The sequence below is a fragment of the Gopherus evgoodei genome, chromosome 1 (genome assembly GCF_007399415.2).
Source record: "Gopherus evgoodei ecotype Sinaloan lineage chromosome 1, rGopEvg1_v1.p, whole genome shotgun sequence".
Lineage (NCBI taxonomy): Eukaryota > Metazoa > Chordata > Testudines > Testudinidae > Gopherus > Gopherus evgoodei.
Genome location: NC_044322.1, coordinates 23,993,905 through 24,138,083, shown reverse-complemented (window position 1 = coordinate 24,138,083; position 144,179 = coordinate 23,993,905). Strand labels below are relative to the sequence as shown.

At 43.3% G+C, this 144,179-nt stretch overlaps 1 protein-coding gene across 1 annotated transcript; it reads right to left on the bottom strand.

The window, feature by feature from the left end:
* Positions 1 to 28,997: 28,997 nt before the first annotated feature.
* AMOTL1 (angiomotin like 1) lies at positions 28,998 to 137,131 on the bottom strand. The gene is given in 14 exon segments (XM_030559832.1): positions 28,998 to 30,715; positions 32,786 to 33,058; positions 34,332 to 34,558; positions 36,368 to 36,493; positions 40,180 to 40,370; positions 48,763 to 48,912; positions 57,989 to 58,134; positions 70,905 to 70,994; positions 74,944 to 75,088; positions 83,368 to 83,656; positions 101,112 to 102,018; positions 104,545 to 104,592; positions 104,595 to 104,693; positions 136,825 to 137,131. Coding segments are annotated over 14 exon segments (2,892 nt in total). The 5' UTR covers positions 136,919 to 137,131; the 3' UTR covers positions 28,998 to 30,608.
* Positions 137,132 to 144,179: the final 7,048 nt, after the last annotated feature.

Sequence of the window (144,179 nt, the reverse complement as noted above, 5' to 3'; positions counted from 1 at the left end):
TAAATTCATGAGTGATGTGGAGAAAGTGGATAAGGAAAAGTTATTTACTGATTCCCATAATACAAGAACTAGGGGTCACCAAATGAAATTAATAGACAGCAGATTTAAAACAAATAAAAGGAAGAAGTTCTTCACGCAGCGCACAGTCAACTTGTGGAACTCCTTGCCTGAGGAGGTTGTGAAGGCTAGGACTATAACAGCGTTTAAAAGAGAACTGGATACATTCATGGTGGCGAAGTCCATAAATGGCTATTAGCCAGGATGGGTAAGGAATGGTGTCCCTAGCCTCAGTTTGTCAGAGGATGGAGATGGATGGCGGGAGAGAGATCACTTATGTTCTTATGTTCTTGGATGGACCCTGCTGTGGAAGTGCTTAATATTATGACGAATTTGCAATTCCCTTCTTAATTCAGAATTGCCAGAAGGCAATCGTATTGCCATGTTGCCTATAGCAACATCTCCCTATTGAAAATAACAAGAGCTGAGAAAAGGAACAGCTTGCTTGCAGCGAGATGATAGAATGATTTTCTTTTCTTTGCTGCCATAGTTCTTGTTGGTTTTGAGCTCCCAGGACAGGTGATTCTAACACCCCATATACCTGGATGGTAGCTCAGCAAGCAGAAGGAACAGCTTCTAGGTTGCTCCTAGGTGGGCAAGAGCGGGGTTGCAATAGACTGGGGCGATGGAAGGGAGGTCATAGCAGATTTGATTTAGCTTCCATTGCTTAAGCAATTATTTTTCTTGGCAGGGCTCTTGTGGGAAGAAGCCTTCAGCACGAATGTAGAGTCTTTACTGCTGGAGGGAGTGATGAAAAGTGTCAGTATACACTGAACATAGGAACATAAGGACGGACATACTGAGTCAGACCAATGGTCCATCAAGCCCAGTATCCTGTCTTCTGACAGTGGCCAATACCAGGTATTTCAGAGGGAATGAACAGAACAGGCAATCATTGAATGATCTGTCCCTTCTTGTCCACTCCCATTCAGGACAATCATATCATGTAAAATGTGATGAGACTTCCAGTATATGTTTTTTTGCTGTTATTCTCATGGGTTCAGTGTCACAAATTGAGTTTCATGCTCACCAGCTTGCACTATTGGTGCACAATGTGCGTATCAGGGATTTTGGCACAATACACAGATTTGCTAAGCTTTTCCAAAGTGACTAGTGATTTTGGTGCCTTTTATTTCTGAGTGACCACTTGGACATACCTTTAAGGGGCCTGTTTTTCCTATAGGATGCTCCTTTCTAAAATCAGCCACCTTCAAGTATCTCAAGTTGGGCACCCCAAATTTTGCAGCACTTAAAATCACTAGTCACTTCTGAAAAATCCTGGCCATCATTTTTGCATTGTGCTATAATAATACAATTACTTTGGCCTTTTATAGCACTTTCCAACTGTACCTCACAAAGGACTTTTTTTTTAGAAAAATGTAAGTATCATAAGGCCCATTTTACAGATGGGAAAACAGAGGCACAATAAAGTGACATGACTGGTCCAAGATTATACAGCAAGTCAGTTGTTGAATCAGAAGAGAAGCTAGGTCTCCTGACTCCCAGTTCAATCCATTAGTAATTACACTACCCTAATAATTGTATTTCCCTATTTTACAGTATTAAGCAGAGCATAGGATGTATGATTAGGATGAATAGTTTTATTGTTCTTTAGGTCATGGCACAGTAGCATGTAACATAGGCATGTTACAGTGTTAATGTGACTCTTGTCAGATTTAGACGGTAAGTTCAAGACAGGGACTATCTCTCTGTATGTTTGTACAGCACCTAGTACAGTGGGAGCCCAGACTCATTGGGGTCCTCGGGTGCTGCAATAATAATTAAAAACTATTTTGTATTTATTATTTCCACGAGTCGTTACAAAATGGAAGGGACAGTGTCATATATGATTGCTCTGGAATAAGACAGTTCTACTCCCACCTGAGTCAGTTCTGGTGGGGTTTCCTATATGGAGAATAATCAGCTCTGCACGCATCTTAGCGCTTGTTTCAGAACTAGCTCTCTATCTAAAGCAGTGAGGTCTAGTAGTGTTATCTAGTAGTTAGAGCAATGGACTGAGCTAATGGACTCCTGGGCTCCAATTCTCACTCTGTTTTTGATGGCCCATGGGACTTTAAGCCAATTCCTCAATCATCTCTTTGTATCTCAGTTTACCCATCTTTAGTATGGGTATAATGATACCTAATTTGAGACACTTCATTTATTAGTGTTTGTACTGTGCATTGAGAGCTGCACATGAAAGAACTTATATAAGTAGAGATGAGCCTTCACTAAGAAGTTTAGATCCAAAACCACCTGCACATTTTGAGTGACTTCAGATCTTATTTCCTGGCTTAGATCCATCTTCCAGAGATGAGGCTGAGCTGCAAGGTTCAAATTTGGATGTGACTTTTTCCAAAGATTCTGGGGTCTAGATTCAGTCACCTGCTTTGGACCATCTCTGATTCTAAGTATGAAGTCAGATAACAAATCCACTATCACCTTGAATTTCATGTTTGTCATGATGCTGTGCACCATGTGAATCTTCCCAGGAGGAGTGGGGAAAGATCTCAGTTCTCAGAAGCACAATCACATACCTCTTTAACAAAGGAGAATCTCCATTACTAGTTAGCAGTACAGGGCCTGAGCCACGCAACTGAGCCGCTCAGATTCCAGTAACTAGAGGGCAGAATTATGCACATACACTACCAGTGCATTACAGTATTATTTTAAATGAACTGTTTGTTCTTCAAAGGGAGGGAGAAGCCAACTTTAAACTATTAAAAAAAAACTTTTTTTTTTTTTGGTAGCATTTCCTCCATAACTGCGTTTGTTGCCAATTTTCTATCCTTCCATTCAGCCCTAACATCCCCTCCCATTCCCCAGTGAATTTCCCAGCCGCTTGCTGCTGGACTGCGTACTATTTGAAATTCCACTGAGAAGCACTTTCTCAGGATAGTTCAAAAAGGAGGCTGGGTGTGTACATCTGGAAATGCTGCAGAAAAGTGCTTTCTCATGGTCTTTTCACTAAGAACAGCAAATCCCAAAGGCTCGTCCTGAACTCTGTTACTAGAGAGCAGATGAAAAGAGGCACTAAGATGAAATCCCTGTTGTAACTGGAAGGAGAGGCTCATGACAGCCTCAAGTTTTTCACATTGCGGAAAGAGGTAAAAAGGGGATCTCTTGCTACCAAGATTTCACACGACTGTCTCTTGCTTTGGGGACCATTCTGTATAGTAAGAACTTCCATTGCTTGGGGGTTCTTGTAATGGTGTGTCCCTTTAAGACCACCATACAACTGAAACGTCAGAATCCCAGCAAAGTGGCATGGTTGTTCCTATCCTTCTATAGCCTTTGGCAGGCAGGGATTAAGACACAGCACTGACTAGCAGGCAGCCTGAACTCTGCTCTAGCCTTTGCTCTGCTCCCCAGGATAAAGGCAGAGAATAGCCATAGAAATCTAAGGTGGTTTAGGCCAGGTTCCAGTTTATCTCAACCAACAGTGTTTGTGGGGATTTTATTCCGCTCTACAATTGCATCCAACTTCTTTGCCAGCTTTCTACGGCATGTGAATTCAGAAAGGCACCTGGTATTAATCTTGTCTGTCAAGACACTGGAGCAGATACCCCTGCTCCTGTAAAAGTCACTGGGATCTCTTTAATGATGCTAAGTGCTCAGGAACCCTGCTTTACACCTCAGGCAAAAGTGAGCCCCTCCAGCATCACACTGAGGCTCCGTTCTGAATCACAGCAGCACTTCCTGTAGCACCTGGGTGGGGGGATTCTTTGGAGCACTCCCATCTGTGCACTAATCAGAACTAAGCCTGTTTTGTGTGTGGGATCTAGGCCTTTTCTACCAAGGGTTCTAGCCCTGGGTCACACAGCTTCAGCTGCCACCTCTATGCTGATTATCTACCTCTCTGCACCTGACCTCTTCTGCTGCAGACAGGCTTGTGCCTCTGGCCACTCCCACTGAGAAGAGAGGACATGGACCTTGACAGCTCCTCTGGTGTCCTGCTGCCAACTAAAACTTAGCTTGGCTAAAACGGAGCACTTATCTTTCCTTCCAAACTGTCCCGCCTCCCTCCCTTCCTATCCCTGTTGGCAGCTCTTGGTCCTCTCTGCCCAGTGGGCCCACATCCTTGGGCTTTTCTTCTTCTCCCTCAGATTGATACTGTTATTAAATCTTGCCAGTCTTTCCTTCACAACCTCTCCAAAAATCTGCCCCTTCCTTTCCTGAGACCCTTGTCCAGCCACCTGGATTGCTATGACTTCATCTTTGCTGGTCCCGCAGCACCCGCCTCATCCCCAGTTAAACCATCCAGAAAGCTGCTACCAAAATCATCTTGCTTGAATGACACACTTCCAGCTCCTTTACAAATCCCTTCGCTGGTTTCCCCTCTGCCCCACCTCTGAATCCCATTCACGCGCCTCATCTTCTCCTTCAAGACCTGGTGGAACTGGATCCTGGTTAACTCTTCACTCTTGTCATCTTCTGCTCTCCTCCTTGCTCACTTCATCGCTCCTGACAGACTTAAAACTGCCCTTCATAATTCCCATGGTCTGTCAGAACAAACACACATATGCAGAGGTGACAGAAGCTTGCTTTGGGGGGTGCGGGCTAAGGTGCATACTGAGAGAGTGGGAAGGCCTGGGGCTGAAGCAGGGGGTGGCTGAGAGAAAGGTAAGGGCAGTGGGGAGCAGGCAGAGGAACAGGGAGTGACTGCCTAGAGAGTCTGTCCCATCTCTGCATCCCGCATCTGTGCTCAGCTCCTGCTCCCCTCAGCATGCTACATGGTCTGGGTGGCATCATTAGTCAGCTCCCAACATCATCCAGATCTGGCTCCAGCTGGACTCCTGGCAGCTCTGCCCCCCCTTCCCCTGCTCCCCTGGATTCCTATATGTTAACCCACCTGGGCCTGACACCGGTACTCACTGGAGGATGCTCCATAGAGTGAAAGGGACTGCCTGGCTGAGGACCAGCTCCCCACACTGTGCACTGGCACTCATTCCAACTCCTACCTCCTCCCTAACCAGCTTGATGCACAGAGGCAGAAGCATAATTCACTCCCCACAATATTTCCTTTCTGGGAGTGCTATTCTCCCCTCCCCCCACATACAAGAGGCTTTGAGGTGTTAGGGTCTGTTCAGGCCAAATGTTATGGTACCTAGATATTAATGGATATCCATCTGCTACTTCATTACTGTGTCAAATTACTCTCTGTAGGGGGCGAGGAGGAACTTTTCGTGCAGTTCATCTATCTCCAGTGGGTTTTATTTCCATGGCTGCAAGCAGTTATAATTGGATCCCAAGTAGAACTATGCTGAAACTTTCATTAGTTGTTTCATGTACAGCGGCATGTTTAATCCATTACCCTGGCAGCATCAACATGTTTTAGGGCCCAGTCCTGTGCTGTCTGTTTTGCCATTGACTTCAGGGGGACCAAGAGCAGGCCCGTACTCACTCTCCAGCCTAGGGCTTGCAAGCATAAGGCAGTTTCTTTGTTTACAGTGGGCTGAAGCAGACTCCTCTTACCTTTGTTCCAAACAGCTGGTTCTCATTACAGCTACATGACGCACAGGTCAGTTGGGGCCTAAAGAAACATTGATTTGACCCAAAAACAATTTTGCTTTTACTAAAACTCATTTTTCAGAGATTTAAATTGAGGACCAGATTGCTAAAACAAATAGTTTGTATATACAGCTGTGACTAGATAGAAATCAGCGTTATGGCAGCATACTGTGGGGCCCACAGACATTATTGACTCCTGTTGCTTTAATGCACCATGTCGTGTCTGAAATAGCCAAAGCAGGATCTGTTCCTAAGTTCTCTGTTGATTGTTCCAAGTTATCAGTTATTAAATTCAGGAGGAATTACAGCAAACTGTACAGGATGACCAGGAGTTTAAAACTAGCTGGCGAACTATTAACAAATCTGATGGGGGTAGTGAGTGTGGTGTATTGAAAACTGTGTTCAAATAGCAAGCTATCTCTTTACAGACTGATTTCCTGGTCCTCCTGACCTAAGAGTTGGCAGCATATGATCTGTTTCCTCTGCAGTCACGCTTGGCTGGCTCTTTGCAGACCGAGGTTGGCGAGTTGTGCCTTTGTGCCTTAGGGCACAGCCTGCTTTCTGTCTCTCTCACTCTGTTTTTGACTCTTGTGTATTTGGGTATGTCTCCGTTGCAAGAGTCCGAGTCAAGTGACTTGGACTCATGGTGTTGGCTGCATGATGAAAAAGAGCAGCATAGACGTTCAGGCTGGACTCCGGGCTCTGAGGGCCACCTCCTTGCAGGGTTTCAGAGCCCTGGCTCCAGCTCAAGCCTAAACTTTCTATACTACAGTTTTTAGTCCTGCAGCCCAAGCCCCATGAGCCCAAGTCATGTGATCTAGGTCAGCTGTGGCCGTACAGTGTAGATGTACTTGTAGGGTTCTGAATTCTAAGAAATAAAGCAGGGCTGCCCAGAGGGTTCAGGGGGCCTGGGGCAAAGCAATTTCAGGGGCCCCTTCAATAAAAAAAAGGCTGTAATACTATAGAATAGTATATTCTTGTGGGGGCCCCTGTGGGGCCTGGGACAAATTGCCCCACTTTCCTCCCTCCACCCCTCTGGGCAGCCCTGAAATAAAGTAGTGTTATGTTGCAACCTTCTAGGGAGAGGCTTTATGTTTTTCCCTAACTTCTCTGTGTGTATGCCAGGAAACGTAAGAGTGAGGTATTAACGGTTTATCAGCATGTGTCTGGGATGGCTGCCTTATTCACAAGTAGAAAAGCGAGTGACTTTGCAGGTCTTCCCAGAAGAATGACTTGTATTCATCTCTCTCTCTCTCTCTCTAAATTCTCTCACCTTCTGTTAATCATCTGATCAATGAAATCTTTAATGCATTAACCATTCACTGGGGCCCGTTGTCTGGTCCCTGTCCTAGGCCCTGTATACTGGTGGTTATAGGGGCTGTAAATAAATCACAAGAGGCCAGAGAAAAATTTCCTTGGCACAGGAGTAAAGTAGGGCTGTTGTAAGTGACCCTGTGCTGTCCCCTACCCCTTGTGCCAGTGTGTTACCCACACAAATTCTCTGTTACTCGCACACTCTAGGGGACCCACCCTTACCCAATTCCTAGGGCTCAGGACATACTCTTTACGGGTCTGCAGGAACTTTTACCAGTGAAAGAGTAATATCCTTATCCTCTATTTATTGACAATTACCAAGCAGAATACACATGCTAAACATACAATTCTATGCTCCCCAATCCTGATCAGGCAGGCAGACTTTCCCTGGTGGCCAGGCAAGGTCAGTCTCGTCTGGATTCTGGTTGCTGCACATCATGGTCGTGCAGAGGATTCTTAGCAGCTTTGATCTTAGGCTGGGACTTGGAGGTAAGTTTCACTATATAAACTGGGGTCCAAGAAGGAGACCAGCAGCGAAGGAACAGAAGAATAAGAAGTGGGAAAGACCTGGAAGAAGAAGAAGAACTCGAGTCCCACTTAGCTATACCTTAACCAATCATTTTGCTAACATTTTACTAATCAATCCTAACATCGTGCAACAAAATTCTCTAACCAATCATACTCCATCAGCTTAATTAATTTACACCTAGCAAAATTAATTATGTAACAGACAGAAACAATCAAAGAACCATACAGAGACCATGCAGATAAATAATAGAGAAGTGGAGACCATAATGACGAAACAATGAAGAAGTGAGAATTTCACAACCACAGTTATTGATAAGTGAGTCCTTGCCAGACAGGGCGCCATCAACCTAAATTTTCATTAACCATCTTAAGATCAGTTTCTTTATCTGGTGATAAGTATCAGAGGGGTAGCCATGTTAGTCTGGATCTGTAAAAGCAGCAAAGAATCCTGTGGCATCTTATAGACTAACAGACGTTTTGGAGCATGAGCTTTCGTGGGTGAATACCCACTTCGTCAGATGCATGTAGTGGAAATTTCCAGGGGCAGGTATATATATGCAAGCAAGCTAGAGATAACAAGGTTAGTTCAATCAGGGAGGATGAGGCCCTGTTCTAGCAGTTGAGGTGTGAAAACCCAGGGAGGAGAAACTGGTTTTGTAGTTGGCAAGCCATTCACAGTCTTTGTTTAATCCTGAGCTGATGGTGTCAAATTTACAGATGAACCGAAGCTCAGCAGTTTCTCTTTGAAGTCTGGTCCTGAAGTTTTTTTTGCTGCAGGATGGCCACCTTAAGGTCTGCTATAGTGTGGCCAGGGAAGTTGAAGTGTTCTCCTACAGGTTTTTGTATATTGCCATTCCTAATATCTGATTTGTGTCCATTTATCCTTTTCCATAGAGACTGTCCAGTTTGGCCGATGTACATAGCAGAGGGGCGTTGCTGGCATATGATGGCGTATATTACATTGGTGGACGTGCAGGTAAATGAACCGGTGATGGAGTGGCTGATGTGGTTAGGTCCTGTGATGGTGTTGCTGGTGTAGATATGTGGGCAGAGTTGGCATCGAGGTTTGTTGCATGGATTGGTTCCTGAGCTAGAGTTACTATGGTGTGGTGTGCAGTTACTGGTGAGAATATGTTTCAGGTTGGCAGGTTATCTGTGGGCGAGGACTGGCCTGCCACCCAAGGCCTGTGAAAGTGTGGGATCATTGTCCAGGATGGGTTGTAGATCCCTGATGATGCATTGGAGGGCTTTTAGCTGGGGACTCTGTGATGGCCAGTGGAGTCCTGTTGGTTTCTTTCTTGGGTTTGTCTTGCAGTAGGAGGCTTCTGGGTACACGTCTGGCTCTGTTGATCTGTTTCCTTATTTCCTCGTGTGGGTATTGTAGTTTCGAGAATGCTTGGTGGAGATTTTGTAGGTGTTGGTCTTTGTCTGAGGGGTTAGAGCAGATGCGGTTGTACCTCAGTGCTTGGCTGTAGACAATAGATCATGTGATGTGCCCGGGATGGAAGCTGGAGGCATGAAGGTAGGCATAGCGGTCGGTAGGTTTTCGGTATAGGGTGGTGTTAATGTGACCAAATGCAAACGGATGGACATCATACCAAATGGACCAAAGGTAAAAAATCCACTGCTATCTACATACTACACAGACCACAGTGAGAGATTATGCCATACTCTATCAAAGAAACTGAGGAACCACCTGATCAGCATCCTATACAGCAAACAGGAAAACATCAAAAAAGAGCTCTCCAACATGGACACTTTCATTAATAACCACACTTCCATACAAACGGACTTCAGTAAAATAAGACAGGAGATCTACATCACTCATTTCACGTCTCTACAAAGGAAAAAGGACTTTAAGCTGTCTAAACTCCTACCTGCCACATGGGGCCCCAACCATGGTACCCCTAACCCACCCAGCAATATCGTCAATCTATCCAACTACACGCTCAGCCCAGAAGAAAAGTCTGTCCTGTCTCAGGGACTCTCTTTCTGCCCTGCCACCCCCACCAACATGATACAGTCCTGCAGCAATCTGGAAGCCTACTTTCGCCGTCTCCGACTCAAAGAATACTTTCAGGACAACACTGAACAACGCACTGATACACAGATACCCTCCCACCAACAGCACAAGAAGAAGAACTCCACATGGACTCCTCCTGAGGGTCGAAACGACAGTCTGGACCTATACATTGAATGCTTCTGCCGACGTGCACAGGCAGAAATTGTGGAAAAACAACGTCGCTTGCCTCATAACCTAAATCGAGCAGAACGCAGTGGCATCCACAGCCTCAGAAACCACCCTGACATTATAATCAAAGAGGCTGATAAAGGAGGTGCTGTTGTCATCATGAACATGTCTGACTACCAAAAGGAGGCTGCCAGACACCTCTCCAATACCAAATTCTACAGGCCACTTCCCTCAGATCCCACTGAGGAATACACTAAGAAACTGCACCATCTACTTAGGACACTCCCTACACTAACACCAGAACAAATCAACATACCTTTAGAGCCCTGACCAGGGTTATTCTATCTATTGCCCAAGATCCACAAACCCGGAAATCCTGGACGCCCAATCATCTCGGGCATTGGCACTCCCACTGAAGGACTGCCTGGATATGTGGACTCTCTACTCAGACCCTATGCCACCAGCACTCCCAGCTATCTCCGTGACACCACTGATTTCCTGAGGAAACTACAATGCATTGGTGACCTTCCAGAAAACACCATCCTGGCCACCACGGATGTAGAGGCTCTCTACACAAACATCCCACACACAGATGGAATACAAGCTGTCAGGAACAGTATCCCTGATGATGCCACAGCACAACTGGCTGCCGAGCTCTGTGCCTTTATCCTCACACACAACTATTTCAAATTTGATGACAATATATATCTCCAAATCAGTGGCACCGCTATGGGCACCCGCATGGCCCCACAATATGCCAATATTTTTATGGCCGACCTGGAACAACGCTTCCTCGGCTCTTGTCCACTCACGCCCCTTCTCTACCTACGCTACATTGATGACATCTTCATCATCTGGACCCATGGGAAGGAGACTCTGGAAAAATTCCACCACGATTTCAACAGCTTCCACCCCACCATCAACCTCAGCCTGGATCAATCTACATGGGAGGTCCATTTCCTAGACACCATGGTACAAATAAGTGATGGTCACATTAACACCACCCTATACCAAAAACCTACTGACTGCTATGCCTACCTTCATGCCTCCAGCTTCCATCCCAGGCACATCACACGATCTATTGTCTACAGCCAAGCCCTGAGGTACAACCGCATCTGCTCTAACCCCTCAGACAGAGACCAACACCTACAAAATCTCCACCAAGCATTCTCAAAACTACAATACCCGCATGAGGAAATAAGGAAACAGATCAACAAAGCCAGACGTGTACCCAGAAGCCTCCTACTGCAAGACAAACCCAAGAAAGAAACCAACAGGACTCCACTGGCCATCACAGAGTCCCCAGCTAAAAGCCCTCCAATGCATCATCAGGGATCTACAACCCATCCTGGACAATGATCCCACACTTTCACAGGCCTTGGGTGGCAGGCCAGTCCTCGCCCACAGATAACCTGCCAACCTGAAACATATTCTCACCAGTAACTGCACACCACACCATAGTAACTCTAGCTCAGGAACCAATCCATGCAACAAACCTCGATGCCAACTCTGCCCACATATCTACACCAGCGACACCATCACAGGACCTAACCACATCAGCCACACCATCACCGGTTCATTCATCTGCACGTCCACAAATGTAATATACACCATCATATGCCAGCAACGCCCCTCTGCTATGTATATCGGCCAAACTGGACAGTCTCTACGGAAAAGGATAAATGGACACAAATCAGATATTAGGAATGGCAATATACAAAAACCTGTAGGAGAACACTTTAACCTCCCTGGCCACACTATAGCAGACCTTAAGGTGGCCATCCTGCAGCAAAAGAACTTCAGGACCAGACTTCAAAGAGAAACTGCTGAGCTTTGGTTCATCTGCAAATTTGACACCATTAGCTCAGGATTAAACAAAGACTGTGAATGGCTTGCCTACTACAAAACCAGTTTCTCCTCCCTGGGTTTTCACACCTCAACTACTAGAACAGGGCCTCATCCTCCCTGATTGAACTAACCTTATTATCTCTAGCTTGCTTGCATATATATACCTGCCCCTGGAAATTTCCACTACATGCATCTGACGAAGTGGGTATTCACCCACGAAAGCTCATGCTCCAACAGGTCTGTTAGTCTATAAGACGCCACAGGATTCTTTGCTGCTTTTATCTGGTGATAGTGGGTGCTATTAGGACAGGATCAACTTCTTAACAGCCCGATATTACATTGTTTTAATGTAATTTAGATGGAACATGAGGATGTGACTTCCTATTTCTTAGCTAATGGCGGCTGCTGCCTAATATGGCTGCAGATAAAGGCCTTAGACTACAGGAAACGGCCTTATCCTTAAAAGAGTAGGAAGCATCCTGAGACAAGACTGGGAATGCGGCATGTTGGGGAGTAGCTATGCAGATTCTGGGCTATAGTGCAGCCCAGGAACAATTGCCAGAAGTCAGAGAAGTCCTGGGGCTGCTGTAGCTTACACCAGAGGCTCTTTTGGCCCCTAAGGCAGGCCAGAATCCAAACTGTACTGTAAAACCGTCTTACCCTGGCCTCTTGCTTCTTCCTGATCTGTGGTTTCAGTGCTGTGTCTCCAGCCCATTGTTGTTTGCACCCTGCTGTTGAAAACACATTGTGTGTTATTTTATACACATATGGCTAATGGCTGTACATGATTTAATTCTATAGAGCATTATGGGGTACAATTTTTAGGCAGGCCATTGCACTAGAAAAGCTGCTTTGTATTACATGGAATAGAATAAATTTCCTCTTGCTTTTAGTTAACTTTATGTAACAACATTGTATTTATCTTTTGCATCCGATAAGATGAATGAAAAAAAAAAACCGGTATGAAAGCAACCTCCCGCAAGTGCAATCTGTTTATCTGCTTGTGCCTCTTTAGTTTAGCAGCTAATTTGGTTCCTATCAGAGCCAGTTATTCATCCAATAATGGATTATCTGAATGTCGTCTGCCAGCTGCAGTTGCAGATAACCAGTACACAAAGTAGTGAGCGGAAGCCCAGAATAATCTGTGCGTCACTGAAGCACAGTAAGGCCAAAAGGCTCAATTCTGCTTAGTGTCAGTCATCTTGGATGGGTCTTCCAAGCCAATGGGACTTCACAGAAGGCACTCAGCACCTTACACGATCAGAGCCAAAGGAAAGTTCCCAAGGGACAGTCTAGAAATGGCTAGATATTTTTTGCTAGGCTTGAGTGAGAGAGAGAGTCTTAAATTTGTGTGTCCAAAAATTCTCTTCTAGTTAGAACTTTTAGTAAAAGGACATTTTTCACATGGGAAAATCTTGAGATTAATAACATTTCCATGAGGGAAGCCGATGGCTTTAAAAAAAAAATAGTACCTAGTTTATATATAGTGCTTTTCACCAGTAGAGCTCAAAGTGCTTCACAAAGCAGATCAGTGTCATTCTCCCCATCCTACAGAAGGGGAAACTGAGGAATTTAGAAGTGAAGCAACTTGCCCAAGGTCAGTCACTCATCAGGTTAATTCTACAGCCAGGAATAGAACCCAGGTCTCCTGAGACCCAGTCCACTGCGTTATCCACTAGACTATGCTGCCTCCAATTTGAAGAGACCATACCTCACCTCTTAGATAGGATTTGAACGTGTAACTGCATGTGTGCAAAGCACTGCACCCTCCACTACTTCACAAAGCTACTGGGAAATGACTCTGGGAACTGGTAGAAACATTATTATATAAAAAGGTGTTTTGAAATTCTTTTTTTTTTAAAAATGAAGTAAAAGGCATATACAACAGCTGTTTGGAATCCCAGCCTCTGAGCAGCTACATGGGCTGACTTAATGGGCAAATGAAAGTCACAAAATCACATAAGCACCAATTTTCAATTTATATGTGGATTTTCCTGTTTTGCTCATGCAAATCCAGAGCTGTGTGTGCAAATGCAGATTTTGCCTAAACAAAATTAGTTCTTCAGGTTCCAGTGTTTCCCTAGTCCAGTGGCCAGCCTTGCTAACCTCTACACGGTAAATGAGAAAGGGAATGCAGCTCCCTGAAATGCTTTGGACATTTGTAATGTTCTCCACTGCAGCTGGACTTCGCTGTAGCTGTAACTGTAACTGTAGGGAAGTATTTATTTGCCTGTCAGTCACTAGCAATCCCAGTGCTGAGGAATATCAGGTACCTATTCCGGGAAAGGAGAGTGACCATGCTGCCAGAAACATTGGAGCACAGTAGTCAGCGGTCAGCAAAAAGGCTATTAAGCCTCACCCTGGAGTCTGCAGGGAAGCTGTGGTAAGTCCCTATAACAGAAGGTAAAATGGCCTGGGTACAAACAGTAATCTGGGTAATGTGATCAGGCTTTCAGCATGTCCTCAGATGAAAAGCCCGCCCAGTCTAAAATAGGACCTGCTATGGTGTAGAGGCATTTTTTTTATTGCTCATGTGAAATGTCTTTCTGCTCACTTGCCAGATTAAAATTCAAGGCATTTTTACAATGTCCTCTGCTTAAAACAGGTGAGCATTGGAGCTGTGCGGACAAGTGCTCTCAAAGGCCGTACATCTGGGTTCCCTTTCTGCTATTTCAGTCATTTATTGTATAATAGATTTAAAATTCCTTAGCACTGCCTCAGACCCACCTGTCTCTCTCTCTCTCCCACAAATACTAGTATGCTTTTCCTTTTTCAGTTCAGAATGAAAGCTTGCTTCTCAGACATCAGTGGAAAGATCCTTTTTCTAGGGACAATAGCCGTCTCATCTCAACCAACCAATCTCTCTCTCTGGAAATAGCTGACAGTTCTCACACTTCCTTGCCTTTTTACCCTGGAGTGACTCCATTGACTTCAATGCAATTGCTGTTGATTTACACAGGTGTGAAACTGGAGTAACACAGTGGTGGATCAGGAAAAGTACCTCTAAACTTCTCCCTCGATAGTGTTGGTAACCTGTATAGCCAATTGCTTGACCGCACTTTGGTTCATTATAACATCTATTCATGAGGCCAAATAATCATTGTCAGTCAAGTTTATTGCTTTAAACTAATAATAATATAGTACAGGAAAAAGGTTCAATGTGCTACCAGTTTTCAGGAAGTCAGCTCACCAAGCGTTATGTTCCCCTTTCACAAAAAGTGTGCGCCCAGAGTTACACATTTCAGCTCGGAGTATCTATAGGATGATTTTTGCAAGTTACAAAACTCTGTACAGGTCAGTTTGTCCCAGTTTCTTAACTTGTTGTTTTGGATACTAGCATTCCAGGTACTGGTCCATGAACGATACCTTCCTAGCTTGTAGTAAGACACAGAACAAATGTATCACGGGTGTGACACATTTCTTCTTTGCTTATGCCAAATGATGGCTTGTACTATTGCAGGGTCTTGTGGGCTATAACTTAACATGAGGGAACAGAACTCTGGGAGAAATGTAGGCCAGTGCACCTCTTATAACTGGCAGGCATTTGTATTATGTGGTATGTAATAACCTACCATACGTGTGTTGCGTAACAAATCCATCTGAAAGGCCATTACTTCAGTTGATATTAGTATAATTGTTAATTGAGTTTATTATGGTAGTCCCTAGTGATCAGCCAAGAACCGGTCCCCAATGTGGTAAGCACCATACAAACATAGACTAAAAGACAGTCATAAAAGTCTAGCAGAGTGAACAATATGGTGATGGCAAATGGCGTATTCGTTCCCTGAGTTTTTTTCGGGGGGGGGGAGTGGGGTTGAGTTTGGAGAAGCTAAACTAAGGGACAGAGAAAGGAGAGGGGATGGGGGCTACGTTGGGATGAAGAAAGCAGGTCGGGGGGCAGGTGTGGAGTGAGGCTGAAGTTACGAGCTAGTGAGGGCAGAGGTTGGTGCAACCAGAAAAGGGGAGAGACTGTCCAACCTCTATAATAGAGCAGGGTAAGATATAGTTGCATGATAAATACTGCCACATACCCTAAATCCACATAACGTGCAATACAGTTGCCATAAGAGACAGACATATACATAGTAAGCCCCTTCCTATTTATACCCTCTACCAATCTTTCCTTAAACTAGGCAGTTCGGGGCTGCTCATGAGACACAAGGCCAACACTTTAGGTCAAATTGTGTTCCACAAGATGAACCTAAATTCCTTCCCTGACCCTGAGTGGAGCATAAACCAACTGGCTTACTCCATAGCTGTCTTGGATGGTTAGACCCAACAAATCCTGCATCTTGACAGAGGATTAAACGAAATGACCTGTGTGGTCCCATCCAAGCCTATGACTCTGAGTCTAAATGCTAAAGTGCCCTGCGACTCAACAGGACATTCCCTTTTCTCTACTGACCCATCCAAGCTCTGCTCTTGTTACCATACAGCTTAAATGATTAGCTAAGTGCCCCATCCCATCCTGGTCTGAGGGGTGCAGGACATGCCATCCAGAGACAGCACTGTGTCCATGCTCCCGCTGGGAGCCTGGGGCAGTGAGAGCATCTCCTGAGCTCCACACCTCTGCTATGGGGAAGACTAGTCATGGCCCCACTTCCGCCTGGCTCCCTTTGCAGTGATTTGCACTCTTGAGATGCTAGAATGGCGTGAGAGGAGGAACCTGTTGGGAGAGACAGGGGATGAGAGCAGTGAGAAAGGCTCATTGTACCTGCCCAGCCATCCCCACACATCTGCATGAGGGCCAGACACACTGTGGCCATTCGCTTTCAAATCACTGGATGATACTGGGATGCGAGCGACACAAACTAGCTAATATGGTGTGTTGGTTAATGAATTATTATTATTTTTGTTGTTTTCTAAAATACATAGGTTTGTACCAGGACTCAACTTCTGGTTTGCTTTTACACTTTAGAGCAGAGATGCACCCAATTCAGAGCCCTGGCTTTGAACAACCATAAAAGAGATTCAGATTTTGCAGCCTAAGCTAATTTCAATTGTGGGTCAAGCTAGCGTGTGGCTTTCCAAGTGGAAAGCCGCTCCTCCCTACAGTTCCAATCTGCTTGGCTCATGTTACACTTTCTATCAGGATTTCACACCATATGGTTTATCCTTCTTGATGGTCGTCAGACAGGCTTCGCCGTGTACATGGCAGAACAGCTTGCTTTGACACCCAAATGCTCACCAGCCTAAATAGATATCTTAACACAAGGGACATGGGAGCCTCTTAGCATTCCCCCCCCCACATTTTCGTTGCTATAACAACATAATGTAGGTTTTATATTTTTAGCATCTAATTTTTTCAGTTTGATTCCTTTCCCTCAGCTTTTCCTCCCCCTTTGGTCAGCTTTCAGTTGGTTTATTTTTCTGCATTCAGCAGCTCTGGTTATAATGTGAATTTTCACTTGTCACCTGTGGCTGTGCAGTCACATTAGCTAATTATTTTTATTGTATTTGCATCTCAAAGCCTCAACTTATATTTGGGCCCCATTGTATATACTCATAATAAGAGAATTCCTGCCCTCGAGCAGTTACAATACAGCTCAAACAGACAAAAGCCATATTGTGTTGTGGTGTTGTAGCCCTGTTGGGCCCAGGATACTAGAGAGACAAGGTAGGTGAGGTAAAAGCTTTTATTGGACCAACTTCTGTTGGTGAGAGAGACACGCTTTTGAGCTTACACAGAGCTCTTCTCCTTTCTGTAAGCGTGAAAGCCTCTCCCTCACCTACAGAAGTTGGTCCAATAAAAGATATTGCTTCAACCACCTTGTCTCTCTAAAAAGACATTATGTGACTCACCCAAGGTCACACAGGGGGGTTGTGGTAGCGGTTGGAACTGACCCCAGCTCTCTCGAGTCCCAAGCCAGAGCATCAACTACAAGCCTATCATTAGTCAATCCAAGATGACACAAATAGCCGGACAGAAAAGTTGAGCTGGGTTTTACAGCTCTTGGCCAGATTCTGCACTCAGCCTACCGTTGGATTTGTCCATTCGTGTGCAAAGGTGTAGTACCTGCAAATAAGGATGTCTACAGGGATTTACCTAAGAGCAATGAGCTTAAATTAAAAACAGGGAAATGGGTGCTGATGACCATGCCCGTTAGAAATCTGTTAGTCTGTCGTCACGCACAGTGGTGGTAACTCTATCAACCGAACAATTTAAAAGTAGGTTAGCTAATATACTGTAGGGCGCAATCCTGGATTGGCAGGGGACTGGCCTAGGTAACCTAATAGGCTTGTCCCATCTGATTCTGTGTCTGCAGGAACTCAGGCCTGCAGGTCTGAGGACAGAGAGGGAATCTGGTTGAGACCCGTTCTGCTCACTCCCTCTTAACCTGTGGAGACTCAAGCTCATAGAGGGTCAAATGGGGGGACAAGATGAGCTGTGTGTGGGTAGAGAGTGATCCTCCCAGAGCGGGGCCCCTCTGTTCAGCACCCATCAGGGTCAGGCTCTGAACAATGCTGGTCTTTCTCAATGTTTAGATCCAGAAAGACTTTGCCTGCATTGGCTGTTAACATACAAGTTCTGTAGGAGGCGGGAGACTGATGGCGAAGCTGGCTGCTGCGTAGCCCTGATTTTCTGCTCCAGGTCCAGCTGTCACACAGGAAGTTCTGAATTCCTAGTGGTTCATCTGCTTCCCCCTCGATGCTCTGCAGAGACCTAACTGCATTTCCAGGCAATGCATGAGCCGTGTGTGTGTGTATATGTAGAATTTTTCAGCCATAAATGGAGAGTCAAACGGTGTATTGAGTAATCAGAGAAAGTTCTTTGGTGAACAGACCCTTCTGTTCTGTTTCCCTTAAAGTGTTTAATGCAAAATAACTATAAATGTATCTGGAACGTCTGACACCTAGTGCTTATAGTTAGGGATTTTTACTTAAAATGATCTATGTGATAGGGTCATCCCCCCACCAGCCATAGCTATGCTATTCCTTCCGTCAAGTGCTCATTGGCCGGTATCATTATTAGCAGCTGCAGCTTCAGGGCTGGTGCAACCATTTAGGCAAACTAGGCGGCTGCCTAGAGCGCCTAGTGGTTGGGGGCACCTAGAAGTCCCCTCAGGCGAGGAGGAGGAGTGGAGGTGAGCTGGGGGTGGCGCGTGGGGAGGGCTGCCCGCAGTAACGGGGGAGGGAGCGCACAGGGGAACAGCTCCTCCCCCCACTCTGCCTCCTCCGCTGAGCACACAGCCCCTGCTCTAAGTCTCCTCCAATCAGCGCCGCAAGCCTGGGTGGGGAGGAGAATTAGAGCAGCGCCGGCGTGCTCAGTGGAGGAGGCGGAGTAGAGATGAACTGGGGCAGGCTACCCAGGCAGGGTTAGCTTCCGTGGGGGGAGGTCTCCCCAGGCAGGGTTAGCTGCCATGGCAGGGGGGGCGGGGGCAGAGGGGGGAGTTCTCCCCAGGTAGGGTCAGCTGCCATGAGAGGACAGGGGTAGTCTCCCTGGGTGGGGTTAGTTGCCGTGGGGGGACGGGGGAAGAGGGGTTAGCTGTTGCAGTGGGGGGGTAGCTGCTGCGGGGGCACTCCCTGGGTGGGGGGGCTGAGTTAGCTGCCATGGGAGGGGGTGGGGTTAGCTTGGGGGGGAGGGGAGGCAAGGTGGAAGTTTCGCCTAGGGCATGAAACTTCCTTGCACCGGCCCTGCACAGCTTCAGTGTTGACCTATGGCAATTCTAGGAACTAGTCTGTATCCCAGCCCAGGTGGGTGGGCCTGTAACTCTTGCTGCCTGATCCCTCCACAACAGCAGTTCTCAACCAGAACTCTGGGGGGGCCGTGAGCAGATTTTTTTGGGTGAGGGGGAGCCAGTGTTAGACTCGCTGTGGCCCAGGGCCCTGAGTCCTGCCACCTGGGGATGAAGCCAAAGTCTGAGTAACTTAGCTTCGCGGAGGCCCCGTGGCATGAGGCCCCAGCCTTGCTACCCGCAAATGCTGGGCCTGGCTTTTATATGCCGAAAACCAGTTGTTGTGGCACAGCTGGGCCGTGGAGTTTTTACAGCATGTAACAGGTGCCTCAGAAAGAAAAAGGTTGGGAATCACTGGTCTAGGTCAGTGCCCAGGTCACTTCCCCTAGGATTCATTTCCTTCCTTCCTTAAACCAGGATTATATCACATCTGCCAGGGGCCTGAAAGGAAATGGAAAGTCTACCGCTCTGCAAACAGAAAGCAAAGAGCCAATTGACTGTGAATGAACGTGATTCTAATCAGAGATGGGCCAAAGCTGCAGAATGCAGATCCAGCAATTCCTCCCCAACCGGTGGGTGCTGGGATCCAGATTGCATTTTGGTTCAGGCCATGAGAGTGGTACGGGCCAGGGGAAAAGCTGAATCCATTTAAAAACTCCCCAAAGGTTTGGGACATTGATTTAGGCTCTGCTTTTGTTATAACTGTTTATTCTCCATATCACTCAGGTTGGGAGCTGCATTAAATGTCAGTGGGAGCCAAACTGCATACAGTGAAGTGATTCTGCTGCAACCCTGAGGACTGGAGCCTTGTGCTCATACACTGAACAAGCACAGCATGGGTCAGGGCAATGCAGCCTTTCCAAAAACTGTGCCTCAGTACTGGCTTAGAGAGACCTCTGAAGGAGTGAGAGTTCTGGCTCTGTGTCCAGTCAGTCTTTGGTCTCTTGTTAAGGGGAGCAGCTGTAGTTATGGGGCATTTGGGGATGCTGCACAGCCCATAGACAGCTCTGGGAAGACTGCTGAAGTTAGAGCAGCCCTGTGGCTGCTTTAACTTACACTAGGAGCTGAGTGAAGGACCTTAGTAGCCCAGAATCTAGAGGACACATAGGTGGTGAAAAGCCACCTTGCCCACCTTCATCCTGGGTTGTACCTCCTGGCAATGCAGCACAGAATCTAGATTGTGCTAGTTTGTTATTCCTCATTGTACAGCAAGTGATGTATGCAAATGTGTTTCAGCCAATTGGTTGTTCTCAAATCAATCCCTTTGCCTGTGCCTTCAGCTACTCCCAGTTAGTGTGTGATTGGTCACATACATCACATGATAGGCTTTCTGTGCCCTGACTGGGTGACTGAAACGTTATCAATAGGGGAGGCTCACCTCCCCAGTTGGGCATGAATGCTATTTTATTTTTTGCATGTGAACACAGTCAATTGCATGAAGAACAGGTTTTCCCCTATTCTTGTGTGAGCGAAAGTCTAGCTGCACAAATATTCTCAGAAAAGCTAGGAGGCACAAACACAGCCAAATGGACAGAGACTGCAAAGTAATGAAAGCTCTCAATGAATTCCCCACTGTCCGATCAGCTCTACACCCATATCTGCTGCGGGCACAAAGGGGACTGATTCTGATCTCACACCAGTTTTATAGCAAACTGTATTATTTATGGTAAATTCCATTGGACCAATTCTCCAGTACGCGCTGATTACTTTGCACTGCTCTGGTAGGCCAAGCTGTAAACACAACATAACTGGGCAGCTAGAGAGCTGCTGTGTATCACCAAAGTAGCCCCAAAATCAACCAGAAACCAGCCCATTAACGTTCAGTGGAGTTACTCCTGATCTACCTTGATGCAAATGAGACTTAGGCATTAGGAACTGGACTTAGCCGGAAAGCTTATTTCACAGTGATCAAATATATTTTTCTTGACCAGATTGTCTGGGAGCCCAGAGCATATGTGTTTTTTCATTGCAGCTGTAGTATAAAGACATGGGACCTGCCACAAAAAGTTTCCAGTGTAAGATTTGAACAGCTGACCTTTGATATGGGAGGTTCTGTGCCCCACATCCTTAAAGCTATTTAGGTGCCCAACTCCCATTGAAATCAACGGGAGTTAGGCGCTAAATGCCTTTCAGGATCTGGGCCTCTATCACCATTAACATTCCCTGATCCATTTAGCTGACAAGAAGCCAGTGCTTAAGAAAGTTGCAAGATTAAAGGCCTCTCCCTAGTCATCAGCAGTGCAGAGCTGCACAGAGATTGTGGCGAACTCAGGAAGGGACAGGCTGAGCTATATTGGAGCTGAAGATATTTTTTCTCCCTGTTCTTTCTTTAATTTGAGAGAGAGAAGTTTGAGAAACTAGCTGAGAGGCTCCTGGTGACATTACAAGTGACGCACAGGCAGCAATTTAGCATGTGGCGTGTAATGATATTTCAGTTATGCCAGACCCCTTACTGAAATAGACGGCTGTGCCATTTGCTGAGGACTCTGCTCTGTGTAAGCTGCATGGGTCACCCTGAGAAATGTAAAACAGGCTGGTAACTAAACCCTTTCCGAAATAGTTAGGGTGCTCAAGGGACTGTTTTACAGTCAGTCTGGTTAGAAAAGGACTGTGTCAATTATTAGTTGAGCTCTGACACTGCACAACCAGAGCAAAACTGACAGGAGCACACTCTGTTTGTCAGACCTGCTTCTTTTGTAATGATAAATGTCCCTGCTCAGGGCCCTTCCCTTAGAACATCAGCTGCTGCTGCTTCCTGAATGCTAATTCTGCCAGACAAGTGGTTGTACATTGACATCTTACATTTGGGAGACTTAGAAATTGCCTCACCTCGCAGGGCAAAATCATCACTACTAATTACATCCAATCTGTAACTGAAAATACAGCAGGAGAGGACTGGGCAACAAGCCGGCCATTTGCTTGTAGTTTTGAAACTGGATGCCCATAGCTAGGCACCCACACCCATACTGAAGCACCTAACGAAGTGCGCTGTTTCTCATGGGGCGCTGATCTTCCTTTAGGAACGGCTGGAAACTGTTGGGCATTGTGGACTGATGTTCAGTAATGGATAATGATCTTGCATTGATACAACCCCAGTGGCTTTCAAAGCACCTTACAGAATGGCCTCAGGAAAAGTCAAGATCCTGCAAGGTGCTGAGTGCCTCTTCTCGGCTGCTTCTCAACTCTCAGCACTTTCCAGGCTTGGGCCCGAATTCGATACTCTCTGGGCCTGATTCTGATATTGTGTACACCTCTGTAAGTCCACGGACTTCAGTGAAGTTACTCCTGGACTTAAAAGTGGTGCACTGGACTGCTGCATGGGTAGGGAAATGGGGGATTTAACCCTCTGTGCTGAAGAGCCAAGGGATCCTCTGGTGACTATGAGCTGTGATATTTATTCACCTAAAGCTGAAGTAGCTGCTATGAGACAAAATGCCCTAGGGTCTTTCAGCCTTAGTGTCATCTAATTCCTGGCCCTCTTGTATTCTGAGCGTGTGGTATAGTCTAAGCTAGTTTCACTTGCCTGCAAAGCCATGGCTTAAGGAACGGATTACCATTAATACAGAACAGAAATGATGCCAACTGCTCTTCTTGTACTGGGCTTACCCACGGATGTAATGCTGCTGCCCACTATTCCTCGTTTTCCCTAATTGCTGTCTAATGGAAGTGCTTCCCGGCATAGGAGAGCTGCAATGCAAGTCACTGTTGTAACGGCAGCACTGCATCCTAAATAGCACGTTTTTGCAACGAGAGCCGACTGTATGGTAAAGTGGGAAGGCTCATGGGTTTAAGGCAAGCTCCTAGAAGTTCTCTGGTCACCTAGTCTGTTCCCGCCAGGGCCAGCTTGCGTCTTGCACTGGCCACTGTCTCCGTCTGCATTTGTCACACTGAGTTTTAAATATCTCAAGCCCTGGTGCTTATACCATTTCCTGTGGATTCAAGGAGAGGAAATGACTCAGCACGGTACAATAGAGGCAGATTCTGAAGCTGTTTATCAATGAAGCAATTTCTGACATCTGGGTGAGAGAGGGGTGAGAACACTTTCCAGAACTAAGATCTGAATGACAGTAGATGTGATTAAATCAAAATATTTAAAGCAAATTGTTACACCCAGGGAGGACTAGCTGGACTCTGAGCTACGGCTTTGTTTTGTAAAAGACACTTTAATCGGTCATGTTGACAAGGAACAAGGCAACAAGGAAGCAGTAGAACTGCCAAGCACAGTGAATGGATTATCGCCAACACCACTTCGTCCTTCTGTGTTTCTTTTCACCTGCAGCTCTCCCAGTCAATATCATTATTCCCATTTACCATCTGGGGCACTGAGGTTCAGAGAGGTGAAGTAATTTGCCCAGTTCACACAGCAGGTCAGTGGCAAAGATGAGAACAGAGCTGGGGTCTCCTGACTCACAGTCCAATGGTGCTATTTTGGTACCTCAGTGATCCTCCTTATTTGGCTGGCAGCTCGGGAAGCTCTTGTGTTTGTATTCCAAAATAGGATCAAATCCATTTTGGTCTATAGCTGGACACATCTTTTATACAGCTTTTCCTACACATTTTGGTACCTCAGTGATCCTCCTTATTTGGCTGGCAGCTCGGGAAGCTCTTGTGTTTGTATTCCAAAATAGGATCAAATCCATTTTGGTCTATAGCTGGACACATCTTTTATACAGCTTTTCCTACACATTTCATTCCATTTTTTCCTGGACTGGTTAGTTTCCTAACATGATCTCAAGTCACTCAGCTAAGTCCTAAATCTTGCTACAAAATCCAGGCTCCAGCTTTTTTTTTCTTTTCAAACAACAAATTAGATTCTTCTGTGGGCCCAAGCCTGTTACCTAATTTCTTCTTGCTGTTATTGGCAAAGCCCACCTGCACTAAAAATAGATACAGCTGCTGCATCTTGGAGAGAGTGCTAAGATAGGTGACCCAGTGTGGCACTGAAACCTGTGTTGAGTATGCGGGACATGAGACTGCTGCGATGTGTGAAGGATGCCATCCACGCTGGTATCTATGACATCCTTGTGTATCTTCTGACATGTTAATTCCAGGGTTGTTTTTTCTTTTTAAAAACAGGTGCAGGAGAGCCAGGGTGGAATGTGGCAAGCAGATGGGAAGATACACTTCATAGTTTTCATACCTTACATACACGGCGCTCCGCTGGAGTAGTTTCAGGAACATTTTAATAGACTCATTCAAGAGCATGTGAGAGTCTGCTGAGCAGATCTCAGTTATTAAATGCAAGATACTCACGCACGTGGCACTTTTTTCCCTACTGTTTCTTTCACTTGAGTGAAAAAACTCCAACAAACTGTGCTTCCGAAGGTCTTGATCCTGGGAAGTGTTGGGCACTCTTGAAAATCCATAGAGCCACACAGAATTGCGCCTATGGTCTTTATTACTTACATAGGACATAATGCTGGAAGTGACTTCTTCGGTCATCGAGTCTCTAGTTAATGCAGGCAATCCCATTTTATAATCCATTCATAAATTTAGCATAGATATTGTTACTTTAATTCATAAGGGACCAGTCCTGAGCTGGTGAAATCAGACGGAGTTTTGTCACCAACTACAATGGGAGCAGAAATCAGGCCTTATCTGTGAAATAAAGAAGTGCCTTCCAACTAGAGAAGATAAATTAATTCTATCTGATCCCATTCTTCATGCTTGCTGGGTCATGGTTAGGTTCTTTTCCTTTATTTGTTTTTACTCTTCACTTTGCAGGCCTATCTATAAGAATTTGCCATGTACAAGGAGTCTGTATAGTCTTTGTCTTTCAGATGAGACACAATCAACCTCCTCTCCACCAGTATGCAACGATGTCAATAGTTTAGGGTTATGAAAAAGGGGAAATGATCTGAAGTTAACTGAGCCATCACTTTCCAGTTTTAGTGGCCTGCAAAAGTACAGAAAATGGTTTAAAAATTCATGGTGTTTTTTTCATAGATCTAATACATTTCACACTGGAAACTCAAGGAAGGAAACATTTTATACATTTATTATATACAATATTAAGGCACAAGTTTAAGCAGCAAAGAATAGGAAAATCTTTGGCTGACCAACAATATCAATATTTGCCGTGAGTGACACATAATGTTCTTTATTTCCCCATATATGTACAAACACCCCTCCAGCTGTACAACACTGTACACCAACCATTCTATACAACCAACAACAATAGAAAATGACAATATTTTACAATCAGTTACCAACATCACCTGGAATGGCTACAGCACAATTCCACAAAGCACAATACAAATCAAGCAGTTGGGAAGAACAGTAGAAATGCAGTTACACTGGTTTGCTGGGGCTAAGTGAACTGATTTACTAACAGTAGTACTTTACACATATTGCCACTAATGCTCTAACTTTGGGTAGAGATCCACTGCCTTCCTTTGCATGAAAAGAAAAATGTCACAAGTTCAACAAACCCAGGAAGAATTACCCTCTACGTTTATTTCAAAAGCTATCTAAATAAATAGTTTTCTGCAGATGACTACAATCCTGGGCAGCATCAATTGTAAACACACCTTTGGGTATTGAAACTGGAGGGACGGATCCTTAGAATTGCTGGAAATATATATAAAGAGAGAGGGAGAGCTGTATTCTAAGTGACCAAAAGAAGCAAGGTTATACCGCTAGCAGATATAATTGTGTGAAAACAATACCATCATGCACGTTAATAGAATACCATCTTTCCTGGATGACTAGTTGTATATATGTACAGCATTTATTCAATAGTTCTGCCTGAAAGGAAATAGTATAGCTAGCAATAAAATACTGAGCAAACAAAAGGACTACAAAGCTTTTGTGCATCCTTATTCCTTGGGAAAGGTCCAAGGTCCATTTGGTGAAATATTTATCACTAGTAGTTTTATTTTTACTCCCTTTTCTCTGCTGATCCATGCCTGATTAAGGGTGCAATCTTGCCACACCTGCTTACTTGAGCAAGGACTACTGATGTGAATCGAGGTTGTAGGATCAAGACCGTATGGAGGACAGATAGAGGTCATACATTGAATGCATATGCTCTTAAAACATTTAAATTAACAAAGTGAGGAAAAAGAATTATTGTTACAATGCATATTAAACTGTGTAACATCTTCCAAAGGGTTTATGCATTTGCTTTGCAAGGCAAAGCTGCTAATACTTAAAAACATACCCTCTTTCTTGGTTTAACAAGTGCAAAAATTAGAGAGGGGGAGATGCTGACATATGAATATTTATATGTGTAGAGAAATATAAGTGCATAGATGTAACAACATTGTTTAGTATAAAAAAAAGTATCACTTTGCTATGCACTACTCCATGTGTATCAGACACATGGTTGGCTTGTGGCACCTGCAGGCCTTCAGAGCACAAGTTTTCACTTGGTAAGGCAACTCCCATCTTTTCATATGCTGTGTATTTATATCTCCTTACTGTACGTTCCACTCTGTGCATCTGATGAAGTGGATTTTAGCCCATGAAAGCTTATGCCTAAATAAATTTGTTAGTCTCTAAAGTGCCACAAGGACTCCTCATTGTTTTTGCTGATACAGACTAACACGGCTACTCCTCTGAAACATGTTTTCAGCGGAAGCAGACTTGAAAGTGGTTGCAGTCTCCACAGTCTTGTGGCTGGTAGGAAGAGCTCAGTGTAAGTGTTTGCAAGAGGGTTCCCCACATGACCTTGGACCAGCCCTGAACACATGAATGCATCTGAACAGGTGACTTTTGTGACCAAGTCAGGTTGGACAGCTGGAAGAGAGAGGTGGAAGGCAGGTAGATGAGCCCTCGAGTGATAAAGGCCCTTTTCCCTATACGCTGAAAAGGGGTTACCTCAGGTCCACTAGGGACACCTGAAACCTTTAAAAACCCCTCCGCTGGTGAGAGAGGAGGGGGAGAGACTAGCTGCTGCAGGGCTTGTGGCAACAGGGAGAAAGGACTCCTCCATGGTGGAAGGCTGCTTGCTTCCCTACAGGGGAAGCTACCTACCTGAGTGCGTGCTTAGGGGATGAACTGGCACCCCAGGGCCAACACCAAGGTCACCCAACCCCAGAAAGAGGGTAGGAAAAGGTATTTCCCCTTTTCTGTGTTGTGAATTTGTATCCTTTGGTTTGGCGGAGAACTCCTTGGGCCTTCCCTGAAGCCTAGCTGGAAAATATTGACAAGTAAACCCCCTAGTGGGAAAATAAACACTGTCTGGAGTGTGGCTGATTTACTCCAGCCCTGCCTCCACCAGCAGAGGAGCAAGTGCTGAGCCCTGCAAGGCGGAAGAGGTGCCTGCACACACTTTGAATCTTTGACCACCAGTACTGCAAAATCACCCTCACCCCCATCTCAAGGCCATATTCATTCCTAACTTCAGTAGGAAAAGAGAATCCAAAGATTTGGAAAGATTTTTTTTTTTAAAAAAAAGGCGAGGAGCAACATCTATCCACCAGCATTTGGAATAAAAGAAGCAAAGTTGTGTGTGAGTGTTAGGTTTCATGCCGAGGTGTGTCCCCTTAATTACTGCCACACCTTACACCAATGAAAGGTACATTTTAAAATGAGGAATGTTTCATCTTGGGAGAAAACAAGTGGAGAAGAGAGATGGCAGCTCAGCAGTAAACAACCAAACCATTAACAACGATGCAGTTAAACTCTTGGAGCCAAGTTCTGCATTCCTGAAGTGCCTCAAATCCATTAACTTGAGGGAGTCTGGGGTGAACAAGGAATGTAGGATTAGGCCGGGGGGGGGAGACGAGACGGGGCACATGGTTTCTCCTAGGGAGATTTTTTGGGGTTAATAACACTAAGCACTTATTTATATAGCGCTTTGCATCATCGAAGCACCGCACAAACACCAACCTTCTCCACCGCTCTGGTAGGAAGGAAAGGATTCCTATCCCCGTTTTACAGCTGGGGTTGCTCAAACACACAAGGCCTGATGCTACACTGCGCTCCTCCCATTTTAGGTCAGCGACGCTGTTTGTAAAACTGGAGTAGCACAGTGATGAATCAGGCCCAGAGAGACTGACTGACTTGCCCAAGGACACACAGCAAGACAGTGGCTGAGCCAAGATTAGTGCACGGGGAGTTTCTAGGCTCCCAGTTATTAGACTTTGGTGGGACATTTTCAAAACTTGGGCTCTGTCCAGAAGCCATTTATTTTTTAGTTTGAACAAATCTCCAGCTGTGTTTGAGTGGAAAAAAAAAAAAAGAGAATTCTTGTGCCCTTTCTTTGAGCAGCCCCACAACCAAAGTGATGAAAAGGTGCATTCCAGCACTAATAGCCCCTGTTGAGGAACTCTGCAGACATAGTCCTGTTCCACAAAAACGTGTTTTGATTTAACCAAATTCTGGCTGAATCAAGAAGGATGAAATTCACCCCTGTGCAGAGAGCCAGGACAAGGATCTTTCTACATAGCACAGGTACCACTTTTGTCCCATTTAAGCCTTATTGGGAGGGTTTAAGTGGGGCATAGGTCTTGTGTAGGCTCCTCTGCATGGGGGGGTGAATGTAACTTCTAAGGAATGATCATTTAGACAGCAATAGTGATGCATGTGGAAATATACAAACTCACCACCAAAATATCCCTCAGGGACCCTAACCTGGTGAACTTAGAAATGTTAAATCTTCTACCTCTCAACACACATGCACGTGTGTCATAATCAAAATTCGAGCCCAGTCCTGTAACCTCGACTTGTGTGAGGAATGACTACTTATATAAGGGCTGGTCCCTTGAAGACAGTGGTTCTCAAACTTTTGTACTGGTGACCCCTTTCACATAGAAAGCCTCTGAGTGTGATCCCCTCCCCCTTATAAATTAAAAACACTTTAAATATATTTAACATCATTATAAATGCTGGAGGCAAAGCGGGGTTTGGGGTGGAGGCTGACAGCTTGCAACCCCCCATGTAGAACCTGGTGACCCCCTGAGGGGTTTCGACTCCCAGTTTGAGAACCCCTGTTTTAAGATAAGGAAAAAAGGATTAGGAGAATTTCCGTGCATGTTCAGAAACATCCTCTCTCATTTACACAACCAGGCTGTCTTTTAAAATGAATGTAAACATCCCAGACAGGCAGCTATGAAGTGCTGTAGAAATCTTACCAACAAACTGATCCATGCTATGCAATTGGGTGAATGAACTGCAGTGCCACGTGCAGTGGAAATCCATTTTTAAGCGAGGAGGTTTATTATTTCTCATACTAAGTGTATTGACTAATTTATTGTTATTATTTAACATACATCCAAGGGCCTGATTCTGATCTCAATTGCAAGTAGTAAACCTGGATGAATTCGGCTGAAATCAGTCAATGATCTCCACATTCCTCTCAAACTTCTACAGTAATTCTCCCCAAACACTGTAGTAACCCTGGCCTGAAACTCTGCCTGCCAGTACATGCTCAAATTCACCCTCAGTTACAACTGGAGGGTAGAATTTGCTCCACTGACAATGCTGAAGCAGTTTCGACAGATACTGCAAAATACTATACTAAGTATTTTGATTAATACTATTAAGTATTTTAATAAGCCAGAGAATACATCTACAGTGGCACCATGTTGTTCCCTGTGAGGTGCTGAGCATCCTGAATGCCCATTGTCTCCAAGCCCTCACGAGTAAAAACTTTTAGCACTCGAATGTACATACAATTTGCTGCTTACACAGCTTTGTGTGTGTGCTTTACGCATTAGAGCTGAGGGAATACGCTCAACATTTCCCCCTGAATAGTCACCAAAATTGTAAAAGAAATTGCTTTGACAGGGTTTATGCCCCTTTTACATGCATCTTCTATGCAAATTCTAGCAAAGAAATGCTCATGGCAACAGTGAATTTTGAGCAAATTTAGAATTTGCAAAACATGAGTATTTGCTTTGGAAACCTGATCCCAAGAGTAGCACTCATCCAATCAGGAAAGACCTATATATCCAATCAAAACAAACCAACTTGGCTTGAAACAAACACTTAAAACAAACTGCTTTGTGCACAATCTACTGACCAAGAATTTTTCGCTAAAATAATCTGGTGAACAATTATGAATAATGACTTCATTTGAGAAAAGTTTAAACGTCTCCTGGGCAATTCATAAACTCCCGCTGACTTCAACAGAGCCAGGATTTCAGTCTCTGTCTTGATTGTAGCTAGAGAGTAACACAGAACAGCATTATAGAACACTGTTGTAAATGGTAAAAAGATACCTTTTCGTTACAATAGAAAATGCAGTTCCTATTTCCTTTACTATCTCTTTGTGAATCCATGTTTATCACCTTCAGTTATCAGAACATTCCGGCCATTCACGTGCACCTTCAGCATCCTTCATTTCATGCTTACATCTCTTTCTTTTCCCTCTGTAATTCAAAGTCTTATTCATCTCAGCCTCTAGGCTCCTTCCATACTCAGTCTTGCTCAGACTTTCTTCAAACTCGTATATTTAGTTTTTAAGATTTGCACAACATTGGCCTCCCTGGACTTGACTGTATCTGCACAAAATCCTGAGGAAGGTCACTCTTTCCTCAGATGAGGACTTCCATCATATCGGCATCAGGAAATTCAGGCTTGTGGACCAAACTGCTTACTCGGCCTTTGCTATCCGACAGCTTCCCGTGGCTGGGGGAGTTCTCTGTGACAGTGAGGAGAGAAATCCAGATTCATCAAGAAGTCTAAAACACATTCAAAATATTTTTTGGGGAAAATCTCTAACTATACTTTTTTTTAACATTTAAGGCCAAATTCATCCCTGGAGTAGTGACATCAGAGATTGCTCCTCTGGCATTTGCCAGGATGCAACAATTCCTCAGTCACTTATGCCCTCTGGGACAGAATTCTTATTTTTATGTTTCAGTTTTGTGATTTGAAAATATAATTCCTTCCACTTGCAACATCTGAATTTCTCTGTGGCAAACTGGATTTGCACCAAGAAGGGCTGGGGTGTATTCCATAGTAGAACCTTATCCTGAACTCCTGGTGCACCAAAGGAATCCCACTGAGGTGAGTAGGTTAATTAGCATGCAAAGAAAGTAGGATTGGACACGGTGTGATTTAAAAGCAGCAAAGAGTCCTGTGGCACCTTATAGACTAACAGACGTATTGGAGCATGAGCTTTCGTGGGTGAATACCCACTTTGTCGGATGCACCCGATGGAGTGGGTATTCACCCATGAAAGCTCATGCTCCAGTATGTCTATTAGTCTATAAGGTGCCACAGGACTCTTTGCTGTTTTTACAGATCCAGACTAACATGGCTACCCCTCCGATAGTGTGATTTAAGGGACATGGTAAAGATAAAAATGACATTTAACAATGTTTCTTCCCCTGTGTTGCTAATAAACACAATAAATGCCTACCTAGGTACTGAAACTGCCATATCACCATAAGAATTCTCAGATTCTTAAAGCAGGAAGAACCTTTTAGATCATTAAAGCACAGAGAAGCTTAAAGGATTAATTCATTGTTAATTGAAAAGGGGCTTGAACTAAACCCTAGAGCTGAATTTTGGAAAACATACTGGCCAAGATTTTCAGGACACTTGTGACTGTGGACACCTTGTAGAGGCCTGATTTTTTGAAAGTGGGTGGCTCAGCTTTGGCCCCTTCAAGATGTCTCAATTTGGGCACCAAAATCCCAGTGTTCACTGTATCTGAAAAATGTCAATATGCCGTAGGCTTTATCATTACTTGAGGAAGTAAGTGCAGCTTACAGAGTCTCAGTGCAGCTACTCTGGATCTATAGTAATATAACTGAGTGCAGAATCCCTAAATATTTTTAAAGTTGTTTTTATTCTTTTTCTTTATCTGCGATAACAGTTCTAGTCACACAGCATTTTGAAAAATTAGTCCAAGATACTATTGTAATCCACGTATTTGATCTGTCTATTGCCCATGTCACAAGAGTATCTAAAGGCTGAAAACACAACTCTACACCCGTCTTATTTCTCTTCCTGAAGCCTAAATTTAGGGTTTAAATTATCTGACTGCACCTCTTTCAATTAACAGCAATGGGTTTGTTTTCATGGGGAATAAAGGATCGTGTAGGAAACAGTCTTTTTTTTAAATAATGTTTTTAAAACAAATGTCTCCTGTAACTAGGGCTGTATAGAAACAGTCCCCATCCGTCAAAAAATATTTCTAAATCAAATGTCCCTTGTTTTCACACAAAAGTAAACCATTCTGTAGGGTTGACTCACTCTTCCCATAAGTTTTCATAAAAATATGAAGCAAATGGCTTCTTCTGCCCAAAATAGTGTAAACTGGGAAAATTCTCCAAAAAAAAGTTTGTCTGGATGTGGGAACAAATGCGGAATGTGTCCAAGATGAGAAATATTGTGACCAGTCCCAGACTGGAATGTCACTTTTTGCACCACAAATAACTGTACATGCTGAAATTTCCCCTTTCAGCAAATTAATGGAACTTGATGAAAACTGGTAAAAACAAAACAAAACCTAAACTCTGCATAGAAAAGTCTGCAAGGCCAAAGCAGGTGGTTTTGCACACATCTCTCTCTTAAATTTGACTTAAAGAATGCTTTTGATTTTCTTGAGATAATAACCAACAACAATTTATCTATCTGTCTTAGAAGTACTTATATTTATCTAGCCATCTCTCTATACTTATATTTGTCTCATGCACCTATATAGCACAAGTCACCATAATAATAATGCCCTGATTGTACCATAAAGGTTGGAATCACTTACCCAGTTTATCTCTAGCGCCTTTGGCTCCTGTGTGTCTCAGGGAAGGGCTGTTCGAAGGAGTGGTGCTTAGCCTTCCCCTGCCTGGGAAAGAGGCAGTGTTTGGCCAGAAAAGCTCAGAGCTTTTGTCAGTCTGAGTGCTGCTGTCTTTGCTGCCTGTTTTAGCATGGAAGGCGCTGACTGGCAAGGAGGAGGCTGCACAGGACAAAGAGGGAGGTAGGGGAGGCAGTGCAGGGATTGATGAATGGTCATGATGATCCTTCCCTAATAGCAACCCTAGAAACACAATAACGATTATGTTAGTAAAATCAGAGATGAAGAAGCCCTGCTAGATCCCTCAGCCCAGCCTCCTCCCAGGGCAGGATTGTTCTCCAGAGCTTTGGTGCAGCATAATTTTAAATATATCCACTAATGAGGTGTCCACTACTCACCTGGGGAGGCTCCACCTGAGAGAGAGCCTCCTAGATCTCACTAGCAGGAAGATTTTCCTCAGTCAGCTTAAAAGGTCCCTTCTCTTGAGTCCAGGATAAAACCCCCTAGAGGGGAAAGAGGGCTCAGGAATGGTGTGAGATTCACCTCAGGGATGAGGAATTTGGAGACTCAGCACATACTCAGTAGTGTGCTGGCGCCACCCAACTTCCCCTTCCTTCCATGGTTCTCAAAGGAGCACAGCTGACTGGTTAAGAGTAAAGTGCGCCTCATACAGCAGTTGTCATGCACCCCTTTCATCGCTCCCCAGAGCCATGGAGGCCCAACCTTGCAGAGTTGGGATAGAGGAGTTTCTGCAGGCTACCCGGCAGGGGAGGAGCATACAATGAAGATTCTATTGCCAATCTTTCACTCTCCCACTCTCAAATCCATGCATATTTGCTTCCCGCAGCCTATACGAGCAGATAAAAGCACCAGACCCTTCCTCTGATCCCATCGCCACTCATTATATTCGGCATTGTTGTTCCTCTTCTTTGGTGTTCATGTTGTTCCCATGACACTCTCAGAAACTATTTCCTCAAGGTGTACAGATAGTCATTTTTACCTCTTTTGATACATCAGTCCTTTCAGAACAACTGCTCTTCTCTGAACCCCCTCTTGTTTGCCTACATTGTTCTGACATCGAACACACTGAACACAGCATTCTGAAATTGCTGTCTCTGCAGTGCCATGCAGAGAGGGGCTATCGCTGGACTGTAATGCCTTTTTGCACACAGCCCAAAATGGCATGCCTTCTTTTTTTCCTGCCATATTACATTGCAAATTCCTATCCAAAGTGCTGTCTGCTCTCTAGTTTAATGCAACTTTTCCTAGCCCAGAGTAGGATTTATTCCCATTAAATGTGAATACACAGCCTGCATTCCTCTGGGTATGATTGTCAGGCAAGTACAGCTGTGCCTGAACACACAGGGTGGTGGCTCAAACTGTTTGTGGAAGGTGGCCAATCAAACTTTCAAAGCTGCCCCTCAAAGTCTTATTCTGGCCACAGACAGATTTTGTTAAGCTGTCCTCTCTCTGAAACCATTTGCATTGCCAATGCCAAGCTCAAATTGGAGCTCACCTATGCTTCCTTTCCAGGTCTTCTCCTCCTTCTTTTCCTCAGCTATCTGATTGCCGGTGAGAGAGGTCTGGCGGGAATGCGCACCCATTGCTGCAGCGATGGATGGGACCGATCGAGCAGGCCGTAAACTTGTGTTGTCTGTTTTCCCAGCATCCTTCCGCAAACGCTGCTGAAGGACCTTGATCATGGCATCTTTCTCAATTATTTTCGCATGCAGATTCTTTATCCTGCCAAAATACGAATGTTCTGCTTACAAAGATGAAAAATAACTTCTAGATCATAGCTATTCCACTGCTGCCTTTTCAGGACTGTTTCCTGTAGTACATTCTCTGCTGCTTTATCTCTTCCAGTTTTAAGCAACTCAAACAATTAAATTTCCACTATTTCCTTTGAGGGCAATTGCATGGCTTAACTAGGCAATATTTCCTGCTATTCAGCCAATGGTGATGACTTTTTGTAAGATTAAATAAATAAATAGATTTAAGTTAAGTGGGTCCATTGGTATTACTTCAATAAACTAGCAAGGATAATCTGAAAAATAGTCCTAAAGATGCTGTGGACTGATGGGATCACTCAGATACGTAAAGGAGCAATTTTCTTTGCCCCACAATACTTCTGGGATAAACCCTGAGTTCTTTACTGTGGCAGACTGCCATTGGGAAGTTTTGCCTGAATCACAGTTGACTGAATTAAAACTGAGTAAAGACCTCAGGAGTTGGTACTATAAAAGTTTGAAATAAAGATTTTAATAATTAAATTATCTTGCCCAAATCTCTGAGGGCCCATACCAACTGCCACTGAAATAAATGAAAAAAACTTCCACTGCCTTGAGTGAACATTGCATTGGGACCTTAGTTTCTGTTGAAAGCTGTGGAAATAACTAATGGTCTGTGTTTTCCAACTTACTGGAGGACCCAACAGCTTTCTTCTATAGACCCTGAAAGTGTTTTACGATGATAAAGAACCAATTATTTGAGAACAGGCTGTGGAAACATGACAGTGGGGCATTTAAGACTGAATCAAACTGAAAAGGTTTCAACCAACTAATTAAAATGCCAGTCAAATGAAAATCATGTCTTATGAAATATAGCCAAGTACAGCAGACATTTTTTGGGAGGAATTTAAAAAAGAAATGTCACATATAGTCTAAATCAGGGTTTCTCAAACAGGGGTTGCCGCTTGTGTAGGGAAAGCCCTTGGCGGGCCGGGCCGGTGTGTTTACCTGCCCTGTCCTCAGGTCCGGCTGATCGCGGCTCCCACTGGAAACTTTAAGGCTGTCATTTTCAAAATGGAGTGCCTAATTTGACTTGCAGCATAAAATCCTGATCCATCTCTTAAAGAAGTTAATGGGAAAAAAATCCCACTTATTTCAAGTCCTCTATGTGTGTGCATGCATGCATGCATGTGTATATAAGATGAAAAACATAGAACCGGTTAAATTATATTTTTATTTTCTGGAAAAAAATTGTGAAGAACATATAATCTTTTGTCAGAATTTTGTTTGGCTTTTTTTTTTTGCTTTTCAACAAAACCTGAGAAATATCTGTGAAAACAGAAATTTTCTCAAAAAAATTTGCTGTTTAGTCATAAAGCCATTTTTAATTACAAAAAAAAGTGTTGATTACAAGTATTTTGAACAGCTCTAGCAAACAAGTAATTGGACGTGCCACATACATATTTTCATTTTCATGCTCAAAATGGGAAAACTGCACATGCAAATGGGAACTTGTGTGTCCACAGACAGGTTCTGTACCAACTACTGCTTTCATAGATTCCATGCCAGGAGGGACCACTGTGATTCTCTAGTCTGACCTTCTATATAACACAGGCATAGAACTTCCCCAAAACAATTCTAGAGCACGACTTTTAGAAAAACATCCAATGTTAAAATTGCGGTGGTGAAGAATGGGCCTAATTGGTATGCAAAGGGCTAAATGATGCGTGGGCTGGCTTATCCAAGAATCCGAGCAGCTAGGATCTCATGATAAGACCTTTAGAACAAATCCCGCAGTAAGTATTTAACAGCTGTCCTTTACGTGTATTCCATGTCCTGACACCTCCGGTTGGCTTGAACAATCTCCTCCTCTTCCTGCCATATTCGAACCTCCAGGGAGTTCTCGTTGTAGCTGCCATTCCGAGAGTGGTTAATGACTGAGGTGTCCCTAGCAACACAAGATACAGCTATACCCGTTAGTGTTACTTGTGTCGCAAACAACTTGGTTCAATAAAAGGCCTCTTTCGATATAAACAGGCATGGAACTGTTATTTTACCATTCACATTACAATGGAAATCTACAGCTATATTTGGAAGGTGTAATAGTACAGCAAAATGTTTCTGAAAATACAGCAAAAGTTGGGAGGGAATTGGAGGTAAAATCTCATATTTTAAAATGATTTAAAATTAAAGGACACTATCAAGATAAAAATAATGGGCCAGATCCTCTGCCAGTCTAAAACAGCTCAGCTCCATTGGGTTCAATGAACATATGTTGATCTACATCAGTTGAAGACCTGGTCCAGTATATTAAATAATAAATCCTTAGCTGGTGATATAAATAATAAATAAATGAATTGTGGATTGTTTTTAGCTCCCCTCAGGTTTCTGAGCCTTTGGTGTACACTTGAATCATGTTTCATGTTTTTTCTGCACAATCACAAGGGCTAGAAAAAAAATTTAAAAATTAACGAAAGCCAAGATTCTCATGTAATCACTTGACTCTATGTGCTGGGGCTTTAAGAAAAAAACCAAATCATGTGATGGTTGAAAGAAAATCACAAGAGTCAGCAACACTGAATCTAATTTGCTGTTTGCTTCTGCACTTCAACACTGGATGAGAAAATGAGACTGATCAATTTAGTTTCTTGTTTCACATTCAGTTTCACTTTCTGGTTCTCATACACTAGCATAAAGCTGGTGTGTTTGGGTTTCCAAAGCCATAGGGGAAAATTTTCAAGAAAATATTTATGCAAAGAAAAATATATAATTGATTAAAAAACATATTTTATGTGATATTTTGCAAACCTTGGTTTTGTTGTTTTTTATTTTACTTTGTTTTATAAAGTCATACTTACATTTAGGATCTAAAATATTTGATAGGGTCCTTTTAATTATGATATTTTAGATGCCGGTACACACCAGTGACGATACCTTGTAGTAACTGTGACACGGAAATATTAAAAATCCTGTCCTGAGGACACAAAGGGCCTGATTTGCAAAGGTGTTGAGCACCCACAAGTCTAGCTGAAGTCAACAGGAGTTGTAGTTGACTACCCCACAATCACCTTGCAGGGTTTAATGCAGACCAGATGGGCCAATTAACCCCTTAGGCAGCTGATTAAAGAAGTTCAGCTGGGCAGGAATAGGCAGGATCTATAAAGCCCAGGAGCCGAAGCCAGGGGTGAAAGTGGGCTGGTACAGGCCAGTATGGTGTACTGGTAAGAAGTGGCCACCGGTATTGGCCTGTATGCAACCGACGTTAAATGTCGCTGCCTCTTTTGCCGCCACCGGAGGAGCTAAAAGGGGCCGCTGCCCCGGGGCCCAGAGATTTAAAAGGGCCCAGGGCTACCACGGCAGCAGACAGAGCCCCAGGTGGTGTGGGCCAGACAGCGCGGATAGGCTGGCTTGGGGAGGCTGACCCTCAGCCCCGACCCTTCTGGTAAGTCGTACCTGGCTGAAGCAGAAAGGGGTACCGGGAAAAAGGTAGACACTCCCAGGAGAAAAGGAGGAATGAGTGGAGACTGCAGACACTACCTGGGAAGAGGGAGAAGGCTTTGGGGAACTGATAGGCCTATGAAGAAAAGGGGAACCAACAGTAGGAGGAAGCTCAGAGATAGAGCAGCGAGGCCAGAGAGAGAAGGCCCAGATTGCTATGTTGAGGGTCCCTGGGCTGGAACCTGGAGAAGAGGGTGGGTCTGGGTTCCCCTACGAGCCACTGGGTGAGTGGCACTGAGGCAGCGAAAGAACTGCCTAGGACTACTGAGGAGCTAAACCTCCCCTAGGGGGCGGGGAACCTGTGACATGACACAGCCACAGGGCCGAGCCACGAAGAGGATGCTGTAAGAGGAGCTCCAGGTGGACGAGGTGACGGTGTGCAAACCATAGGTGAGGAGTTGTCGGCCTCAAGCTAATCCCCAGAGTACCAGAAGAAGGCACCACCAGTCAGGCGGTGAGTGGTGCGCCCCATGACATACATCTCTGAAAATCAAGCCCCCAGTAAATACACTCATGTTCTGGGTATATTAAAATGCTCGGGTCTATGTGAAATACTTGATAGTATCTGGCAGTAAAAGGAGGGAAATTCCTTTGTGAGCCCTTAATACTACGGAGAGAAATCTACCCTCCTCCTCCGCACATGTCAAGTACACTCAACCAGGTCTGTTAAGAAAAACTACTGCCTTCCTTTGATGCAACAGTTATAGCTAGGACCCTATGTAAATCATGATTTCCTGGAGGGCATGGAAGTTGTGAAAATGCCCCCAAACCGTGATTTTTAAATATTTTTTAAAAGGTAAAAGTCTACAGCAAAGTCTGTTTCAAGGATGAAATTAATTTTACAAGTAACAATAGTCAATTATCAGAGGGGTAGCCGTGTTAGTCTGGATCTGTAAAAGCAGCAAAGAATCCTGTGGCACCTTATAGACTAACAGAGGTTTTGGAGCATGAGCTTTTGTAGGTGAATACCTACTTCGTCAGATGCATGTAGTGGAAATTTCCAGGGGCAGGTATATATATGAAAGCAAGCTAGAGATAATGAGGTTAGTTCCATCAGGGAAGATGAGGCCCTGTTCTAGCAGTTGAGGTGTGAAAATCAAGGGAGGAGAAACTGGTTTTGTAGTTGGCAAGCCATTCACAGTCTTTGTTTAATCCTGAGCTGATGGTGTCAAATTTGCAGATGAACTGAATCTCAGCAGTTTCTGTTTGAAGTCTGGTCCTGAAGTTTTTTTGCTGCAGGATGGCCACCTTAAGGTCTGCTATAGTGTGGCCAGGGAAGTTGAAGTGTTCTCCTACAGGTTTATGTATATTGCCATTCCTAATATCTGATTTGTGTCCATTTATCCTTTTCCATAGAGACTGTCCAGTCTGGCCGATGTACATAGCAGAGGGGCATTGCTGGCATATGATGGCGTATATTACATTGGTGGACGTGCAGGTGAATGAACCGGTGATGGCGTGGCTGATCTGGTTAGGTCCTGTGATGGTGTCGCTGGTGTAGATATGTGGGCAGAGTTGGCGTCGAGGTTTGTTGCATGGATTGGTTCCTGAGCTAGAGTTACTATTGTGTGGTGTGCAGTTACTGGTGAGAACATGTTTCAGGTTGGCAGGTTGTCTGTGGGCGAGGACTGGCCTGCCACCCAAGGCCTGTGAAAGTGTGGGGTCATTGTCCAGGATGGTCTGACAAAGTAGGTATTCACCTACAAAAGCTCATGCTCCAAAACCTCTGTTAGTCTATAAGGTGCCACAGGATTCTTTGCTGCTTTTAATAGTCAATTAATTAATGAAACTGATTAACATTACTTGTAAACTTCATTTTGTGCAAACGCCATAAAATTCAATACTTCGCCATTTATGCTGTCATGAATTTTCTAAAAATCATGATTTACACAGGGCCCTAGTTACAGGACACTGCTGGAGGCTGGTTCACTGGCCTTGATGAACCATTGGTCCTGAGCCAGAATGGTAAGGCCTAACGGCCTTGCTATGGTGAATGGTCCCATTAACTTCAATAGGACTACATGACTGGATAAAGCAAGCCTGATTTGTCCCTAAGAAAACACACACTTCTTTTAACTACACAAAGCCTTATTCAATTGAGTGTATTGCTGACTGCCTGGAACAACATGATCTTACCTTTCTGTTGCAGCTGTGGCTGCTGCATTCATGGCAAAGTGCCTGATTGTGCTCTCCTCTAGATACTTCTGCTCCCACTTGGTCATGTCAGCTTCTAGAGCCAGAATCCTCTCCTCCTTTTCCCGCACTAGCTCCATCAGTGCTGGGGCATTGTGTTCTGGCAGGCTTTCGGCCTGGTAGTTCCCCTGTCTCTGGAGTTGGGGAGAGGGAAACAACGGAAGATTTTCAGCCTGCACCAACACGAGAACTGCAAACACCACTTCTACAAAATCTTCTGCAAAATAAACTCAGGGGCTTTCAACCTTTTGCGTGGCCTGTTGCTGAATCAGTAGCCACCCTAGCGATCAGAGATTAAACAGGGCTCCTTGTCAAAGAGTGACCCAATAGTTATTGCTAGAACCAGTGAGATGCAAGTTTGCTCTAGAAACTGGCCCTAGCAACTCAACAGTACCAGGAAAGCTGGTTTATTGCTTAGCGAAGGAGGAAAGCTTCAGATGGCGTGTGTAAAACTTCCAGCTGAAGGTGGGGTCCTCCCCAAGTTCCTGAAGGTGACTGACTAAGGGCTGTGACGATGCTGTTCTGGCAGGACCCAACTGAGAGTGCCAATTCAATTGCTTAAACGGGGCACTTACAGCCCAAGGCTGGGGTTTTTCCACCTCTAAGGCAAACCAAACCAGTCAGACAAAGAGGACTTCGGTTTCGCCCCACTGGCTAACCACAAGTCACACAAGCAATTTCCTTAGACACTCCAGTCTCCCAGTATCACCACCAGTCCCACTCGTCCTGGGGATGAACGGTTATGAACCCAAACCCCCAATAAAAGAAAATGGTTCTCTTGATCCCAAAGCACAAAGCCCCAGACCCAGGTCAATATACACATCAGATCTTACCCACAAATCATGGTGTTGCCAATTCTTTAGAATCTAAAATCTAAAGGTTTATTCATAAAGGGAAAAAGGTAGAGATGAGAGCTAGAATTGGTTAAATGGAATCAATTACATACAGTAATGGCAAAGTTCTTGGTTCAGGCTTGTAGCAGTGATGGAGCAAATTGCAGGTTTAAATCAAGCCTCTGGAGTACATCCCCCGCTCGAATGGGTCATTCAATCCTTTGTTCAGAGCTTCAGTTTGTAGCAATGTCCCTCCAGAGGTAAGAAGCAGGACTGAAGACCAGATGGAGATGAGGCATCAGCCTTTTATAGGCTTTTCCAGGTGTAAGAACACTTCTTTGTTCTTATTGTGGAAAATTACAGCAAAATGAAGTCTGGAGTCACATGGGCAAGTCCCTGCATACTTTGCTGAGTTACAAGGCGTATCTGCCTTCTCTCCATGGGTCAATTGTGCAGCTGATGGTCCTTAATGGGCCATCAAGCAGACTAGGCAGAGCTCAAACCAACTTGTCTGGGATGTCTCCCAGAAGCATAGCATAAGTTTGAAGTACAGACAGTACAGAGCTAATACTCATAACCTCAACTACAAAATGACACATGCATACAGACAGCATAAGCATAACCAGTAACCCATAACCTGGTCTTAGACACTTTATATGACCCCCTTTACATAAGATTTGGTGCCACTACAGGACCTTGGTTGCAACCATGTTCTGTATGGTCCCAGATTATATCAATAACATCACAAGGGCTAAGAGATGTTAAAAGAGGCTAGAAGAGCTGGTGGTCCCACCACAGCAGGCACACTCCTCATTGAGAGGAGCAATCCAGCTCTCCACCGTGGTGGTGTTAATACCTCATGGGCTGATCAAGCTGGCATTCTAGCTGCTCACCCTCGCACACGCATATACTGCATAAGCTGGTGAAACAGGCTGGCAGAGCTGACATGAGCTGCTATCCCAGGCACACACCTGCCCATATAACATACTTGATGGATTGCTGAAAAATGGAACTGTGAAATAGGCTAGCAGAGACAGCATGTCTGCTGCCTATTACAGCATGCCCACACCCACACCACTGCGACCACACTTGAAACTTCAAAGCGCTGCCGCGGCAGCGCTTTGAAGTGCAAGTGTAGCCATACCCTCTGACTTCTTGTCTTTACACCCCTTTCCCTTCTTTCCTCAGTTCCTTCATGTAATCTCACCACTGTCTGTGCAAGAGATCAGCTTTGTCTGAGAGCCTGCCTGTGTCTCTCTCCCTTACTGGCCTGCTATCTCTTTTCAAATCTCTCTTCCCCCACATCCAGTCTTATTTTTCTCTCCTCCTGTTGTTTTTCAAGCTGGCATTTTCAAACCTGGCAGCCTCAAGTTAGGGCACCTACATCAGCCAGCTTTTCAGAGGTGCTGAGTATTTGCAAATCCAAATGAAGTCAGTAGGGAGTTCTCAGCACCCTTGAAAATCCATCCACTTAAACAGGTACCTAAATATGGATTTGGGTCCAGATTGTCAAAGGTATTTAAGCGCCTAACCCCCATTCCTTTCAATGGGAATTAGGTCCTTCAAAACCTTTGAGAATCTGGGCCTTGGGGACTAAAGGTAGAGATTAGTTAGTTAAAGTTTCAAATCTGAGTTTGAAAATGTTGGGTGGGACTTTCTCAAGAGCTCCGTGTTGGCCTAAGTCTTCTTCCAGGGAAGTTAATGGGAGTTTTACCAGTGGCTTTTGCAGCACCTACACGGAGCGCTTTAAAAAGTCCCACTCTTTGTCTTTTATCTCTGTAATGACTGCTGTCTTGCACTGCCAAGCAGCTGGGGGTGCAATCTGTAGGAAAGGTGCAATGCAAGCAAAGGTTGTGTTCCGTTATTACATTAAAAAACTGTGCTGGCAGGACTGGCTTCCCAGATACGCACTATGGCCATCATATATTCTGTGGGATGCTGAACCAGGCTGACAGAACTAGGATTCCTGCTGCTCATCCTGGAATGCAAGGGCATCGTGTGATACTCCAAACCGAGCATTAAAATACTTGTTTTGCTGACACTTTGTCACACTTCTCTCATGCATGGAGAGAGTGTCCAATATGTGTAGGAATTATGGAAAATCAGAAAATAGTTAAATATAACCCAGAAGCAAAGCAATACTGCATGCTAAATTAAATGGCACTTGGCCACTATTATGGGTCATGGATCTATGCCAATTTACAGCAGTTGACGATCTGGCCCCTTGTATCTACTATGACTTCTTAAGCACCAGCTTCAGAATGTCAGTCTCCCTTAGTCATATGAATTTATATAGCATTCTTAATACCAGCTACAGTACCTCTACTGCACTTAGCACATTAATGGTATTTCAATCATCATCATCATCATCGCCAGGATGGGTAAGGAATGGTGTCCCTAGCCTCTGTTTGTCAGAGGATGGAGATAGATGGCAGGAGAGAGATCACTTGATCACTGCCTGTTAGGTTCACTCCCTCTGGGGCACCTGACATTGGCCACTGTTGGTAGACAGGATACTGGGCTAGATGGACCTTTGGTCTGACCCAGTACGGCCATTCTTATGTTCTTATAAGATATAGAAATCAATCCATGAGTGTGGATAAAGCTTTTTTATGTTATGGATAACACTGATGTTTGTTTATGCATTATCTCATTTGGCATCATCCTTTGAAATTTCAGAGTTATGGGATACGCAAAACGGACACAGTGGATGAAAGAATCCGATAGAAGAGAAAATTGTTTATCCAAAGCAGGGAAGCTAATGCAGAGGATGGGGAGTTAAAGACCTTGGCTCTATTCCTGGCTTTCCCACATGATCTTAGGAGGTGGTTTCTGTAGTGCAGAGAGGTTCGTGTGTTTATCTAGCATGCAAAAAGTCCCTAGTTTGAAACTGACCAGAGATGCTGGTTTTCAGTTCCCACAGGAATTCTGTACAGAACAGTGAAAGTAGGACCCTAGGCAAATTACTTAACCTCTCTGTACCTAAAATGGGGATAATTTTAGTTACCCAATCCATAGGGGATTGTGAGAGAATTAAGGGTTGTAAAGGTCTCTGAGACCTTCAGAGAGAAGACATTATTGAAGTGTTTTATGAAGTATAAGAGTTGCTGCATTTAGTGGCACATAAGATTGAGTCAGAGACAAGGAAACTATGTTGTGCACACCCGTTTGTCAACTGCGCCACATCACAAGCTGCCCAGGGTAAGGCAGGCCCTATGTGATGTATCAAAACCATGAAATCGGGGGTGATTGTGTAACCTACACTTCCATTCTCTGGAATTCGTGCCACAAAATACTACAGTCTCTAGTTCTTTGTTTTGGACTCTTTCCTCTTGATGACAGAAAACATGACTTGAGAATGCAGGAGAAGACTTAAGTGAACTTTGGCTTTAGGGTAATACTGACTTTTTTTTGAAGATGTTTTCTGGAATAATCCATTATGGAACAATCCTTTGGGGGCAATTGTTGTGATGCTTCACCAGCAAAAACATCAGTTATGATTCAGATAATGTCAGTTCTGGAAGGTATGAGCATATTTTTACAGAGTAATTCCACTCTGTAAAAATTGTGCCCTCAAACTCCATGTATAGCGTGTCTTACTAATTTCAGATCAAAATAAATGCCAACCCCGTAAACTCAACCTGGAATACAAAGTTAAGAGGTTCTTTTTTCCCTGGCACACGCATCACCAACAATAAATATTCACCATTTGGAACTTAGTTAATAATTCTGTTGATGATACCTTAGCCAGAACAGAATCTAACTCATTCTCTCCTAGGTAGACTGTGCCTATAAAGCTCACCGGGTTAAAAAGTAGTAAAAGTCTATTTTATTTGGCGTGACTCAATATTTCGTAGATAAGACTGTGATGCACGATAGCAGGTGTCATTTTATGGAGTGATGGGACTCACCTCACAGTTACAATTAGAGCTAGGTGTTCATCATAAACCCAGTTTTTGCCCTCTCTCAAATTAAAAAATAAATCAAACATTCATACCAGCCTCCCTCAAACCTGGCAGGTTAGATGGGAGGCCAAGGCAATTTTTTGAAGTGAAAATCTGAAGGGAAAAGGTGTTCCAGAATTGCGACACTTTAAACATGGTGCTAATTACAATTCCAACCCAGTAAGTGTAGTAGCCTGCCCTGTATTTATGCATTTATCCCCCCAACATCCCTGTGAAGTAGAGAAATATTTGCAGATTTTCCACATTCCCGGTAAAAACTGAGGCACAAAGAGATTGAGCAACTTGTGATCACACAGAAAGTCTGTGGCAAAGCCAGAGATTGATCATAGATCCCCGAACTCAAATCCAGTGCCTGATCCAGAAGCCCATTCTAATTACACCATAGACTGATGTGGCTCTCTGATATTCAAACACTGAAAACCACATTTTTTTTTAATGTTACTTAACTGCAACTATCTTCTCTTTTGGGGCCGTGATCCGCCTCTTGCACTGGTTTTACACCATTATAAACCCATTTACATCAATGGAGTTACTCCTGATTTACTCCAATGTAGCTAGGAGCAGAATCAGGTCCTTTGCTTTTAAGCAAAATACTGTGTAGCAGCGGGTCCATTTGCCACAAGTTTTAGTAATAACAAGCCCTGATTACAATAGGGTTCTGGCAGCAGCAGTGTTTCTTGACAGTGGGAAATGTGTGAACTTTCTAAGTTAAAATTACATGTCATGCCTCAGTTATGTTCTCTTTTACACCCTTTAGCTGTTTTTCTCAAATGGTGACTTACTACACTAGTATAATCATTCGCTGACTCTCAGCAGCCAGAAGTCACATGTTCTGATCTCAGTGCTGGCTGCCAGCTGGGAATTTTCTCTGCAAACTCTTCAATGCTTTTTCTTTGTCATGAACTAATCTACTCCTCAAAATAACATTACGGTTTGTTTTGAGAAGGAGGTGATAAGTGAAGGCGAGAAAGGCAGTGACTTACCTAGATGAGTAACTCTCAGACAGTTGAACTAAGCATAAAAGTACATGCTCAAACACATAGGCGCAGAGCTCCCAAAAAGAACCATGAGATCCTAGGGAACATTCATAGAATCAGGTCTATGCACATCCATCCAATTCTGTGTTTAACCCATATATAAATAATTTACTGGAGTAGCAGAAGAAATGGTCCTTTGTAATTATGTAAATTATTCTGAATTTGTGTGCATGTATGTCCACACACCAAATCAATGTTACATAGGAAAATGCTATTAAATGCTGTTTGAGTGTTTGATTCTATAGGATCCAATTTGATAGTAACTCGCATCTTCAGTAAAAGTCCATCAGAAAAACTATGGGCGAGATCCTCACCAGGTGTAAATCCCAAAGCTTTATAAATGGTGTTGTTGAATTGTGAAGTGTTTAAGTGTCTGGAATTGCCAAAGTTAAGGCTGGAGAGTGTATGAATTCCTTACTTACACTGGCCCCAGTTCAGGACCTTAACTCTGCTCTGCAGTGACACCGTGCAATAACCATATGATTACAGCTAAGGAATTTTAGTGCTTAGTCCCAAATTAGACTGATTTTTGAAGCACATTTGATTTTTTTTGCTTTCCTTCCCCACCCCACCCCACTCACTGTTTCGCCACCAGGCAGAGCCAAGGTTGTTTGTTTATTTCAAATTTGATGACAATATATATCTCCAGATCAGTGGCACCGCTATGGGCACCCGCAAGGCCCCACAATATGCCAATATTTTTATGGCCGACCTGGAACAATGCTTCCTTGGCTCTCGTCCACTCAAGCCCCTTCTCTACCTATGCTATATTGATGACATCTTCATCATCTGGACCCATGGGAAGGAGACTCTGGAAAAATTCCACCACGATTTCAACAGCTTCCACCCCACCATCAACCTCAGCCTGGACCAATCTACACGGGAGCTCCACTTCCTAGATACCACGGTGCAAATAAGTGATGGTCACATTAACACCACCCTATACCGCCCTATACCGAAAACCTACCGACTGCTATGCCTACCTTCATGCCTCCAGCTTCCATCCCGGGCACATCACACGATACATTGTCTACAGCCAAGCACTGAGGTACAACCGCATCTGCTCTAATCCCTCAGACAGAGACCAACACCTACAAAATCTCCACCAAGCATTCTCAAAACTACAATACCCGCACGAGGAAATAAGGAAACAGATCAACAGAGCCAGACGTGTACCCAGAAGCCTCTTACTGCAAGACAAACCCAAAAAAGAAACCAACAGGACTCCACTGGCCATCACATACAGTCCCCAGCTAAAACCCCTCCAATGCATCATCAGGGATCTACAACCCATCCTGGACAATGATCCCACACTTTCACAGGCCTTGGGTGGCAGGCCAGTCCTCGCCCACAGACAACCTGCCAACCTGAAACATATTCTCACCAGTAACTGCACACCACATCATAGTAACTCTAGCTCAGGAACCAATCCATGCAACAAACCTCGACACCAACTCTGCCCACATATCTACACCAGCGACACCATCACAGGACCTAACCACATCAGCCACACCATCACCGGTTCATTCACCTGCATGTCCACCAATGTAAAATACGCCATCATATGCCAGCAATGCCCCTCTGCTATGTACATCGACCAAACTGGACAGTCTCTACGGAAAAGGATAAATGGACACAAATCAGATATTAGGAACGGCAATATACAAAAACCTGTAGGAGAGCACTTCAACCCCCCTGGCCACACTATAGCAGACCTTAAGGTGGCCGTCTTGCAGCAAAAAAACTTCAGGACCAGACTTCAAACAGAAACTGCTGAGCTTCAGTTCATCTGCAAATTTGACACCATCAGCTCAGGATTAAACAAAGACTGTGAATGGCTTGCCAACTACAAAACCAGTTTCTCCTCCCTTGATTTTCACACCTCAACTGCTAGAACAGGGCCTCATCCTCCCTGATTGAACTAACCTCATTATCTCTAGCTTGCTTGCATATATATACCTGCCCCTGGAAATTTCCACTACATGCATCTGACGAAGCAGGTGTAACATGCGCTTTGCCTAACGCTACTAAGCAAGCTAGCTGTTATATGCTGAATGAGCTGTAGCTTCCAAATGGCTTTCATGGGTAGCCCCACAGAGAGAGCACTGCATTGTTAATCCAAGGTGGAGCTCACAAAAAGGCTTAGTTAACTGTGGCAAACATCAGAGAGAAACTCTTGCAACCACTGCATCAAACCAATGGAAAAAGGCACTTATAGCTCAGTTGGGAGAGGGATAGCTCAGTGGTTTGAGCATTGGCCTATTAAACCCAGGGTTGAGAGCTCAATCCTTGGGAGGGCCATTTAGGGATCCAAGGCAAAAATCTGTCTGGGGATAGGTCCTGCTTTGAGCAGGGGGTTGGACTAGACAACCTCCTGATATTCTATGATATAGTGTGCTTTTTATAGCGAACAAAGAACTGCAGAAACCATCAAGGGTTTGGAAGCACCTCCTAACTCAGCCTCACAAAACTGCACTCTCCCACTCACAGAGGGGGGAAGGAAATTGTTTTCAGTGGTCAAATAAAATACTGTTCTTGTTTCTATTATCAACATGGTGGCAAAGGGTGAGAGGACATCATTCTTCCTGTTCTCATTGCCAAGACACATCCTGGAGGTAGTGCAAGGGGGACAGGGCATGAAATATTCCATCCTTGTTTACTCTTGTGGTCCACAACCAATCAGCCTCTGACCTGCTGCATCCTCAGCGAATCCAGCTCCCGCTCCAGCCGCGTGCGCAATCGCCGTTCCATCTGCTCCCGTTTCTCACATGCTGCCTGGAGCTGGGTCAGAGCCTGCTGCAGCTTCTCCACTTTCTCGACATAGGCCTGCTTCTTACGCAACTGGGGGCAGAGTGCAAGCGGAGGGCACAGTGTCATTAACAGAAGAGCAGAAGCCAAACAAATATGATATAAATGTTTATGTCTATGAATCAGGTTGTGATATGATCTCATAAATCACTGGCGTGCACATGTTGCATGTAAACGTAGCTTTCACTGAAGCTAAAACTTCACAGGGGTGGAAGCTGATTAGAATTTAGCCCATACTTAGCAGTGGGGTGATTAATCACCTGGATTAAGTACCAAGGGAAGTGGCGGATTCTCCATCTATTGATGTTTTCAAAACAAGATCTATGCTTTAGTCCAGGGGTAGGCAACCTATGGCACGAGTGCCGAAGGCGGCACACGAGCTGATTTTCAGCTGCACTACACTGCCCGGGTCCTGGCCACCGGGCTGGGGTGGCTCTGCATTTTAATTTTACTTTAAATGAAGCTTCTTAAAACATTTTTAAAACCTTATTTACTTTACATACAACAATAGTTTAGTTATATATCATAGACTTATAGAAAGAGACCTTCTACAAACATTAAAATGTATTACTGGCATGCGAAACCTTAAATTAGAGTCAGGACTGGCTCTACAGTTTTTGCTGCCCTAAGCAGCGCACCGAATTGCCACCGCAGACAGCAGGGGCAGTCCGTGTGCCTTTAAGGCGGCAGGCGCATTTCCGTGGCAGCAGCAATTCGGCAGCAGCTTCTATGTTTAGCTGAAGCCGCAGCTAAAAATAGAAACTGCTGCGCTGAATTGCCACCACCGCGGAAATGCGCCTGCCGCCCTAAGGGCACACGGACTGCCCCCGCCGTCCGTGGCGGCAATTCAGCGCACTGCTGGGGGCAAAATAACAGGGACTGTCGCCCCCTTGAAGATTACCGCCCCAAGCACCAGCTTGGAATGCTGGTGCCTGGAGCCGGCTCTGATTAGAGTGAATAAATGAAAACTCGGCACACCACATCTGAAAGGTTGCTGACCCCTGCTTTAGTCAGACAAAAGTTATCAGGCTCAATAAGGGGATAACTTGGTGAAATTTAATTGACCTGTGATATACAGGAGTTCAAACTAGATGATCGAATGGTCCCTTTTAGCCTTCAACTCTATGACTCTAGAAATAAATCTTAACCCTGTATATCTGCATGATCCAGTCTCTAATGGTGGGAAAGGCATCTGCAGACCCTTAGTTGAAGGTATACATCTGGATGGTTTCCAGATGTTTTCTTGCCTACCAAGGGATAGGTAATACAGATGTATATGGGTGACTGTTAGTATCACATGCACTGAGTGATTTATAGGCCCACTGTTACATGAGGATTCTGCAGCCTGGCATTTTACGGCCTGAGATTAATCCTGATTTGCTCAAGTACATTCCCTAATAGGAGTTTGTGGGAGTGGACCGCAGATTTTTTTTGTGGCCTTTTAGGCATGCAAGTAGATGCAGACATTAGGTGTATCGTTATCTAAGCCATTATTCATGCTGCCTCCCACTGTGCTACAGAAGTGGTAATTGCAGGACAACAAGGTAAAATGATATTAATCCATGGCAGGGATTAACATACCTCAGAACCGTTGGGGAAGAGTTCAGATACGCCACAGACAGCCCAAGGCACATGTTACTGAGAAGCGCATCAAAGCCTTTTGTGAAAACTGATCCTCGGGAAGCAACTAGACAAAAAATGGGCCTGATCCTGAGGTGTAGAGACGTCAATTGGAGTTGCAATTGCTCAGCGCCTCTCAGGATCAGTCCCAGTGTAATCCAAAATCAAATTGTTTCTATCAAGAGTGACTAAGATACAATCCTCTTTCCCCTGGAGCTAGGATGCTAACCCTAAACTTGCATGCATATCAGTTTGACTGCTGCAGTCAAGACTTCACCTTGCAGCTGAAATGCCTCTCTCTGGTGAGATACTGTGTTCTTGTTCTTCCATCCCAACAACATAAACATTTAATCCCCTTCAAAACATACCTGCTTTGTTGTACAGAAAAAATCAATTCGCATAAAGCAAGGTTGCAAATCCAAACCAATTAAAAACATTCCTAGCCTGACTGAAAAGTTCACTCGGTCCAGGAGTTGAATTAGATAGTTGGCATTTTGTTAAATATGGACTTTACAGAGATCAGTGTGATTATTGCCAGTTGATAGATATGAAACTGAGGTAGAGAGGTTAATATGACTTTAGTTACAGTATGAGGTTAATATGACTATCCAAAGTCACAGCTAATTCCTAGCATATGCAGCATTCCTGGCTTCTAGTCTAGATATACAGGCACTCCCACTCTTCCTCATTTATTTGTGCTTAAGTGGCTTTGGTTCTTTGCACAGTTTACAGTCCAAATAGGAGGTTGAAAGACTAATGTTCAACACAGTTATTGTTAGAGAAGTACTCTATAAAGAGACATGTTTGTACACTTGTAAATAGGAAACAGTAGTTTTCCAGTTTCACAAATATTTTCAAGAGTTCAATATTTTTGCCCCTCTCAAATCAGGACAAAAAGTCAAAATCTTAAATTTCTGCAAACTGGAAAACCAATTTGTTTTCCGTTTCAGGTCAACAGAATTGTTTCAGTATGATAATTTCAACATATTTCATTTTGATTTTGACCTTCTTTTCACATGTAGATGTGGATCTCTGCGGATATCTGCACATTTGCAGGGCTCTACAAGTCACCTCTTAACATTCTCTTGAATAAACTTAACAGATTGAGCTCTTTAGTCTCTCACTGTAGGGTACATTTTCTAGACCTCAAATAATTTTCTGAACCTTTTCCAATTTTTCAACATCTTTTGTGAAGTGCAGTCACTAGACTGGACACTATTCCAGTAATGTTCTCACTACTGCCATATACAGAGGTAATCTTATCTTCATATTTTAAAATACAATCTTTCTATTAACAGGCATTCCATATAATGTAGATTTACACAGTAGGTTTTTTACATTTTTTAAATGTTTCATTAATAGTTTTGAGTTATGCTTGCCCCGGTTTACAACAAAAAGCTTTTTAACTTAACTATGATGGTTTGGCAATACAAGAAATCCATTGAGATCTACAAAGATCTGCAGGTGGTAAAACCTTAATAAAAGTGTAGATTTTCCCTAAAGTATTTTTTATTTCATTCCATATATTCCAAATTTCTTAAACAAGGAGTTTTTAATGTATGTGGTCCAAAACTTCAGAAATGGTTATCTTAACATGTCTCCTGTCAGGCAACCAAAAAGAGAGACACACAAAATCAGTGTGCTCTTTTGAAAGTGTCATTTAATTTTGTGACTAGAAACAAACAAAAGGTGGGAGAATGGAAGTATTTAATAGCTCATCGTACAAATGGATGGTAGAGCAACAGAAAGGCTCAGTGATTTGCCCACAGGAAGCCTACTGCCTTCATTGACCATCCCTTCTCCATTTGTTTTGCCATCCAGACTGTTCCTTTATTTGTTCATTTTGTAACTAAGACATCAATGGCAAAACTCCCACTGATTTCAAGGGGAACAGTACTGAGAATATAATTTACATATTCCATGTTACTTTAATATTGTGAGTTCAAAAATAGATGGCTTAGTATTCTAAAATAAAGTAATAATAATACTTGGCAGTTGCACATAACACTTTACATCGTTAAGAGTATGTACAATGCTGATTAATGTAATCTTAGGTTTGAAATACCTAGATTATTTGGAACATCGCTTCAAACTGAATTGCATGCACTTTGCTGCTTCTGAATCTTACAGATGAGACTTCAGAAAGTACTTAGAAGGCCCTTATCACAGCAGTATCTGAGCATGTCACAATCTGCAGTGTATTCACCCTCACAACACACCTACAAGATCTTTATCAAGTATTCTTAGAACTATAATACTCAGCTGGGGAAGTGAGGAAACAGATTGACAGAGCGAGACGGGTACCCAGAAGTCACCTACTACAGGACAGGCCAAACAAGGAAAACAGAACACCATTGGCCATCACATACAGCCCCCAGCTAAAACCTCTCCAGCATATCATCAACAATCTACAACATATCCTGAAAAATGATCTCTCACTCTCACAGACCTTGGGAGGCAGGCCAGTCCTCACTTACAGACAGCCCCCCAACCTAAAGCAAATACTCACCAGCAACTATACATCACACCACAGAAACACCAACCCAGGAACCAATCCCTGTAACAAACCCCGTTGCCTTCTCTGTCCCCATATCTACTCTAGTGACACCACCAGAGGACCCAACCACATCAGTCACACCATCAGGTCCTGGTTCTCTTGAGAGACTTCAATCACCCTGGTATCTGCTGGGAGAGCAATATAGTGGTGCAAAGACAATCCAGGAAGTTTTTGGAAAGTGTAGGGGACAATTTCCTGGTGCAAGTGCTGGAGGAATCAACTAGGGGCAGAGCTCTTCTTGACCTGCTGCTCACAAACTGGGAAGAATTAGTAGGGGAAGCAAAAGTGGAAGGGAACCTGGGAGGCAGTGACACAGTGGCAGGATCCTGACATAGGGAAGAAAGGAGAGCAGCAGAATACAGACCCTGGACTTCAGAAAAGCAGACTTTGACTCCCTCAGGGAACTGATGGGCAGGATCCCCTGGGAGAATAACATGATGGGGAAAGGAGTCCAGGAGAGCTGGCTGTATATTAAAGAATCCTTATTGAGGTTGTAGGAACAAACCATCCCGATGTGTAGAAAGAATAGTAAATATGGCATGCGACCAGCTTGGCTTAATAGGAAAATCTTTGCTGATCTTAAGTACAAAAAAGAAGCTTACAAGAAGTGGAAGATTGGACAAATGACCAGCGAAGAGTATAAAAATATTGCTCAGGTATGCAGGAGTGAAATCAGGAAGGCCAAATCACACTTGGAGTTGCAGCTAGCAAGAGATGTTAAGAGTAACAAGAAGAGTTTCTTCAGCTATGTTAGCAACAAGAAGAAAGTCAAGGAATGTGTGGGCCCCTTACTGAATGAAGGAGGCAACCTAGCGACAGAGGATGTGGAAAAAGCTTATGTACTCAATGCTTTTTTTGCCTCTGTCTTCATGAACAAGGGCAGCTCCCAGACTGCTGCACTGGGCAGCACAGCATGGGGAGGAGGTGATCAGCCCTCTGTGGAGAAAGAAGTAGTTTGGGACTATTTAGAAAAGTTGAACGAGAACAAGTCCATGGGGCCGGATGCGCTGCATCCAAGGGTGCTAAAGGAGTTGGCAGATGTGATTGCAGAGCCATTGGCCATTATCTTTGAAAACTCATGGCGATTGGGGAAGGTCCCAGATGACTGGAAAAAGGCTAATGTAGTGCCCATCTTTAAAAAAGTGAAGGAGGAGGATCTGGGGAATTACAGGCCAGTCAGCCTCACCTCAGTCCCTGGAAAAATCATGGAGCACTGCTCTAGAAATCAATTCTGAAGCACTTAGAGGAGAGGAAAGTGATCAGGAACAGTCAGCATGGATTCACCAAGGGCAAGTCATGCTTGACTAACCTAATTGCCTTCTAAGACGAGTTAACTGGCTCTGTGCATGAGGGGAAAGCAGTGGATTTGTTATTCCTTGACTTTAGCAAAGCTTTTGATACGGTCTCCCATGGTATTCTTGCTTGCAAGTTCAAGAAGTATGGGCTGGATGAATGGACTATAAGGTGGATAGAAAGCTGGCTAGATGATCAGGCTCAACAGGTAGTGATCAATGGCTCCATGTCTAGTTGGCAGCCGGTATCAAGCAGAGTGCTCCAAGGGTCGGTCCTGGGGTCGGTTTTGTTCAATATCTTCATTAATGATCTGCAGGATGGCATGGACTGCACCCTCAGCAAGTTTGCAGATGATACTAAACTGGGAGGAGTAGTAGATATGCTGGAGGGTAGGGATAGGATACAGAGAGACCTAGACAAATTAGAGGATTGGGCCAAAAGAAATCTGATGAGGTTCAACAAGGACAAGTGCAGAGTCCTGCACTTAGGATGGAAGAATCCCATGCACTGTTACAGACTAGGGGCTGAATGGCTAGGCAGCAGTTCTGAAGAAAAGGACCTAGGAGTTACAGTGGATGAAAAGCTGGATATGAGTCGACAGTGTGCCCTTGTCGTCAAGAATGCTAATGGCATTTTGGGCTGTATAAGTAGGGACATTGCCAGCAGATCGAGGGATGTGATCATTCCCCTTTATTCGACATTGGTGAGGCCTCATCTGGAATACTGTGTCTAGTTTTGGGCCCCATGCTATAAGAAAGATGTGGAAAAATTGGAAAGAGTCCAGCGGAGGGCAACAAAAATGATTAGGGGGCTGGAGCACATGACTTATGAGAAGAGGCTGAGGGAACTGGGATTGTTTAGACTGCAGAAGAGAAGAATGAAGTGCCATTTGATAGCTGCTTTTAACTACCTGAAAGGGGGTTCCAAAGAGTTCTCACTGGTAGCAGATGACAGAACAAGGAGTAATGGTCTCAAGTTGCAGTGGGGGAGGTTTAGGTTGGATATTAGGAAAAACTTTTTCACTAGGAGGGTGGTGAAGCACTGGAATAAGTTACCTAGGAAGGTGGTGGAATCTCCTTCCTTAGCGGTTTTTAAGGTCAGGCTTGACAAAGCCCTGGCTGGGATGATTTAGTTGGGAATTGGTCCTGCTTTGAGCAGGGGGTTGGACTAGATGACCTCCTGAGGTCCCTTCCAACCCTAATATTCTATGGTTCTGTGATCAGGGGCTCATTTCCCTGCATATCTACTAATGTGATATATGCCATCATGTGCCAGCAATGCCCCTCTGCCATATACATTGACCAAACTGGACAGTTTCTATGTAAAAGAATAAATGGACACAAATCAGACATCAACATGGTAACATACAAAAGCCAGTCAGAGAACACTTCAATCTCCCTGGACATTAAATGACAGATTTAAAAGTAGCCATCCTGCAACAAAAAAACTTCAAAAACAGACTTCAAAGAGAAACGGCAGTTTGCAAACTTAACATCATTAATTTGGGCTTGAATAGGGACTGGGAGTGGCTGGCTCACTACAAAAGCAATTTTCCCTCTCTTGGTATTGACAGCTCCTCATCAATTATTAGGAGTAGACCAAATCCAACCTGACTGAATTGGCCTTGTCATCACTGGTTCTCCACTTGTAAGGTAACTCCCTTCTCTTCATGTGCCCAGTTTATTTATGCCTGTATCTGTAATTTTCACTCCATGCATCTGAAGAAGTGGTTTTTACTCACGAAAGCTTATGCCCAATAAATGTAAGTCTTTAAGGTGCCACCGGACTCCTTGTTGTTTTTGAGGATCCAGACTAACATGGCTACCCCCTGATACTTTAAAAATATGGGCCAGCCAGACTAAGTGACTTGCCTAAAGTCACACAGGAACTCTGCGGCAGAGCAGTGAATTGTGCCTGGATCTCCCAAGTCCTAGCTAGTGCCCAAACCACTGGACAACACTTCCTCTCACCAAGGTCTGATCTGCTCTGTAAAGACATTCAAAATCCCATAGTCTTTTTATCCTTATTCAGAATTTCCCTCTTTCCACTGTTCTTAGGTAAGACCTGAAAGGCCAATTACGATAATCTAGTCTGACCTCCTGCGTAACACAGGCCATAAAATTTCACCAAGTGATTCCTGCACCAAGCTCAAAAATTCTGACCGAGCTATAGCAGATCTTTTAGAAAGACATCCAGTCTTGATTTAAACACTTCAAATGACAGAGAAGCTAGAACCCCTGTAGGTAAATTGCTCCAATGGTTAAGTACCTTCACTGTTAAAAACGTGCACCTTAATTCTAGTCTGAATTTGTCTAGTTTCATCTTCAGCTACTGGATCCTGTTATGCTTTCGTCTGTCTGCTAGATTAAAGAGCCTTCTGTTATCAGAAATGTTCTCCCTATGTAAGTACATCTACATGATGATCTAAGTATTCTGACACTGTGGCCAAATCGCTTCTTAAACAGTGCTTGGGTAATCTAAATAGATTGATCTTCTTTAGTCTCATTGTAAGGCAGGTTTTCCAGACCTCATATCATTCTTGTAGCTCTTTTCAGAACCCTGCAAACTTTATCAGCAATGTTTTTATGTTCTCATCCAAATCATTGACAAAGATATTGAATAGCACTGGACCAAGAACAGATCAACTAGAAAGATCCTCATTGGATGACTAATCCCCATGTACAATGATTTTTTGTGACCCATCAGTTAATCACTTTTTAATCCATTTAATAAGGGCTACATTGATTTTGTATGCTAATTTTTAATCAAAATGTTGTGCAATACTAAGTCAAATGTCTTACTCAAGTCTGAATACATTATTTTAAACTCAACCAATCTCACAATCTCATCAAATAATATCATGTTTGTTTGACAATCTGTTTTCCATAAAATCATATTGATTTGCATTAATTATGCGACCATTCTTTAATTCTTTACTGATTGCACCCAATCAGTCTTTCCAAGATTTTGCCCATGACTGATGTCAAGCTAACCAGCCTATACTTACCAACGTTAATCGTGTATAAAAGTTGGGACATTAGCTTTTTTCACTCCTTTGGAACTTCACCAGTATTCAAAGATTTGTTAAATACCAGAGCGCCTCAGCAATTTCTTCTATCCTGTATGGAAGTTATCTGGTTCTGTCGTGCTGAGTTCTGTGAACAGATTAACTGGCTGACTGCCACCCTTCATTCCAGAGATGACTGTATTTCTGTGGTGCAGCGTGTGTGTGTTTATATATACAGACACATACTATATGAATGCACTCTGGGATTCTTCGAAAAGAAATGGACTATACCCATATAAGATATTTTCTCATGAATTACACAAGTCCTAAATTAGTAGATAGGGTATCCTAAAGAGAAGGAAGCCTATGTCCTAACATTACGTTAGCCATCAGCTGGTGAAATATGGTCAAGCTTTTGGTTATACAGAAAGCATCTGTGATTGTCCTGCCATATCCTGCCTGGCTCAGTGTTTTATAATTGTTTTCTGTTTGGAAGGGTCTGGGGAAGAGGGGGGCTGCCACCCTTGTGCTGGAAAGGGTTAAGGAGTTGGACTGAATTACAGCTGTAAAACGAATACTAAATACAAGCAATCATTTGCAGCAAAGCAGAGGGAATGATGCCCTCATCTCACCTCCTCTTCCAGTTTGATGACCTTGGCTTGAGCATTGTTCAGTGCCTGGTCCAGGATTTCGATGTGTCTCCGCTGATCCTCACTGGCAGAGCGCACGGCTGCCAATTCCATTTCCAGCCTCTCCCTCTCCTTCAAGTGCTCTTTGTCTGTAAGAGAGACAAGAACAAGAGCAGCTCTATCAGAACGGCGCATAGACTCTGGGCTCGGTGCCAGAGGTAAGTTGGCACCATGTTAAAAAACCAAAAACTATGCAAAGCAACAGAGGGTTGGGCTACTCCAGAACAGTGCCTGAGATTCAACTGTGCAGTGGTGTGACGGGCAGATCTCTCATGTGCCAGAACTCACAAGCCCACAGCCTGGCTTTACGTTACTGTTGATGTTAGAGGTAAATGACTGATCAGGTCCCTTTGAAATCATTGAATGGAAGATGCTACATACAGAAAGTGCAAAGGTGTCAGAGAGTAAATGCAAATGATACTGTATTCAGTCCATGGCAAAACAAATGAGGGCATCTGACAATCCCTAAATGTATCTGTTTTGATGGCTGCTGTATATAGACTCCAGCCTGCCATTAGTGTGCCACAGCGTTTCACAAAATGAAAGGACAAAGGTGACCAAATTAAACAGGGGCGAGGCTTCCTTTTTTCGAAAACTAGCCAAAAGAACAGAATCACTTCTCACTACATTGCCAGCACAAAAATGCTTCTCTGCCTCTCCCAAGGGATAATAAGCAAAGACCTTTTACTTTCTAGGAAATAATCCAAACCTGCCCAAACACAAAGTCAGGATGCACCAGCAGAAAGGATCTCAGTGTTTCATTAGCCGGACAGGGGAGCTGATCAAAGTGCCTCACTGATCTGAGCTCAGAATCCTCACCTTCTAATGAACCCTACGGAACCTGTGATTTTGTTATTTAAAGGGAAAGGAAGGTAACCTCCAGTAACTGGCATTCTCTTGACCTATAGCCCCTGCATAGCCGTAGGACCCACAATAGGGATTTGTAGAAGCAGTTCCAGGAAAGAGAATTTAATCTTTAGTCTCACTTGGGCTCTAGTTGATCCTCTAGTCCAGCATGACCTCTGTGCCCTTCAGCCCTGCTGTGACTGCCAGTGAACTGGCTCTTCTCCTACTATGTGACTGTTCAGATGCCAGTAGTGAGTGATCCCTTCCTTCACAACAAACGTATCAGAAACCACCCAGCAGGCAGCCCTGATGGCAGAGCAAACAAAGCAGTGTCAGACCTCTGGCATGGGTGTGACCCTCTCTATTGCCAGATCTAATTTCACCATTAGAGCTAGCCGACATTTTCTGCAAAATTTCATCCCCCTCCTTTTTTTTTTTTACAAAATTTAAAATTTTCAAAATTAAAAATGACTTTAAAAAAAATCAAATTTCACAACCAGCTGTGCCCATGATTTTTCCTTTAACAAGATGGTAACAAGATCTAAGCAACAATTCATAGGCCTACGTAGCATCTTTGTTGGCTAGCTGCCTATTGAGAGTATAATGTCAATTAATTACATCCCAGACTCACCTAAGAAACCCTTCCTGTGAATGTAAGTGGAGCTACCCACGCATAAAGTTGGCTACTGGATTGTCTCTTACCTGAGGGGGGGCAGTTAATTTTTAAAGCTGTGTGGAAAACAGAAGTTCTGTTCCACAAAGAATTTCAAAATCTGGCTTCATTCTGAATCTGAATGAAAATCAATAATTTTGAAATTCTCTGCCAAGGAAAATATGCAAAAAGTTAATTTCAGATCAATTGAAGCATTTTGTTCAGCTTGATTTTGACTCTTTTTCTTTTGTATTATAACATGATATCACACAACGCAAAATTAAAAAACTCAAACAGGCATGTTTAAAAAAATTCAAAATGTTTGTTCTGAAAATATCAAAACAGTCTGGTAATTACAGTTAATCATTAGACTATCAGACAACACTTGACAGGGCTCTCGGGCTTCAAGTGCCAAAATCTTTTAATATACAGTAGGGCTGTTGATTAATCGCAGTTAACTCATGCAATTAACTCAAAAAAATTAACTGCAGTTAAAAAAATTAATCGTGATTAATTGCACCATTAAAAAATTGGAATATCAATTGAAATTTACTCAATATTTTTGGATTTTTTTCTACATTTTTAAATATACTGATTTCTATTACAAGACAGAATACAAAGTGTACAGTGCTTATTTGATGTTATTTTTTATTACAAATATTTGCACTTTAAAAATGATAAAAGAAATAGTACTTTTCAATTCACTTCATACAAGTACTGTACTGCAATCTCTATCGTGAAAGTGTAACTTATAAATGTAGATTTTTTGTTACATAACTGAACTCAAAAACAAAACAATGTAAAACTTTAGAGCCTACAAGTCCACTCAATTCTACTTGTTCAGCCAATTGCTAAGACATACAAGTTTGTTTACATTTACGAGAGATAATGTTGCCTGCTTCTTATTTACAATGTCACCTGAAAGTAAGAACAAGACATTTGCATGGCACTTCTGTAGCCGATGTTGCAAGGTATTTATGTGCCAGATATGCTAAACATTCTGGAGGAAATACTTCCATGCTGATGACGTTTGTTAAAAAAATAGTGCGTTAATTGAATTTGTCACTGAACTCCTTAGGGGAGAATTGTATGTCCCCTGCTCTGTTTTACCCGCATTCTGCCATATATTTCATGTTATAGCAGTCTCAGCTGATGACCCAGCACATGCTATTTGAGTTACGAACACCGTCACTGCAGATTTGACAAAACGTAAAGAAGGTACCAATGTGAGATTTCTAAAAATAACTACAGCACTCGACCCAACATATTGTGTTCACCTATGCGTCTGATAATTCTGTTCTTTAGTATAATTTCAACCAATTTACCTGGTAGTAACATCTGACTTACTGGCCTGTAATTGTCAGGATCACTTCTAGAGGCTCCTTTAAAAATTAGCATCATATTAGCTATCCTCCAGTCATCTGGTACAGAGGTTGATTAAAGTGATAGATTACATACCAATTAATAGTTCTGCAGTTTCATATCTGAGTTCTTTCAGAACTCCTGGGTGAATCTAATCCTGGTGATTTATTACTGCTTAATTTATCAACTTGTTTCTAAACCTCCTCTACTGACACCTCAATCTCAGACAATTCCTCAGATTTACCACCTAAAAAGAATGGCTGAAGTATGGGAATCGATGCAAAGAATTCATTTAGCTTCTTCGCAACTGCCTTGTCTTCCTTGAGTGCTACTTTAGCACCTTAATCGTCCATTGGCCCCACTGATTGTTTCGCAGGCTTCCTGCTTCTAATGTACTTTAAATTTTTTTGCTGTTAGTTTTTGTGTCTTTTGCTAGCTGCTCTTCAAATTCTTTTTTGGCCTGCCTAAATATACTTTTACACTTGACTTACCAATGTTTATGCTCCTTCCTATTTTCAGATTTGACTTCCAATTTTTAAAGGATGCCTTTTTGCCTCTAACTGCCTCTTTTATTCTGCTATTTAGCCATGGTAGCAATTTTTTGGTCATCTTACTGGTTTTTTATTAAGGTTTTTTATTAGGGGTATACATATAGTTTGAGCCTCTACTATGGTGTTTTTTAAAGGTTTCCATGAAGGTTGGAGGTATTTCAATTTTGTGACTGTTCCTTCTAATATCCATTTAACTTACTTCCTCATTGTTGCATAGATTCCCTTTTTGAAGTTAAATGCTACTGGGGTGTTCTTCTTTGGTATTTTTCTCTCTACAAGGATGATAAATTGAATTACATTATGGTAGCTATTACAAAACAATTCAGCTATATTCACTTCTAAAAGCAGATCCTGTGCTCCACTTAGACCTAATCAAGAATCGCCTCTCCCCTTGTGGGTTCTAGGACTAGCTGCTCCAAGAAGTAGTCATTAAAAGTGACTAGAATTTTTATCTCTGCATTTCATCCTGAGGTGACATGTAGCTAGTCACTATGGGGAGTAACTAGCTCTCATTATTACTGGGTTTTCTGTTTTTGTAGCCTCTCTGATCTCCCTGATCATTTCCTAATCCCCCTCACCATCCTGATCGGGTGGGCGGTAGTATATTTCTACTTCTACACTCTTTTTGTTCAAGCATGGAATTTCTATCTGTAGAGATTCTGTGATGCAGTTTGATTCATTTAAGATTTTTACTGCATTTGATTCTATGTTTTCTTTCAGATATAGTGCCTCTTCCTCCCAAGCTCAATCTATGTTGTCATTTCTATATATTTTCTACCCTGGTATTACTATCTCCCATTGATTATCATTGTTCCACCAAATTTCTGTGAAGCCAAAATATGAATGCTATTTAGGCCCCCTGGCATTAAACTGTCATGTGCTAGGAGCTAATTGGATCAACTCTGGCTTTAAAAGCAATATAGTACATTGGCAACACATACAAAAACAAGTCTTGGACCTGCTCTACCATCTTGCACTTGAAGAACTCAAAACATTTTACCCACATTAATTCATTAAGCCGTACTTCATCCCATCAGGCAGGGAAGGGATATGCAATATACAAGAGTGATCATCCATTACTAGGCTGGAAAGCACAAGTTATTTAACAGCTCACAAGGATGTTTCACAGCAGATTAGGCCGTCATTTAACTTTTGCTTGAAAAATGGTGGCTGCACCTTCTATATTTATAAGCACTTTCTTTATTTGGTTAGTTCTGGGTAAAAAAGGACTACTTTTAGTTCTTGTCAAGTGCACCTGAAATATCAAAATTATGCTTTAATGAGCTACAACACATGCATCTTCCATAAAAGAAATTGCTTCTGCACCTGCATGTTTACTATGCACTTAATAAACTAATTAATATTTGTTATTCCAATTCAAGGGTCGGCAAACTTTTGGCCTGAGGGCCACATCCGGGTATGGAAATTGTATGGCGGGCCATGAATGCTCATGAAATTGGGGTTGGAATGTGGGAGGGGTTGAGGGCTCTGGCTGGGGATGCGGGCTCTGGGATGGGGCCAGAAATTAGGAGTTCAGGGTGCAGGAGGGTGCTCTGGCCTGGGGCATGGGTGCGGGCTCCAGCTGGGGGTGCGGGCTCTAGGGTGGGTCTGGGGATGAGAGGCTTGGGGTGCAGGAGGGTGTTCCAGGCTGGGCCGAGGGGTTCAGAGGCCAGGATGGGATCAGGGCTGAGATATGGAGTATGTGAGTGAGGGCTATGGTTGGGGGTGTGGGCTCTGGGGTGGTGCTGGAGATGACGGGTTTGGGGTTCAGGAAGGAGCTCTGGGCTTGGACCGAGGGGTTCGGAGGGCAGGAGGGGGATCAGGGCTGGGGAAGGGGATGGTGGTGCAAGGGGGTGACTCAGGGGTGTAGGCTTACCTCAAGCAGTTCCCTGAAGCAGCAGCATGTCCCTCCTCTGGCTCCTGCGCAGGCAGACGGCTCTGCTGCCTGCTGTCCCATCCGCAGGCACCACCCCTGCAGCTCCTATTGGCTGCAGTTTCTGGCCAAAGGGAGCTGTGGGAGTGGCACTTGGGGAGGGAGAAACTTGTGGAGCGGAGTTCTCTGCTGCCCCTACACATAGGAGCCGGAGAGGGAACATGCCGCTGTTTCCGGGAGCCAAACAGAGCAGCCCCCGACCCTGCTCCCCAGCGCTCAAGACTCAGATCCCACTCCCCAGTGAGAGCTTGAAGGCCAGACTAAAATGGCTGGCAGGCCGGATGCGGCTCACAGGCCATAGTTTGCCCACCCCTGTGGTAATTTGCCAATATGCTCAGACTGTTAAGGGATGCTTCCCAAATGGCTTCTCTTTTATTGTTATAGTTGGAATTATAAAGAGTTCCATCCCCTTCCTGTGACAGTCAACCTTCAACGTGCTGAGAATGAGTAGAGCTATTCGGTGTGTTTGGACAGATCAAATGGGGAATACAGTGGGGAGGGTGGGTTAAGGTTCTCTCCAAACACACGTCTTGGGTTATATATATTTGTAAATATGGTAACGGGATGCAGTCCTGTATGGGGATATATGATTTAGGATATATTCAGGGTGAATGCACTGTCATTATTCTATGGAAAGGAGGCAGCCCCTCCTCTGGGAAAGTGGGAGGAGGTGGCCCCTCCCCTCCGGGGGAGGTGAAGTGACAGTGGGTGAAGAAGAGGAGAAACAGCGCACCTGGGAGTAAGCAGAGAGAAAGAGGGCAAGGGGAGAAGGCAGACAGATGGATGGCAGGAAGCTGAGACTGAGAGAAACTGAGAACAAGTGGAGAGCCTGAGATTGGGTAGGACAGAGATGGTCCTATCAGGTTAAAGATGGCTGGTCAAGTCAGTCTGTGTTTAATGGCATGTTCCTGAGTATCCGTTCCTGTTTGTTCCTGATCATCAGATCTGGTCATCTGGTCTGATTCATGCTGTCTCAGGAACCCAGAACAGGAGAACCAAAAGTCCTTGAAATCCAGTGGGTCTGATCTAATGTGCACCTCTGCAAGTAAGCACCACTGGAGACAAGTCCAGCTCTTCAGGAAATCCTGAGAGGCACTTGAGCAAAGACTGACTTGGGCGTCAGACAGAACCCAGTGAGAAATCTTGGGAAAGGAGAACCTTGAACTAAAAATAATATAATAAAATTATTATTAATCATAAATAACATATAAACTAATAGCTCGTGCAGACAGAGATAGACACAAATATTTTTTTTATTTAGAGGGTTATATATCACTAAATGCACTTAATAGTAAGTACAGTATGTGTGTAAATCATTATTATTTTTATTATATATATTATTCATATATTCAGTGCTTTGAAGGTAGGTGGAATCCAGTTTGTTCCAGTTTAAATAAAATCCCTGATATGTTATCTTTTTTATTTTGACAACCAGTTGTATTATCTTGTCTAGTATTACACAATCTTTTATCACGGTGCAACACCCTTCCCCTAAAGCTCTCACATGCCAATAGTATCGTACCACCACTGTGACGGACCATTATTAAATTTTGGTCAGTGGTTTTGGGGCAGGGTGACCCTCAATAAATTTCAGATTATAAACACAATAACTCTACTCGGAGAGGTCAGGTTACAGATACATCTTTTTCTTACGTGTTTGTACAGTCCCTGGCACCATGGAGTCCTGGCCCAGGACTGGGACTGCTAGGTGCTACCACAACACAAATAATAAAATAACTCCACCAGAAACAGACTGTTGTTGACTGTGCTCTGGAACAGAAACATTATACAGAAAGAAGCATTTTCTCGGTGCCACCCTAACCCCAAAGGCAAGAAAAAAAGTGGACTTGTTTTCAATGTTAATTTTTAAGACCTTAGGGAGAAGCTCTGCCCTTGATTTGCACCCAGGTCATAAATCACGGGAAAGTTTGCACCCATATTTTTACCCAGATCGCACATTTAACAAATGTTACTGATCTGGACGAACTGGGAGCAAAAATGGGTCACACTCTTTATTACGGTTTTATTTATAAAAAGTTGTTAAATGATTAATCAACATTTTAACAAATGATTAATCAATTGTTATAAAGTTCAATAGGTTGCTTACAATATGTTGCTTATTTATAACACCTACTGATGTGCTTATAACCATTAATATATACTACTCATGTCTAGAATATGCTTGTAAGAGCTACTGATCATTTATTAGGTTTATCTGAATATTAATGAAACGAATAATCTGGAGATTCCATCAGTGCATCCAGAACTGTTGTCCTCTCTTCGAAACAAGCAGACCCAAAGTCTTGCAAAATGAAGCCTTTAAAACAAATATTTTTGATTCCTCTAGAATTACCATCATTACCATTACCATCATCAATCAATTACCAATCATCAAAATTGACTGGTAGAAGAGAGGGCAGAATTTGGCTCCAAGAGTTTTGCTAAAAATATTAATCTCCCTCATTCTGAATCAGAATTTCTCCATGTTGTTTTCACAATTATCTGTTTTTTAACTAATGTGGTGTTTAGTTCTGGTTTATTGCTCTTTACTTATAGCTATTATTTTCAAAGACACCACAGAGGGACCTTGCCTTTCTTGAGTGAGACCTACAGTAGTTATTTAGCTTTTCATCAGTCTTACAGCCCTGACACAGCAAGCTTTCTGATGAGTTTTGTCATAAGCCATTTACAAACACAGGAATCCATTGCTGCAGTTGTTGCCAGTCCTATCATGGAGTGACTGATTCACTAGAATGCAAGCTGGGTAACAAGATATGCCTTTTCTGCTCATTCAGCTCCAGCCTTCATCTGGCTGATTCACAGAACCTGACCTTAACAAATTGGTAGGGTCATAGGGACACAGGGGTGAAAAGAGATACAGGCCACTTGGATCCTGAGCCCCTACCAAAAATGCCAGTATTTGAAGATGGCGCAGAAGGTGGCAGGATGGATGCAGAATTGATGAGCACAAGCTTCCAGAAAGATACTGAAATTCAGACATGTTCATTTCACATGCCGCAAAGACCTTTAGCTGTAAGTTTTCAAAGTACCGGGCTGGGCTTGCACTCCACAAATCCTGCTAATTCAATGGAGGTTGCACTGCTGAGACATAGAATGAGGCTTTAAATATTCTATTTCTAACTGAAAGGGGCCAAGTTGCCAGGCCTGAAGACCTGATTACCCATCAAAGACATTCAGTAGGACAAGCTTTCACCTTGCTGTCCAGACTGCATGCCTCACTCTGAACTTGTAGCCACTGATCCCAATAAGATAAGACTAAAGCAGGGTCTCTGGATCCAGAAGTCCAGCAGTCTGAGTGGCCTGATGTGCAAAGTGTCATGGAGGAACAAAGTGTTTATTTCTGCCTTCACTGACACAGATGTGACTCCCCATGGGAGGGCAAGTGAGGACGAAACTGGGTACCAAGAGTTTATCTAGGGTGGCTGAGAGGGTAATATCAGGGACCCCACTAGGGCAGAGCAAGAGCAGGAGTCTATGCAGCAAAAGGGTGATTCTTTGAGGTGGGGCAGCAAAGTTTTGGTGAGTCTGGCCCTATTTTCTGTTAATCCGCCCCTGTTTCTATGGCTCACTTCTATTAACATTCATCCCTTCACCTCACAGCTGGGAAGGGCTGAGTGAAATTCCCACACTTGCACGTGAACTGGTCAAACCCAGGACCTGAGGGCCTCTGCCTCTGGGATCTATGACCCTCTCTGGGGTAGTCTTGTTGCCTCGAGGGAGGAAGGATTGCCCAAGGGAGTGTTGCAAGTTGATGCTGCCACTGACTGTCAAAATGACGTTTCCATGCTGCCTGAGTATATACCCCAAGAGAGCATAGCATGGTCCTTGAGTCTTTAAACAAGAGCAAGGTTTCAGCTGTCTTTTCCAGAAAAAGTACACAACTTTTATAAGGCACGTCCTCAATAGTCTGCAGCACATCAGAAGCAATGCCTGAATTTTTCAGCCAAGACACCTTCTCCTCATTACCGCTGAGGCCATAACTCTGGCTGATGTACCTGCCACGTACAAAGCTGATGACAAGGAGATCTTGGCCAACAAATAGAAATCATCTCCCAATGTTCAAAATTCCTCCCTGGAGGTTTCAGGGAACTGGTGTACAAATTTAGACACAGTTGTCCAATTAATAAAATTGTACTTGGATAGCAATGCTGGTTCGCAGTACACATTTGCAGGGAAGAGGAGGTATAGATTTTTTTTACCAATTAAGTCCATCCTCTTGGATTCCCTGTCCTTGGGCGCAGACTTACACCTGCCCTGCCAAGCACCATCATTCACCACAGTCACAACCAGGGAATTAGACAACAGAAGCCCTCAAAACCCTGCATAGGTACAAAATAGTGTTTCTCTGAATGCTTCGCTGCAAGTGGCACTGAACTCCAAAGGATGTTTTCAGGCTCCAGAAGTTCATTGTTAATAGGGAGGGCTACCCTCCCCAGGGAAGACAGCTGAAGAATATCCAGTAGTTTGTGAGTATTATCCTGCAGGTATGCTGCCTGGATGTCCAAAGTAGCAGCCACACATTGCAGAAGGTCCTGGTCGGCCTTCAAGTGCTCAGGCGCTGAGGGAGAAGAGGAGCCTGGTACCCTCAAATCATCAAGGGATAATGATGAAGCTGCAGTTCCATTAGGGATGGGTCCTGCCCTGATCTGTCAGATCAGGACAGGACAACTCTGAGAAGAGAAGCTCAACCGATGTCTGAACTCGCAGTGGAACACCACCACCACCACCGACCTATCCCATGATATTGCTCTGGAACAGTGTGAGGAATGTGACTTCTGAGACTGAGGACCATCCCATAGATTCCAAGGAGGTCATTGGGAATACAGGTAGGGCACTGGTAGCCAGGAGACGCTGGGCGAGGGGCCCCTGTCTCTGTACCAGTGCTCTTCAGAGAACTGTTCTCAGCATCGGTTGGGTCAGGGAGAATGGGAGAAAGAACTCAACCTGAATCCTCAGGAGCCCTGGGTCTCTGGGGACAGTGATAAAGCTAGCCTTGATGATGCAAGGAGCTGGTCTGATTCCCCTGCTACCTAGTAGGAAAGAGGTACCAGTACTGCTGATGGAATTGGCACAGTCGACACCAAATACATTACAGTTACATCCGGTGGTGAGAGCGGTGTCGGTACTGATGTCAGCAGCAGTGCTGATGCAGCACATGGTGCTGAGATGGAAGATAGGATCTGCTGTCAAGACGACATCGGTGCTAAGGAGTGCACCAGAGAGAGGGGGTTCTCAGTGCCAGGCCCAGCACCAGCCTCAACTCTGCAGTCTGTGGCAGGTGGAAATCAGGCTGTGTTGTCCATGGATCCCAAGATTCTGAAACAAGCACAGACAGTGCCAACAAGGTCATGGATGTCATAACCCCAGCAAAGTCCTGGATGAGTGGGAAGCCCAGAACTGATAGGCAGAGTAGATTACTGCTGCCTAGTATACTGTCAATGTGTAAACACCCGGTGCTGGCATCATTATTGTTGGTACCAGACTCCACGGATGCTCCAGAGCTGGAACCAGAGTCACGGTAGGGTTGCCAGCCCTCCAGGATTGTCCAGGAGCCTCCAGGGATTAAAGATTAATCTTTAATTAAAGATTATGACATCTGCTGAAACCTCCATGAATATACCCAACCAAAGTTCGCAATCCTAGTCACCAGTATGGGCTCCCCCATACTTCTACACGGTACTGGGTAGCAGTGTGAAGGGCCTGCTCCATCCCGCGTGCCGGCAGTTGCACGGCGCCAGGCCATACTCCTCTTAGACAAAGAAGAAGAGTCTCCACGAGACCTGGAGCGGTCCCAATTGGTCTTATGAGACCTTTTCCTCGGCACACTCCAGGAGGCTGAACAGCTTATTCATCTCTTGGGAGAGACGCCAGCCCTGCAACACAGAGCAGCGTCACTCACTGAAAACCACACAGAGCTCTGACTTCAGCCACAGGCAGTGAGAAGAAACTGTACCTCATATAGCCAGGGGAAGGGCTACAACCACGAGCAGTGTGTACTGCCCTCCTAGGGGTACTATGAGGCAAAATTCTCAGGTTCCAGTGCACTGGGAGCACACACACATAAGTGGAATATACGGCTGCATCTACTTGAAGAACGCTACTTCTGAAACCTCTAGAACTATTTCGTATTTATTAAGCACTGTACAAGAAAGAAAAAATCAACACATTATAGACAGGTGGGCACGGAATGAGGCTCCTGCCTTATAGACTGCACACACTGTGCAATGCAGAGCGTTCTAGTGTTGCCAGCAAATAGCAGCACATGGAAGAATTTCTTTCTTGTCCTATTTCTCTTTTTTTTTTAATATAGGAAATTTCATATTAAAAAAACAATGTTAGAGGAAAACGACAGTTGCAAAGTGAATCATCCACTGACTAAATTAAGGCTGTCTGTGCAACTTGAACTCTGCCCTCCTGCGTACATTATCATGCAGTCAATGCTATACAGTCACATGCTATCATCCAAGGAAACCATCAACACACACAAAAAATGAAGACTAAGTTATATACAGGACATTTGCTTCAACTGCATCAAACCTGACAAGGTGCTGTATAACACCAGGGAGGTTTTCAATACCCTGAGTTTTCACTGAAGCTCGTTTGATACAGCTGGTTGGAAATTTTTCATCAAAATGGGGTTTTGACACAAAACTCTGGTTTTGTAGAAATCGAAACATTTCAGAAAACGTGTTGAGTTTGACAACATTTTGTTCAGAAATAAAAGAAAAAATATTTTTATAACATCAAAACATCCCGTTTCAAAATTTTCAGAATGGAATGTTTTCATTTTCCATTTCAATATGACTTTTTAAAAAACAAAATTAGTTGTTTTTAGATTAATTTTAAAAAAATATTTAAAAGGTCAAAATCAGAATGAAATGTTGCGATTTTATTGAAACAAAACATTTTAATTGACTCAAAACTATTTTTTTTCCAGAATTTTGTTTTGTGGGAAATTTCTCATTTGTTTTTGTTCTGTATCAGAGCAGTACAGCATTCCACCAATACAGAAACCTAAAATGGTGAGGAAATGCATGCCTGGAATGTCACAAGAAGTTGTACGACCACTGGCCCTTCCATTCCCTTCTGCAAAGAAGGGGCCAAATTCTGCTCTCATTCATATTGGTATCTATCCTGAGTCATTTCAATGAAGTCAATGGAGATTATTCTGAATCTATCCCAGCGGAGAGAAGAATTTGGCCTCTCTGAGACGTGTGTGTTCCGGGACGACCCCTCCAAGCAACATTTCACATTTTAAAGTAAATATTTATTAAAAATGAGCTAATTTTGTGTGTACCGTTAACTCCTGTTGCATGGCTCTGGTGCACAGAGAAACAACAGGCTACAGAACCTAGTCTGGTAGCTGAAATAAAGTTACACAACAAATTAACTAAGTAAAACCTAACCACAAAGGCAATCAAAAATGATGATTAAGCTCCCTCTGCCACTCCAGTTAAAAACTGTATCTTCAGAAGAGATGAATGCAGTACTCACTCTGAGAGGCATAAAAGCCCTCTGTTGCCTTATCTTCATGCCCATCAAATTCTCTGCTGGCTAGCTGCCTATTGGCAGTCTCCAGTCGGTCTGCACATAAACAGGAAATACTTTAAGTATAAATATATGTATATAAAATTATAGGCCAACAACCAAGAAAACACATGCTCACAGCATGGTATAAATAGAATCTCAAAAAGGAGATACTAAAATGAAAGAGGCTGAGGTATATGACTGGCCCCTGGACTTCTACAGAAGAGCAATCTTTTAGTTTCTGGTTGGTAAGAAGATGTTTATTGGCTGGCAGAGTTCAGGCCTTCATAGATTTGAGAGCCAGAAGCAACATTAGATCATAGAGTTAGACTGCCTGCATAACACAGACCACAGAGTTTCACCCAGTGATTCCTGTCTCAAGCCCAATGACTTGTGGTTGAGCTAGAGCAGTCTCTCTCAACCTTTTTGATACCTGGGACCAGTTTGTTACCTTCCTAAACTGTGTCAGGGAGATCTCAGGGACTGGCGCCAGTCCACGGACCAGTCATTGAGGAACACTGAGCTACAGCATCTCTTTGAGAAAGACTCGATTTAAAGCTGTCAAGTGAAAAAGAATCCACTACATCCCTGAGTAACATGTTCCAATGGTTAATTGAATTCCCTGTTAAAGTGTGCCCCTTATTTCCTGTTTGAACTTGTCGAGCTTCAGGAGATGAAAGGCTGAATTTAACAGTACAGGAAATAGGAGACCTGAATGCCTGCAGCACTGTGGATCACGGTACAAAGTACTCTGATGTGGATGCTTGTGGTCTCCAGGTGAAATTCAGCTCCAGGCTGAGGGCCAGCACAAGGCCTATGCTTTAGCCCCAATTAAGAGGATGACAGGGCAATGAAAGGGTGCCTAAGCATTGTGCCAGCTTCTGTAGAAGGGTGAACCTCACCCTGTAAGTGTAAGGGCAATCCTGCTGTGGCTGGTAGTGCTGTACTCCACAAAGGGGACAGCCTCACTCCTGACCAGCAGCTAGTTACCAGAGTAGCAACAGTGCTGCTTTGAACTGAGATTCCCCTTAAAGAGACATGTAATATCCTCCTCCACCACCACTCAGGCACTACTCATTCTACCTTCCTGCACTCCACTGTTCCATCGTCTCTAACCTTACTGCCTCTTCACTTCCATTTCTCCATCTGTAAAATGGTGACCGTCAAACTTACCAATCTCCAGCTGTGCTGAGTAAATCATGACTCCATTTTTAAAGGGCCTCCATTGGACAAGTGCACAAAGAGGAATCTGTGCACACTCAGTAGATAGTTAGGCACACAATTATACAACGTGCACATCCATTTGCATTCACAAAGGGTGTCTACAAATGTTGCCTATTCAATGGGAAGCGCTTTGAAAATTTGGCTTTTACATGCCTGTAATGCATTTGAGACTAGGGCTGTCAAGGGATAAAAAAAATTAATCGTGATTAATCGTGGATTAACTGTTAAACAACAGAATACCATTTATTTAAATATTTTTGAATATTTTCTATATTTTCAAATATATTGATTTCAGCGACAACACAGAATACAAAGTGTACAGTGTTCACTTTATATTTATTTTTGATTACAAACATTTGCACTGTAAAAAACAAAACAAATAGTATTTTTCAATTCAACTCATACAAGTACTGTAGTGCAATCTCTTTATCGTGAAAGTTGAACTTACAAATGTAGAATTATGTACAAAAACCCTGCATTCAAAAATCGAACAATGTAAAACTTTAGAGCCTACAAGTTCACTCAGTCCTACTTCTTGTTCAGACAGTCACTCAGATAAACAAGTTTGTTTACATTTGCAGGAGATAATGCTACCCACTACTTGTTTACAATGTCACCTGAAAGTGAGAATAGCGGTTCGCATGGCACTATTGTGGCTGGCATCGCAAGATATTACGTGCCAAATGCACTAAAAATTCATATGTTCCTTCATGCTTCAACCACCACTTCAGATGACATGCCTCCATGCTAATGAAGGGTTCTACTCGATAACAATCCAAAGCAGAGCAGACTGACATATGTTCACTTTCATCATCTGAGTCAGATGCCACAAGCAGAAGGCTGATTTTCTTTTTTGGCGGTTCAGGTTCTGTAGTTTCTGTATCGGAGTGTTGCTCTTTCAAGACATCTGAAAGCATGCTCCACACCTCATCCCTCTCAGATTTTGGAAGGCACTTTAGATTCTTAAACCTTGGGTCCACTGCTGCAGCTATCTTTAGAAATCTCACATTGGTACCTGCTTTGCGTTTTGTCAAATCTGCAGTGAAAGTGTTCTCAAAACGAACAGCATGTGCTAGGTCATCATCCGAGACTGCTATTGTATGAAATATATGGTAGAATGCGGGTAAAACAGAGCAGGAGACATACTATTCTCCTCCAAAGAGTTGAGTCACAAATTTAACGCATTCTTCGTTAATGATGTTAGGGAAAATAAAATCCCCTCCATATATCGGGGCTCTTCTGTCGTCAGGGTTTTGCAGGCCCAAGCCCTTAGCTGAACTACTTTAACTTCCCTAAAACTTGTTTACGAAGACTTACTGTCCGAAATAGGGAACTGGTCTTGGGACAAGGGGGGCCCGGGGTGCCATTGCAGCTTCGTGTGATTATAGTATAGCAATAAGTTGTTTGCCTAAAGTAACCGCAAGTAGGAAAAACAGAACAGTCAGTACGATAACAGGATGATTGTGACAGAATGCTGCTGAAGTTGCAATATGTATGCCATATAGGAGAATTATCAATTATGTTTGCAGTGTTAGCAATGTATTTACCAAATAAGGATGTATCGCTGTGTGACGTTTTGTGGTTTTAACCTTTATAAGCTTGGTAAAATTTGTAATATGTAGAGCAGCTAGCCTCTTGCATGGGATCTATGCTGTCTCTTCCTGCATATATGCTTGTATGAAATAAAGGTGCCTCAGGATGTCTGATCTAAAATCAACCGTGTGGTCGATTTTCCACAACAATGAGCATCATCAGCACGGAAGCATGCCTTCAGGAATGGTGGCTGAAGCATGAAGGGGCATACGAATGTTTAGGATACCTGGCAATATCTTGCAATTCCGGCTACAAAAGTGCCATGCGAACACCTGTTCTCAATTTCAGGTGACACTGTAAATAAGAAGCCAGCAGCATTATCTCCCATAAATGTAAAAAAACTTGTTTGTCTTAGCGATTGGCTGAACAAGAAGTAGGACTGTATGAATTTGTAGGTTCTAAAGTTTTACACTGTTCTGTTTTTGAGTGCAGTTATGTAACAAAAAAAAAGTCTACATTTGTAAGTTGCACTTTCATGATAAAGAGGTTGCATTATGGTACTTTTATGAGGTGAACTGAAAAATATTATTTCTTATGTTTATCATTTTTACAATGCAAATATATTTGTAACAAAAACAATAATATAAAGTAAGCACTGTATTTGTATTCTGTGTTGTAGCTGAAATCAATATATTTGAAAATGTAGAAAAACATCCAAAAATATTTAATAAATATTCTGTTGTTTAACAGTGCAATTAAAACTTTGATTAATCATTATTAATTTTTTTAATCATGATTGATTTTTTGAGTTAATCACGTGAGTTAACTGCAATTAATCGACAGTCCTATTTGAGACATATTTTATATTATATATTACATTATATTATATACCTTGCTGTTGAGCTCATTATAGACAGATTAGATTTGTAGACTGGGTAGAATAACCTTTAGATGTTTACTGCAGAGTTTGTAATTTTGGTCTTCAGGTTAAATTGGTGTTTTAAGAATTAGAACAACAATCCAATGCTTAAAGTTGTCTCATGTAGTTTGCTGGGGTACTCATTTGTAACTTGGAAAATAAGAGCATTTTTATCCTTGACCAACAAATAGAACTTGATTTCTAAAGCAGTTTATCTAAAATGAAAATCAGTTTGTCTAAAGCCTGAGGCTGGTGATTAGGAGCTTGACAATTGAGGAATGATACAGCGTGTCACTTAGGGCGAAAAAATGTGTAAAGAACTTAACATACCACGGAGATCCCTGTTGAAATCATGAAGTCTCCTAATTTCTCCTTCAAGCTTGTTTCTCATAGCCTTGTCCAGAGACTCCCTCTTAGTGGTGGTCTTGACCAGGCCCTCATAGGCTTCTGAAATCCTCTGAATTTCTATTTCAAACTGAAAGGAGAGAGACCTCCCATTAAAGCAGGGCAGGAATGTATGTTATTCTGACACTCGCTTGGAGCATTTCCCAGGGGGTTTTGTGTGCCGGGGCGATGCACGTTCCAAGTTTCACACAAGCATGATTCTATAATAAGAATTTGTATAGACAGATGACAAAGCTGATCCCTGTGCTTTTTGAGCAACCCTATTGCACTGAGCAATCAACTTCCCACCTACTCCAAAAACATTCTGCTACAATAGCACAGGCCAATGCTCAGATAAATGCTTACAAGCAAACTCAAGGGGGGGTTATGTAACATAGTGGTTTGATTTTTTTTTCATAGAATATCAGGGTTGGAATGGACCTCAGGAGGTCATCTTGTCCAACCCCCTGCTCAAAGCAGGACCAATCCCCAGGCAGATTTTGGACCCAGATACGTAAATGACCCCCTCAAGGGCTGAACTCACAATCCTGGGTTTAACAGGCCAATGCTCAAACCACTGAGCTATCCCTTCCCCCACCCCCAAACATCTAATTACAAGGTGAAATTCAACACTATTTATATTGTTTTGTTACTTGCATGTTTTTATTAGCCAAATTGTGGCTCAAGTTGTTAACGAATATATTCCTAATTTAACTAATCGACTGCACATTATTATTCCAAAAATAGGTATCAAGTTAGTTGCAGTTCTGAACTTACCCAGCAAGGTAACGAAAGTCGGGAAGTATAATCCTTCTGCTTTACACAGAAATTATTCTTTTAAGGAAGCACTGAAGCCTCTAACAATCAAAATGTAGCAGACTGCTACCCACAATATAAACCATGATTGTTATTATAGATCTTAATTCATCAAAGTAAAATGTTCAACTTATCCAATTGCAATTTTGCCTTTGTATTTCCTAAATAAATAAAACATATATTTATATTTTTTCTTTTTAACCCACTTGTGTTTTAATCTAGGATTTTAAAACTGAAGAAAAACACCGTTGGGTCCTGACTTAATTGTTAAACTTATTTTATAGGCTAACCAAGGTGTAAACCCAGAACAATTAATGATGTCAAACTTTAGCTACAGAGGCCTCCTCCACTTGAAAGCTGTCCTCAGGGGGTGCTGAGGAAATATGCACATTAGAATGGGCTGAATTTTTTCTTAAAAACGGGATTTGAAAGGCATGATTTATCACTTCCCCACTAGGGATGAATTCCAAATGCAAAACTTCGCTCTGAACACCAGATCCCAAACGTGAATGTCTTGGGTCACGTTCAGATCTCACATCAGTTTGAAGCTATTGTAATCCACTGATTTCAGTGGAGTAACTCCTGATTTATATCAGTGTAAGTGGGATCAGAATCTGGCCCCTTATCTTTCTAACACACTGTTTCCAAACACCAGTAGGTCATAGGAGAGCTCTAGGTGGTTTGCGATGGCCAGGGCTGATTAATATGTAATGACCTAGGCAAACATATACTTCTCCTGCTCTGGTGCCAAAGGGAGGGCCTGGGTGGGTGAGGAGGAGGGGGGTGAGCACAAGCCCACCCCAACTCAACCCACAGTATAAGCTCCTACCCAGCATGGCTGGGTCCGGATCCTGTTCCAGGCATTGCAGCATGGGACATGCGCTCGCAGCGCCACTCAGGTTTGGCCCCGAGGGGCAGGAGAGGCTTTATGTATTTTGCCGCCCCAAGCATGGCAGTCAGGCTGCCTTCGGCGGCACGCCTGTGGGAGGTCTGCTGCTAACGTGGATTCAGCGGCTTGCCTGTAGGAGGTCCGCCGGTCCCACGCCTTCGGCGTACCCACCACCAATTTGCCACCGAAGCCACGGGACCGGCGGACCTCCCGCAGGCAAGCCGCCGAAGGCAGCCGGACTGCCACCCTCACAGCGACCAGCAGACCGCTCCCCACGGCTTGCCGCCCCAGGCATGTGCTTGGAACGCTGGAGTCGCCCCTGCCAAGGAGCTGCGGCTGCGAGGTGAGTGGGGTTGGCCTCGCACTCCAACCCCCGACCCTCCTGCACCAGGCCAGGGTTAGGGTTATGGGGCTGGGACATAGGGTGCATATATATAACGATAGGTTGCAAAAAAGGACAAAATGTAGTTGGTGGGTCATCGCAGTAAGAAGGTTGGGAACTTCTGCTTTAACGGACTGAAGCAAAAGCCAGGATTTGAACACTCTTGCACTTGCACTGTTGAAATCTAGATCCCAACCCAAACTTAGGCAAATTGCAGAGGCCTGAATGCACAATAGGAATTTGGCATAGGGACACTGAGCAGATTCACAAAGCCTGAGGTAGGCATCCAAGCTCCTATATAATAAATGGGGAAAGACAGCACTGGACTGCAACTCACAAAAACCAGCACACTAGGTGAGAAGCAGCCTAAACTAGCCAATGGGAGATGCCAATGAGATGGGTTGTGCTAAATCCCACCCAGTCTCAGAGGTAGGTGCCTAAATCCAGGCTGTAGACTCTGCTTGGGATTCTCAGTGTAAATCCTCTCTTGGTGGTAGGCACCTATGTTGTTAGTAAGGAGGAGGAGAGTGGTTAGGGTACTCACCTAGGATGTGGGAGACCCCTGGCTAAAGCCCACCTCCACCCAAAGGAGAAAGGGGATTTGAACAAGGAACTACCATCTCTTAGGTGAGTGCTCTAACCACTGGGCTATGGGATATTCAGAATGTGGGGCTTCCTCAGTCTCTCCAGTGGAAGCTGGTGCACTGTGGCTAAATAATTAGCATCACCGAAGCAGGGAGACTGGACCCTGAGATACAGGTCTCTGCCTGTCTCTCGTTATTTGTTCCAGAAAGCGAGCACAAGCATAAAAATGACTCTATACCCTGGTGGTTAGGGCACCCAGACACCTAGACAGAGACAACATGCACTAGCTCAGAGGCAAAGACATAGATGCCTTGGCAATTTCTACTGCCAAAACTTAGGTGCTGAATAAGTTTAGGTGCCTACAGGATTCAGCAGGAGTTTAGTACTTCACAGTGGCGCCAAAACGGGGGACTTAGGGGTCTAAGACAGGATTTTAGGTACCTAACTCCTTTTGTGCATTCAGGCCAAGACAGATTTGGTATTCGAGCCATTACAGAGATAGGCTTAAGCTGTGTACTCAAATCCCTACCTGGTCCAAGGGTGCTAGGAAGGGAGTCAAAAGCAGGGTTTGGTTTGCAGTGTCACTGAATCTCCTGGAGTGCTGGTGTATATCTATCTATAACTCTGAATAAACCTTGCCACATTACTTTGTTGCTGAAAGAAAACCACCTTGTACAGGAAGAGAGTTTATTTTTTACTCTTTCCTGCACTAAAATTGGAGAACTTATCAGCAATCATTTACTTTCCAACTGGCAATGGGCAAACATGCTTGGATAAAATAAGATATCGCAAAGAATCTTTGTCCAAAATTCAACCCGAATCTTTACTACGGTTCAAAAATGTCTGGACAACTTTTTTTTTCATCTTCTGTAATCCAAATTTGGACCAAAATCTCACAAGAAAGGCTGTTTTGGACGGGATGTCAATTACTAGAAATCTCAAGAGAAAGCCAGTTCTTGCAAGTTTTGCAGAATCAAACCAATGCTTCGATTAGTCGGTTTTTACTCAATAATAATACATAACACCCTTACATTGCCTTCCCTCTGAAGATAACATAGTGCCCTACAAAGCAGGCATAGATTTCAAAGCTAGAAGGACCCATTATGATCATCCAGCCTGACTTCTGCCGTAACACAAGCTATAGAACTTCACTCAGCAGTTCCTGAGCCACCCCATCACTTTTGGCTGGATTAGAGCAGATCTTTTAGACAGACATCCTGTCTTAATGTAAAGACTTCAAGTGATGAAGAGTCCAGCACACCCTGATTAATTAACTTAGTGTAAAAATCAGTGCTTATTTCTAGTTTGAATTTATCTAGCTTCAGCTCCCAGCCACTGGAGCTTGTTATGGCTTTGCTGCCAGATTAATGAGCCCTCTGCTATCAGAAATTTTCTCCCCAGGTAAGTACATATAGACCATGTTGAAACCACCTCTTAGCCTTCTATTTACCAAGCTGAACAGATTGAGCTTCTCCCAGTCTCTCATAGGAAGGCAGGTTTTCCAGACCTCAAATCATTCCTGTGTCTATTTTCTGAACCCTCTCTAATTATTCAACATCCTTTTTAAAGTACAGACACCAGAACTGGACACTGCATTCTAGTAGTGGTCGCAGCAATGCCATAAACAGAGGTAATATCACTTCCACGCTCCTTCTCAACATTTCCCTGGATCACATTACTGCACTCCCCCTTAGACACCTCATCACCTTGGGACCTCATGTTATCCTGGTTATCTCCATTTTCCAGATGAGGCCCCAGGAGATGAAGTGACTTACCCATGATTACACAGGAAGTCTGTGGCAGAAGTGGAAAGAGAACCTACCTCTCCAGATTCCCAGGGCTTAGGCTTTATCCCCACAACCATTCTCCCATGTTAGTCCTTCCTGCCTAGAGGCCACCTGCTACATAATGTTCCTGTTGCAATGAAATTAATTTACTAACAAAACCAGGTAGTTTAACAGCTTATTAGTGCTGATCAGTATTGTTAAGTCATATAAGTGAAGCCTTAGTTTAATGCCCTTTATCTCTTCTGATTTTTTTTGACCCAAAACACACTCCACCATCCAAGTCCCTCCACATGGTCAAGCAGCTACGACCAGAGGCAGGCTTGCTGCAGGATAAAAGGAGAGCTTCCATCAAAGCTGCTTTTGTTTAAAGTGATAAAGGGGAACCCCAGTAAACCATGCTCATGTTTATCAGCAGCTCTGCAATTTCCTTTTCAACTCCCACCCTATCCCCAATCCTTTCTATCCCCAGATGGCTTCTGATACCAACCCACTCAAACAACCTACATGATGAGACATTGATTGAAACCATGCCAACCTGATCTTTATGCTTCAAAGAGGTAACGTCATCGTCAACAACAAAGAAAGAAAGAAAAAATGAAAGCAACGAACAAGTGAGCTAAAAATGAAATATCAAAAAGATAACAGCTCTTTTAGATGTCAGAATGAGACAATGTTTCAAACAATGCCAGAATTAATCACCACCTTGTAACTCATTGCAAAATGTCTATTCAAACATGGTCTAGAATTTGACAGCACTTAGGGACAATCTGTTCATACAAACTACTGGCTGTGCTATACATATCAGGAACACAGTCTGCTTTTCAGGCCCCAGTATTTTTATTCTGTTCTGTTCTGAATGTTGGTGGAGGAAAGACTGTCCCTCCTATTGCAAACATCTTTTCCCTGCTCCACCACAGACTTCCCATGTGACCATGGGCAAGTCACTTAGCCTCTCTGTGCTTCAGTTCCCCATCTGCAGAATGGGGATAATTACACTTCCCTACCTCATTGGGCTCTTGTGAGGATAAATACACTAAAGATGGTGAAGAGCTTTGAGATCAACTGATGAAAAGCATTATAAAAGCTAGATATTGTTATTATTATTATTAATTATTTTGCAGTGACACATTTTGCTTAGAAAAAATTACATACAGCCTTATTTCAATAATACGGAACAATTTCCAAGTCCAAAATGCATTATTTAACTAATCACAACCCTCAGGAGAAACAGGTAAACATCATTATTATTTTACAGGTGAGGAAACTAAGACACAGAAGTTAAGGCAAAAAATTTCAGATTTAAATGCCTAAGTTAGGCACCCAAATGAGTGGCTTTATTTTTAGAGGTTCTGAACACTCACAATTCCCACCAAAGTCCAAAAGGAACCTCAGGAGCCTCTGAGAGAAGGATTTGGCTCTTCTTTGTCTTTCCATCACATCAAAGCAGGTAAGAAAATAGAGCCCTTTTAAATAGCTGACCAATGAAGGCCTTGGTTCAGGGAAAGCATTTGTTCACGTGTGTCGTAAATAGATAGTTAAGGGTTAATGCCTCTTTTACCTGTAAAGGGTTAAAAAGTTCACCTAGCCTAGCTGACAACTGACCAGAGGAACCAATGAGGGGACAGGATGTTTCAAAAGGAAGTTCCCTTTGTCTTGGTCAGTTTAAGTTTCAGTTGGGAGTGGAAAAGATCAAGGAACCAGTCTCTTACCAGAGTAGTACGTTTTAGAAAAGAATAAATGTTTATTTTCCTTTGTGACTTTGTCTTGGTGCAATTAGAGGAATAATCAAATTGGGAATTCTTTAGTGTACTAAGTTTTGCCCAGGGGAACATCCTCTGTGTTTGGCATCTGTTGTCTGTGAGAGTAGCTGGTATGCTAATCGCTCCCAGAGGTTGTTTTTTTTCTTTTACCTTTATTTTCTTTAATAAAAAGTCTTATTTTTAAGAACTTGATTGATTTTTCCTTGTGTTAGAATCCAAGGGGATTGGATCTGGACTCACCAGGAATTGGTGGGGGAAATGGGGGGGTGGTGGTTAAATTCTCCTTGTGTTAAGATCCAAGGGGTTGGATCGGTGTTCACCAGGAAATCGGTGAAGAAGTCTCTCAAGACTACCCAGGGAAGGGAGTTAGTACTTGGGAGTGGTGGCAGCAAAACCAGATCTAAACTGATAATTCAGTTTAGGGGTTCACATGCAGGTCCTCATATCTGTACTCTAAAGTCCAGAGTGGGGGCGAAACCTATGACAACATGTTTAACTTTAAGCACGTAATTAAGTTCCACGGGATTTAAGTATGTGCTTTCCTGTGTCAGGGCCTAATGCCACAAACTTCCAGAGCACCAAAAAGAGAAAGAGAATGCAATTACTAACCAGTATAGAAAGATTCTTCAATTAATACATTTTTTGTGCATCATACTCAAATATATTTTATAAAAGAAAGCAGCCTTTGTAAAATCAACATCTGGAATCTAACCTATTCAAAGAAAATTTTTGTCCAGGGAGGCCATTCAGAGGACACCATTAAAATCTTTACAACTCTTTACACAAAATTCAGTATGGGACTGGAAGTCTGGCCTCAACTCTCTGAAAATCTGACCCATGAAGTTCAAAGTGGATATACAAAAGTCCTGTCAATTGTTCAGTGGTGTAAAATCTTCACAGCATTTTCCTTTGCACATAGGTAACATTACTATTATATTTGCAGTATTTTCTATACTTAGGGTATGTCTATACTGCAAATAAAGGTGTGTTCTTAACTTGGGCTTGCTAATCCACATTAGATAACTCAGGTTAAAACAGCAGTGAACACATGGCAACATGGCTTTTAATTTGGGTTAGCAGCTTGAGTTAAAGCCTATAGGTGATCCTGGGGTTGAACACAAGATAAGTACGTAATTGTTTATGCCCTAATCTGTACAGACTCCACTTTCTAAAAACAGACCATAAGAATTCTAGGACTGAGTTAAGCAATCCACTGTTAGCCTGGACAGGAGACAGACACCAGTGCCCACTCCTCGGCAGTGGGTCTCTTTTTTATGTATCATCTTCTTGCTCGATTTTCTTCTTCTCCGTTTTCTTCTATTGTTGCTTTAGACAGTTAGCTAGACAAATAGGCACAGATGATACTAAACTGCTCAAGATAGTTAAGACCAAAGCAGACTGTGAAGAACTTCAGAAAGATCTCACAAAACTACGTGATTGGGCAACAAAACAGCAAATGAAATTTAATGTGAATAAATGTAAAGTAATGCACTGGGAAGGCACAGTAACTTTAGGTTTAAAACTGGGCTCTGAAGTGGGTTTTTTTAATTATTATTATTTAATTTGAAAACAACTCCTCAGAAAAGATTTATCATCAAACTCCCAAATATCAGTCAACCCACAGTACTGGTGTGTTTGTTTCTTATGATAAAAACTACTGCAAATCTATTAAAATGCACAAGACCACACAGGACAGGCTTTGTTGTGATCACTAAACATATTTTGCACTTCAGATATGTACGCAATGTTGCTGATTATGCTACACCTGTAAAAAGGTGCTAGCTTTAAAATGCCATGTATTCAGACGCTGCACTCCAGAAGGGAGACTACCGATGGAATTTTCCCTAAGGCAGGCATAAAAAAGTTGAAGAAGTAGATGCTCCCAAGAAAAAAAAACACAGCACACCTTCTGAGTAACATCTTCATGGGAAAGGAGTCTGCATAGCCTACTGTATTGGAATCACAGTCCATCCAATGACTGGCAAGGACTTACAGAGGACCCACGTGGCAACAATAGGAACCACAGGCTGTGTTAGGCAACTTGAGTGCCTCATGCTAGGAAGGATTACTTAGATCACCGCCTGTGCCCAGGAGGGCAATAGACACACTTCAGACACACTATAATAGGGGCTGTCAGAACTTTCCACGTACCTTCTGAAGTTTGTCTGCCTTCTCATAGTATCCCTCCAGTTCCTGCCGCAGAACATGATTCTCCTCCGAAAGCATCTCCACCATTTGCTGTGCTCGCTCCACAATGGCATATGCATCAGGTGTGAGTTGCTGGCTTGGTGGAGTCGCAGATGGAGGCTGGGCAGTTACAGCTGATGGGAGCAGTGGCAAGGTTGCTGAGTGCAGTGGGCCAGTAATGGAGGAGACCTGGGAGGACATTGGACTGTGCTGCTGTACCGGCACCGATGGAAAAGCAGGTTGACATTGTCGGCTAAATAAAAGCAAATATGGGAAAAGAATTATACCAGCCCAGAGAAACTGCCCTGAAAACATACCAGCCATCTAGATTGTAAGGGCTTTGGGATAAGGCATGTATTTTTACTATAAGTTTGTTCAGCACCTAGCAATGGGACCCTGATTTCTAAGCAATACCATAATATAAATCTGTACTCCTTGTAAAACAACTGTACTCCTTGTAAACCATCTACTCACATGTAATTGACAATGATTTATATATTTATCTGGATCTCTCAAATGATAAAAAGGCATCCATCCAAAAGCACTGGGTATCCTGCTTTTGCCTAGATGCACAAATAGTGTCACAAACTTCAGACACCAACGTAATTCAGGAGTACTGGCTGATGGATGCTAATTTAAAAATAAACAATATATTCCTTCATCCTTCAACCATTACCTGCCTGGAGCAAGTCGGTGAGTACAAGATGAGAGGAAATGAGGTGAGCAATGTGATGTTCCTGAACAGCTTTAGCCTAGCAAAGGACAGACGGCTGCAAAATGGCTGGCTGGACAACCCTGATCAAGTCTTTCAAATCATCAGAGTCATTTTACAATGAGAGACCTCATAATGATTGCATGAATAGGCGAGTTATATTCAGATGCATTAATCTATCCATTGATCTTACTGAAAACAAAGAGGTGACTTGATCATGGTCTAGATGTATCTGCATGGGGATATGTTTTCTGACAATAGAGGTCTCTTTAATTTAGCAGATAAAGGTATAACAAGAGCCAATGGCTGGAGGTTGAATCTAGACAAATTCAGACTGGAAATAAGGTGCAGTTCTTTAACAGTGAGAGTAATTCTATCTTAGCTACTTATATATCCCCATCTCCATAGTATCTGACTGTCTCACAATCTTTAATGTATTTATCCTTACCACACCCCTGAGCCAAAAACTCCAAAGGTAATAACAAAATGTTGTTTAAGTACATCAGAAGCAGGAAGCTGGCTAAACAACCAGTAGGCCCCTTGATGATCAAGATACAAAAGGAGCGCTTAAAGACGATAAAGTCATTGCAGAGAAACTAAATTAATTCTTTGCTTCAGTCTTCACAGCTGAGGATGTTAGGGAAATTCCCAAACCTGAGCTGTCCTTTGTATCTGACTAATCTGAGGAAATGTCACAGATTGAAGTGTCATTAGAGGAGGTTTTGGAATTAATTGATAAACTTAACAGTAACAAGTCACTGGGACCAGATGGCATTCACCCAAGAGTTCTGAAAGAACTCAAATATGAAATTGCGGAACTATTAACTATGGTTTGTAACCTGTCCTTTAAAGCAGCTTCTGTACCCAGTGACTAGAAGATAGCTAATGTAACGCCAATATTTAAAAAGGGCTCTAGAGGTGATCCTGGCAATTACATAGCGGTAAGTCTAACATCAGTACCGGGAAAATTAGTTGAACCAATAGTAAAGAATAAAATTGTCAGACACATGGAAGAACATAACTTGTTGGGCAAAAGTCAGCATGATTTCTGTAAAGAGAAATCATGTCTTACTAATCTATTAGAGTTCTTTGAAGGGGTCAACAAACATGTGGACAAAGGGGATCCAGTGGACATAGTGTACTTAGATTTCCAGAAAGCCTTTGACAAGGTCCCTCACCAAAGGCTCTGATGTAAATTAAGTTCTCATGGGATAAGACAGAAGATCCTTTCATGGATTGAGAACTGGTTAAAAGACAGGGAACAAAGAGTAGGAATAAATGGTAAATTTTCAGAATGGAGAGGGGTAACTAGTGGTGTTCCCCAACGGTCAGTCCTAGGACCAATCCTATTCAACTTATTCAGAAATGATCTGGAAAAGGGGGTAAACCGTGAGGTGGCCAAGTTTGCAGATGATACTAAACTGCTCAAGATGGTTAAGACCATAGCAGACTGTGAGGAACTTCAAAAAGATCTCACAAAACTAAGTGACTGGGCAACAAAATGGCAAGTGAAATTTAATGTGGATAAATGTACAGTAATGCATCTGGGAAAAATAACCCCAACTACACATACAATATGATGGGGGCTAATTTAGCTACAACTAATCAGAAATGAGATCTTAGAGTCATCGTGGACAGTTCTCTGAAGATGTCTACAACCTGTGCAGCGGCAGTCAAAAAAGCAAAAAGGATGTTAGGAATCATTAAAAAAGGGATAGAGAATAAGATGGAGAATATCTTATTGCCCTTATATAAATCCATGGTACACTCACATCTTGAATACTGTGGACAGGTGTGGTCTCCTCATCTCAAAAAGGATATACTGGCATTAGAAAAGGTTCAGAGAAGGGCAACTAAAATGATTAGGGGTTTGACACGGGTCCCGTATGAGGAGAGATTAAAGAGGCTAGGACTTTTCAGCTTGGAAAAGAGGAGACTAAGGGAGATATGATAGAGATATATAAAATCATGAGTGGTGTGGAGAAAGCAAATAAGGAAAAGTTATATACTTGTTACCATAATATAAGAACTAAGGGCCACCAAATGAAATTAATTGGCAGCAGGTTTAAAACAAATAAAAGAAAGTTCTTCTTCACACAGCGCACAGTCAACTTGTGGAACTCCTTGCCTGAGGAGGTTGTGAGGCTAGGACTATAACAGGGTTTAAGAGAGAACTAGATAAATTCCTGGAGGTTAAGTCCATTAATGGCTACTAGCCAGGATGGGTAAGGAATGGTTTCCTAGCCTCTGTTTGTCAGAGGGTGGAGATGGATGACAGGAGAGAGATTACTTGATCATTACCTGTTTAGTTCACTCCCTCTGAGGCACCTGGCATTGGCCACCATCAGCAGACAGGAAACTGGGCTGGATGGACCTTATGTTCCATCCCCATTTTACAGATAGGGAACTGAGGCATAGAGAGGCTAAGTGACTTGCCCAGTTTCACACAGGAAGTCTGTGATGGAACAGGGAATCAAACCTGGGTTTCCGAAGTCCCAGGTTAGCATCCTAACCACTGGATCATCCTTCCTCTCCAATTACCCAGTCTCCATCATCTGCAGCCGTATCAAGGCTACTTTTGCTGAAAGATAAGTTCTCAGATAACTACAAGTTATTGGAGTCAATGCAGAAATCACTGGATGAATTTCTGCATCCTGTGTTACACAAGAGGTAATAATTATCCCTTTTGGCCTCAAAATCTACAAATACTGTTATGTGTACACCATATTTTTTGCTAAATACACAATACCTGTGATCGATGTTGTTTTCACAGTGTACGGTGCTTCACAAGGAGGGATAGATGGGATTCTCAAAAGCACTTAGCATTAGCTAATTTTGCTCCCACTGGAATCAACATACCATTGACCCCAGTGGGTGCAGAGTTAGACCAATACTGAATGCTTTTGAAAATCCTACCTAAAAGCAAAGGTCCAAATACTAAAGCGCTCACCACAACCTAATAACAATGCCTAGGCAGGTGGCCTGTTGGCAGTTCACAAGCATCTTAGCTTATGCCTTGATGGATAGAATCTGGTTGAAATAGGAAATGTCCTGAAGCAGCAAAGGTGCCATTACACAAGTGCGATGGGAATGGGCGGCAGGGCAGACTTAACCAGTAAACACTCACGAGGCTACTTTGTGTGCTGAGTGCCTCATCGCATTAGTGAATTTTTTAAAACTTATTTGCAAATTCACTAATGATTAAGTTGGCACAAGAAAGCAGGTCAGTGCCAGGAAAATAGAATTCAGATAGGCACCAAATACATCAGGAAATAGATTTGCTGCCACTGTTATACTATAGTTTTGCTTCAGTGTTGCTGGCAGAACCCCCCTCCTCCTGGCCTCACACTACATGCCACATCCCACATATGCCACATAATGTTTGATGCTAAAGCGAGGTCACAGAGCATCCGGGGAAAAGAAACAAGGGAAGCTATAACAAGCAAAGCCATTGTTAACTGAATGGAACACTGTCTGGAACTGGAAATTCTCCTGCACTGCTATATCAGTGATGATATCATAGGGTCTGGGAAGTTACAGCAACACTGTTCTCAGTATTGATTATACAGTAATGGGAAGTAAACATGATGTATTCTGCTTGGGCTGAAGGGTGCGCAGTGCTCCCTTATGTGGAAGGGTCAGGATAACAGGTGATACTGCTTGGAATGTTATGTTGCTCTGCCACATCTGTCTCCTTATCACCGGCAAAATCAGAGAAAGGAAAGGACTGTGCATGCAGGCCCACGTGTTGTGGGTGAGGCCTTTCATTCCTTTGCAATAGTGTTTGAGGTTGGACCTATACCTGGTCAACCAGTTATTGTGAACTCAACGTGTGGCCTTCAGACGTTAGACTGTATGCCCCTGAGACAGGGACCAGGGGTCCCTCAGTTATTGTTCACTGGTTTACATCTAGATTGGGAACAATTAATTTTGATCCCTGAGACTTCCTTATAATCTCAAATATCTCAGCACATAGAAAGGTGGGATATCACTGAATTAGAGGTCATCAACAGAATTTAATCCTCTAGAGTGATAATCTATAGGTCCAAGTAGTTACATGGGTACAATTTTCACTATAGCCCGCAATTCCACAACCATGACATTTGCAGCATTTGACCTCTACTTTTGTGAAGATAACCTAGAAAATGTGAATCAAGTTTAAATTGATTCAGTATTGTCTTCCAGAGCCTGCAAACAGCCTGAAACAACAGCTCTGAGAGGTTTGAGCTGCTTTGTTCATCTCAATGGGTCATTAACTGTGACACTGAAAGGTGGCAGTGTAAATGTAAACATCATTAGCTATCTCATTACTGATCACTTCAGCAGAAGCATTTAGTGTGCTTATTTACAGCCCCAAATTACTATCCAGCCCTTCCTAGGGGTACACCACTTTACATCAGCAGAAAATTTGTCCCTCAGTTTTATCCACGCTCTTTCCCTTTCCTGAAAGCTTCCCCGTAACACCATTAAGTAAGTCTCAGACTGTACTCCAAACAAGAACTACCACATTTCCTAAAGATCGTCTGCTGAGGCCATTTTGTTACTGCCCTTTTCACCATCACACTCTGTTTTGTAAAACCTCATAGGAAACCACCAGTATCCTGTCCTCGTCAGGGAACTGAAATTTCTTCTTATTTCAAAAAATTAACTACAAAAATAGTATGACCAATATTATAAACTGGGTTGTGCAATGAAATGTCACATACAATATTATGAACACCTCAGACATTTCCAATTGCAGCCTAGTAAATGGAACGTTACTAGTTTATGTGAGGCTTAGTCTAACACTTAATAGTTTTATCAATATAATTATTTCAATTAGTGTTTATTTTACCCAAATAGTTATCCTGATAAAAGCCTTAGCGTGGACACAGTTATACCAGCACAAAGAAGATTTCTACCAGTATAGTTAATTCTCCTTCCTGTACCGGAATAGCTACACTGGTATAAAGCACCTAGATATTGATAGGTGCATCCAAACTAGGTGAGCTGTACCTACTTTAACTATACTGGTTAAGCCCTGATTGTCCTATTTGGGGATTTCTAACCTCATATTAGTTTTGCACCTTTCAGTTGCCTTCAGCCAGTCTAGGTTTACACTGAGAAGTGAGGGGAGAAGCAGGCCCAGTTAATTCAGTCATTCCTGATTTTCGAGTTATTCACCCCAAGTGACTCCTGATTTACATCAATGTGAGAGCAGAATCAGGCCATAGATTCTGCACAGGTCAGAGTGTATTGAACATTGTCATAAGTGTTTTCTATCTTGAACTTGTACAATTTATGTCGCTTCTTTTGTTGTATGGCTGGTAAACATAATGAATTACTGATGAATAGTTTGTTCTTTACTGTTTAGAAGTCTCATTTATCCCAGGTTTCCGCTGAAGTTTTTTAAAACTGAACCCACTGTTAAACTTCTGGGTGCATGTTCAATACGTATAACACAACAATCCAAAAAGCAAACTGGCAGTTAGAAAAAATAAGATTCCCTGATGAAGTTAAATACAGTCCATATCCAACCCCTCTAGTTAATGCCTGAATGAATAAAGAAATGAATCAAGCTTGCCCTGTGGCCAGAAAGTCAACAGAGTTGAGCTCCCTTGGACTAATAGGGCACACAAATACCAACAATTTTCCTTTATTTTTTTAGCTGGTGATTTTACTCTGGATTAGAGCTGGCTGAAATTTCCTGTGTAAAAGGTTTTTCATGACAAAATTGCCTATTTTTTAAAATGTCTCTTCAAGAAAAATCATCAAAATTACAGACATTTTCCATGTTTTGCAAAATTTCCAGTGATGCTTTTATCAATTTTTGTAAACACTTTTGTCAAAATTGTTTTACAACTCAGTGACGTTTTTTGTTTACTGAAAACCTGTTTTTTTGGTAAATGAAAATTTTTGATACGAAATAATGCAACACTGCTTTGGGGAATGAAAAATTTCAATAATGATTCTGATAATTTTATTAATTTTTCAGTTTAAAACATTATGAAAAATAGGTCCACTTGGAATACTTGGTAATTTTGAAATAATTTTTCAACCAGTTTTGCTCTCATTTTTTTTCATTATAACTCTTTTACTAGTGATTGCACTTCATTAGTGTTGTCAGGATAGTTTTATTGTTTGTTTGTTTGTCCTTTTTGACAGGCATTTAGGAGAGAAGGCTATGACAGCTACAGAGGCAGCAGCGGGAGCGACCCACGGAATGAAGATGACTAGATGTGGAAGCTGCAGGATGTACAATCTTCTGGAGAGGGTACTTGAAGGTGCTTCGTTTATATAAAGTGCCGCCTGATAGACGTAAAAGAAGAGAAGGCCAGAGGTTTGGAGATGCAGCTAGAAACTATGGTTGAGTTTCTAAGGGTATTTGAACAGATGATAGAGAGAAGGAAAGAGAAGGTTGAAGGGCTTGCAGATCAGAGAACTGTGAATGAGAAAAGTGGCCAGTGAAAGCATATGACTATGAGAACAAGGTAGAGGAAAAGACCAGCTAGCTAAGGAGAAATAGAACTGAGGAATAGGTTTGCTGAGTTGGAAAATGGAAGCAGGCAGGAAGGCAGTAACGGAAGATGGAAGAGCAAGGAAGAAGAGAAGAGTGGCTAGTCCTACAAGAACAGGGGAAGAGGCATGGATGGAGGTTAGCATGGGCTGGAGGAGGCTGAGCCTCCCCAAACACCAGGAAGAGGCAGGTCTATGTGACTGGGGACTTCCTACTAAGAAGAACAGAAAGGCCTGTCACCAGAGCTGTTCTGGAGAATACAAGTGTATGCTGTCTGCCCGGAGCTAATATATGGAATGTGGACCTAAGGCTGAAGAGAAGCCTAATGGGAGCAGGCAAGAATCCACTGATTGTTCTTCACATGGGGACAAGAATACTGCTAGATTCTCATTAGGGTGCATTAAGGAAGACTACACCAGGCCAAGGAAAACGCTTAAAGAAATGAAAGCTAAGGTGATCTTCAGTAAAAACGAGGAGTCTGGTGGCACCTTAAAGACTAACAGATTTATTTGGGCATAAGCTTTCACCCAAATAAATCTGTTAGTCTTTAAGGTGCCACCGGACTCCTCATTGTTTTTGTGGATACAGACTAACACAGCTACCCCTCTGATACCTGATCTTCAGTGGGATTCTACCCATACCTGGAGGAGGAGAGCAGAGGCAAGACAAGATTATGATGATCAATGGATGACTCGCACAACAGTGCTATGAGAAGGGCTTTGAGGTGTTAGACCACTGGAAGGCGTTCACCAACATAGGACTGTTCTCATGGGATGGAAACAGACTTCTTGGATTGAGATTGGCACAACTGATGAATAGAGCTTTAAACTAGGAATTCAGGAGAGACAGTTGGGAGGGGCTCATGTAATCTCAATGCTTCATTCCAATATTTGAGCAGCAGAAAAATCACGTGAAAGAGGATACAGCAATGGAGAAAGGAACAACCGAGGATAGGAAAATGGACATCAAGAGAAAAGATAGTGCCAATACCACTGACAATAACAGGTACATGATACTGGCTGTAAAGTGACTGTACCTAATTGGGCGAGAAATCTGGGTGAAGCCAAGCAGAAACAACTAAGATGTCCGTAGACCAATGCAAGGAGCCTGGGTAACAAAACAGAAGAACTAGAACTACTGGTGCAGAAAGTGAAACCAGATATTATAGGGATAATGGAAACATGGTGGAATAGCCATCATGACTGGAATACAGGTATTGAAGGGTATGTGGTGTTCAGGAAAGACAGAAATAAAGGTAAAGGTGATGGAGTAGCATTGTATATTAATGATGAGGTAGACTGTAAAGAAACTGGAAGTGATGGAATGGATAAAATGGAATCTGGGTCAAAATCAATTGGGGAAGAAAGGTAATAGAGGATAATGGTTAATGGATGATGGTTGGGGTCTGCTATAGACCCCCATGATCTGATCTGGATATGGATATTTTAAATGAAATAAATACTAAGGTTGTCAAGCGATTAAAAAAATTAATCGCGCTGTTAAACAATAATAGAATAACATGTATTTAAAAATTTTTAGATGTTTTCTACATTTTCAAATATATTGATTTCAATTACAACCCAGAATACAAAGTGTACAGTGCTCATTTTTATTACAAATATTTTCACTGTAAAAAACAAAAGAAATAGTATTTTTCAATTCACCTAATACAAGTACTGTAGAGCAATCTCTTTAGCATGAAAGTTGAACTTACAAATGTAGAATTATGTACAAAAAAAAACTGCATTCAAAAATAAAACAATGTAAAACCTACAAGTGACAGGTGAGCAAACCCCACAGGTAAGTGGGGAACAAGACCTGGGAGATGGGTCGGAAACAGGAGGGAGCATGGGCTATAATGACAGAGAGAAAGGAGGGTCAGGGCAAAACTGGGAGGCAAGATCAATCCAGTATCTTAGATGCCTATATACAAATGCAAGAAGTATGGGTAATAAGCAGGAAGAACTGGAAGTGTTAATAAATAAATACAACTATGACATTGTTGGCATTACTGAAACTTGGTGGGATAATACACACCACTGGAATGTTGGTATGGTGGGTATAGTTTGCTCAGGAAGGATAGACAGGGGAAAAAGGGAGGAGGTGTTGGTTTATATATTAAAAATATACACACTTGGACTGTGGTGGAGATGGACATAGGAGATGGAAGTATTGAGAGTCTCTGGGTTAGGCTAAAAGGGGTAAAAAACACGGGTGATGTCGTGCTGGGAGTCTGCTACAGGCCACCTAATCAGGTGGAAGAGGTGGATGAGGCTTTTTTCAAACAACTAACAAAATCATCCAAAGCCCAAGATTTGGTGATGATGGGGGACTTCAACTATCCAGATATATGTTGGGAAAATAACACCGCGGGGCACAGACTATCCAATAAGTTCCTGGACTGCATTGCAGACAACTTTTTATTTCAGAAAGTTGAAAAAGCTACTAGGGGGGAAGCTGTTCTAGACTTCATTTTAACAAATAGGGAGGAACTCGTTGAGAATTTGAAAGTAGAAGGAAGCTTGGGTAAAAGTGATCATGAAATCATAGAGTTTGCAATTCTAAGGAAGGGTAGAAGGGAGTACAGCAAAATAGAGACAATGGATTTCAGGAAGGCGGATTTTGGTAAGCTTAGAGAGCTGATAGGTAAGGTCCCATGGGAATCAAGACTGAGGGGAAAAACAACTGAGGAGAGTTGGCAGTTTTTCAAAGGGACACTATTAAGGGCCCAAAAGCAAGCTATTCCGATGGTTAGGAAAGATAGAAAATGTGGCAAAAGACCACCTTGGCTTAACCACAAGATCTTGCGTGACCTACAAAATAAAAAGGCGTCATATAAAAAATGGAAACTAGGTCAGATTACAAAGGACGAATATAGGCAAATAACACAGGAATGCAGAGGCAAGATTAGAAAGGCAAAGGCACAAAATGAGCTCAAACTAGCTATGGGAATAAAGGGAAACAAGAAGACTTTTTATCAATACATTAGAAGCAAGAGGAAGACCAAGGACAGGGTAGGCCCACTGCTCAGTGAGGAGGGGGAAACAGTAACGGGAGACTTGGAAATTGCAGAGATGCTTAATGACTTCTTTGTTTCGGTCTTCACTGAGAAGTCTGAAGGAATGTCTAATATAGTGAATGCTTACGGGAAGAGGGTAGGTTTAGAAGATAAAATAAAAAAAGAGCAAGTAAAAAATCATTTAGAAAAGTTAGATGCCTGCAAGTCACCAGGGCCTGATGAAATGCATCCTAGAATACTCAAGGAGTTAATAGAGGAGGTATCTGAGCCTCTAGCTATTATCTTTGGGAAATCATGGGAGACGGGGGAGATTCCAGAAGACTGGAAAAGGGCAAATATAGTGCCCATCTATAAAAAGGGAAATAAAAACAACCCAGGAAACTACAGACTAGTTAGTTTAACTTCTGTGCTAGGGAAGATAATGGAGCAAGTAATTAAAGAAATCATCTGCAAACACTTGGAAGGTGGTAAGGTGATAGGGAATAGCCAGCATGGATTTGTAAAGAACAAATCGTGTTAAACTAATCTGATAGCATTCTTTGATAGGATAACGAGCCTTGTGGATAAGGGAGAAGCGGTGGATGTGATATACCTAGACTTTAGTAAGGCATTTGATACGGTCTCGCATGATATTCTTATAGATAAACTAGGAAAGTACAATTTAGATGGGGCTGCTATAAGGTGGGTGCATAACTGGCTGGATAACCGTACTCAGAGAGTAGTTGTTAATGGCTCCCAATCCTGCTGGAAAGGTATAACAAGTGGGGTTCCGCAGGGGTCTGTTTTGGGACCGGCTCTGTTCAATATCTTCATCAACGATTTAGATGTTGGCATAGAAAGTACGCTTATTAAGTTTGCAGACGATACCAAACTCGGAGGGATTGCAACTGCTTTGGAGGACAGGGTAAAAATTCAAAATGATCTGGCCAAATTGGAGAAATGGTCTGAGGTAAACAGGATGAAGTTCAATAAAGATAAATGCAAAGTGCTCCACTTAGGAAGGAACAATCAGTTTCACACATACAGAATGGGAAGAGACTGTCTAGGAAGGAGTATGGCAGAAAGAGATCTAGGGGTCATAGTGGACCACAAGCTTAATATGAGTCAACAGTGTGATACTGTTGCAAAAAAAGCAAACGAGATTCTGGGATGCAATAACAGGTGTGTTGTAAACAAGACACGAGAAGTCATTCTTCCGCTTTACTCTGCGCTGGTTAGGCCTCAACTGGAGTATTGTGTCCAGTCTGGGCACCACATTTCAAGAAAGATGTGGAGAAATTGGAGAGGGTCCAGAGAAGAGCAACAAGAATGATTAAAGTTCTTGAGAACATGACCTATGAAGGAAGGCTGAAACAATTGGGTTTGTTTAGTTTGGAAAAGAGAAGACTGAGAGGGGACATGATAGCAGTTTTTAGGTATCTAAAAGGGTGTCATCAGGAGGAGGGAGAAAACTTGTTCACCTTAGCCTCCAATGATAGAACAAGAAGCAATGGGCTTAAACTGCAGCAAGGGAGATTTAGGCTGGACATTAGGAAAAAGTTTCTAACTGTCAGGGTAGTTAAACACTGGAATAGATTGCCTAGGGAAGTTGTGGAGTACTCTGGAGATATTTAAGAGTAGGTTAGATAAATGTCTATTAGGGATGGTCTAGACAGTATTTGGTCCTGCCATGAGGGCAGGGGACTGGACTCGATGACCTCTCGAGGTCCCTTCCAGTCCTAGAGTCTATGAGTCTATGAGTCCACTCAGTCCTACTTCTTGTTCAGCCAATTACTCACAGAAACAAATTTCTTTAAATTTTCAGGGATAATGCTGCCTGCTTCTTGTTTACAATGTCACCTGAAAGGGACAACAGGCGTTCACATGGCACTGTTGTAGCCAGCGTCAAAAGATATTTACGTGCCAGATGCACTAAAGATTCATATGTTCCTTTACGCTTCAATCACCATTCCAGGGGACATGCATCCATGCTGATGATGGGTTCTGCTCGATAATGATCGAAAGCAGAGTGGACTGACACATGTTCACTTTTATCATCTGAGTCAGATACCCCCTGAAAAAGGTTGATTTTTTTTTCTCTTTTTTTTGTGCTTCGGGTACTGTAGTTTCCGCATCAGAGTGCTGCTCTTTTAAGACTTCTGAAAGCATGCTCCACATCTCATCCCTCTCAGACTTTGGAAGGCACATCAAATTCCTAAACCTTGGGTCGAGTGCTATAGCTATCTTTAGAAATCTCACATTGGTACATTCTTTGTGTTTTGTCAAATCTGCAGTGAAAGTGTTCTTAAAATGAACAACGTGCTGGGGCATCATCCAAGACTGCTGTAACATGAAATATATGGCAGAATGCAGGTAAAACAGAGCAGGAGACATACAATTCTCCCCCAAAGAGTTGAGTCACAAAATTAACTAACGCATTACTTTTTTCAAAGCGTCATCAGCATGGAAGCATATCCTTTGGAATGGTGGCCAAAACATGAAGAGGCATATGAATGCTTAGCATATCTGGTATGTAAATACCTTGCAACGCTGGCTACAAAAGTGCCATATGAACACTTGTTCTCACTTTCAGGTGACATTGTAAATAAGAAGTGGGCAGCATTATCTCCCGTAAATGTAAACAAACTTGTTTGGCTGAGCAATTGGCTGTACAAGTAGTAGGACTGGGTGGATTGTAGGCGCTAAAGTTTTACATTGTTTTTAGTGCAGCTATGTAACAAAAAAAATCTATATTTGTAAGTTGCATTGATTTCAATTACAACAGAATACAAAGTGTACGGTGCTCACATTATACTATTATTTTTATTATAAAAATTGCACTGTACAATGATAAACAAAAGAAATAGTATTTTTCAATTCACCTCATACAAGTACTGTAGTGAAAACTCTTTATCATGGAAGTATTTAATACATTTCAATTGGTATTCTATTGTTTAACAGTGTGATTAAAACTGTGATTAATCGCAACTGATTTTTTTAATCATGATTGATTCTTTTTAGTTAATCGTGTGAGTTAGCTGCGATTAATCGACAGCCTTAGTTTAGATATAACAAGTTAGAGAATGCTCTTCTGTATTTATTTATTTATTTTTTGCTGTTAATCTGGTTTGTTCATGATTATCTTCCACTGCATCTTCTGATGCTACACATTAGTGACATGGATGGGATATCTAGATAATTAATTTACAACAACACTCTCGGAACAATGAACAAATTGGGATGAGGAGCAATTGTCTGATGCTTTATTTTAATCAGGATCATTGTGGGCCAAGAAATGAAATGGATTTCCTATGACGAATCCTGTGAGGACTGATAGTCATGCATTGAAAGACTACAGCAGTTTGTTGATGCTTATGGTGTAGCATAACAAAAAAGTAGCATTCCCTTCTGAGACCTGTGGGAAGGAAAACCTATGCACATAGATTCATAAGTGGAATCAGCAGCCTGCCAAGATCACAAGTGTGCATGTGGCACAACTGAAGAAGCCAAGCCAATTTGGAACAAATCTGAATGATGGTTCGAGGAACTATTTGGTGTGTGGTTAGAGATGCCAGCCATTTGCTGACAGATGCTGATTTTACATAATCCTGAGCTGTGGGATATCACTGTGTCAGTGAAGACTGTAGCAAAAGACATGGAAGATAAAATGGCCCAAAGTCAGAGTGACGTTTACCAAATCAGTGCCACATTAGCCCAAGGCTGAATCCTCATTTTGAAAGTTTCTCCTGTTGCCAAACAGACCATAAACTGTCATTTCAAAGGGGAGCTGTATCAGAAGTACCAGAAAGAATGACATACACAGTCTATGTGTAAAAGCAAATAAACTGTAACAAATCCAGATACAAGAATATAGTAGTTCAAACTGTTCCTGAACCATTATCTGCCAGTGACAGAGATGGTGACTGTTTAAACACTGCCAGAAGGAATAATACACACAGAAAATAAACTCCAGAAAAGCTCAGATATCATATAGATAGAACCAGAAAACATGTGCTCTATGTGCAGTGGCAGTCAAAAAAGCTAACAGAATGTTAAGAACCATTGGAAAAAGGACAGATAATAAGACAGAAAATATCGTAATTCCACTATATATATTGATGGTATGCTCACCCCTTGAATATTGTGTGCCGTTCTGGTTTCCCCATCTTAAAAAAGGTACAGAGAAGGGCAAAAATTAATGATCAGGGGTATGGAACAGCTTTCATACGAGGTGAGGTTAAAAAGATTGGGACTTGTTCAGCTTAGAAAAGAGATGACTAAGAGGGGATATGATAGAGGTCTATAAAATGAATCGTATGGAGAAAGTGAATAGAGAAGTGTTATTTATTTGCCCCTTCACATAACACAAGAACCAGGGGTCACCCAATGAAATTAATAGACAGCAGGTTTAAAACAAACATAAGGAAGTATTTCTTCACAAAATGCACCATCAACCAGTGAAACTTGTTAGCAAGGGATGTTATGCAGGCCAAAAGTATAACAGGGTTCAAAAAAGAATTATATAAGTTAATGAGGATAGGTCCATGAATAGCTATTAGCCAAGACGGTCAGGTATACAACCCTAGCCTCTGGGTGTCCCTAAGTCTCTGACTGCCAGATGCTGGGACTGGACTTCAGGGGACGATGGATCATTGAGAACTGCCCTGTTCCATTCATTCCCTCTGAAGTATGTGGCATTTGCTACTGTTGGAAGACTGGTCTAGATGGACCATTGGTCTGACCCAGAATGGCCATTCTTATGCTACCCAAATGAGCAGTCTCATTGAAATCAGTGGGACTACTTGTAAGAGTACCTGCTCACTGGTAAGCAGTAAGGAGTTCACAAACTGGGCCCAAACAATTTCACAATCAATTAACCTCACTGTATCATTCCCACTTTGACACAGAATTCAATGAAGCTCTGCCACATATACTGGAGTAAGCTCTGAGGCTTAGTATACAGGATCTTGCCCAAAAAATATTTTAAAAGACTCAGCAGAACAAGCTCCTTGGTTATTGAATCAGCATTTTTCATGAGCTATAAAAATCAAGCCATCACCCTTTTATGTGGAGATTAATCCATTTGGTGTCTGCAATGTTTGTTAACATAATGAATCACAGCTGGAATCCTGTTATGCTTCCTGAGAATAGAACCTGAACGTGAGCTCATTATCTTCATTTCCCATTCTCATATAGCTGTTTCTTATCATCAACAGGGATTTTCACTTGGCTCTTATAAGCAGAATTTTCAGCTGAAAAATTACACACACTCCGGAGAGCTAATGCTGGTATCCAAAACAAATGTTTAGCTGGCGGAATTCAAATAAATGTTCCCAAGTCTAAACATGTGTAAGGGAAGACCGGCAGGCCACCAGTGCAGGCTCGTGCTTGCAAATAAAGCGGCAAGGTCCTGATCCTGAGCATCCCCACCTGGCAGGATCAGATTTTATTTAATCAATTTCTACAACCATTGTACTATTTGAATGAGCAATCATCTTTACCAGCTCCCATTTTGCAAACAAACAAGTTACCTACAGTATTTCAAACACTCACAATAATGAAATCTTCATGTTCTGATTTCTGCTTTCCAAAAAAAAAAAAAAAAATCAGAAATGCAGAGCTGGGCCTGGGAATTCAGACCATACTCCAGCTTTACTGTGGGCCAGCGCTGAGGAAAGAGGAGGAACTCTGCACTGGGAGTTAAAGGAGCTTCAAGGATTTATGGGTCTATAAATACCTAATTAGACCGCTTTTAACATGGAAAATATTAACACATCATCAAATATGTGGATTTTTAAAGTCCTCCAGATAAAAGGAGGATGGAGAGATGTTGTTCGGGGAGACCAATTGCTAAGAATCATGGGGTGAAACAGAGGTTATACATATCAGGAAAAATGTCCTAACTGTGCGGTCCATTGGACTATGGGATAATTCCCCAAGGAATGGTGGAAGCCTCATTGTTTAAGGCATAGTCAAAGCCAAGCTCCACCTTCAGACAGGAGCATGAGAATTCAGTAGGTGCTGTGATGCTTAACTGGTTTCCACTAACTCTCAGGAGTCAGTCCACAGAAGGTAACATTTTCAGATGACTTTTTATGCACTTTGAGTGAAACTCACCCCTGTGCAGAAGGTCAGCACAAGGGATTACGCGCCACATAAGCCCACTTGTGAGGATTTCAGTGGAACATAAGAGACACACAGGGCCCTTTGCACAAGACAGCATTTTACCCTCTGAGTGAAATTCACACACAATGAGAACAGCCTGAAATAAGCAGGTAACTTGTTACCTCACAGAGTTTGGGTTTATGTTTTTGTTATGTTTCACACTCTCATTTAAAAAGAACCAACACACTATTTCATTTTTCTTTAATACTCCTTGACTAAATTTTTTTAGGCCAAATCTCAGCCCAAAGCATTTATTTTTCTTACTTGTGAACTATAAACAATTGACAAATAGGGTTTTAAAAAGGTAGCACTGTGCCCTTTAATTTAGAAGCTGAACCATAGTAAGTGTTAGAAAGTTTATGGCACCTCTAACTACCTATGGTGGTGACCTATAGCTTTGTTGCTTCAAATAACCTACATTAAAATGGGGACATCTGTACAGCTTGGTATTAGATTAATGATGAAGAATTGCATATCTAATTGATGTTTTTTCTACTATAATTCAATTGTATAAATATATCCAGATACTTTTACATTTATGCATAAAGTGAAATTAATAGGAATTAAGAAACTGAAGAACTTCTAAATACAATATTAGTTTTTGAAGAACTTTAGAGCTCAGAGATAATCAGAATATTGGACCCAATTCTGCTCTCAGTTACAGCAGTGCAAATCCAGAGTAACTCCATTGACTTTAGTGGAGTTAATCCAGATTTATGCCACTGTAACTGAGAGCAGAATATAGTCCACTGTATCTAAATATATCATCAGTGTTATAACCATGGGGCCTGATTCCCATTTACACTAAGGCCACTTTACACCATTCTTCCAGTGTAAAGGGCCTTGAAATGGGAGTAAATTATATTTACATCCATTTTGTGGCTCTTTTGCACTGCCAGTTGTATAAATGGCCCTAGTGCAATGGGAATCAGACCCATTTTTGTTTATATAGGACCAGAACCCGCACAAGCCAACTGGAGTTATTCCATTGATGTCAATGGGCACAGGATCAGGGCTTGTACAACTGTACTTTCATTTATCCCTTCAGAAAAGAGTTATTTATGACCTACACAGCATATTTCCAAGTCTGTGGGAAAGTCTGGTGCAATTTGATTCCTTAGTTCAAGTTGTTTAACGGGAAAAAATGCCCACAGATGAACCCACTTGGTTTTCTAGCGTTACGGAGTTGATGGAGTTCACCCTCAAAGCTAAGAAGCCGGGTTAAGAGAGTTGGCCTGTTTGCTTAAAAGCATCAACAATGTCAATTTAAAAAAAAAGTTCACAGCCAAAGAGTATTTACAAAAGCAAGGACGTCAAAGGCCAGGAGCTAGAATTACCTTGTCACACCATATTCTGGGGGAGGCTGGTATCTGACAACTGCTCCTTCTGTTCTTGCTGGCAGCGGAGCAGGGTAGGAGGGTTTGAGCATCTGCATCATCCCCGAGTGCTGGTCATTATAAAACAACCCGTGTTCCTGAGTCTTGCTGACTGGTGACACCCATCTGCTTGGCTTTGAAGGGTACTCAGGCGGGGGACCTCTGGGATCCATTCCTTTGCCAGAAGACTGAGTGGGTGGGGGTCCTCCAGTTTTGAAGCCTTTGTTACTCCCTGAGGTAGGAGGGTGTTGCTTAGCACCATTTCTCTCCAAGGATAGCTGCATTATCCTCTCACTTAGAGATCGGACATGACCCTGCTTAAGTTCTTTAAGTGCTTCATCTTTATGAGCCTGCCCACTGTTGGCCCGATTCACAGTTGGTCTCCCTTCCGTTCTCGATTTCTGACTGGACACTCCTGCAATGTAAAAACTTGGGCCAACAGCACCTGGCTGCTGGCCCCTAAAAAACTGGGACTGGGCCTTCGCCTCCTCATAAGTTGGTAGTTCTTCATTGTTCTGATGAGGCTGTGTGGCCCTGGACTGTTTCTCCATCACAGTATTGTCAACCTGATGTTCTTGCCCCTGAGGTTCCTGGCGTGCTGACTGCTGGAGCATTTGTGGGTCTTCTTGTGTGAGGTTTTCTGTGGAAGAAAGTGTGCTTGTAGTGCTGTTGGATGGTCCTGCGCTCCCTGTGGCCTGGTGCTGAATTGCCAGCAGATTCATGTTCTCATTTGGATTGCCATACCTCAGCTGCTCCTGGATCAATCGCTGTAATACTGTTCCAGCTGCAACATCCTCTGAACCTCTCATTTCCACCTCTGAGATCCCAAGGAAGTTTGGAGGGTGGAAGTTGCAAAGAGGGTCCTCAACTAAACATAGAACAGAAGAAAGTCAGGATTTATATTTTCTGATGACACCGTTATTTAAGGTTGGCAACTGCTGAGAAATCATCTAATCCTTTTACACTATAGTACCCTGCTTCCTCTCCTCCTTACCAAACAATGCAGGATAACCTTGGGAAAACTCTGAAATGCTATTAAAAATAATGAGGTTGTACTGGTGTAATTAAGAGCAGAATCTGGCTATCTTAGTCCAGTAATTTGATTTATTTCTAACTATCTATGCTATCCCTAAATGATTAACAGTAATTTTGACATGTCAGTTCTAACAAGATGATAGGGTGACAGATGCACTGCTACGTAAATCAGACCTGCTTATACAGTACCTTGGCTGCTCTATTCCCAGGTGTCAGGCACCTTAGAAATATCACAGCTAGGCCGATTAGATAAAATATATTCCACAAATGACACAGAAAATAAAAAGGATAGAACAATATCCTGAGCCACAGGAGGACGGGAGCTAAGGAAAAGTCACAAATCTCCAAGTACTGTATTTGAGTGGGGCCAATACCACATTAATTTGTACGCTGTGAAACTCATTGACTTCAATAAGGTTGCGCAGATTGTGCAAAATACTGACTATTGTCTGAACTGATTCCAGTCCACTTTTCCAACACTTGAACCCACTCACCTAGTTTTCTACTGGAAACAAGTTGCAGCTAATGAATTGCAAAAAGTGAAATACGTAGCTGGGGTCTTCCCTGAATTTCCTAGACTGCAGCAAAGCAATAATTCTATTTACACAATCTCACCAGGACTTGCTGCCCCCTCACTTACCATGCACCAGTTCCACAGGGGTGTAACTCCATCGAGACCAATGAAGTTACTCCTTAGAGACATGGGTGTAAACGAGATTAGAATCAAATCCTCAGGAGTTGGATATAATCATCACAAATTGTTAGGCAACAAGGAAGCACCATTCTGTTTTCATTTTTTTGAGGTCACTCTTGGAAATGTTATTTCTGAAGCCTGCAGTTTCTCATAGCAGTTTTTAATAAGTATTTTAAAAAATTCATGTGAAAGTAATTAAAAAACAAATGTTCTCTCGGGGTTTGGTACCTCCCTGAGGTTTCATCTGTTATGCTCACACTGTGTGATCACTTACATACAAATTGGATGCTGGATAGAAAAGAAAAATCCTCAGCTCTCCACTATGAAAATAGGTCACTTCTATTAACATTTTTGTGGCAAAGCCTTAAAGATGACTGTCGGGTTTCCAGGGGAGAGTGGATACCATGCAGTTTCACTACAGTCATGTCACACACTCTGCAAAGTCCTTCAGAGGACATTATCTGCCTATGCAGGGTCTTATCACTGCCAGGAAGTGCTTCGATCACACAATGTCCATTTAGTTAAAGTCAATGGAACTACTTAACCTGATAAAAGTTACACACCTGCTTAAGTGCTTTGCTGGATCAGGGCTTGAATGCAGAGAACACATATGTAAAAATCACTAAAATGTAAACATTTTCACACTTTGCAAAGGGATAAATTCCATCTAAATCTGCAAAATAATGAAGGGCCAAGAGCCTGCAAAACGTGCAGATGCAAAAACATCCATTTATGTGCTCAGTTGGATACGTGCATGTGCATTTACCTAACCAGTACCCAGCAGTTGCCTATTTTTCATTTACATCTGTTATTATCATTGATTTATATTACTGTAGCATCTAGAAACCACTGCCAATAATCAGGGCCCCATCATGCTGACACACTGTAAAAATATTCTTTCGCCTAAGAGTTCTCAATCAAGGTTATGACAATATACACATGTGAATGAGGAAAAACCCATAGGAGGTGGCAAATGACAAGATCACAGTAAAGAAAGCAAGTTATAATACATAAGCAGAAAACATAACATAAGTATGGCCATAGTCGGTCAGACCAAAAGTCCATCTAGCCCAGTATCCTGTCTTCCAACAGTGGCCAATGCCAGGTGCCCCAGAGGGAATGAACAGAACAGGTAATCATCAAGTGATCCATGCCCTGTTGCCCATTCCCAGCTTCTGGCAAATAGAAGCTAAGGACATCATCCCTATAATGGAGGTCTCTCTACAGCTCCTGCCTAGCCAGTCATCCATTTGCACCCTAAGTTCTATATTTTGGAGACAAAAAATAGTTGCCTATTTTTGAAAACTTGACCCAAGAGGACTGATCTGTGTTTATTTTCATAGGATTCTTGCAGTCCTATTCCCTAAGCAGAGTCTCATCCACCTTGGTCTAACGGTCCAGTGAAGAGCAATTGAGTACTGCAGTGTAACATGATACGTTGTGTTGGGTGAAAATGACAAAGGAACAAATCCAGATCTTTCACTAAAGTAAATGGCAACATTTCTCTTGATTTCAATGGGAATCAAGATTTGGCTGATGATTTTCTTAAGTTTTTACAGATCATTCTGAAGAAACTTTAAACTTCTCTTCAAGGAGTCGATAACAGAAAAAAGAAACTGGAGTTAATTTTACAGGCAGGTGTGAACGTGTCGGTTGCTTTCTTACCAGCTTTATTTTTAGCACCACTGACTGCCTCTGCTGTTAACTGGGAACATCAAGCCTGCTGGCAAACAGTTGATGGTCCTGATAAAGAAAGTCAATGTCTTCCAGTATCTGAACAGGGCTACTGGGGTTGTAACAAGCAGAGAGGGGGCCTATAAGAAACAAAAATGGGATGTTCAATGCCAATAAACCAGTCAGTGAAAGTCTTGCTGCCATGACTCATTTTGGCTGTATGTTGGAATAACGAATTGCATCTTGCTGAATGATCTGAGTGGCTTCTACTGAGTATCCATACCTCTTTTTTTATTCACATCATTTCTGATTTAGGGCCCATTCCTGCCAGGTCTGAGTGCTTTCTGGTGAGGTGCCGAACATATTCAACTCCCAGTGATTTAATTGAGAGTTGCGGGCACTTAGAATCTCTCAAGAGGTGCTCTGCACCTTGCAGGATTGGTCCTTTACTGTGGAAAATGTATCCAAGGTCAGCCTCCCAGGTAAGGGCTGCACAGGACAAATTTTCAATATAATGCAACACTGCTATTTCTAGCATACCAGGAAGGTTTATACTACACCATAATTTCAAACACAATTATTCTGCTCAGTTATACAAGCCACAGAAAAAAAATATGCCTTAAACCTAACCATAAATGAAAAGAAAGCACAGCTGTGCTTTGAACCAAACACAGGCGGCAATTCCAGCTGTCAGAGGCTCAGTAGGTTCAAAACTAAGCACTGAAAGCTTCAAAGCTCTGAGGTTCAGGATTTACTATATTCAGTTCTAGTTCAATGCCACAAAAGCACTGTTAGACTGAGGGACCAGTGATTGTTGAAGGCCTGCCACCCTGTGAACCCTCAGGAATTTAGACTATTGCTCTATATCAGTGGAAAGCTGGGAAACCCTCGCCCATAAAGACATAAAGAATTAATTTCTAACCCTGACAGGGTATGTAACATAAGCTCATAAAATCACATTATTTTGATTACTAATTTATTTCCATCATCACTGCATCAATCTCCTTTTTAAGCTGACATGATTTTAATCTCTAGAGTTAGGAATGAATATTTATATCATCTCAAACAGCCGGGGAATCTCTGATTTCACAGGATATATAAAGCATTAATGTTCAACTCAAGTGAGGTATCAGTCCCTAAAAGGCCTTGCCTAGACAATACCTTGACTTGCTAAAATCAAGCTAAAGCAGTTAAACTGTGTCTATATTGGTATTTAATGGAGTTTTCAATTGAGCTAAGATAGGCTGATTGAGCTAATACCATTGAGAAAAGCAACTTTTTTTCTTAGTCTGGACAGAGCCCAAATTGAAATTTGGCTATAATCCCAAGGCTAACACCATGCTCTTAAGAAACACACTGGGATCTTGAATGGTCATAAGTGGCCTGAACCTTGGGCTTACATGTCATTTGAAAGGCAGTCATTCAACAGCACAAGGCCAACAACACCAAGATAGGAACAAGTACCATCTACTGAATCATCAATACCATTTCTTGCACCAGTTTAGCCGTTGAGGACTCCCATCCAAATACTGAGCAGACCTGACCCTGCTTAGCTTATAAAATTTGGCAAGAGCATAAATCAAGGTATGGCCACAAAATAGTAATAGGAAGTAAATGTGGAGATTGTATTATTGAAAGAAAGGGTTGAGAAATCCAAATATCTGTAACAATCTGAATGGCAGCATTCAATTCAATCTGAAGTCCATGAAGCCTTTTACATGGAAGTTCACTGAACCCATAAATAACAGTCCTCTAATGCAGAACATAATTGTTTCGTAGAGTACCATCACCACCACATAGGTAGAGAGAACATGACTCAATATGTGCAGATGTTCTTAATACGGTAAAAGGACGATCTAGCTGGAGCATGACCAGGGTAGATAAAAATCAAATAAATCGATTTGTTTTATTTGAAATGGATTTTGATCAAATGCTCAAAGATATCTCATCATGGAATAGGGATTATACATTCTAATTCTATGGTATGAGACAATATTCATGTAATGTTTAAGAAAAGTTTTGTAAATGAGTTCCAATAGCTCATGCATTAGAGACCCAATCTTATGGGGTTCCACGGGCTTCTGTATAGATTATTTAGGCTAATCTTTCTATCTACCCAATGGGACTCAGTGCTCAGTCTAGAAGATACCATCAGAGATGCTCAGTTTTTAAGTTCTCAAACTGTGGAGTTGTGTCTCCAGAGGTACATGCTTGTTAACAGCAAAAATGTTTTTAAATAAATAAATAAATATATAGAGGTGAGAAATAACAGACCTCCACTCTACTGTCCCTCTGCAAATTTGTGTACACAGAGTCAATCCCTTACCTCTCTCTAAAAGTGCAAGGTTTTTAAAAGTTCACTGAATAGAAGATCTGCCATAGATCTGGACAAGGAGAAGAAGTCTGGAGATAAATGTGAGAAGCGAGGGACATATGCTTGTTTTGTTAAAATATTATATGTTTGCTGTTGGAGAAAAAAATCCAGAATACTTAATGTTGTTATTTTACTTAAATAAAACAATTTACTTGTCTGTCTGGTGATGTTCTCCTCCTAGTACAACATAGCAAGAAAATCCTCCAAATATTAATGATTAACCTGTTGAATTAGAGATAGTTCAACTCCCAATTACTTCATAAATATCTGCTTCAATTATCTTTGGTAAATGAAATAACCAAACAATCATTCAGTTTCTGATATAGCTGTGAAACTAATTGAAAAGTTTTCAAAATAAATCACTGTTTAAAAATGTATAGTGTGTACTTTTTAAAAATGAAACCTACATCTATCTCTGAGTTGTGAGGAATGTGCATTAAGGTTATAACAACCAACAAGAATGCACTTTTATGTAGAAACTCGTGATTAAATCGAGTCTTCCTGACTAGTGATTTAAATCATGATTTTACTCAATTTGATTTAAATTCAATCTACCCCAGCATGAACAGAACCACATCAAGGGTAACTATGCTTACATTTCTTACGGCTGCCATAATGCTAACAAAACTTAGAAGCATATCTTCTACTCTATTCTGCTCACTGCACCACCTACTACCTTGACTACATTCCACCTGATTCATGAGTTTCTTTGCAACCTATGTCTCCCACATTCTTAAGCACTCTCTGTCACCTAACTCCTTTCCCCTGCCATCAAGCACACCACTGTGGACTCTTGTCTCAAAGAAGTTTCCATCCAACTACCCCTCTCCCTCTTTCCCTTCACTGCTGAACTCCTTGAATTTTCTGCCCAGGCTTCCTCTCCGCTAGCTCCCTCCCCAGTCCTCTTCAATCAGCATCTGTCTGCTGTGAAAAAGCCCTTTTCAATGTCATCAGTGAACTTTCCTGGCCAAATTGCCTGACCTCCTCTCTATCCTGATGCTCCTTGGTCTATGGCCTTTGAAATGGTCCATCATTTCCCCATCCTCCTCAAAACTCTTTCTCTCTCTCCCTTCTAGGATTCAGAGAGCCTGACTTCTCCTGTTTCTCTGCTTATCTTTGATTCTGCAGGGTCTCTCTCAGCCGCTCCACTTTCCATTCCCAACTCTTTCTGTCAGAGTATCTCAGGGATCTGTCCATGAGCCTTTCCTTTTCTCCCTCTGCACCTTTCTCCTGAGAATCCTCATCCAGTTACACTACTTAAATCGGCACTATGCTGATAGATCTGGAAGCTACTTCTCCATACTTAAATTATCCCCTGCAGCCAAATATGCATCCTGGCTGCCTTTTTGATATCTCTTTCTCCCTTTATCTTTACTCCCTTCATTAGTCTACTGTTGTCAGCTCCAGTCTCTTCCAGCTATTTTTGGCAACATCCACGACTTCTCCTTCTCCACCATGAACACTGTTACTGACATTAATCCTGCCAGTTTTTCCTCTATCATCACTCCTAAGTCCACCTGCTTCTCTCAATTTCCACCATGTCCAGGCCTTGATTGCCTCTTGCTTCAGTTGCTGCTGTCTCCTCCTTTCTGGCTTCTTAAATCATCACCTCAGCCCTCCTTTCAATCAGTCCAAAATGCAACCATAAAATTCATGCCCCTTGCCCACTACTCAGACTGTGTCCAGCCTCTGTTCAAATTCCATCACCACCAGTTTCTCATCACCATCTGCATCAAACTAAATTTCCTGTCCCTGCTTCTAAGCCCTGCACAACCTGGCTTAGGTTTGCCATCTGCTCCTAGCTTTTTCCACTCCATCTCCTGTCCCCAGACTCTACTCATACTGCATGACAAACCTTCCCCTTTGTGTCCTTCTCCTTCTCTTGGTTCTGAGCACGCTTCCATGCTGCCGAATAAGCCTTCCCTCCTTGCCTCAGGCCATGTCTACATCTAAAATTTTGCAGCGCTGGTTGTTACAGCTGTATTAGTACAGCTGTATAGGGCCAGCGCTGCAGAGTGGCCACACTTACAGCAACCAGCGCTGCAAGTGGTGTTAGATGTGGCCACACTGCAGCGCTGTTGGGCGGCTTCAAGGGGGGTTCCGGGAATGCGAGAGCAAACCGGGAAAGGACACCAGCTTCGCCGCGGTTTGCTCTCGCTTTCCCGGAGCCACCCAGCAAACCGCAGGGAAGGAGACCTGCTTGCTCGGGGTTCCGGGAACGAGAGAGCAAACCGGGAAAGGAGACCCGCTTCGCCGCGGTTTGCTCTCGCTTTCCCGGAGCCACCCTGTAAACCGCAGGGAAGGAGAACCGCTTGCTCGGCGGTTCGGGGAACGCGAGAGCAAACCGGGAAAGGACACCAGCTTCGCCGCGGTTTGCTCTCGCTTTCCCGGAGCCACCCAGCAAACCGCAGGGAAGGAGACCTGCTTGCTCGGGGTTCCGGGAACGAGAGAGCAAACCGGGAAAGGAGACCCGCTTCGCCGCGGTTTGCTCTCGCTTTCCCGGAGCCACCCTGCAAACCGCAGGGAAGGAGAACCGCTTGCTTGGCGGTTCGGGGAACGCGAGAGCAAACCGGGAAAGGACACCAGCTTCGCCGCGGTTTGCTCTCGCTTTCCCGGAGCCACCCAGCAAACCGCAGGGAAGGAGACCTGCTTGCTCGGGGTTCCGGGAACGAGAGAGCAAACCGGGAAAGGAGACCCGCTTCGCCGCGGTTTGCTCTCGCGTTCCCGGAGCCACCCTGCAAACCGCAGGGAAGGAGACCTGCTTGCTCGGGGGTTCCGGGAACGAGAGAGCAAGCGGGGAAGGAGACCAGCTTTGCCGCGGTTTTGCTCTCGCGTTCCCGGAGCCACCCAGCAAACCGCAGGGAAGGAGACCTGCTTGCTCGGCGGTTCGGGGAACGACGAGAGGCAAACCGGGAAAGGAGACCAGCTTCGCCGCGGTTTGCTCTCGCGTTCCCGGAGCCACCCAGCAAACCGCAGGGAAGGAGACCTGCTTGTTCGGCGTTTCGGGAACGGAGAGAGCAAAACCGGAAAGGAGACCAGCTTCGCCGCGGTTTGCTCTCGCTTTCCCGGAGCCACCCTGCAAACCGCAGGGAAGGAGACCTGCTTGTTCGGCGTTTCGGGGAACGAGAGAGCAAACCGGGAAATGAGACCAGCTTGATTACCAGAGGCTTCCTCCTTCCACGGAGGTCAAGAAAAGCGCTGGTAAATGTCTACATTGGATTACCAGCGCTGGATCACCAGCGCTGGATCCTCTACACCCGAGACAAAACGGGAGTACGGCCAGCGCTGCAAACAGGGAGTTGCAGCGCTGGTGATGCCCTGCAGATGTGTACACCTTCAAAGTTGCAGCGCTGTAACTCCCTCACCAGCGCTGCAACTTTCTGATGTAGACAAGCCCTCAGGCAAAAATACCTCCATTCTCCTTAAGACTCGCTCCTTCAAGGAGGCTTATCCTCATTAGTCATCTCCTCAGACTGGTGTTTACCAACTAGATGAGCACTTACTAATTAAATGAGTAAAAATATTTATTTTACTTTATAAAAATCCATCCAAAAGTGAGAGAACTGCTAAAAACATCAGCTAAACTGCATGTCTCGTTCACTCTGCCTTATCTAGTTTCCATTACTCCATCCTGTGTCTGAATACTCCCCATCTATATTGTCTTTCTAGGCTAAAAAGTTCTTCAGAGCAGTGCTCTTGAACCTGATTCTCCACTCCCACTGGTTTCACACTGATGCAGACTAGACACCAGCAGGTGTCCTTTTGACTTACACCAGTTTAAGCTAGTGGAGAATCAGATCCTTCATCTTCACATCTGTCTGTAGCACATGGTTGTCATCAAATAAATAATGACAACAGTGTACAGCATGTTGGCGAGTCTGTACAGTCTTCGCAGGAGAGACAAGCAGCCAAGGATGAGACAAAGTAATTTACCCTGATTACTCAGAGTAAGATAAAGATAACTGAATATTTGACAGCACACCCCACACACATTTTAAAATGACATTTGCTTTCAACAAGCCAAGCTCTGCTCTCAGTTTCACTGGTGACTCTTCCCTGAATCAGTTCCACTGCCCTCAGTAGGGCTAAATGAGTGCAACTCAGGACAGAATTCAACCCAATGTCTTCATAGCCATTGATATGCAAACTCTCTCTCTCTCTCTCTTTTTCCTTTTTTTTTTCTTTTTGGTACCCAGAGGAGAGAAAAGCAGAGTTGCCATGAAATGTTAATGAATTAACCATTTGATCATTCAGAGTAGGCATGATCTGCTGTACAGAATATCTATATTTAGAGAGCAACAAGGAAAGATTACTCAACTGAGTGAATTTAAGGCAAAAAAAGACAGTCAGATTAGCAAGGTAAATTGTTCTGGAATTTGTGCTGATACCGATATAGACCAAATATATCTATATTGAACAGAATTTTCATTTCTAACATGATTATATCGCATTCTGCTACAAAATAACACAGTAGCAGCCTAACCCTGTCTACCTCACACACACAAAATTTCCTATGCATTAATCAGTGGGAGCTTTGCATAAAACAAGCCTAGATTTGCTTTATGACTATAAGCTGTATACTGCAGCACGTCAAAAAATCTAAGCAAGGAAAACAAACTAAACCATCCAGTACTGCCAACCTCAAACATTCAAAAATCATAAATCAGGCTTCCAAAATGCTGAGACTGTCTTAAAATCATGAATCTTTTTAACAATAAAAATAATTTGGGGTTCTTTTTACTTGCCTTCTGGTTGTTGAGTCTTTAGTACTTGGGCATTTTTCAACCTTTTCTCTGCAGCCACGATTCTCACTTGTCTCCAGAAGCCGCGGGTTTAAATAAAACATCAATACCATAAGACTCGTTATAACAATCATAAAAGTTGGACAATCAGGATGATCTCCCGAAGTGTTTACATGCAGGGCCAGATTCTGACCTCAGTTACACTAGTCCCAATCCCAAGTAATTTAGCCCGGGCAGAAATCATCCCTCTCTGCTTTGTCTCTGTTACTGTAGTGGTGTTTTATGTTCAGTGTCCATGGGTTTAAATAAAATGTCAGATTTAACTGGCACAGGAAACATACACCAGTTTGCATGTAAAACAGATAATGGTTGCTGAAAGATCCATGTTTTGCAGAGGGCCTTAGTCCAGACCATAGACAATAAAATAAAACATGGAAGGTATTTAAGCTTAATAAGCCGTTTCAGTCCGAGGCAGAGGTCTCTTTCTTCTTTGTACATGATGCTATTGAAGGACTTTCAACAACTGAGTTTTCTTCTCCGGAGGAGAAGGGACTGCTCCCAACAAAGACAATGGCAAAACTTCTATTTATGTCAATGGGAGCAGGCCCTAAAAAAGTTCCAAAACGTCTTCAGGGCTGGGCCAACAGAATTCACCCCAAGGTCACTTCACCATGCACAGCCTTTGTTCCCATGTACAAACTCTTAGGGAATGGCTACAATTGCAGATGTAGAGCGTTTTGAGTTAAATCAGCCTTCCTAGACCGCAGTAGGGAAAGCACTGCAATCTGTCCACACTGACAGCTTCAAGAGCACTGGCGTGCCACATTTGCAGCACTTGCAGCGATTGGGAGTGGTGCATTATGGGAAGCTATCCCAGTATGCAAGTAGCTGTAATGTGCTTTTAAAATGGGAGGAGTGGGGTGGAGTGTGACAGGGAGTGTGATGTGTGTGGGGGGGAGCAGAGACAGTGGGTTTTGGGGGGGCTGAGAGCATGTCAGCATGTGGTCTTGTAAGTTCAGACAGCAGCAGACCTCTCCCTCAGCCCACCTGCCTCTCTCTCACACACACAGCATTCCACAGTAACAGCTTGCATGCCAGCTGTCAGAAATGGAGCTTTGAAAGGGCATTTCCGCATTCCTACAGGAGTTCAAAACAATGACAAGAGTGGCCACTTGACTTAAGGGGATTATGGGACGTTTCCAGAGGCCAGTCAGAGTGCAGTAACACAACACTTTGTTCACACTGACGCCTGGGCGTTGTAGCCAAGGCACAGCAAACATTATTCCTCTCACAAAGGTGGAGTACCAGCAGCGCTTTAGCCCTGGAGTCAGAGTGCTCTACTTGCCTTGCCAGTGTGGACAGATAGTGAGCTAATGAGCCCAGGGGCTTCTTTAATGAACTGTAACTCGCAAGTGTAGCCAAGCCCCCACCTCACTCTGTCCCAATCACCCTGCATTCAAACCCCTTTTAAAAAAAACATCTTCCACAATGTCCAACAGAAGTGAACTTGGACAGGAGAAAATGCCTAAACACTAAGGGCTTGGCTACACTTGCGAGTTACAGAACATTAAAGGAGCCCCGGGCGCACTAGCTCATTACGTCCACACTGGCAAGGCATGTAGAGCGTCTGACCCACAGCTAGAGCGCTCCTGGTACTCCAACTTGGTGAGTAGAATAACGTTTGATGTGCCCCCACTGGAGCACCCGAGTGTCAGTGTGAACGAGGTGTTGCATTACTGCGCTCTGATCAGCCTCTGGAAACGTCCCATAATCACCTTAAGCTAAGTGGCCACTCTTGTCAATGTTTAGGATATGCCCTTTGAAAGCTCCGTTTGACAGTCGGCAAGCTTATCTGCTCCGAGACAAAAGCAACCATTACTGTGGAATGCTGTGTGTGAGAGAGAGGTGGGGAGGGACGGGGAGGTCTGCTGCTGTCTGAACTTACAAGACAGCATGCTGACATGAAAACCTACCCTCTCTCCCCCCACATACACACAACACGCTCCCTGTCACACTCCACCCCACCATCACCCCATTTGAAAAGCATGTTGCAGCCATCTGCATGCTGGGATAGCTACCACAATGCATTGCTCTCTGTGGCCATTGCAAGAGCTGCTAATGTGGCCACGCCAGTGCATTGTCAGCTGTGAGTGTGGACAGACTACAGCACTTTCCCTACTGTGCTCTTCGAAGGCTGGTTTAACTCAAAGCACTCTACATTTGCAAGTGTAGCCAAGCCCAGAGAGTAAGACTGACAACCGTACAAGGAAGATTTCTCCCACAGCAGGCAATGCATAAGGCCATCCTAAGCAGCCCTTTCAGAGGGCCTCTCACAAGCTCCAACCTAGGGTGGGGCCTGGGGCTGGTAGGAATGACACTAGCAGGATTCTGAGCAATGCTTCTTCCCTAAGGCAGTTTAGGGTGGGCTGCCCAAGTGACACCAGGAGGAGTTTTGGCCCCTGGAGCAGCCCAAACTCAAGGTGCAAAGGTGGCTTAAAGCAGAGACACATCACTGAATTTCACCCTGCATCCTCTGAGTCTGGGGATTTCCTAGTGTGACCCATTGTCCACATGTCTGTCTTACAAAGTGAGCTCTTTGGGGCAGGCAATGTCTTCATTTTTGTATATCATAGGACATATTGCACAACAGCACTGGTACTAAATCAATTAAACAGTAACATGAAACCCAAGTTCTCACCTTTTCCTTCTCTTCATGACAGTGCAATGAACGAAATCTCTTTGAGAGTCTTTAATGGCCCTGCAGGCTAGGCTGGCAGGACTCTGGGCCAGTCTACTGGGAACATCAGGCCAAGTGGCAGCCCTCAACAGAACACACATGCTGCTGGCCCAGTTATGGAAAGCCTGCGATCATCAGGCCACACTGAAACTGCCCGGAAGACATTTAGAGGGCCAGTGCGCCATGCAGAAGCAGTGGTATTGAAAACCAGTGCTGACAGCAAATGCGAGGGCAGGAAGAGAAAGTGGATTGGCAGCAAGAGAATGACAGGCAGCACATGTGACCGTATGAAGGCTGATTCTGAGAGAGACTGAGACAAGGAGCTGGCTCCTTAGAGAGCTACTATTTGTGTCTCAAACAAATTAAAGCAGCAGGTTATCTCTCACGCTGAAAAATAAACTGAATTTGAGAGCATTGCTGGGAAGTAAAGTAGAACAGGAAAACCAGAGGGACGGATGTGGCAGGCGTTTATTTTCTAGCTCTTTGGCTCACAGTGGATCTTTTGCTTTACCCTATCTTGAAAGGGGCCTTTTCATTCTTGCATGAATTACATAATCAACTGTTTGTTCTTTAATCATCTGAAGAAAGGAATGGAAGGTGCTTGCTTTACTACAACATTTTTTTAAATTGGGAGTTACGGAGAGAAGGGAAGTGGTTAGGATGTGGGAAGACAAAAGGGAGACAAAGATGTGTGTGGGTACATGCAAGAGAACTCAGACTAGGAGAAGTAAGGTGGGAGTATTAGTAGACCATTATTATTTATATTACAGTAGCACTTAGGCTCTAACCAGATCAACTCCCCATTTTGCTAGATGCTGTACAGACATATGGCAAGAGAGGGTCGCTCCCAATCCCAAAGAGTTTACAGTCTGAGATCCTGATTCACCACGGCACCAGTGCATCTTCACAGCACCATGAATTGGGGCCTATGTATCTAAAGCAGGCCTGCACAACTCGTAAAGCGGGAGGGCCACATTACTCCAAAGAAAACAGTTGAGGGCCGAAACCCCCCAGCCCCACGGAAACACCCCCCCCAGCACCTCCCAGCCCCACGGAAACATCTCGCCCTAGCACAGCACAGCCCTGCAGAAACAAACCCTCCTTCTCCAGTGCCGCCCCACCAAAACAGCTGTGGGCCAAAAAGGAAGATTGGGGATGGGGAGGTGACACTTGATTTTAAATCAGCCAGGGGCTCCCAGCTGAAGAGGTGGCTGGGAGCCCTCAGGGGCAAATGAAAGGGCCTGGGGCTCTGGAGGCTGGGGGAACCCTGAGCTTTGCGGGGCCAGGGCAGGGATTTAAAGGTCCCAGAGCTCCTGTCGCAAAGGGGAGCCCGAACCCTTTAAATCCCAGCCCTAGCCCATCTGCTGGAGCTGCGGCCGGGATTCAAAGGACTCTCGGCTGCCTGCAGCTACGAGGAGCCCTGAGCCCTTTAAATCTCAGCCGCGAGGGGAATCAAAGGGCTCAGGCTCCCCGCGGCTGCGGGAAGCCCAGAGCCCTTTGATTCCCAGCTGCGGCTGAGATTTAAAGGGCTCTGGGCTGCCCGCAGAGTGCCGTGCGCATGGGATTTAGAATCCCCCCATGAGCCGCACAGTAAGGCTCCGCGGGCCACATGCGGCCCACGGGTCATATGTTGTGCAGGCCTGATCTAAAGCCAGGCATGTGCAGGACTGCTGCCATTCCAGCCACTTGTGGTCCCAAATGCAAACCATGTATTTGCTTCTAGTTCAGGGGACTGGTAATGGAGTCCATCACTTTGAGCTCTTTCAATTCCTTCCTCCGGTGGAAGTAACCCAAATCTGTGACCATCTGACGGCTGTTGACTGATCTATGTGAAATGGGTTGCTGATCTCAGTCTATTTCCTAAGAGACATGTATCCACATGATCAAAAACACCATCCTAAAACTGGGAGCCTAGCAATCTCAGCAGAGGAACTAAGCTCTACTGACTATCTCTGTTCTGTGGGTAACAAGGGGAACAGGTGCCGTCTTTCTACTTGCCCCTGGGGGTGCTCAACTCCCTCTCCGCCCCAGGTCCCCTCCCCACGCCAACCCTTTCCCCCAAGCCCCTGCCCTGCCTCTGCCCCACCTCTTCTTGCCCATTCCCCACCCCAGCACGCCTCCCCTCCGCCCCAGTGCTTCCTGCATGCCATGGAACAGCCAACTGCAGTAGGCAGGAGGCACTGGGAGGGAGAGGAAGGAGTTGATCAGTGGGGCCACTGATGGGTAAGAGGTGCTGAGGAGGGGAGAGGGAAGAGCTGGCTGACAGTGAGTGGTATGTACCCACTAATTTTTTCTGTGAGTGCTCCAAGGCTGGAGTACCCATGGAGTTGGTGCCTATGACACAGGGAATTCAGCCACCACTGCTGCTAATTCATCCCCAACACTCACCAGCACTGATTCCACTTTAAAAAAAAAATATTGCTTAGCTCAGTCAGCTCCTGTGAGCCAAATCCTTCTAGACACGATTCAGATGGGCCGGTTAATCCCACCCCTTTCCTTTCTTCATAGCACTTTCGTTTTCTTCTAATTCTATTATCCAATAGGTGGATGTAACTGAGCAAACGTAGCAGCTGAATCAGTGAGACCCTTCATGAGCAACATTTCTTTAACTGGGTAATTACAGGTATGGTTCCTGCTGTCCCCTCTGCTTCACTGTATAGTGGCCAAGAAAAGAGAGTTTGGAGTTGACGCCCACAGCCAATGAGACCAGAAAACAGATTCCTCCCACCATCCCAGACCCTTTAAAAGGATCAGCCTTGAAAGCAGAGCTTCTTGGAGCTTTGGTAGGGAGAAGCTAAGACGAACAACTCCACCTCCATATCCACAAGGCTGAGGACTGGAAGTGTAGCAGGCTGCACAGTCCAGAATGGCTGATCTGGTCAGGCCAGGGGACCTCGGATTCAGATAGCTGACCTTGTTCCCATGAAGAGGAGGAGGAGAAAGATTCCTTCTGTTTCTTTCCTCCTGGGAAAGCTCCTCTGCCTGGAGTGCCTGGGCTCAAGGGAGTCTCAAGAAGAGATGGGGCATCTTAGCTTCATTGAGGATGTTTTCTTTGAGACCAAGATCTTTGGAAGGGAACATGAATCCCCTACTCCCACAGGGTCAGACGATGGCAGAGTAATCTTAGTAGTTTGTGCCTGGGAGGCCCTTCCTTTGGCTCTCATGTGCACAACTCTCTCTGACAGGGAGAGGTTTGCTGTGCCTCAAGAGGATTTAGCGTTAACCCATTAGGACTCCTTCTGCCACAGGTCTTATCCTTAGTTTCATGCGGGACTTCTTTTCTGTTGATCCCCCGTAGGAAGCCTTTGGATTGCTGAGGGGGGAACTGATCCCAGGATTGCCTGGCCCAGGAAGATAGGCCCCAAAGGGAAGGAATACAAGCCTGAGAAAACTAGCTTGCATCCTAGGGGATCTTGGTTAAAGTCACTTGCCTGCTGATGCAGTAGGAATCGCAGCTCAGGAGTATCTAATGATAGGACTGGATCGGAAAGCCCCTGATACAGGTTCAGGAATCATGATTAGAAAACTGGTGCTGGGCCTAAGGGTCTCTGCAACAATCTAATGGCTCTGTAGTCACCAGTGGCTGGCGATGTGGGCTCAAGAACCTTGGAAGAGTATTTGGGTCTTTTTCCTGGACTTCCCTTTGGATGCTGATCCCTGAAGGGGTATCCTCCACTAGCTACTTGCCCTGGGCTAGGGTCACCTGATCCCTAGCCATGGCACAATAGCCTGGGCTATACCTCCCTGGCGGATGCCACACCGGAGAGGCCTAATTGCTCGTTACAGAATAGACACAGATGCGCATTCAAACACTCAATGACAGGCAAGTGCAGGATGTGTAGTTCTGCCTTTATGTTCTGTCTCGAAAGCTGCAAACAGGCCAAGGTTCTGCAGACCGTGCTTCGATGAAGAAACAGCTGTTTAGAGTACTGACCTACTAGGGCCCTGTGGTGGGCCTGTAGGGGTGAAGCCTCAGTCATGTTTCAGGAGGCAAAAGTCACTTGACCCTTGAACTTAGGGAGTACTATAACTATGGGAATGACTTCAGAAAAAGGAGATAGAGGCAAGTACTTGGCCCACAGTTGGGGACAGAAAGTTTATCTTGGCAGTAATCATGCCCTGAATACCAGCATGGTCTACTAACTTGAGACTGGTATGGGCATGGCACAACATATTGACCTATTGAAACAATGGCCACTGCAGATGCTCAGACTCTTCAAATCAGGCTCAAGGAGCCGGTTTTCAGAAATGCACAGCTCTCTATAGGCACCTAAACAAAGTGCCCAGCACCCTGCAGTTCCCAGAGAACAGAAAGGTACTGAGCCACTTTGAAAATCCACCCACTACCTGTGATGCCTAAATCGGAGCTGGGCTGAGCTGAGCACTTTTCAAAATTTTGTTCAGCTCCGCTCCCTCCCCTGCACTACACACACAAAATGGAGGAACCCAGAATCACTAGCCACTTTCGAAAACTTTAGCCTAGATTTCCACTCATAGATGAGAAGTAATAAGGCACAGTTCATTGACAGATTACTCAGAACTATGCTGACCAGATGCTTACAGCTGGGTGGGTTTTTAATGAGATGAAACTTCCAGCAGAGAAATGCACCCAGCACAGATTTCAACAAAACTTTGATAAGCACATCAAATCAAGAATTTTTAAAAAGCCTTTGGGGTTCTGTCGAAGTTGTTTCCCTCTAGCTGCCAGAGGCTGCAGCCTGAAGTGCCTTTGTAAAGGAACAGCAAGATGAGGCGTTTTAATGGGAGGTTTTTGATTTGTTCCAGCACATATCACTCCAATAAATAAATAGATAAATAAATAAGAGTCAGCCATTTGATTGGGGAGGGGAGATTAGGGCGTTTATTGTTTATGAAAGGTGCTGGATTTACAGCCTGGGAGATTAACCTTCTCTACCTGCAGAACAAGTACAGCACAGGCAATGGCACTGGTAATATAAGCTTAACCACACTGTCCTGTCAACAGGTTCCTCCTCAGCCTATGGGGACAGTGCAGTTTAGCCGGAGCCCTCAGATTAGGGCTAGGATCTGTAGGGAAAGTCGCACTGCAGTGGCTGTACTGTTCTGCTGATACAATAATTTCAGTCTCTCTCTAATGCTCTCACTCTGATTTATTTCACTGGCACTAAATTCACTTAAGAAAGATCTCATTACATTTTTAAAAAATGGCAGGGAATCACCCTGGTGCTTCAAACAAGTCAGTGAAACAAGTTATTGTGCAAACCCATTTGCTTACACTGTTACAAAAACCCTCTGCTCCAGTTAACTGCCAATAATGCAAATGCATGCTATGAGCTCGCAATTAGGGGGAAAAAACTATCAAGCGGAATCCATGATGAATTTGTTTTGTCTGAATATGTATATTATAGCAACTGGTTTATGGATTTTAACACCTGTTCACAAGGCCATTTGGGGTAGAAACCTGCCCCCACTGCCCTCTTCTCCTTGTCTATCCTTATTCTGGGGTGCCAGGCACAGACTCCGGATGCCAAGCAACAGGATGGATGATCTTTTTCCAGGACATCAGCATCTAGTTCCCTGGCAGATTCCCCTTCCAGCAATTGAGCTGGGCAGTTCTGGAGCTGCCTCTGGGTCTATCACATGCATGGACTGTGGACAGGTTTTCTGAGTATACTTGTTTGGCTGAGCACTGTTTCATTTGATTTTAATGAATTTAGGGGCTTGTTATTCAATCTGTGAAGGACTTATCATCAGAATTTCCTTGGTAAATGGAATACTTTTTCCCCACCATACAAATAAATAGCTAAATCCTACAGTCCAAGTGCGTGCTGCAGAAGGCCCTGAACACAGTAGAAATCTGCTACAGCAAGAGGGGTGACATAAGGAGGTTGAGTAACCTCTTCCCCTTCCTATGTACTAAGGAATACATCTCCATGACTTCCAGACTGGGCCAGCCTGATAAAGATGGATCTGCGGATGGGATGACAGCAAATGTTCTGGCATCAGGCAACGGATGCTACTGCAGCCCTATCCCCAGGCTGGAGAGAAAGATATGGATGCATGCAACCCCATGTGTCTTTCCCCTGTCCACAGACTTTCCTCACTAGCTGTGCCGGGGACCAGGACTGAGCACACTACACTGTTTTAGCTACGAGAATCATCACACAGACCATATCCTGGCCTCCTGTATGTCTCATGTGCCATCTGAGTTTTCTTAGTTACTCAAAAGACAAGGATGCAGTCGCTGGCCTGTACACAAATATATTATTTATGTGAGTAAAACACTTCTTCTAAAGAGAAAGTCATTGCCAATGTTGAATGTACCAAGATTTGACATTGAACACACAGAGATATGACATTAAAATACATGCAGGGAGATCCAATAGTCAATACTGTCACCAATCTAGCTAGCTGTTTCTAATATGTCTCTTACTGTTATCTAGGCACCAAGTTTGGAGAACAACTATGCCATAGCCAAGATCTCTGCACACACATAACAACACACATAGAGATATGTCAGTTTATAACCAGCTGGAAGTGGTAGGAGCCTAAATACCTTTGAGGGCCTGGGCCTTAGTCCTTATAAATCACACATCAGCTGGTGTAAATTGGCTAAGCTCCATGAACTGATTTATATCTTGAGGATCTGGCCCTGCAGCAGGTGTTTAGATAGCAGAATTTGGCCTGTGTTGTTATCTGTAGAGACCACTGAGCAGTGCCTTACTCTGCAAGTAGTCCCACTGATCAGCAGGATTATATATGAAGTACTACTAAGTGTGAGTAAGGGTGGGTGAATCTGGCCCATAGGTTGTGTCCATTATACCACCTCCAGTTGAGACCCTTTCAGAGCTCATAAGCCAAGCAAACTCTGGCCTAGTTACTATATAGACAGGAGAGCTGTGTGGTGTGGTAGAGAGTTAGGGTGACCATATTTCCCTAAACTGAAAACAGGACACCGGGAGTAGATACAGATGCCCCAGTCCTTCTCCCTGACCAACTCTGCTCCTATTGCCCTCCTCCCCTGCCCTCTCTGCATTGAGACAATATGAGCTGCCCGGCATCGCCACTGACCCAAGCCTGGCTGTGCTGGCAGTGCTTAATTTGTGCTGGGGCTTGCCAGGGCTGAGCCCCAGCACCATTAGGCTTGGCAGTTGATAGGCCTAGCACCCCTGGGCTCCTGGCCAGCAGCTGCCGCTCTCCGACCACCCAGCTCTGAAGGCAGTACCACCGCCAGCAGCATCTCAGAAGTAAGGGTGGCAATACTATACCATGTCACCCTTACTTCTGCGCTTCTGCTAGCGGTGGTGCTGCCTTCAGAGCTGAGCACTCAACCAGCAGCTGCCACTCTCCAGCTGCCCAGCAGAGCTGACCCAAGCCCCGCCATGCAGGGCTGGCCCGAGCCACCTGGCATCGCCGCACAACAAGACAATATCATGGAGGTCACTACTTTTTTGGCAAAACTGGGCATTTGCCTGAATATTCCTCTGTGCTCCTCCCCTCCGCTCGGGCAAGAGCAAATAGGACAACCAAAAAAGTCATGATGTCCAGGACAGAGATTAGAAATGGGAATGTCCCATCCAAAACAGGATGTATTGCACCCTACAGAGAATGGATTTGGTGATTCAGTGGGTGGTACTCCCCAGAGTCAGTATATCACTAGTGTGTGCATGGTGCCCAGGAGCACTTTTTGGCTGACATCTTTTGGTCCTGACCACTCATTGTCTAGCCCATGGGCACTTTTTGCAAGAATAAAGTTAACTCGTATGTCAGACCACATTCCAATTTGAGTAATTCCATTCAGCCTACTACATCTCCTATGCACCCTCAATTCTATACAACAGTCCTCTGGAACTCCTCTCCAAACTGCTGTGCCACGTTGCCATGCTTTGTTAAACAAGTGCTATCTTCCACCCTGTGTGCATTTCAGTCGGTGGTGAACTGTGCTTGTGCACACACCTGGCTATGGCAGACATCACAATGTATTGATCTGGGAGGTAAACATTGTCTGAAGCAAAGCCAAGGTCAATATTTACCTCCAGCAGCAATAAACCCTGATGTCCACTGAAACAAGCCAACATGTGTGTTGTTATATGCATTCATTTTTGCAATCATTCAAACTGCTAAGCTGGAATTCAGTCTAGTTGCATAAATGGCCAGTACATATTTTCCTTTTAAATTGACATTTATACAGTGTTTCCTGCATCAAGTCCAATAACTTGTAGTTGACATGGATCCTAAACATATTTAGGGCCTGATCCAACTCTCACTGAATTCAATACAAGAATGATTGAGCTCATGTTTTGCACTATGCTAATTTTCAGCATCACCGCTACTCTCTATAAACGGTAGCCAGTTGCACCCATTTTATATGTATTTTTTTTTGTATTGTGGTATTTTTTATATCATATAGAAGGAGATATTGTATTCAAAGGGTAATTATTCCACATTTTATAACACCTTTACAGGTTCATTACCATTCTAATGATTCACATATTAAGACTAATGGAGGTGTGTAACTGGCCAACCCAGAGGCAGAAGAGCAATATCCAAACATTTCCTGTGTCTGATGTGAGTTTAGTCTGGTATCCTGGAAGGATCCAATACAAAAATCTCAGTTATTGCTCATTCCTACCAACACAAAGGAGAAATAGATTTCTTGAAACTCTAACGGTACGTCTAGGAAACAGACTTCTTCCCCGAAGCAGATGTAGAGGGGGCCTTCATTTGACTGATTGGAATAAATGGTTATTAAAAGTCAAAGTGGAACCTTTTATAGAAGTAGGAGACACAGAAACTTTCAAAGTAAGCGAAGGGCACAAGCAGCTCCAGCTCAGAAATGTACAGTCCCAACCATTAACCTCCTGAGTGCTGAGTAACACGTTAGACATGAAGCAAAATGCTCCTCCAGTGCTGCTCCATGCATAAGATACACAAACAATGAGCTGCAAAAATCCCAACAGAATGTTGCTAATTTCACTAATATTGCACTCTATGACTGTGTTAGAGAATAGCAATGGAAGGGTTACAGTAGATTCTTCTATACCTGGACCTGAAACAGGATTATTTCCAAACAATGGGGGACTTATTTGGAGGGTTAAAAAAAGGTGTGTTTATATTGTGAGCACACATACATGTGGATAAATAATATAGCTCCACAGAAAATACTTGTCTTACAAAGATAATACATATAAAACAGCTGCAAGTGGTGACTATTTAGACACATATCAAGTGATAAATTGCAGAATCACGTGATAAATTCATGTATCTTGCATCTCACACCACCTCCCCTTGATCTCGTCTCAGTCAGCTGGATTTCTGTGGCATATTCTGCATTAGTTGCACATATGGCACTTCCTCTGACATTCATCACTGTGGAACGCAAGAAGAGTGTTCAATAGAAAGTAATGGTGCAGTGTGGAGGGAAATATTTCCTATGAGAAATTATTTTCTAAATTTTTCTAAATGGATCAAACGATCCTAAAGGACACTGATGCCTCTGAAATCACGTTTGAAGTAATCACTTGAAATTGAAAAGGGAATAAGTGGATTTTACACCTTCCTGGATTCTGTGGTTTATAAAGCATTTCCAGAAATAATACAGAGAATGTAAATTATTTGAAATAGTTTAAGACTCTACACCAGCCCCTCAGTCCCACAGCCAATTTAGGGAGGATTATAACCATGCTCCCTATTTGCAAAGTAATTTTCTCTCTCCTGTTGTTCCATGAGATTATTTTTTGTAACAAACAATGGAAACTGACTATGACCAATGTGCTGCCAAATACACAAAAGAAACTGGAAAAACAGAGGGCTAGATTCTGTTCTGTGCACAGCACAGAAGGCAAGCCCACGGCAGCGCTTTAACGCGGCTTGTGTAGTACCCTCCACGTAGTACCCTCCACGAGGGGCATAGCTACCAGCGCTGGTGCACTGTCTATACTGGCACGTTACAGCGCTGAAACTAGCAGCACTCAGGGGGATGTTTTTTCACACCCCTGAGCAAGAAAGCTGCAATGCTGTAAAGTGCCAATGTAGACAAGCCCTAAGTAAGAGCAGCCCCACCAACTGCTCTATCTTACTGTATAAAATTTTCTCAGAGGTTCCCTAGAACTCTCCCCTGATGCCTTGAAGCTCCAGTCTGGCCCCTATAGGCTGCTGCAGTTGTACATATGGGCCAGAGCAGGGGAGGTGATTTTTTTTTCTTTAATCTCTTTCAGTTACAGTCATCTCAAGCATTACCTGTAACAGTACTAAAACAACTTTGTACAGAGTGGTTTTTTAAGCTGTTGGTGTCCCCTTCAAGTGACAAGTTGCAATACTAATTATGACAAGCTGCTAAAAGAGTCTCAATGTACAGCACCCAGGCACAGATGGTTCATTCGCAGAAGTATTGCAACACATTTAAAATGATCTCACACTTAGCTTCTTGTTTTATCTTCTTCCCAAGGCCTTTCAAGCTGGAATACTCCTAGATTTGGTGGTGCCATTTTCAAGATACTAGCACGATCCTTAGATAACGCTCATCCTCACACCAGCTAAGTTCAACATGAACTAACGTACCCATGCTTGCTCGGAAATGAAAGACATTAAGGAAGAACACACTCCCCACCATACCTGAGCATCTGATTTACACATCGGTGAGTTATATGATCTGAAGTGCTTCTTATAAATACAGAAGAAATACATATTGTTTTCTTCCCCTGCTATACAGCGTTGCCAGGATTGGACAGAATTGAATTCTCATTGCTAATTTTTTTTGAAGTATAATGGAAAAATCCACCACCGTAGAATCTACCAAGCAAGAGATTCATGTGGAAAACCACAGGCAATATTCATCCAAATAGACTACTGGATCTATTGGTACATCCTAAATCTTTAAGCATTATATAAATCACACCCTCCTCACCAGCCAGGATTCACCTGACTGAAGCAATCTTATTTAACTGACTGCACCATGGGAGGAAGGGTGGTCTTGTTATGAAGATGCTAACCCGGGGCTCTCAAGATCTAAGTTCACTGCCCATGTTCTCCAAGAGTATCCTTCATAAGCCAACATGGTTAGGGACTCCTACAATGTACCACCTCCCTTTCCAAGAGAGAAGATGGTTGTGCATTATGGGAGGTGTAGCCTGACCAAAGAGTCCAGCATATACAGGAGAATAGGAGCCTGAGGCAACTAAACAACAACTCCCATGAGGCACTGTAGCAGCACATGCAAATCAAACTTCGTTTTTGTTCTCAGACTTCCACCAAATACACATTTCCAGTGGAAAATTTAGATGAAAATGGAAAACAAATGTTTTCATCAAAATTTTAAATGAGGAAAAATCCCATTTTTTAACCTCTGGCCATGGTGCCTCTGAAAGACAGCCCTACTCATAGCGGCTTAAGCACAAGACCAACCTTCATCCCATCCCATCTGAAAAGACAAGGGGTTCTGCTGTCTGGGAGTCCCACTGATAGATCCCTAATCTTTTCATGCTCTAATTTCAAAAGGCACCCATGCATCTATATACATTTTAAACCACTTATATGATGGTAATATTCATGTACCAATTTGCTTTTATCTTACATCTTTTCCTGTTCCCATCTCAACTCTGCCCAATGCACCATATCTGCTAGGTTGCAGCGCTGCCATTTAAAAATAATGCTTCCAAAATTTCTCTCTTCACAACTCTCAGCTCACCCCCTCTCCAGTCCCAAAAGTAAACAAAAATTACACTGTTCTGAGGATAGCAAGAATCAATCCTTCACCTAGATCAGTGACGAGATGACAGTATAACATCTTGGGCCAACTAAAAACAAAGGGCCAGATTCTCCATTGCCTTGCATGTGGGTTAGTCACTAACAAACGTGCCCACTGAGTGCAAAGTGGATGTAAAATCCTACCATATCAAAATGGCTACATTTTACATTCACTTTGCATTTTTTCTGCACAGATTTAAGGAACTACACAAGGTGCACAGCCACATAGAATCAGGCCCACGTGCTTTATCTGGTTGGAAAGGCAGGAAACTCTCCCTGAAACATTGAAATATAGAGGATGACATGGAGCTTGCAATTCAAGGAATGGGCAGCGCTCGTTTTGTCAATACAGTTAAGGGGCAACTGGCATTTTCATTACATTATATACTCTGATCTTCAGGCCATAAAAAGCTTTGCTCCAAGCTAAACTTGCCATGCAAGGTGTTCAAGCAGGAAAAATATTTTTAATTGAAATGAAACTATCCATATATCAAACTGCTTCAATTTACAGGACAAATATTTGCAGAATTCCAATCGAAGGTATGATTCACTGTGTTAGTCCCTTCAAAAAATTATTATATTTTCAGGTGTCAGAAATTACCCAGCACAATTAATTTCACTTAGGGGCTGCCAAAGGGAAAAATAAATTTAAAAATAAGTTCAAATATTACACAATCTGACATTTACAGTACAAATATTTGTAATGAAAAATAATAATATAAAGTGAGCACTGTACACTTTATATTCTACTCTGTAATTGAAATCAATGATCAAAAATGTAGAAAAATTTCCAAAAATATTTATAATACATTTTAATTGGTTTAAATTGTTTAACAGTACAATTAAAACTGCAATTAATTGCAATTAATTTTTTTAATCGAGTTAATTTGTTTTGAGTTAATCACTTGAGTTAACTGAGATTAATTGACATCCCTAGTCACAACGGATAATCCAAAGGATCTTTCCATGGAAGATTATCCCAAACAATGTGTTTCTAAAATGCTGCATTGTAAAAAGATCAAAGATCATAGGCAGCCTGTGAACCATTGGCTCGAGGAAGCTAGTCCCTGGCCCCGCATCTTCTGCCCAAGACCCCCCCCACCAGAGCCCAGAGGCCCCCCTATCCCCCTATCCCATGGCCACCAGCCCCTCCACCCCAGCCCCAGGCCTCCTGAGCACCCCAGCCCTGGAGCACCAGATGGGCAGTGTGGCCCCTAGCTCCCCCAGCCAGAGTGCCAAGTGGGTGGTGTGGCCCCAAGCTCCCTGAGCCCCGGAGTGCCAGGCAGGGGGGCTGCCTGCCCCCAGCTCCGGGCAGGCGGGCTGCTGGTCCCCAGCTCCTCCAGCCCAGGAGGGGGTCTGGGAGCGGAGTGCGGGCGGGACCATGCAGGACTGTTTGAGGCATGCAATACCCACCGCACATGTCAAAGATCACATAACTCCTGTGAAAGACACTGCACAGAGTCATGCTACCTGTCATCAGGAGACTTAGTTAATAAAAAAAAGGGCAGGGATTTCAAGATATGACATGCATGTCCATGCAGGGAAAGGCATGTCAACTGCACTGCAGTGATGATACACTTATAGAATGGCATGACATAGGCAAGCTAATGGAAAAGACGCATAATATGCATGCCAATAAATATCGCAATATCCGCTATTGTTTTAGATCAGTGTTTCCCAAACTTGGGACGCCGCTTGTGTAGGGTAAGCCCCTGGTGGGCTGGGCCGGTTTGTTTACCTGCCTTAGGTGGATTTATTCCAGATTTATGCCTAGGAAACGAAAAGCAGAATTTGATGTTATAAAAAAAATATTAAAAAGAAACTGTGCTCATTTGCTCCTCGCCAATTTCTGATATTTCAAAAGATGATGTCCAATGAATTTCCATGGAGATTTATTCTTGGGGAGAGGTGATTTTTTGTTTCTTCAATTTAACCCTTCTGCTCTGAGTGGATTGAGGACTGTTCCCCTTTAATATTCAGGAAACAAACGGAAACTAGATTATATCTGTCCCAAAGCTGCCAAATAAAATGTTTTATTAAAACAAAATCTTCCTGGGATTTTCCCAAATCCACAAAATATTCCTGAGTGCAAAAGTTTCCACTGGGAATATGACGTTAGCAGATAGGCTACATCTACACTGCAAAAAAAACAACAAAAAACCGCATGGCAGTGAGTCCCAGAGCCCAGGTCAACTGACTTGGGCTTCCAGGACAAGCACTGCAGGGCAGAAAATAGCAGTGTAAACATTCCCTCCCAGACTTGAGCCCGGGCTCAGAAACCCAGCAAGAGGAATGGATCTCAGAGCCCAGGCTGCAGCCCGAATGAGAACACCTACACTGCTATTTTTAGCCCTGTAGCGTGAATCCCATAAGTCTGAGTCAGTTGACACAGGATCTGAGACTCACTGTGTGGCGGGGAAGGGGGAATTTGCAGTGCAGACATATCCATATATGTATCTAGCCATCTCCCTAATTCCTCTAGCTGCAAAGTGCAAGCTATTTCCACCTGAAAGCTGGAGTAACATTTTACCAGCTCAGGCCTTTAAAATGCAGGTCTACTCTGAAAAGTGGCTGTATAAGAAATGGCATTGTGGGGCACTAGACTTTTGTTTAATGGATTCCTGATCAAATCTGCAGAGTTCATATATAAAAAAAATAGACTCTTCCCTGCCTGCCAGCCCCGCAAACTCAGCCGGTGCTCTGAGAGTGCAGTGGAGCTCTTTCTGTCTTACACCTCATCACTTAATAAATACTCTGCCTTCAGCTAGGCTGCCTGTTCAGTCCCGCTAGCCTTCAAGCACATGCACCCACACATCCCCAACTACATTTGAAGACAATGGGATTATAAATAGTTTAAATAAGGGCCTGCAGCTATGGATGAGGCATGAGATTCAAAGCTTTCAGAGAGCTGGCTGAGATTGTTAGGGTGGCAGCTAGGAAATAAACACAACTTTTTACATATAAACTGACCACATTTTGCTAGGAATCATTGTAACATAACAAAATATAGAACCCCATGATGCCATTTTTATGGCCACGTTTCAGAACTGCACTTTAAGTCATTCGTCGCTCAGGCTCTGCAACAATCGATCATGAAAAAGCCAGGAAATGTCAGAATATTTTAGCTTCCTGCCCCATCTATTGTTTACTATTGGGAAGATTCTGACACTTTATTCCACCGAGTAACACTTGACTCCTCTGTAGTTCAACTGAAGTCAAAGGAATTATGCGTGGAGTACGGAGATCACATTCCAGCTTTATGCTAGCTAGCTATTGTTATAGCAGAAGTCACCAGTTGGCACTATTACAGTCTCACAAGTTGGTGGGGGAGGTTTTCCCCTTAGAGTGCTAGTAGTGTACATTCTGTGCAGTATGCTACATTGTTAGTTTCGAGTTGAAGATTTCTTTCAGTGGGAACTAGTGCAAGCCACAAGGGAGTTTGCTCTCTGCCTTAATCCCTAATTAGAGTCAGTTCTTGAGGCACAGTTGCTTCCTGGGAACTGGGTAGTGATGTGGGGCTGATTCCTGAAAGAGACAATTGCCTGCATATTATTTGGCCACTTCTGTTTCAGGTTTGCTGTATATGAGCAACTAAAGCAAACTATACTAAGAAAATACCCAGATTCCATGTCACTGATTTCTCCTACAACAGGAAACTGATTTGCAAGGCCCCAAAATCTGCTACCTTTTTAGTTGGGGTCACACCCATAGTGCACTAGTCACTTTGCAAACACAGAAGCAGATACCCTGCTCCAAAGAGCTTACAGTCTAAAAAAGACAAAGATAGAAAAGGATGGTGGAAAGTGATGCAACACACAAGCAAAGGGCCTGATTTTTCCACCTCACGCAGTGAGCATATACACTGAAATCAATGCACAACAAAGTACTAATCAGACTGAGCAGAGGGTGGCAGAATGTGGCCCTAGAAGATCAGGGTAATAGCAGGTGCATGGCCTATTTTTTACAAGTTTGGCCCTTTGCTAAGTTAAACAAAATTCTCCTCCGCCTCACTCTGTCAGGCAACTCCCCCATCTTCCCCTCACAGCAACCCTAGCTTCACTCTCAGCCATCTGGCTGACTGCTAAACCAATCATTGCCCTGGTTTTTATATTATATAACATTTGCACATAGGAGGCTGAGCTCTCCCTTGTTAAAGGGCGGGCAGCAGAACACTCTAGTTACGCTTCTGTCCCCTTTACTGTTTTCTCCCTACCTCTTCCCTTTCATAGTATTTTCTGTGCCAATAATGAAGTCCCAGCTCCTTACACTATAATAGCTCTCCCCTGCCCCGAGTTCTGCCTTATTCCTCATTCTCCCCCAGCTTGCTCTGTGGGAGCTCTGTCCTCCTCTCTGGGACTTCTGTTCTTCTCCATTTTCTATGCTTTCGTCATCTCTCCCTCTTGTCCTCACAGGCCTCCGCTCGTTCCTGCTCTCCCTTCTCCAACCTACACCTCTTTTCCTCCCCATCTCTCTCCTTCCTATATATTCCACACTCTTTGTCAGCTTTCTCCCTCCAATCTTACCCTCTCTCTTCCACTCCCTCTCTCCCACGTGCATGCACACACTCACTCCTACTTCTGACTTTCCTACCATACACCACCCTCTCTCCCCACACCAATAAGTCAGTATTTAGCCTCACTGGCCACCTTCTCTCTTTGCAGGCCCATGCATGAAGATGAGTTCCTCCATTATGGGATCCTGCTCAGAACAGCTGCCTCCTCTCCCTCTTGTTGCTCCGTGGTTGGCCCTTAAGCCCCATATCCTCTCTTCTCTTCCACAGAACCTCTCACAACCTCTGCAGGGCCCTGCTTTCACACCACGAGAACAGTCTCCCGTTAAGCAGTTACAGCAAAACCCTCAGAATAGGTCTGGCTGGTATCTAGCTGCCAAGTACTAGTAGGCTATACATAGGCTATTCCGGCTCAGTTCTAGCCCCGAAGGCAAGTTTGTCTGGGGCTCTAAACCCATGCATAAGCCACTTATGATTTAAGTCAGTCTCCATCATCATTAAAACACATTTCAGAAATGGAAGAATCTGACTCGGTCATGTATTGTGCTACAGATTATCCTTTTTGGATAAACCACATTCCCTTTTGAGAGTTAGTTAGTCCTGAGCTGGTAGATGTGGTGTGCTGGAGAATCTTCACCAACCTCACCGAAACAATCCGGTTAAGTCATAAATCCAAGATCTCTAGATCCACTGATTTTGGCCAAGTTACGCCACCATATTTGGGTCTTCAGCATGTGCTACACAAAATGAGCTATAGATATTCTATGTAGGACTTTCCCGATTTTGAAGAGTTTGTCCTGCATCCCGACCAGAGTACAGTCAGGATGCCATTTGTCCCGATATTTTGTTTCCTGGTCTTTGGCGGCAATTTGGTCGAGAGTCCTTCTGTCGCGGACGGTCTTCAGTGGTATTTTAGCGGCGGGTGCTTCTGTCTTTGGTGGCAAGGTTTATTACCCGCCACTGAAATACCACCAAAGACCATCCGCGACTGAAGGGCTCTCCGCCGAATTGCCACCAAACTCCCGGATAGGTGAGTGTAAAAAAAAAAGAAATAGAAAAAGAAAAAGAAAACAAAACAACACCCCGGCCCCATGGCTGTCCCAATATTTCCCCCTTAACATCTGGTCAGCCTAATTCTTTGTGCTGAATGTCACAAACAGATTCACAGGAGTCTTCAACATATTGGGCCAAGTCTTCCATATGACACCAGCAGAGAATTTGACCCATTCATTTTAACATTTCATTCCAGGTCCTCCAAAGCTTGGCTGGCTGACTACTATTCGGCTGCAAATGCTCCAGCATTCACCACGTTGTGACATCACATCCAGTGCCAATACTCACAATCCCTTGTGAGTATTGGCACTGACCCACATAGGATCAGAGAAGTCATTTTTTGGTATGTGATATGGTATTTTGCATTTCCATTATTTCTCTTTTGGGATAGAAGATAAAAATATTACTATATATTAGAATATTACCTATAATTAGAGCAAGAGCACCTAGTTTAGAGTTTTTATCCGAAGATCACAAAGGGGATAAATACCAACATCCTCCTTTCACAGAAGGGGAAACTGAGGTAGAGATGACTCGACTTGTCCAACGTCACGTAGCAGGCCAATGGCACAGCCAGGCATAGAACCCTGAGCACCTATCCAGTGCCCTATGCACTGGACCACACTGCCTCCCAAAACATCACTGACCTGACCCTGCTACTACTATTTATTATTTGTATTACAGTAGTGTCCAGAGGCCCAGACTACGATCAGGGCTCCAGTGTGCTAGGTGCTGTACAACCCCTATAGGCCAATTCCATGCACAGTGGGTTTCCCTGGGAACTTGGCCAACTATGTTCTGCTTATTTACATTCCCTCAGCAGTTTCAGCTGGATCAGTGTACTTCACCTCCTGTACTAAAATGTTATGCAAGACTGCTGTGCTCTGTTATACAGCTACTATTTTTCCACTTCAGAAGTACACCTCTACCTCAATATACTGTGACCTGATAGAACACGAATTCGGATTTAACGCGGTAAAGCCGTGCTCTGGGGGAGTGGGGCTGTGCACTCCGGTGGATCAAAGCAAGTTCGATATAACGCAGTTTCACCTATAACATGGTAAGATTTTTTGGCTCCCGAGGACAGCGTTACATCGAGGTAGAGATGTATCTGCATTTTTAGTGACAAGATCACTATAAAGTTACCTCATAGAGGTATTGTGAAGCTTAATCTGTTAATGATTGTAAAGTGCTTCGAGGTTTTTGGATTAAAGTTGCTGTAGAATTATTATTAGCTATGACATCACAATAGGGTGCATGCTGGGGCATCACGGATGGGCAGGAGCATGGTACTGCAATTTAAGTAAGACTGAAAAAAAAAAGGAGATTTTAATGTAACTAGAGGATGAAAACCCCCTTTACCTTTACTATTTGGAGCGCTCAACACACAATCACTTTTTCTGATAAAGTATTTACAGGACACCTTTAAAATAAAGAACTTTTCAAATAATTAACTCTTTTTGTTAATTGCAACATAGCTGTCATAAAGAAACCCCTCAAATATCCACACAATATAAAAGGACCTCATTCAATTTAAAATCACTCTCTCTCTCTCTGAAAGAATTCTTGGTGGTTGTTTTTTTTACCTACTATTGTAAAACACGTAAGATAATTGTAAAGCATATTATATATTTATATATTATAAATACACTATAAAGTATTACTATAAATACTACCATGATCAGGGCCATACAAATGCATCAATAGACAGATTAGATATAACTGAGAATTTGCTCTATGCATTTGACAGCACTTGCTGAATAATCATTTGCACTGTTTCCACTGTACAGCCACTACATCAATTTCCATTATTGTTCTTGTGGGTCTTTCATACAGCAATGGGAAAGATGTTTTAAAATAGGAAAATGTAAAACCACAGTAACTGGCAGCAGGACTTGTAATTTCAGATTCTAAACCTGCCTCAGTGTAATTGTTTTCTTCTTTAAACTGACTAGGTTTCCCATCTATGCATCCTTTATATACAGTTTTATCTTCATTCTTTCCTGTGGTGCATTAGTATGTTTCACCATTCTCTTAATAAAGTGTAACCTAAATACAAAAGCTTCTTTAGACCAGCTCCTTCTCCTCCCCGAGCCCACCACCCCCATGCATGCCTGCAAAAGAAGAAAATATCCTACTTATGTATCTCCTCTGACTTCAAAAATCCCTTACATGCATATTCCCCTTGCCTGATAATGTACTTTAAACTCTCATTAAAATTGCTAAACACAAGCATCCAGAAAGACAAATTCTAATCTACATGTGCTCTAAAGGCTCGTATCACTTTGGCTTAACCAACTGCTAAATGATTGCTGAGTGTTTTCAAACATACATTTTCACTTCTAGTGCAGGATGCTTGATTGAATAATTATTGTTACTTTAATCACAACCTCAGTAATTAAAATGTTTCAAAGAAAGGAGTCTGTTAACACTTCTTGCACTGATGACCTAAACCTCTTTAAACTACAATGGATAGTGCACATTTCTGATGTATATTGAGAAGAGTATTACAAGTGGCATAGGGTTCTTTTTAATAAGGGACTTTTAAGGGACACATTGCTACCCACAGATATTTAATTCCTTAGCCTTAAAGTTCGGATGGAAATAGTTTCAGTGTTCACTAATAAAGTTTAACCAAAACACCCATCAATCACTTGACATATTCCACCCTAAAAGAAAACTGGAAACATAATGATAGGACTTGATGGAATCTCCATCATTGAGGATTTTTAAGAGCAGATTGGACAATCACCTGTCAGAGACGGTCCACTCTAGATAATACTTAGTCCTGCCTTGAATGCAGGGGACTGGACTAGTTGACCCCTCGAGGTCCCTTCCAGTTCTATGATTCTGTGACTTAGGCTAGGTCTACACGGGGGTATGAGGGGTCTTGTTCGATCTTAGGTCGATTTACCTGGCCGTGAGGATGGCAGCAAGTCAACCGCTGCCACTCCCCCATCAACTCCACTTCCGCCTCTCACCGCTGTGGAGTTCTGGAGTCTACGGCAGAGCAATCGGGGATCAATTTTATCGTGTCTACACTAGACATGATAAATCCATCCCCGATAGATCGATCACTACCAGCCAATCCAGTGGGTAGTGTAGACGTACCCCCACAGTCATTACTTTACTGACCCTAAACTATTTTAAAGACGGTAATGCACAGAAATCATTTGTGTTGCTTTGGAAGGTTATAAAAATGATTGTTTCATAAGAATAGCCATACTGTGTCAGATCAATGGTGGTGACCCAGAGGGACTGGAACACAACAAGTAATCATCAAGTGATCCATCCCGTGTTGCCCATTCCCAGCTTCTGGCAAATAGAGGCTAGGGACGCTTCAGTGCATGTTTTTCCATCCCTGCCCATTCTGGCTAATAGCCATTGATGGACCTATCCTTCATTAACTTATCTAGTTCATTTTTGAACCATAGTCTTGGCCTTCACAACATCCTCTAGGAAAGAGTTCCACAGGTTGACTGTATGTTGTGTAAAGAAATACTTCCTTTTGTTTGTTTTAAACCTGCTGCCTATTAATTTCATTTGATGAGCCCTAGTTCTTGTATTATGAAGAGTAAATAATACTTCCCTATTCACTTTCTCCATACCAGTCATGATTTTATAGACCTCTATCATCTACCTTAATTGCCTCTTTTCCAGGTTGAAAAGTCCCAGTCTTATTAATCTCTCTTCATATGGAAGCTGCTCCATACCCCTAATCATTTTTGTTGCCCTTTTCTGTACCTTTTCCAATTCCAATATATATTTTTTGAGATGGGGCGACTACATCTGCACGCCGTACTCAAGATGTGGGCGTATCATGGATTTATATAGAGGCAATATGATATTCAATAAACATGGAGTCTCTCTCTGCAGAATTTAAGATTACCTAACTCTAACATTGCATTAAACCTAACGACAATATATAAATCAGCTGAAAAATAAACAGTGTTGCTGCTTCTTCATGTTAAGTACCACCCCTATCCCAGGCAGCATGCACATGTGGTGGGACTCCCAGCCCCCTGACAGCAGCCCCTATGAATTAATATCCCTGTGTCACTTTCCCTATAATGCCACATTCCAGGGAAAGCTCATGGGTCAGATCCTGAGCTGGTGTCTGTCCGTCCAGAGTTCCAGCATTGAGCCAGCTGAGGATTAGGCCCCAACTTCTAGAGTGTTGTTTGCCCAGAACCTCAACGATTCTTTTTTTCAATGCAACTCTTTCAAATTATCACCCAACTCACTAAAAGTATTTTCTGGAGGGTTTATTTAACTGCCCTATTTCTGACTGTACTGTGGAACAAAGCTAGAATTGCAGAACCAAGCTGCTTAAGTACAGTACATCTGTATCGACTGATGGTAGAACCAGTATCAGAACATGCACGGCATGCCCCGAATTCTGGTTACTCAGCACAGCTTTCATATAAGCATGCGGCTGAGAAGCTTTTCTCTGTTTGAAAGCCCACTAAGGCAGCGATTCTCAGACTGTGAGATAGGACCCCAAAGAGGGTCGCGGGGTCGGCAGGGCTGGCTTAGACTTGCTGGTGCCCAGGGCCAAAGCTCAAGCCCAAGTCCAAGGGCTTCAGCCCTGGGCAGCACGGCTAAGGTTAGAGGCCCCCTGGCTGGGGCTGAAGCCTTTGGGCTTTGGCCTCCCAGCCTTGGGCAGTGGGGTTTTTGCTTTGCCCCCTCCACCTGGGGTGACGGGGCTTGGGCAGGCTCAGGCTTCAGTCTCCTCTCCTGGGTCGCGGTGCAATGAAGTTTGAGAACCCCTGCACTAAGGCACCCTCTCAATCTCTCTCTCTTCCAGCCTTTTTTCCCCCTTCCCCAGTCTGCTCCACGATCAAGCACTGAGCGAGGCAGCAGGCACTTCCATGGTCAGGCAGCTCTGGCTTAAAGAATCTCAGACACTGCAACCATATGTCAGCCTCTTTCAGGGAAAAGCGAACTCACTTGACTTCCCAGTCGCTGTTTACCTCCAAACTACAGCCCCAAAGCTGCAATCAAAGGCTTCAACCTTCCGCGGAGCCCCTCCCCTCAAACTCTCCCCTGTTCTGTTAAAGGAGATCACATGGAGCAAGTTGCTTTTGCAATGTCCTCCCACCCCCACCAAAAATAAGTTTGTGTTTATTACCTTTCACTTCTTGCTCAGAAGTTCCCGGCAGAAACTTTGCAATCCACATGAGGCTACCATGGCTAGTTTTGTCTCCACCAAAAAAAAACAGCATAAAGCGGCTACCGTGCAAACGTGCTGCTTGACATGATGTGGAGAAAGCGGATCGAGATGCAGAGGAAAAACTCAGATCCAGGACACAACAATCAGCCCCATTCACACTGGAATGAAAGGAATGTCAGAGCTTTACCTACTGCCCAAATCATGGTAGTCTCTGCTGGGTCCTAATGTTGCACCATGTATTCAGCGAGAGTTCAGTCCCAAGCAGACTGTGCAGGGCGGGCTGGGCGGGAGAGGGGGCTGGCATCGAAACGGTAACACTACACTGTCGTCCAACACACACACACACGCCGATGGGCTACCAGGTCCTAGTGCACCCGGAGTAAAGTGAGACAGATGGAATTCAGTAAGCGAAATCTCTGGCAGCGAATGCAGGGCTGGCACAGCAGGGCCTGCTGGTGGTCGAAAAGCAGCATATTCTCCTGTACCAGGAGTTTGGAGATTTTAACTGCGGTTTGATCTAAAACTCTTTAGGATTTTATTCTAGGGCATAAAAACACATTGAAACAGCTTTAAGCAACCGCTTAAGGGAGTGACAAAATACTTGGTGGTCTTCTAGTGAAGATGGAGCAGTCATGCTCAACACACAGGGGGGCAGTCTGGAGTTTCTTTTGCCAATATTTGCACTGGAATGGATCAAACTGAATCTATTCCTGAACGTAATTTAAGATTATTTTGAATATAAAATAAATAAAATCAAATTTCATTCAATTTTTGTTGGTATAGGGGGATGGTGATTGTTTATTTTTAAATCTCACTTTCCCACAACCCTGCCCCCCTCTTCTCTGGAAGTCACTCTGCAATTCTATTTCTCAAAAAAGTCACTTGCCAAACAGGAACCTTAAGAGAGCCTTACACTAAAATATGCCTGCAATGCCTGACAGATTTCTGCAAACTTCAGGGCCTGCTCCACTGGGTATCTCCTTTTGAAGGAGGCAAAGAGTAGGATTCCTTGCAGCATGTGATCCCCGTTTTCCTCTCCCTACTACTTCCAAGAAATGGCATAAATCAATTAAAATATTGCTTGTTAAGGTGATGCTGGTTTATTAATACCCCAATCCTGCAAACACTTATGCAACTTTAGGATAATAAAGGTAAACTGCTACATAAGTGTTTGCAGGATGAGGGCTCATTAGTGTACATGCTGGCTATGTTCAGGGCTTGAGATGGTCATAGAGTAATCGCAAATAATTTGTGTCAATGAGTTTTTAATCTCATCAGGAGCTGAAGAAGGCTCTTATCCAAAGCCTGTTGAAATCAATGGAAACGCTCCCATTCACTTCAATGAGCCCTAAAGGACTCCCAAATACATTTTCCCACTATTTAACCTGCTACATAGATGCCCCAGCAATATTCAGCAAACAAATTATTTTTATCAATCAGCAAGTAATTCAATAATTATGTCTATGTAAGTATTTTATACATTCATCATTTAATAATAATTTTCTCCAGTAGTCATCTGTCCTTACTTGAGACCCCCTTTCATGAACCTCATCCTCAGAGTTACCACACTTCTTTCAATTCAATAGTATTGTATTGGCATGACAACTTAGACAATTGTTGCCAAAGTATAAAATGACAGAACAAGCAAATCTCCGGTAAAGGCAGACATGGTGAGCCTGATTCTCCTCCCAGAATCAGGAGTACCTCCATTCAAATCAATATTGTGATACAGGTATAAACCACTGACAGCAGAATCAGGCCCAGGATAGAGTTGTTTCACCTGGCTGCATTTGTCATTACCCATAGCTGAACTGATGTCTGGCTGCTATGTAGCGCGGCCCTTTCTCTTCCATTTTTTGCCTTCGGTCTAGGATTATGCACAGTTTTTCCTCATTGCTTTTCATAATGGAAATTCTTCTCATGTTTGACAATTTGAGGTGGTATCATTCTTGCATTCCTTCCTCTTTTAGACAGTGGAGTATAAACAGTCCTTCCTTTTCTCTTTTTACCCTTTGCTTGAACAGATGCACCTCTCCAGATGTATATTTTCTATTATCTCCACCTTATCGTCACCACCGACTCTGTGTTTAGTAAGAGTCTGCCTTAGTTTTGCATGTTACATTGTGAGAAAATAGTCACTAGTTCTGTACATGCATCAGTTACAATCTACCATATTGTTTTTGGTCTATTCTTCTTAGTAACTTCTAAATATTGGTGTTTCAGAGTTTTTGCTTGAGCAGTGAATATGGTTCATATTGGGATATTTTTTTTTCTTCTCTAGATTTTATTACTTTGTTGGACGCCAGGGCGTGGAGCTTACTTGCCTTAGGCATCCATGTTAATTAATTTTTCCTCACACCTTAAAGTGTGGTAATACTCTGCAAAAGATTGTGTAAATATGGTGCAATGCTTCCTGTTTAATTGAAGGCCTGTGATTTGGAAGTCAAGCTACTAGTAATAAAGATTCTGCAGGCCAAATTCTATGGAGCTCTTGCTCATTTAATATGGTCTTTTCAAGTGAATAAGGCAGAGACTAGAGCTCACACATCTAGAGCTAACTGGTGGTTGTACTGTGGGATTGCACAGGTGATGGCACATGACTGGGTTGCACAGGTGTAACTGAGGGAAAAATCTAGTCCTGCAAATGGCATGAAGCTACCATTCTCTTGGTGATACATATGTCAAGACAGAGTCATGCTCATTCTCACTTAGCTGTGTTGACTGACATCCCAATAGAAGTAAAAAGCAGAAAAAGCTTGATCACCAAGTCACAGATCCCAGGGAACAGATCTGTTGAGCAAGAATGTCCCATTTTTACATGGTCACTTTTTCAACCATAATCGCTATCACTTTAAGATTTTTGTTTTAAGTGGTTAGGGTACCAACATGGGACATGGGAGACCTGGGATTCCTTGCTCCAGCACTGTCTTCCTGTGTGACTTTGGGCAAGTCACTTAGTGTGTCAACAATGCAAAAATAGAATAAAAAAAAATTAATAAAATAACCCAAACCCTGTAGCAGCAAGTCTCAGGGTTTACAGACTTGGGCTTGTGGTAATCAAAATAGCTGTGTAGACATTCCTGCTTGCGTTGGAGTTGGGCTCTGAAATCAGGCAAGAGGGGTGGGAACATGGCTATTTTTAGTGCCCTAGTGCCAGCCCTCTGAGCCCGACCCTATAGACCTGGACTCTGAGACTTGCTGCTGCAGGAGTTTTTTCGCCAGTGTAGACTCAGCATTTGTCTCTTTGTGCTTTGGTTCCCATCTATAAAATGAGGCTAATAGCACTGCCCTACCTCACAGGGATTGTTGTGAGGATAAATACATTAAAGATTATGAGGTGCTCCCCTACTGATAGAATGGGGGCCATATAAGTACCCAAGATAGATAAAAAAATGTTTTTAGCGTGAAATCCTGGGCCTCAGGCATTGGTGGTACCTCAGTCTCTCATTCACTGCCTATGCACATAAATTTAATGTCCTGAGGACCAAAGGGCTTTAGTCGAACCCAAGTTACCACTCAGAGTAGATGGTTTAATGGTCCATTCTGGCCTCAAATTCCATGAAACTATGAATACAGTTCTGGCCATGTTTATTACCTTTCACTCCTTCCCCCACCTCAGTGTTCCCCTTTGGCAGTATTCCTATCGTTAATTTGTATTTCAGCAGGGTCCAGAGGCCCCAGCCAACATAACAGTCTGTGCCCCAAAATGCTTACAGTCTAAAGAGCTAAGACAGACAGGGTGGGAGAAAAAGTGTATCATCATCATCCCACTTTATAAATAAGGAATGGTGGCACCAAGAAATTAAGTGACTTGCCCAAGGTCACATAGACAGTCTGTGGGAGAGTTAGGTATTGAATCCGGACCTTCAAAGCCCCAGTCCTATGCCCTAAGCAAGATCATTCTTGCTTTCTGTTAGGAAATCCTCTGACACTGCTTAGAATTTGAGTGAAAGGATTTGCATTTTGTTAGTATATTTGCACTTTCATTGTCCTGTTGAGCAGCATCCCGAGTGTGCAGATGTGGGGGGGGGGGCCAGTATCAATAACAGTACTGTTATTAAATCCAGGCCCTTCTCCCTGCTGCACAGCTGCCTCCCTACTCGTTTTCCCATAAATCGCTTACTGTACATATTCCTTCATGTCAAGCAGTGGATTTATTGACTGTGCTGGACAGCAGTACTGTAGAAACAGGAAAACAGGAAATTGTCAGCACACAGTGGTTCTTTGCCATTCAGCACACCAGTTCCACAGGATGCATTCTCATTATGGCTGGAATTATTCATGATTTAACCTCACCAACCCTACCTAAGCAAGCCATTCTGCTGTGGAGTCTGATTGCAAAGTGAGAGAACTACCGGTATGTGGGTAGCTCTTGTGTGTGTGTGTGAGAGACAGAGATTAATTTTGTGCTTAGTGCCTTTCATCAGAGGATCTCTAAGCACTGCACAAAGGGGTGCATGCACTCAGCTTTCTGAGGAATGGGGTCAGGCAGGCATACACCCTTCATGCCATGTACCTGTACTTAGTGCTGTAGCTTTGCTTTATTTCCTGGTGCCAACATTTCCTATGGTGACTGGATAGTTCCTTCTTTCATCTCTCATCAGGAGAGATAACTCAATGCTAAGGCATGTCTGTACTTTGAGCGGGGGGGGTGCAAGTTCCAGCTTGAGGAGACATACCCATGCTAGCTCTGATCATGCTAGCCTGCTAAAAATAGAGTGTAGCTGTCATGTCAAGAGGAGTTAGCTATCCCGAGTATGTACCCATATGCCAGCATGGGTCCATACTTGGGGTGGCTAGCCCCTTCCACCACTCACATGGCTACGTTGTATGTTTAGCATGCTAGCTTGATCAGAGCTAGCATGAGTATGTCTCCTCAAGCTGGGAATCATATCCCAAAGTCCAGAAATACCTTTAGATTTCTCTATTTCATTGCTCTGGCTACCTTTACTCAAGCAAACCCTCCAGTGACTGCAGGATTAGCCCTATCCTAGTAGTTACTTCTACAGTGCCTAGAATTTGCAAGGTGCTTTAGAAACCCACATAGAAGACAAAGGGGCTGATCCTGGGCTCAGCTCTTGCTCCTATTTGCTACTCTGACGGTGTGGCGGGGTCACAGAGGCACTGCAGCAGGCTGGAGGAGAATGGGGTGTGTGCTAGGGATGGGGCTGAGAGGGGACAATCTCTGTAGCGATAAATACTATGGGAATTCTGGGCTCCTCTAGGCTGTTGTGCATTCTATAGGCTGCCTGGGCAAGGCTGCTGGAAATTACAGGAGTCCTAGGTGATGCTCTAATTTACACTGGGGAGCCCATCACATAATCTGTCCTGGAGTCCCTGCCCTGTAACTTGGACATGACACAAAGACAGTAACAAACCAGTAGGGTTTGGGGGGGACAATGAGGAAGGAAGAAGGCAACAATAATAAAATCATTGGATTACTCAGCTCTGGCCTGTGCCTATATTCTATGGTACCATTTAGTATAGAATTGTTCTCTGCATTTGCATATCTTGTAGGCGGCATGGCAGGAGAGATCCTTCCTATTTCTTGTATAGCATCTAATAGAATAGGGCTGCTATCTGGATTGCAGCCTTTGGGTGCTATCTCAATACATGTGGGCCAAGATTTAAAAAAATGAGTGTCTGAAGTTAGCCTCCTATATCCCTATTGAGACATTTAGGTAAGCAGGGTGATTTTTAAAAGAACTGAGCACTCAGCAGCTCCCACTAATCTCAAAGACGCAGGATCAGCCTCGTAGTTAGAGTGGCATAAATTCAGAATGATTCCACTGAAGTCAAGAGCTACGCTCAGGCTATACACCAGTGTAAATGACAGCTCAATAGGTAAAGTGGTGGGGCGCAATGGATCATGTCCCTTATACACATTTGTAAGGAGAGGAAGGATGGTTCAGTGGTTAGGCATGAACCTGGGATTTGGAAAGTATTCAATTCCCTGCTCTGCTACAGACTTCCTGTGTGATCTTGGGCAAGTCATTTAATCTCTCTGGAGAAATAAACTACCCACCCCACAGAGGCAAATGCTTCTTTCATTTATAATTCTATGAGCCCACTGCAATCAGAGGAGCTACTTGCCTGTAAATGAGGACAGAATTTGGCTTTGGCTTGTAATGTGCCTATACATAATCTCTGTAGGTCAAAGGGAGGGTCTCTCTCAAAGTCTATTTAAAAATGGTAATATAAGTGCTGTCCTTTGTCATTTAATTTGGTTTGATGAAATAGAATGAATTTTTCTTTAGTTAGCTTGATCCTGTATTAAATTTTAAACAAGTTGAATAAAACTAGATTTGTGGAATTTAACTGAGTCTGGTTACATTAGCCAGAGACTTCTCCAAACCAGTGTTTAGAAGGGTTTGGTTTGGTGTTTTAGCCTATCCTTACAGGTGCCTGCAAAGAGGATTATTTCCTAGTTAGGGTGACCAGATGTCCTGATTTTATAGGAACAGTCCCGATTTTCGGGGCTTTTTCTTATATAGGCACCTATTACCCCCCACCCCCATCCCAATTTTTCACACTTGCTATCTGGTCACCCTACTCCTAATCCTTCTTTCTATAGCCCCTTCAACCCACAGTGCATGATCAGGATTGTGCTGAATTTCAGAGGATGATGGTCCCTTTCTGCCTATGTAACTTTGTTTCTCTTTTCCCCCCAGGCCCTGTATTTTTGGAGACACATTTGCCAGTGCTTTTCAAAGTCCTTCTCTTGTTCAATTCTGTTTTGACTTCACAATGAATTTAGTGGTCGTGAAGGGTGCAAGATTGGAGACTGAAGTTCTCTAGTAGGGAACGAGTCAGGTACAGGGCAGCAGTAGCTCAAGCTTCCTCACACCACTTGTCTAATGGAGTTAGAATGTAACCGTTTATGAAGCAAGAGGATATTTCAGTTCCCATGCCCACTCAGTCTTTGGCCTCTCTGCTGAGGATGCCTATTATAGTCATGTAGACAACAGTCCACTATGAACTGGACTGACGATATCATCTCATTTCCCATAGGCCCATGCCCAGCCACCTATTGCTAACAAGGGTCATGGACAGATTTAAGACCAGCAATCTAAAAATGGAAGGCTATCTAATCTATGAGAGAGAGAGAGAGAGAAAAAAAACTTCCCCAAATTTCCCATGCATTTCTGCTTTAGCTGGGGGGAGCAGAGCAAACATTCCCCAAAACATGACAATTTTTTCCACCCATTTCTAGTGACCCTACTGCACTGAGTCGTTACCAATCTCCTGGGTCATCTGGAGCCCCCAGTCAGCTCTCTGCTAGTGACTCCCTTTTACTATACAAGTCTGTGATG